This window comes from Mauremys mutica, chromosome 5 (genome assembly GCF_020497125.1).
Source record: "Mauremys mutica isolate MM-2020 ecotype Southern chromosome 5, ASM2049712v1, whole genome shotgun sequence".
Lineage (NCBI taxonomy): Eukaryota > Metazoa > Chordata > Testudines > Geoemydidae > Mauremys > Mauremys mutica.
The window spans coordinates 94,974,158-95,088,972 of record NC_059076.1 but is presented as its reverse complement, the minus strand read 5'-3'; the positions used below and the strand labels follow the sequence as shown (position 1 = coordinate 95,088,972).

Below are 114,815 nucleotides of genomic sequence, written 5' to 3'. Positions count from 1 at the left end.
TTGTTTTAATCAGTGTGAAAGCTAGATATCCCAGGAGAGCTACAGATTCCTTCTGTATGCAGCAACCTTTATATCCTTCACAATTGAGTCCTGTCTCGTCTCTTCTACAGAGGACACTACATTCTTGTCATTAGAAGATGCTCTAAAGACACATATTAGGTAGTGTCCTTCCCTTAGGACTGAGTATTTTTCCAAGTTTATCTTTCATGCATGTTCTTTTCAAAGTCACACTAATGTGTTCCGGTTTTTTATTCCCGCTTCACCATTTTTGGTTTGGTCTGGAATGATGACCCAATTTCATTTAATTTACATGTGAGGGATTTGGATGGAATATTTCAGTGTAAGTAACAAGAAAATCCATTCTCTATGTAGTCTAAGTCTACATAAGAGAGGAAGTATAGTATAATGGTTAGCATATAGGCCTCTGAGTTAGAGTTCTTGAGTGTCAGTCCTGGCTCTACCATGTTTTCACTGTGTGAGCATGAGCAAGTTATTTATAAGCTAACCTCTCTCTGCTTCATTTTATCCATCTGTAAAATGGAAATAGGACATTGTAAGAATTAAGTAATGTTTGTAAAAGAGCTTTGGCATCTTTTGCTATATAATCTCAGTGCATATCATTATTATACATCTTTCAGGTACAGAAGCCTTACAAAACAAGAGCTCAGATCTGATCTCAAGAGAGTTAGTCATGCATTCCTATTTATCTTGTATCACAGCTACTATGTTTATGCAATTCCTCATATGCTGCTTGCAAATGAACAAGTGGAGAGAAGAGATCTAAAGGGGTCAGCTACAGCAAGATAATTTGACCTTTATTCTGACCTAATTTCTGGATGGATGACACCTGGGGTGGGAGAAGGGCTTGAGCCAGGTTTCTTGGTCGGAGATTGCATGACCTTTAGGCAGCTGAAAGAGAAGGGAAAGTTAGGCAGCTGAGATATGGCTGGGTGTTCCCATAACCACTAGGTTGTGGGTGGTTTAGGCAGCTGTTTAGGAACTGGGGAGCTGCTTGAGTTGGAGTCATTTTAAAGCTGAGTATATGTTAGCATAGCACCACAATGAAGTTTACTAAGAATCTGTGTACCATAGCATTCAAAAGGTTTAAGTGGCCTTATTACACCTGGTGAATTATTTGACCAATAAAGATATAAACAGTATTTAACAAATCTCACACTATAAAAAGGGAAAGAGAATGGCAAAGTTCAGGGAGATAAGATCAAATTAGTTCTTAGTCAGAAGAGGAAGAAACCTGTGGCTTATGCTTGTTTTGCTTTGAAAAGTTACCAGTGAAGCTTGTGGGGGCAATTTGCCATAGACCATGACATCCTGTGACGAGCCTACAGTGTGGGACTTTGACAAGCCCATTTTAATCATAAGATATCATAAACCGCTTGATAGAAGTTTCCAGTGACGGCTATGGAAAATATGAGGATTGGAAATGCCCAAACCAGCTGACATGAACAATTTTTTTTAAAGAAGCCAGACTAAAAAAGCTGTGTGCACTGTGACAGGTTTGCTGCATTACTTTCAATTGTTCATGAAGCTATCACCTTGCCATTTAAAACTGTTGCTCTTTAACTTTGCCAGAACACGCTTTCTCCTACTGGTGCTTGCTGTAATTTCTAGTTTATTTACCATATTTTCCAGACAAGGAGCTATAAACAAGAAAAAAGAAAAGAGTGTTTGCAACTTTCAGTATCTTAATATCACTGGTCTATGTTTACCTGCAAAAAAGAGAAATTCAGAGGGAAAGTCTGAAATAGTATTGAATTAATTACTGGAATGGTGTTAGATGGCAGTGTGGAATTCCAGGTGCTGACTTTTGAATGAGGTGAACTGACATTTATTTGTCCATTAGAGATATCAAGGTATTTTTCATTAGACGAAGGATGTTTAAATTCCAATTCAGGTAATTACCTGCTACTTACCAAAACTACCCGAAGTGTTTCAGTTGGGGGCAGTGTTTGCCCCTGACTTAGATAGTGTATTGCCAACATGCATTGTTGAAGAGATTCTACATTCCACCATAAAGGTGTCCACATTTCAGTGATGGGTCACGTAATCCCTGTGTATCTCTTCCTTGCCTTAGTGCTGCCAGGCTCAATTAACATTGTAAAGTACTTACCAGAGATATTTAGATCAGGCTCTGTAGAACTTCAAAGTATTATCAAAACAACATTCTTAAGTACACTGAAGATCTTAGTATAACCACAAATGCAAATTAATTCAGAGTTGAGGCTGGTTTGAGTAAAGGTGGAATGTCAGCCCAGGAATTTTCTGCCTTTACTGAATTTCAAACTCTTTCTGTAAAGTATAGGGACTTTCCACACTTGAATCTACTTGGCAGGGCTGCCCAGAGTGGGGTGGGGGGCAAGTGGGGCAATTTGCCCCGGGCCCCGCAGGGGCCCCCACAAGAATATAGTATTGTATAGTATTGCAACTTTTTTTTATGGAAGGGGCCCCCAAAATTGCTTTGCCCCAGGCCCCCTGAATCCTCTGAGCAGCCCTGCTACTTTGCTAGGTTAAGAGAAACCAGCAATAAATGAAATGTCTGTAATGCATTTTACATATAGACTAATCATATATTTACCAGCTAGTCTCTTACAGTGCTTAAGGAATCATAACAAACTATGGGCTGACTCAGTAATTAGGGTGTTTCATGGTATATGCAGTGTAGGTCCCTATTCTGCACTCCTTACTTGGGCAAAACTTTCACTGAGTTCAGTGTTTTGACTGTTTGCCAGAAGCTGGGATTGGGTGACAGGCCGTAGATCACTTGATGATAACCTGTCTGCTCATTCCCTTTGGGGCACCTACCATTGGCCACAGTCAGAGGACAGGATACTGTGCTTGATGGACCTTTGGTCTAACACAGTATGATTGTTCTTATGTTCTTATGACTGAAAAAGAGTGCAGAATATGACCAATAATCCAATAACTGTGGCCTAGATTACCATCTCTTGCAGAGAAATGAGTGTGAAAGGCCCTGAGAGGTAGGGTAGTTCTGTGAGGTTTGCTGCCCTTCTTTCTTCTTCCTATCCTACCATGTCCTCCTCTAGCTCCATGGAGTTCACAGGGCATGAGGTCCTAGGGAAGGGACATCCCCAGCTTTCTAGAGGCAGATCTGTTTGCATGCAGAGTTCCTGATTTGGCCATCTCTCTCTCCCTTGCAGCACCGCTTCTGAAGGAGTTGTTTTGTCCTTGCATTGATTCCCACTCTGGCTGCTCAGTAGCAGCTGCAGAGTGACTCAATAGGAGTTAAAGTTGTGAGAGGTATTATTGAAACACCATATTTCTGGTGGAAATCTGGTTAATCAGCCGGGGACAGAGTCATGAAATAAGAAGTACTGTGAGAGTCCTTCAGCTCTTCAGAGACTTGCATGTTTTAGGATTTGATTCCATGGGGCTAGTTAAATTTGGATACTTTGATGTAAAACACTGGAATGCTATTGGGATATCCCAGGTGAAGGCCTATTCAGGTGGGCTGTAGGCCATCACATCTTGCGAAGTTACCGGTCAGCCTGCTATTTACACAATACATGTGCCACTTCTTTCTCATTCTGACCTCCTTGATTAAAGAATTTGCATTTAACAGACCACAAAAGTGACAGAATAACTCATCGTGACTCTGCAGCCCCTATCAGGAAGAGAAGATAACCCATACCTGTACATCTAAACTTTAGATTCTAAAGTACCCACCGCAAATGTCAAAGTGCTTGGCTCTCCTTGTGAATAACTCGATTAGACTTGCTCACATCAAAATCATGTACTAGCAAGACAGGAAGTTATATACACACAGAGCTGACTCCAAGTATTGTAGCAATGATTAATAAAGTGGTACAGGAAGCCTGCACTTCCTGACAGAAGCACATGCAGCTTATTGCCTCACATAGACATCTTCACACTCTTTATTACTTATTTTTTTAAATCCCTCCATTCAAAAGAGAGAAGCCAGAACTCAAAGTGCAACAGAAAGAAAATTAACTTCATTCGGATACAAAAAGCCAAATTCTGTTTTCTTTAATATACATGAGATACTTGAGAGATAAAGAAGAATTGATCACAGAACTAAAAATTTAATGGTAACTGTGATGCTCACAGACCAGGTGCCAGCCTATGCCAAGGCCTCTTGACGTGGGTGGCGGGTGAACCCCGGCTTTGGGGAGGCTAGCCTGCCAGCCACGCCCTGCCCCTTCCACCCAAGGCCCCACCCCCTCACACCAGACCCCTGAAATCCCGACTCTGAGGGGTTCCTGCAACCAGAGGAGCCCTGGCTTGCCTGCCCCAGCCACACATTGGGCCAAGCTGCTGCTGCTGGCCCCCCAGACCCACCGCCCCCCCCAAGCACCAGGCTGAGCCACTGCCCCCACCCTCTGCTGACTGCTGGCCCCAGCCCTGGGCCAAGCCACCAATCTCCCTGCGCGCCAGGCCAGCCCCAGGCAGAACTACCAGCTCCCCTGGCCCCCGAGCGCTCTGCCGAGCCAAGCTGCCATCCCACCCCGCCAGAGTCGAGCCAGGGCGAGCCACTGTCCCCCTAGTGCCAGCTCCTCCCACCCCTGAAGGCCCTGCCCCCCGTCAAGCCACCAGCCCCAGTGGAGCCTCGCCAATCTGCCGGCTGCTGGCTCTCTGCATCCCTCCTCACTCCCCTGTCCAGAGGAGGAGGAGGGACACGGCAAGCAGCAGGGGTGTGTGTGGAGTGACAGAGGAGGCAGTGGGAGTCTCGGGGAAGGGCTGGTGCCAGGTGTCCGACAGTGGGTCAGTGGCGGTGCCAGGGAACCCTTTGCCTTCCCTGGCCTAATATATCCACTGCCCATGCCTCTTGGCTTCAACTGCACACTGACAAATGCATAGCTGGAATTCGGTCTGGCTCTCATGTGTGTTAGTATTGTTAAAATAGATATTAGATTGATAAAAATGTGTTTAGAATTTATGAAATGCTTGCAGGTTGCTACATACATTAATCTCACTTATAATTAAGGCTGTGAGTCTGTCACAGAGGTTGTGGAAGTCACAGATTCCATTACTTTCTGTGACTTCCGTGACTTCTGCAGCAGCCAGTGTGGCTGACCCCAGTTCTGCCAGAGCAGCAAAGATTTAATCAGGGGTATTTATAGTAGAGTTGTCTCTGCTCAGCTGCAGAAAGGTGAAAGGTGGGGTGGGCAAATTTCAACAAAATAAAGACATCTCAAATGGATGATGAACTCCCCATGAAGGAAAGGAAAGAACTGTTTAACTCTATTGTTCTGCCAGCAATAATATACAGAGGAGAAAGCTGGTCAACAACGAAAGCAGAGAAAGAAAAATTTGCTGTCACCCAGAGAGCAATGGGAAGGCGAATGTGCAAGATACTGCTCTGTGATCACATACCGAATGAGGAGATCAGAAGGTATACAGAGGTGACCAATGTAGTGCAGGCAACGTATGACACAAAGCAAAGATGGGCAGGTCACGTAGTGTGCAGGCAAGACAATAGGTGGACAACCTGCACCAGTGATTGGATCCCCAGAGACCACAAGCAACCTCTGGGCAGACCGAAAATGCACTGGGCCAATCCCATGACAAAACTCTTTGGCCAGAAAACAAAATAGAGTGGTGTGGCATCGACCTGCGTTCGTGGAGGGACGGTCGAGGACAAGCCAGACAAAGGTGACAAAAGTGATTTATAGTAGAAGTCATGGACAGGTCAGGAGCTGTGAATTTTTGTTTATTGCCCATGACTTGTCCATGACTTTTACTAAAAATACCCATAACTAAATCATAGACTTACTTATAATATCTGTATCCCATTTTTAAGGTAATATTTAAGTGTTTGCTCTGTGACTGCAAAAGTGTTTGTTCTGAAATCACCAGTCAAGAGAGAAGCAGGTCCAAGTGTGAAATACTAGTTTGCCACAGGGAGTGTTACATCTTGCTCACTAAGAAGGCCCATTAGAACCAAATGAACCATTGTGAAGCATCAAAGAACAAAGACTTTGTTGATTGCTGTCCCCTTGCGCATACCCATGAAGAGGAAACATGCAGGTGGACTCATCTCATCAGTTTGAACACTGCGGGAAGATTGTATGTCTATGCTGCTTGTACTTGGAGAGGCCAAGATTTATAAGCATAAACAAGGGATTCCCAGTGCCTGGCCTGGGTGAATCCTAGGAGTACTTATGGAGCTTGCATATTATAGCACAGGGGTCGGCAACCTTTCAGAAGTGGTGTGCCGAGTCTTCATTTATTTACTCTGATTCAAGGTTTCGCGTGCCAGTAATACATTTTAACATTTTTAGAAGGTCTCTTTCTATAAGTCTATAATATATAACTAAACTATTGTTGTATGGAAAGTAAAATGTTTAAGAAGCTTCATTTAAAATTAAATTAAAATGCAGAGCCCCCCAGACCAGTGGCCAGGACCCGGACAGTGTGAGTGCCACTGAAAATCAGCTTGCGTGCCGCCTTCGGCACCCGTGCCATAGGTTGCCTACCCCTGTTATAGTAGCGTCTATTACCTTTTGGAACCTGAGACTGTAACTCATTTGTGTGTGTATGTTTACCTGCTTTAACCTTGTAAATAACTCTCATATTTCTTTTTCTTGGATAATAAATGATTAGTTAATTTATTATAGGATTGGCTACAAGCATTGTTTTTGGTGTAGGATCTAAAGTGCAAGTGATCTGGGGTAAGTGACTGGTCCTTTGGAACTGGGAATAACCTGAACATTGTTGTGACTTTTGATGTAAGGGACCATCTATCAGAAAGGCAAGCTTTACCTGGGTGGCAAGATAGATTGGAGCACCCAAGAGGACTGTCTGTGACACCATGTTAAGGCAGCTATAGTGCCAGGAGTTCACACTTGAAACTTGGTTGGTGAAATTTAAGTATAGAACTTACAACCATTTTGGGGTGTGTGCCCTGTTTCTCAATAGTGTGCACTGAGGTTGGTACTCACACTCCTGAGCCACTACAGACATCTTGACAGTAACTTAGGTACAGGTGATCATGACTTGATCACATTTATAATTTGCAAACAGAATCAAGTCCACACCTGTGAGATATATATATACATGGTGCTATGTAAGGGCCAGTTTTACAAGACTGAAAACAATTATGAGCCAAATCAGCTGGGAGGAAGAATTTAATCAGAAAAATATGAATGATAATTGGGAATTGTTTAGGAACATTTTCTTAGATGCCCAAAAAAACACAATCGAGGAAGAAGGCCCTATTGATTCAAAACAGACATGGTTTAGAAAGGAAGTAAAGGTAATATATTACAAATGGAAGAAAAGGAAGTTCATAGTAATGAATATAAATCAGAAGGTAAGAATTATAGAAAATTTATAAGGGAAGCAAGGGAACACAGGTAGAAATCTATGGGCAACAGAGTTAAGGATTATATGAAGGAGTTTTTTAAGTATATGTGGAACAAAAAGAATCCTAACAATGCTCTTGGTCCATTACTAGATAGATATGGTAGAATTATTAATAATAATGCAGAAAAGGTAAAGTGTTGATAAATATTTCTGTTCTGTATTTGGGGAAAAACAGATGATGTAACATCATATGATAACACTCTTTCCATTCCATTAGTATCTCAGGAGGATGTTACACAGCAGCTACTGAAGTTAGACATTTTAAAATTAGTGGGTCCAGATAACTTGTATCCAAGAGTTTTAAAAGAGCTAATGAGGAGATCACTGGCATAGTAAAGTTGATTTTCAATAAGTCTTGGAACACTGGAGAAGATCCAAAAGACTGGGAGAAAGCTAATGTTGTGCCAATATTTTAAAAGGGCAAACAGGATAACCCAGGTAATTACAGGCCTGTCCTTCTGCCATGGATCCCAGGCAAGATAATGGAGCAGCTGATACAGGACTTGATTAATAAAGAATGAAAGGAGGGTAATATAATTAATGTCAATCTCAACATAGTTTTATGGAAAATAGGTCCTGTCAAACTAACTTCATATATTTTTTGATGATATTACAAGTTTGGTTGTATAAGGTAATAGTGCGGATGTAATATACTTAGACTTGTGCAAGGCATTTGACTTGGTACCACATAACATTTTGATTAAAAAAATAGAATGAAATAAAATTAATATGGCACATATTAAATGGATTAAAAACTGGCTAATTGACAGATCTCAGAATGCAATTCTAAAGGAGGAATCATCATCAAACTGGTGTATTTCTAGTGGGGTCCTGCAGGGATCGGTTCTTGGCCCTACACTATTTAACATTTTTATCAATGATTTGGAAGAAAACAAATTCATTACTGATAAAGTTTGCATCTGACACAAAAATTGGGGGAGTGGTAAATAATGAAGAGGATTGGTCACTGATACAGAGCAATCTGGATTGCTTGGTAAACTGCACACAAACATGCATTTTAGTATGGTTAAAGGTAAATGTGTGTCTCTGGTAGCAAAGATTGTAGACCATAATTAAGGCTAAGTTTTTGACATGGACATTTTTAGTAAAAGTCATGGCCAGGTCACAGGCAATAAACAAAAATTCACGGAAGCCTGTGACCTGTCTCAAACTTCCACTAAAAATATTCCTGACAAAAGGGGTAGGTGGGTTCAGCACCCACTGCTGCAGGGGCTTCCAGGTCCCCCACTGCTACGGTGTGTGGGAGTTCCAGGGCCCCCCTACCTGTGGGGCTGGGCAGCTGCGAGGATCCATCATCTGCCTGCGGCGGCTGGGCAGCTGTGGAGTTCCCCCACCAACCCAGGGGATGGGAGATGCGGGGGCAGGGCTGGCTTGGAGCTCCAGCTCTGGGGCAGAAAAAGTCATGGAGGTCAATGGAAGTCATGGATTCCATGACCTCCATGACATAATCATAGCATTAGCCATAATTACATGATCGGGGACTCTATCCTGAGAAGCAGTGTCTCTGAAAAAGATTTGAGGTCCATGGTGGATAATCAACTAAACATTGTGGCCAAAAGGGCTAATGCAATCTTTGGATACAATCTCAGGTAGGAGTAAAGAGGTTATTTTACCTCTGTATTTGGCCGTAGTGTGACCACTGCTGGAATACTGTGTCCAGTTCTGGTGTCAACAAGTCAAGGATACTGATAAAATTGTAGTGTTCAGAGAAGACTCATAAGAATGATTAAAGGATTAGAAAACATCCCTTATCATGATAGATTGAAGGAGCTCAGTCTATTTAGCTTAACAAAGAGAAAGTTAAGTGACTTGATTACAGTCAATAAGTACCTACAGGGGGAACAAATATTTAATAATGCTCTCTTCAGTCTAGCAGAGAAAGGTATAACATGATCCAAAGGCTGGAAGTTGAAGCTAGACAAATTTGGAAATAAGGTGTACATTTTTAAGAGTAATTAAGCACTGGAACAACTTACCAAGTGTCATTGCAGATTTCTTCTCCATCAGTAACACTTTTTAAATCAGGATTGGATGTTTTTTTAAAAGAGATGCTTTAGGAATTATTTTGGGGAACTTCTATGGCCTGTGTTATACAGGAGGTCAGACTAGATGATCACAACAGTTCCTTCTGGCCTTGGAATCTATGGATCTCTGAAATTGAATTTTGCCCATTGACTCTTATAGTTTAAACATTGTTTTTCACACTTTCTCCCTGAATTCATGTTGTGCTAGGGCACGAGCCAAACCCACTGAAGTCAATGCAGAGATTCTCATTGACTTCGGTGGGCTTTGGATCAGGCCCTTAGTGGAGTAGCTTGCCCTTTGGAAAAACCCGTTGCATACACCAAAGGAGGTTGCTGAACAGTAATGAGTGATACTCACCATACACACTGCCTGCCTGCCTCCACCCTAGTTATGTGGCTCCAAGATTTCACAGTTTTTATTATTAATTGTTTCTGATTTCAGTGGGAGTTGGCCCTAAATGCATTTTCCAAAGGGAACATGTGTAGTAGCTGTTGAGGTTTGAAATAGTGTAACCCACAGACATAATGGGACAGGGCACTAGAAAGAAAATGCCCTTTACTCCTTTTGCTGTTAATACGAAGATGTATTTTGTGTGTGACTTGTTTTCAGTAAGTAGTTGTTAGGGAATATGTCTGCATAAAGCAGCTGTGGTGATAGCACACTTTTCAATCCTTACGTCTCTGAATGCTGGGCTTTCACTTAAGCTACCAAAACATAGTCAAAGATTAAAAATTTGTGCCAGCTGAGGATCCGGCCCTTTGGCTTTATAGCTTGTCATGCATTTTGTCTTTGGTGGTAATGGTAAGACTCATTTCTCCAGACATTTGGTAGTCTGAAACAAAGCTCCATGTTGCTCCCACATAAAATAATAATCTAACAATAGCAGGGAAATCACAAGGGGAAAGTCAACCAGTCTTAGGGCTTGCCCTCTCCTCCCCAAAAGTGGCTGGAAGGAAGACACCTGTCCTTAAAACAGTGACTGTTATATGTTCCGCTGACTAGCTGACAAATATAAATCAAACACCTGTGCAAAGCCTGAAAGCCATATTAACCAAAAGGTCTGTGAGGCCCAGACTTAGGATTCAGTGATTTCTGAGGCACCATTTTGAAGATACCTGCAGAGAGATAGGTGCAGGAGACATAATAATGGGAAATGGGTAACGAAGAGTACCCTGAGGCATAGTTAGTTGGCATGTTGAGCAGCTGCCATCATAGTAAACAATCTAGGAAAGGATCTGCAACTAGTTCTAGCTATGCAGAGCAGAAGAGTGGTGTGCTGAGTGCCAGGGGAAGAGAGGGGGAAGAAAAAGATCTGCCTGTGGGGAGGAGGAGAGAGGGGTTGCTTGAGGAGACGCTACAGAGACAGTTCTGTGAAACTTAAAGGTGGCATAATGAAAGTACAGGAACCCTTTGATCTTTGAGATGTTCCCATTGCTGCTAAATTCTACACTAGAACCACAAAATTAAGACAAAATTTTAGGGCCCATTGGTGCCCTTTAAATTGACATAGCTGCCCACATATGTGTCCAGTATATGCATAAGAATGTGTGCCACTTCCTTCCCATCTCCGAATATAAATTGCTGAAATTAGAGTGGAATCTGTTAGCTAGACAAAACCAACAGCCAAATTAGAAATGTGTTTTTCTTATCACTTGTCCTTTATAATCTAATACTCAGATTTTTTTATTTTGTTTTGCCATTTCTGATAGAACGATGCTAAATGTTGATAATTAGTCTGATTCTAAGCAATCATGTTCTTGTACCAAACTCCGAACAACACTTTGTTTTTCAAGCATATTGAGTTTCTTGTGTAAATTGGCACATTGAGGGGTAGTCCGCCCACCTAACCTATCTTTGCTCATCAAAAATATCTCATTTGTGACATATAGAGTGCCCGACAATTGATTAGCTATTGCTTGCCTTTCATCCAGACTGAAAAAAACTATAAAATCATGTCCTGTTGGAAATCAGCAGTGAAGTTTCTTCTAAAACTACATACTTTTTTCCAAACCAAATGCTGTTTTTCCACTAATAGAAAAATATTGAAATTCCTGACGTTTTATCACTTAGTTCTTGATTGAGCTGAACAATTCATAATCAGAAAGTTTCCCTATAATTCTGTTAAATTTCCCTGTCATGTCTATGCACGACACACTCTTAAGGACAGTCTTTTGGTTCCTGATCCTCTTGTGTTCCCCATTTGTTGAGTTCACTAGTCTGTATGTTGGTAACAACAGTAGCTTTGCTGAAGCCACCATAGCAATTTTGTGAAGTAATTTGGAAAATTAACACCAACAATTTTAATATGCATATTAATATGACAATTTCAGAGCAGGATAATTGGAAAATATGGTGATATTTATGCAGCTCCTTGCTAACTAGTGTACAAAACAGAACATAAAGCATAAAATACATGGCCCACTTTACTTACAGGTAGAAAGAATCATAGCTGATTGTCTGCTTGTATTCAAATAAAAATTCAATCCTTTCTTCTTCAGTTGTTGTGTCGGTAACAGTAAAATCTCTCTAACTGAAATCTTACCTCAGAGAAGAGGTATGGTTTAGCACAGGCAAAATTTGGCCCCACCTACTTTCCTGTTTTAAAAAAAAATCAGAGGTTTGATACTAACCTCACACCAGAAGTATTTCCACTGAAGCCTTGTTCTTGTATCACATTTTGCTTTACAGCAGAATAACTCAACTGAAATCTAGATATCTAGTCTACTTTAAAAAAAGTCTGAAACTAGAAAGAAGAGCAGACATATACCAGAGGATTTGGTGCAATTCAGGCAGATTTTCTGTGCCTATTGTTATATGAAACAAAGTTATAACAATAAAAAGAATAAGAAAGAAAGGAGTTTCTGAAGGGTGATCGAACTTGTCCAGGGAAAATTACAAAATAGCATTTACAGATTTCCCTTCAGAGTATTAAAAAGTTGAACAAAACATTGGACTATAATGACAAGCTGACCCAATCCAAAATTAATAATTTGGAGCCTAGACTATATTTAAATCAAGTGTTCTGCTGGAGGACAGCACTGGAATTTAATCTTTACTTTTTAGATAAACTTCAGTAAAAATACATATTTAAAAGTACGTTACAATAACATAACTTTGATTGCAAAGTCACAAATCAAAAGTTAGGAAATGCCAGTTTTTCAGTTTCCTATGAAACCTTAATTCTACTCCTTTGTGTCCATCCTTCGCACTGAATTTGGCAGGGATCCTGTGAGGAAAATAGTATGGGATCATGTAATTAAAGAGTATCAAAACAAAAGCTAATCAAAATACAGAATTTCTGAGTTGCAGGAAATTTCGACATTTAAAAATTTCCTGCAAAATGGAAATTCCATACAATTTTCATTTAGAAAACTGACACATGGTGTTTTTTAATTGAATCACAGAAATATAGGGCTGGAAGGGACCTCGAGAGGTCATCTAGTCCAGCCCCTTGCGATGAGGCAGGACCAAATATACATAGAGCATCCCTGGCAGGTGTTTGACCACCCTCTTCTTAAACATCCCCAAAGATAGGGATTCCACAACCTCCCTTAGTAGCTTATTCCAGTCCTTAACTATCCTTATAGTTAAAGCTTTTCCTAATAGCCAACCTAAATCTGCCTTGTTGCAAATTAAGCCAAATACTTCTTGACCTATCTTCAGTGGAAAGCAATTGATCACTGCCCCCTTAACATATTTGAAGACTGTTTTTAGGTGTCCCCCTCATCCTCCTTTTCTCAAAACTAAACATTCCCTGTTTTTGTAACCTTTTCTTCTAGGTCAGGTTTTCTGAAAATTGTTATCATTTTTGTTGCTCTCCTGTGGCCTCTTGTCAGTTTGGCCACAATTTGGCTCTCCTCTGGATTCTCTTCCATTTGTCTAATTGTTTCTTTAATAGTGGCATCCAGAACTGGACACATTACTCCAGTTGAGGCCTTACCAGTGCCAAGTAGAGCAGGACAACTACCTCTCATTTCTTACATATGACACTCCTGTTAATATACCCCAGAATGATATTATGAAATATTCTCCCAGGATCATGGCAGGTGCTAAATTAAATTGTTGTGATTCTTGTCAATTTTACAGCTGCTATTCAGTGGTGGACAGCCCAGAAACTATCAAGAGGAGTGTACATTTCAGTCAGCAGCTGCCAGAGTCTGCGACTCCATGACTGCCTAGTGCCCAGGGCAGCTGGTTCACTAGGCTGTGAGAGAGTACTGGAGTAGGCCTCTCTGCCTGGTGGGGTAGTCCTGAAGTTGCAGACCTTGGAAGTCCTGGGGGTCCCTCACCTTGAGACTGTCCATAGGGCAGGGCTACCTCAGAGCAGTGGCTCTAGAAGCCCTGTGGTTCATCGAAAGTGAATTGAATCCAATATGTTTTCACAAAACATTTCAGGTTCAACGATTTGACATTGACAAATCCCTATTTTGTTGGAAATTCCCCAACAACTCTAATTCTGCACTAACTAAAGCTAGCATTTCCCAACTTTCATATGGCTAGACTTTGCACCCAAATAACTTTCTTTTAACTTGGTATTTTGTATGTAATTTCCTGGAGGTTTTATTTTAAAAAAAAGAAAAATGGAATGTGTTACTGTAACAACTCCCCTATCATGCATCATCAGAAGGGTCTGAGCCCTGTAACAGAGTGATTTGTCTCCATGGGCTGGAGGTTTACAGGATGAGCTGCCTGAGAGGAATCAGGTGATTGCAGTTTAAAAGGAGTAGGACATTGTAGTGACGGATGCGGGGTGGGCAGTTTAGGAAGCTGTGGCAGAGTCTGAAAGCTCTCTGTGAAGGGGACGGGACTGCAAAGCTCCCTAGGCAGGGAGGCCTGGGAGAACCCCATATCAAGCAGGGGGGACTACAAAGGCCCCAGGCAGGAATGCTCAGCTTGGGAGAAGGAAGAGAAACCTTGGATTGTGTGGATTTATAAATTGATTTTGTTATGGGAGTTTTGAGTTTTATTTACAGTTTGTTTTATATTAATAAACCCAAGGAGGGCTATTTTTGACCAAGAAAAAGCTTGATTTTATTTGAACAGTCCAAGAGGGGAAACTGAGACAGGCTGCCTGTAGCATGACTGTTGACCATAAGGAAACACACGAGATACAGTTAACCCAGTTACAAGCTCCAAACCTTCAACACAGACTGCTACCACTTGACTATGTTAGCAGGTAGCACCCAACGTATGTTATCCCAGGAAGGAGAGGGCAACTGACACTATGTGCTGGATCTGGGATATTTACAAGGACCTACTGAATGCACTGTCTCTCTGTTCTGCCCTGAGAGTTGGGGGAGCTCCTGTCCCACGTGATGCCTCCATCACATGGGATGGAAGGGGGGTGGATTTGGGATGTATGAGCCATGTGCTGGGGGTGGTGGCAGGGCAGGGTAAGACCAGCTGCTACAGATGGTCTGGCAGGTTCCAGGCTTTCACAGTATAGCATGTGCTGCTGCTCCTACTTTGGTGGCTGTTTGGGGCTGGGTCTTTAGAATATTTGTGTTTGCTTATTATTTTTTCATGCAGCCATAATTTTTCTGTGCAAGAGAATCAAAGTGGTGTTTTTCAACAGTTCACAACTTAATTAAACCTGAATGAAATTTCATGGGATAAAGAAAAGCCTCCTCTCTAGTCCAAAGACTTTCTCCTTACTAAATTTAAAGGCCTGCAGCAAACAATGGAGGGGTAGAGTTTTTCCAAAAACAAAACCAAAAAACAAACAAACAAAAACCAACCCAAACAAACAAACAAACAAAAAGGTGCAAGAATCTTTTTATAAGGTATGTGTGAGGCAACCTAAATACAGGGTTCACTACCAACTTCCCTTGTAACTACTTGGTTGGAAATTTAGTTGACCATACTATTATTCTACATGGAAAACTCTCAGTGACTTCAATAGAAAAGACTGCTGCATTAGGCCCTAGTTAATAATCCCACCAATTTATCACCTTGTATGCATATTACACATAAGTTTCATACGGGGACCTCTGGTGAAGGTTAAGGGAACTCAACCCTATATAGCAACCCTCACCATTTTGCATGATCAGACCCATCATGCTTTTGTAAACCACATCCCACAAACCATATCAGCTGTACATCTGCTGTAATCCTTACTTTTATTCAATAAAATTTCTAAATATGTAATATTTCATAATGTGGCTCAGGGCTGTATGTACTATCTGTATATATCCTCTGATGCTGAATCCTGCTGTAAGTAGTTAACATACCTATCTAAAGATGTTCAGTCCTATGCATCCCTGATGTAACTCCATGGATGTCAATAGTTATACCAGCAATATGTTGGGCCAATAAATCATCATCTGTCAATAAATCAATGACAAACTGTTGTTCAAGTTTCCAAACAATTAACATTTGGTTTATTATACACATACTGTAGTATGACATTTGCTATTAAGACTATAAAGCTTATTTCACAAATTCAAAGTATGTTTTCTTTCATCCACGGATGCCATATGTCACATTGTATGTGTAACATATAATATAGAGCAACTTGTTGTTGTTTAACATTTTCAGGAACAGAACACTTACATTTCATATAAATAAATGTGTACAGTATACATTTACAGTACATATAGTATATAAATTAGTTAACTGTTAATCAAATTCAGTGTGCTATAGTCCATTGAAAATCAGCTGTCATGTATTGTGCATGCTGTTTATCCCTATGATTGGCCTCAGGACTGGCCCCAGATACTCTCTGGGTGAAAAATTCCCAAGAAACACTTCCTGGCATAAAATAAATTAGGGCTCAATCCTACTCTCTGGGTGAAAAATTCCCAAGAAACACTTCCTGGCATAAAATAAATTAGGGCTCAATCCTACAGTGAGGGCTTTGAATACTGCACTTGAGCCACTGGTCTAGGCTGACCATGGTGCTTTGTTACACACAGATGAGCGAAGTAAGCTGAGTGGAGTGGGTAAAACAGACTAATGGCATAGCAAGAATATTGGCCCCAGTATATGGCATTAAGCAGTGGTGGCAACCTGCGGCTTACGGGCCGCATGTGGTCCATCAGGATAATCCGCTGGCGGGCTGTCAGACAGTTTGTTTACATTTGCATGTCCGCCTGCAGTTCCCAGTGGTCATGGTTTGACATTCCCGGCCAATGGGCACTGTGGGAAATGGCGGCCAGTGCGGCCCGCAAGTTGCCCATCACTGGCATAAAGCATCAATCAACAGGCTGTGAGAAATAATATTTCAGGAGAACCTTTGGAAGCATTCCTATGGGAGCAGGTGGCCCTCACAAAATGACCTTGCTTTTAGTTTTTAAGCAGCTCCTACTACTGACTGGCAGCAAGAGTAAATAAAACTCATAAACATGGACACTATATATATCATTTGCATTTACTGGTTTGCACCTAAGTGTCTGTACTTTTGCCGTACCCTATAATTTGCTCCATGTATCAATACCAATTTTTCACTAACCCCATGGTAACTCTTCAGAGAGGGCACAGGCATGGGTGGTGTGTAACGGAGGCTGGGGGAAGCTAAGCTGCCCCAATCCTCTGCTAACGCTCCCTGCCGCAGCCCCAGGACTGGGCTGTGGCAAGGTTCAGAGCTCCTCTGGGAGGCCCGGGCTCAGGGCTTGGCCCCGATCGGCCAGCCAGGGTTCAGGGTTCCTCCGGGTGCCAGCAGGCCAGCCCAGGCTCGGGGCTGTTCCAGGCACCAGCCAGGATTCAGGGCTATGCCGGAAGACTGCTCAGTGAGAGCAAGGGATTGGATGAGGGCAAGGCCTCAAGCAAAAAGGGCAGGTGGCGGGGGGCTAGCCTCTCCGAATGCAGGCACGTACAGCCCATGTTGGTGAATATATTGTGCATGTTTCTTTATATTATGTGGAACTTTCTCCGCATGACTGCTGAGGAAATGCTAAGTGTTAATGCTTAGGCTCTCCACACTTCATTCAGCAACACTCAGAAGTCTGCAGGATCATGCTCTTAAAGAATAATAATGCCATGTCTCTTGAATGTTGATTCTTTGCTGTACTATAGAATTCTTGTGCCTCTGCTCCTCTTCTTCAGAAAGCATCTTCACTCTCTGCTATCTCATCAATTATACGCAGCAAATCTTCAAATGTAGGGCGTCCCTCAGGTTTCTAGGAATTAAAATGCTTTGTTGTACTGCCAGTTACTAAAGTCACATCAGAAAGATTTTATTTTGCTGAAGCAATAATGTGTACAAAATAAAATAGCAGGAAAAATGTATGCGTAAAAAGATAAAAAATGCCATTAAATTTAAGCAGATGAGAGGCAGCATAAAGAAACATGGCAGGTAAATTTCTATTAACCTAAAGTATTGCTAGGACATCTCATACCCAGTGAAGCCATAAAATGAGGTTGTATGCTATTCTATTTCTTATTAATCTAAAATTAATTTAGAACCTCACACAATGCTGAAAATGTTATACAGCATTATTTTTCTTAATAGATTTCTAGGTGGAAGAAGGTTATTGTGTTGATAAAGGAAGTGCCATACTGAATCAGACCCAAAAGCCATCTAGGCCAGTGGCCTGTATCTGACAGTGGCCAGCCCAAATGCTTCAGAGGAAGGTGCCAGAAGCCTCTCATTAGGCAGAAGTGAGAATTTGCCCCTCCTTGTAAACCCTTTCGAGATTGGCCTAAACTCTGCAGCATGAAATTTAACATCCCTTCTAAAATTTATGTTAGCCATAGCTATTGTAACTCTTGTCATCAATATAAATATGCAATCCATTTTTGAATGGATAAATTCTTGGCCTCAACAAGAATCAAGTATCAATGAGTTCCACAGTCTAATCATATATTGTGTGAAAAAGTATTTCCTTGTATCACTTTTGAATTTACCACCTTTTATTTTCATTGAGGGTCCTCTTGTACTTGTGTTATTAGACAGCAAAAACAGAAGATCTTGACCTACCTTTTTTATACCATGAATTATTTTATACCCAGCAAATCGACTGATTCTCTATCAGGCTTCCTGACTCTGATATGCTTGAAGAATATCTTGTCATTTTTTAAAATATCTTTGGCTAGTTGTTATTCAAAAGCATTTTGTTCGATGTTGCTGCCTCTAATCTCTTTCAGTGTTATGCACTCAATATCCTTTTCTTGATCTGGAGGTTGTTAGTATAGGCATACTAATATATTTATATTCTTACAGCTTGCGATTTGTATCATAGATTCAACTGCATAGTCCTCTCAATATGGAATATTTTGGATTCAGCACTACTCCCTCACTACTTCAACTTTGTCTGTCTTTCTATATAGTTTATCGCTAACGCTATGTTTTAGTCACAGGTATTTTTAGTAAAAGTCATGGACAGGTCATGGGCCATAAACAAAAATTCACGGGCCTGTGACCTGTCATGACTTTTACTAAAAATGCCCGCCCTGACTAAAACTTGGGCAGGGGGCTGCGGGTGCTCTGGCGGGGGACAGTCTGGGAGCGCTATTAGTGCTGGGAGAGGTGGCGTGGGACCCTGCTAGGACTGGGGGGGGGGCGGGCCGCAGCACGCAGCCTGGGACGCCCACTGGTACTGGGAGTGGGGGGAGCCAAGCCGTGGCATGTGGCCCAGGACCCCTACTGGTGCTGTGGAGGTTGGGGAAGCTGATAGGGGCTTCCTCCCCAGTTCCACATCCCTGCAGCTCCTAGCCAGCGGAGGCAGGGGCCAGGGCAGGGGCTCTACTGCTCCAACCACAAGCACGAGCTGCCGCAGATTCCATTGGTCGAGAACTGCAGACAGTGGGAACAGCAGGGGTGGGGCCTGTGGGCACGGGCAGCTCGCGGCGTGGAGACCCCCACCCCTCCGCCGCCTATGAGCTTCAGGGGGGCCATGCCTGTGGGAGCCAGGGAGCCTCCCACCCCAGGTAAGTGCCCCCCGTGCACTCCTCAACCACCTGCCCTAGCCCTAAGCCCCCTCCCACACTCCCAAACTGTTGCTGCTGGCACAGGAGCTTCCTGGCTTGGGCAGCCCCTGAGCCAGCACTAGCCACTGCAGAAGTCATGGAGGTCACAAAATGTCACGGAATCTGTGACATCCGTGACCACCTGGACAGACTCGCAGCCTTATTTATAGCCAGGTATTACAGTATCTCATTGATTTTTGTCATTCAACCATGTTTCTATAATGCCTGATACATCAAGGTCCTCTTTTTCTGGGAGGCATTCTAGTTCAACTATTTTTGCTTTAATGCTTTTTGCATTTGTGTATGGATTTTGTATTTTTACCAGCTGCCTGTTTTTAGTTAATCCCTGGCAATGACACTCTGCTGATTTCACAGAGGTTTCCCCTTTGGTCTTTTCCTGTCCCTGCTCTAGATAAAGCAAAAGAGATCTTTTCCCCTAAGAAATAAACATGAAAAGTTGAGTGAGACAAATGGTGTCAGAAAGTCATTGGAGTAATACTAAACATTACCAAGTCACAGGGCCCAGTCCTGCTTTCAGTGAAGTCAATGGCAAAATTCATATGGATTTCAGTGGGAGCAGGATGGGGCCCATAGTAGGTGAAAGAGGAAGTTTTCTGTTTGCATGGGTGGGGTGATTTCAGGAATGTGTCGGATCAGTTGATGCAGAAGTTCCCAACATATGGCTTTAGTGCCTTCAACCGCTCTTTGTGGAGCACCATATCTTTTGAACTACAACATTTAATTCTGCTGCTGTTTGTCATTTGTTCCTACTTTTCTCTCTCCTCATTGGTACCATTATTGACCTGTTTTCACTTTTAGTTACCCTGCTCTCTGTTAATAACTGCATGTTAAAAAGAAAAAAGTGACAAGAAAAAATTATTTCCCTACCTGTGTAACAACCTCTCAGCATCTAACCATCTTGTTTATTTCAAAGTGCTCCCATGTGGTCACTCCAATACCCCTCTCTCCATCCTCCATGTAAATCATGGCCACTAAAACCATCTTATTCTTATTTCCCATTTGATCTTTCCCTGTCACCCTGTCCCTTTGTCTTCTTCCATTGTCTCCTTCTTTGACACTCCTCAAATTTTAAGACTTACCTTCAAGAATACACCAAGTTCCAACCTGGCCTAGATTTCTGATCTCATCTCTTATTATGTTCTGCCCCTGCTGATCCATCAACAATAGCAGCTTAACTGCCTTGTTCATTTTTTCCCCCCCACACCTTTCTCCATGTTTCCTTCCATAGTGCCTGTATGCACGGAATACCCTGCCTATTCTGATTCACCAAGACACTACTCTCTCCTCTTTGAGTTCCTCTGGAGGAAGGGATACAAGGAGAGATCCTCAAGGCCACCTCATGATTGAGCAAGGTGGCTTTTGAATAAAATGCAATCAGAATTTTAGACTGATAATTAGGTGTGGTAACAAAACTCAGCTTTTGGGGGGTAAAGAAAGGACAGAAAAAGAAATGTACCTCATGCCAGCACATCACCATCACTTCATACACATTCTTGGTAGCTAATTTTGGCCGATACAGACGCTGTCCTTGGCTAACCATAGTTACCACTTCATAATTTGTGTTTTTCTCAAAGGGCATTTTACCCTCAGTAAATACTTCCCACATTAGAACACCTGGAAAATGAAAGGCATGAATAGATTGTCAAGTAAATAACAAATACTTCTTTAAAATACTTGTATGCCACTAACTATGGATTTGGTTTTTTGAATGGTAAATGTGTTCAGTAAGGGCCCTATCCTGAAAAAGCTCAGTTCCCTAACTACCCAGCAGGCCTAATTCACCTAACATCTGTGTAAATAAGAAGTAACTCCACTGACTTCAATGGAATTACATCAGTGGAAAACTGGGGCAAATGAGAGAAGGATCAGGACCAATGATTTCACTGAGCATATCCTAGGAGGTTTGGATTCTCCTTGAACAATTGGACCCTAATTGCTTATTGGTGAATTGAAAATAAATAATTTCCTTATTTAATTGCTAAAGAGTGTCTTACCAAATGACCAGACATCTGATTTGCTGCTGAATCGGCTATAATTAAAAACCTCCGGGGGACACCACTTTACAGGAAATTTAGCACCTGAAGAGCTTGTGTACTGGTCATCAAGGACATACCTAAAAAACAAAAGCATGTGATATTTCCAGTCTGATTCCCTTTCTGAAATCACCATTTACGTCATATTTGCTTATATTTTAGGAGCTCACATTGCCACCTAGTGGTTAGTGATTGTTAGTCTCACAAAGTGTATTTGAAAAAAAAAACTTCAGTAATAGTGCTAAGGTTTTATTTATGCCTCTGTTAACTTTTCTCATTGTTACACAGTCTTCCCTTGTAGTTATTAATTTCATACTGTAGGTCAGGGGTTCTCAAACTAGGGGTCAGGAACTGTCAGCCTCCACCCCAAACCACGCTTCACCTCCAGCATTTATAATAGTATTAAATATTTTTAAAGTGTTTTTAATTTATAAGGGGGGGGGGTCACACTCAGAGGCTTGCTGTGTGAAAGAGGTCACCAATACAAAAGTTTGAGAACCACTGCTGTAGGTCATGTATTAATTACATTGTTACATTGAGGAAAAGAGCTATGTGAAAAATGCCAGTTTCTTACTCCACAGAGATCTGTTGCTCATGGGACAGTTTGTGTTCAGATATCAAGTGGGTGCACAAGATGAGTAGATGGGAAGGGTGAAAGGAACCAGGCACAGTGCAGTTTGACAACAACTGGCACCCGTCAAAGTCCCTGTTCTCCGATTGCTTCCTCATAATGCCCCCACAGGGACCCGTCAGTGGAGCTGGCAAGAAGTGTAGAGAAACTCCAAGAGAAATTGTACCACCCTGTGGCACCATGCCTCCCAGTGTTTCTGCATCACCGTTTACTCAGATGACAGGCTATCTGGGGCCAGTGTGTCCTCTTTTCTTTATTTACAAAAATAATGTGTTACAACTGCTAACCCTGCAGTCTGACTACATCTACTGAAGACTAGATTCTATTATGCATCATCAACACAATTTTCAGATTCTTTTTAGAGAACCTTTTATCATAAGAAGATTGGAAAATGGGGGGAGCTGGAGATGTGAAGTTTTTCATTTTGTTCTCATGAACAAATGTTGTCCAACTTTATTCCTTGTGATAGTGCAAGAAGAGAGAGCCCATCTTGACTTTCAGATCCCAGGGTGGGTTTATAGGGTTGGCAGTAAGAAAAATCATTTTATGAGTTGCTAATTGAACACCTTTGATAAAGAATTCATTGAGGGTGACTGAATATAGAACTCACCACAACAGAATTTTGACAGAGAAAATTTGAGTGAATGTTAGGTTTTAAATGGGTGAGATTATACTAGATTATCCTAATGGGGGAAGATAAGGAGCAGGCAAGTTTCCAGATGAACAAATGTGTTGACTGGCATGAGGTAAAAAGGGACTTCTAAGGTACAGAAAGAGGAAGGGTCAAGTGGGGAAAGCTACACTGTTTCATGAACAACTGTTTTCCTTTTCTGAATACAAAGTTGGTGATGACAGTAATAAACAGGTTTTTCTTCAACATTGGACATGGATGTCTTGTGACTTTTAAAAATAATATTGTAACAATGCAAGCAAAATCCAATTGTTTAAATGTGTCAGAGTTCTCATAATAACAATACTTTAAGGATTTCAAAACACTTTACAACCAATTATGGCCCATTATACCCATCGTTAAGAGGCCCAGTCTCCATAAAGTGATGCACAGCAGAGGGTTGAGTGAGCCTAGTCTGTGTTTTCTGTTCAGAGCAGGGTGCAAGTTACAACTCCTTACTCCATCTATATGTGAGGGCTGGTCTACACTGGGGGGGGGGGTCGATCTAAGATACGTGAATAGCGTAGCTGAAGTCGAAGTACCTTAGATCGAATTACCTACCATCCTCACAGCGCGGGATCGACATCTGCGGCTCCCCATGTCAACTCCGCTACCGCTGTTCGCGTTGGTGGAGTTCCGGAGTCGACAGGAGCGAGTTCGGGGATCGATATATCGCGTCTAGATGAGACGCGATATATCGATCCCCGAGAAATCGATTGCTACCCGCCGATATGGCCGGTAGTGAAGACGTACCCTAAGATGTGCTAAAGTGCCTGTCACTATAATGCACCACAAAACAAGTTGCATCATTTTGCTTTTCCTATTTTTTAAAAAAGTAAGAAAATATCACACTGCGACCACAAAATAAGTAAGTTTGAGAGGGAGAAATTTACAAAACCACTGGAAATAAGAAAAGTTAGTTACCTGGAGAAAGAACTGTCAGTTTTGTCTGTAATTTTAAAGTGATGTAATGTCTCAAGTGCAAGAACACATGTTATGCCAAATCCATTAAAAAACCATTGCAAATAAGTATGTCAACTTGGCTATACCTTGTCATTCCAAAATCAGACACTTTCACCACTCCTGACTCATTCACTAAACAGTTTCTGGCAGCCTGCAAAGGGAATAATTATGTAATTAATTATGAGGAAAAATCAAAATAAGAACATGATTAGATGAAACTCTATTTATTGTATATTGGGATAAATTCTACAATCACTATTCAGAAAACTCATATTGAATTTGATAGGAATTCTGCATGAATAATAACTGTACAATTTGGTCTGTTGTTGTGAAGCCCAATCATAATTTATAGTGAGAGAATAAACACAATGCTTGCATTATTTGCATGTTCATTTTCTATATGTAGTGCTTGATCCTCTTTTCACTTATGCTAGCATAAATCAAAGTCAGTTGAAGACAGTGGAGTTACACCAGTATAAAATCAGATTTGGGCTCAGAAATTAGACACCTACTGGATGACATGATTTATCCGCTTATATTCTTTATTACTTATTACTTAATTTAACTAAAACTATGGGGGCTGAGTCTACTGTCCCTTACACCAGTGTAAAGCAGGAATAGTTCCTCTGAAGCAATGGAATTACATAGGTATAAACTCAGTGTGATGATCACAATCAGGCCCCCTGCTGTTTAGCATTTTGTTCATTTCTAGTGCATCAGAACCTTCTCAGGCCCTAGTCTCTTTTCCCACATGTTCTAACTCATTTCAGTGGTGTTGCACGTGATTTATGGGTATATGTGAGAAGAGAATCAGACCCTAATATCTTAATGATATAGCAAAATTCATCATTCTGAGAAACACATAATTTTGTTGCCTCCAGTGAAAATTACCATTAGTATAGCTGTCCTTCATATGCGTACAGTATACAAAAAAGGAAGATCAACTCTAATGATCTGATTCTCCCTTTTATTAAAGCAAGCAGTGTTTCAAATGAAACCGTGTTTTAGAGCAGTGGTTCTCAACCAGGGGATATGCAGAGGTGTTCCAGGGGGCACATCAACTCATCTAGATATTTGCCTAGTTTTACAACAGGTTACATAAAAAGCACTAGCAAAGTCAGTACGAACTAAAGTTTCATATGGACAACTTGTATATACAGTTCTAAATACTATGCACTGAAATGCAAGTACAGTATTTATATTCCAATTGATTTATTTTATAATGATATGGTAAAAATGAGAAAGTAAACATTTTTTCAGTAATAATGTAGTGACACTTTTGTATTTTTATGTCTGATTTTGTAAGCAAGTAGTTTTAAGTGAGGTGTAACTTGGGGGTACGCAAGACAAATCAGACTTCTGAAAGGGGAACAGTAGTCTGGAAAGGTTGAGAGCCACTGTTTTAGAGGAACAGTAGTATATTACTTATCTTAGACTCCTACATGTTATCTAAAACTATGTCATACTAGAACCACTGTGTAAGATAAAGAGCTTTCAAGACCTCATCCCACTGCTCACCAAAGTAAATATTTCATTAAGATCAGTCACTAGGTCAATGATGAAACAGACAAGATATAAATAAATTCTTTAAGTGCTTACTTACTGAAACAGAGACATATTATAAAATGAGCAGGAGAAATTACTGTATGTGGTTAGTAAGAATTCTGAATAATGAAATTAATATATTATAATTTTATAATATATTATAAGCATAATTTTCTGTGCAGAATTTACAACAATAATAATTTTATTAAAACACTTAGGAGGTTTTTAATCGACTGCTCATGCAGATTCAATCATTCCTCCTTGCCCCAGATGGGTTAATTTTGTGGATATTGCTTAATATTAACACAACCAGTTAAACAATACCATATATTTGAGAAAGTTATGAGTAACTGAAAAAGAGACATGTTTAGAATAGAAACAGTTTCTTACCCTTAACTATTAATGCATACATCAGAAATGTAGTAAAGAGGCTTATATGATATTACCAGATCTCTGTGGATAAAGCTGTTTCTCTCCAAGTACTCCATCCCTTCACATACATCCTGGCACATTGTCAGCAGGGTATCTTTATTAAAGTGTCCACGTTTTTGTCGAAGGTAATTCAGAAGGCACCCATGTTCCATGAACTCTGTCACTATGTAAATAGGCTTCTGCTGTGTACAGACCCCATAGAGCTGAACTAATTTAGGATGGGTTAGCTTCCTGAAAAGATTTAAAACATATAGTTATTGTACCTTTCATCCCTCCAAGAAGTCTCCTCACTTAATGTTGTAGTTATGTTCCTGAAAAATGCTACTTTAAGCAAAACGATGTTAAGCAAATCCAGTTTCCCCATAAGAATTAATGTAAATGGGGGGGTTAGGTTCCAGGGAATTTTTTTTTGCCAGAGAAAGAGAGAGAGACACACTCACACACACACACACACACACACACACACGCACAGAGTATAAGTTTTAAACAAACAATTTAATACTATACACAACAATGATGATTGTGAAGCTTGGTTGAGGTGGTGGAGTCAGAGGGTGGAAGAGGGTGGGATATTTCCCAGGGAATGCCTTACTGCTAAATGATGAACTAGCACTTGGTTGATCCCTCAAGGGTTAACACATTGTTGTTACTGTAGCCTCATACTCTACAAGGCAGCACAAATGGAGGGAGGGGAGACAGCATGGCAGAGAGAGACAGAGATATACAGCATGTATGTGAGTGAGAGATACGTATTGCCCCTTTAAGTACGCTGACGCCACTCTAAGTACACTGCCCTTTTAAGTAGATCAGTAAGTTGAGACAGCAGCTACTGCCAGCAAGCTCCCTCCATCCTGAGCCCTTTCGTGTGCCCCCCTGCTCTATGGAGATGGGGTAAGCAGGGGGCAGGAGCAGTGGGGAGGGGGACATCCTCACATTAGCATCCTTCTTCTCCCTTCCCCCCTCCTGCCCCGCACAGCAAGCAGGAGGCTCCCTGAAGCAGCTCCAAGGAGCAGTATATGGCAGTGGGGGGAGGGACAGCTGAACTGCCGGGCAATTGATAGTCTGCTGGGTGGCTGCCGCACAGGGAACTTAGGGGAACGGGGAGATGATAGGGGGGCTGCTGGTCCACACTGGCTCCAAGTCCCCACCAAGCACTAACGGGCTGCTCTTTCTGCAAGCAGTGGACAAAGCAGGCAGCTGCCAAAACAACATTATAATGGAGCTTTGCACAACTTTAAATGAGCATGTTTTCTAATTGATCAGCAATGTAACAATGAAACAATGTTAACCGGGATGACTTTAAGTGAGGAGTTACTGTACAAATCTCACCTGACTAGAATTTTTTATTTATAAAGAAGTGCATATGTACCAGAAACCTGGGCCCTGTGGAATAAGTGCTAAGTATTATATAGCAACTCACATCATTACTTTAGCTTCTTCTATGAAGTCCTCCTCATACATTGCACCTTCTCGGATTGCTTTGATGGCCACTTTATATTGCGCCCTCCATTTGCCAAGACGCACCACTCCAAAGAGACCACTCCCCAATTCTCTCATGAAGGTCAACTCTGATGGATTAATTTCCCATTTCTCTATAAGAAAGAAAAAACAATGACTGTTAAATTATAATAGGGAACATGTTAGATCTAAAGTGACAGAGTGTGTGAAAATACTACTAGCAAATTTGGGGATTTAGGTGTACTTTGGAACCACTTTAAAAATCTTTGTATCTCATAAATTGTGAAACAGCCACAGCCTACAACAAACTTTTAACCAAGACAGAGGTCAAATTCAGACTCCGTTTTTTAAACCATTAATTAAATACTAGTCACTGAAAGCCCATGCTCTTGAATGGGTGTCATTCATAAAGTCGTGTGCTTAAAAAAGCTGAGAACTTACAAATTGGACAGTAACAGACTGTGAATCCAAGTGATGATTAAATCTGGTCATATTCTTTCGTAGATTCATAGATTTCAAGGCCAGACGGGACCACGGTGATCATTTAGCCTGACCTCCTGTATGGCACAGGCCACAGGACATCCCAAAAATAATCCCTAGAGAGTATCTTTTAGAAAAAACATCCAATCTTGACTTTAAAATGGTCAGTGATAGAGAATCCACTCTGACCCTTGATAAAGTGTTCCAATGGTTAATTACTCTCACCATTAAAAATGTACACCTTATTTCCAGTCTCAATTTGTCTAGCTTCAACTTCCAGACATAAGATCATGTTATGTCTTTTTCTACTAGATCGAAGAGTCCATCATTAAATATTGTAGATACTTATATCTCTATATAGATACATATCCCCATGGAGATACTTATAGACTATAATCAAGTCACTCCTTAATCTTAACTTTGTAAAACTAAATAGGTTGAGCGCCTTGAGTCTGTCACTATAAGGTACATTTTCTAATCCCCTAATCATTCCTGTGGCACTTCTCTGAACCCTCTACAATTTATCAACATCCTTTTTGAATTATGGGCACCAGACCTGGACACAGTGTTCCAGCATCACTGCCAAATACAGAGGTAAAATAACCTCTCTACTCCTATTCGAGATTCCCATTTTTATACATCCCAGGATTGCATTAGCCCTTCTGGCCATAGCGTCATACTGGGAGCTTATATTCACCTGACTATCTACCACAACCCACACATTTTTTCAAAGTCGCTGCTTCCCAGGATAGAGTCCTCTATCCTGTAAGCCTGGCCTACATTCTTTGTTCCTAGAGGTATACATTTACATTTAGCCATTTTAAAATGCATATTGTTTGCTTGCATCCAGTGCACCTCAGTGTCCTTTTCATTATTTACCACTTGCTCAATTTTTGTATCATCTGCAAACTTTATCAGTGATGATTTTGTGTTTTCTTCCAGGTTATAGATAGAGATGTTAAATAGCATAGGACCAAGAACTGATCCAAGTTGGACCCCACTGGAAACCAAGCAGCTTGATGATGATTCCCTATTTAGAGTTACATTTTCAGACCTATTAGACAGTTTTTAATCTATTTAATGTGTGCCATGTTAATCATATACTGTTCTAGTTTATTAATCAAAATGTCATGTGGTACCAAGTCAAACACCTTACAGAAGTCTACGTATATTATGTCAATACTATTACCTTGTACAACCAAACTTGTAATCTCATCAAAAAAAGATATGTTAGCTTGACAGGGTTTATTTTTCATAAATCCATTCTAAACAAAAAGAGCTCTCAACCATACCTATAGCGGTTTCCATCACTTCACACTGACTCAAACAGACATTCTAGGCTTCAGAGTGATGTTTGAGGTTATTGTGTGTAATAGTTGTGTTGTGTGGATGGCTGCATTGATTTGAGTGTGGGTTGTGTTACACTGGGAGAGTTGTGTGGATTTGTGGCAGATGAGGGGTGTGTGCTGAAGAGAGGGGCTCTGTGTGTTTTGGCTTATTGTGTATGCTGGTTGTATTGTGTGGATGGTTGTTTTGATTTGTGGGGTGGTGCTAGGCAATGTGGTGATTTGTGCGGGTGGCAGTTGGGTACACAGCTGTGGCAGTTGAATCAAGTAATCCACATAGTTTAGTCTCTTGCAGGCTGTAATATCTTGTTCTAATTTCAGTTGCTGGGTTTATTGTGTGGGTGCTGGGCACTGTGGTGACCTGTCATATACAGGAGATCAGAGTAGGTGATCTGGTGGTCCCTTCTGGCCTTAAATTCTATGATCCTAATCCACCATCTGTGCAATCTCCCTATGAAACTGAGGCATGCAAATTAGTTGTAGAGTAAGGATGGTGAACTGTTGAGTTACCTCTGATATCACAATGGTCTAATATTTTTGGCATGGCATCGATGCAGAGCCGTCCCTAGCTTCCCTCAAACTCCTGCCCCTCCTCTTCCCGCACCTGCTCCACCCCTTCCCCCAAGCCCCTGTGCTGCCTCTTTCCAGCTTCCGCCTCCTCCACAAGCGACACTGGGAGTCGGTGGGGTGGAGCGGGTTGGGGCTGGTCTCTCACTGCTGCCGGCGCCAGGCCCCCCACTAACCCTCAAGGCCACCCTGGACCCCACATCCCGAAACATGGGACCCGGGCCTGTTGTTCCGGTCCCTCCTATGGACGGGATGGCTCTGCATAGATGTACTGTTTTAATTCATAAAGTCAAAGTGACTGAGAACTTAAAAATTGGATGGTAGCTGACTGCAAAATCCAGTGATGACTGAATCTGGTGGTATTCTGAACAAAAAGAACCCTCAACCATGCTTGTAGCTGCTTCCATTGTTTCAGACTGACCCTAAGACATTACAGGCTTCAGAGTGATACAGAGTGCCAATCCTGGACTGCTATTATATAGATTGACATTGTATTATCACTTGTATTAGACTTGAATCAGCAAACTGCCCTAATCTAAAATTTTGTCAATTCATCTAAGCATCATAAACTAGAGATGCACAATGTCTGATGTGCTAAGTATGAGCCAGATCATTCCATTCCATCCCATCACACTCCACAGAAAGCCAAAACAACATATGGGATGGCCAAATTTAAGTAGTAGAAAGAGCTTAAAGTCCTGTAAAGGAGGAAAGGGCAGGGCCCTCTAACTATGCAGATCACCACGCATCCATAGGGGCAATAGAGAGAGGCAATGAATTCTTGTGGAGGAACAGACCTTCCTACCACTTCCTTCAGGAGCAATGTAGTCCTTGCATTTACTGACACACCTGGATTCCAAATCTACTCTTCCTGTGAGGCTTTAAAGAATTAATCCAGACAGTCACAATATAAAATTAGAGATTTCCATCGTTTTTAGTATATATTTTGTCAATTTAGATTTACACAATTTCACTTTCTAGGAAATTACTGTATATTTATGAAGGTGTGTTATTACCATAGCTGAACCCTGCAGTAGTTGGTGCAGGCTTCTTCTTTGGAGTCACTGGGTATCGCAACCGTGTAACAAGACCTAAAATTTGGAGAAAATTTATAAATGGAACATAGTCTACCCCAAAATAGTGTTAGGCAACAAGTCACTCATATTTTTATTGTGTATTATAATACTGGATAACCATGAGAATATAGTAGTTGTAGTGATGTTGGTCCCAGGATTAGTGAGACAAGTTGGGTGAGATAGGTATCTTTTATTAAACCAACTTGTGTTGGTGAAAGAAACAAGCTTTCAAGCTTACACAGAGCTCTTCTTCAGGTCTAGGAAAGGTACTTTGTGTCACAGGAAAATGCAAGTGGGGGGGACAGAATATATAAATAAATAAAAGTGAGGATATAGTGACAGTTCTTTCTTCTAGGAAAAAAAAGAATTGAACTTATTCTTGATGTATACCATCTTTGCTTTCTCTTGATCACTTGATGATTCCCTCTGGGGCACTTGGAATTGGCCACTGTCGGAAGACGGGATACTGGGATAGATGGACCTTTGGTCTGACCAATTATGGATGTTCTTATGTTCTTTAACATTGAATCTGTCAGCATTCAGCCCCTCTGAAAATAAGAACTCTTAAATTTGGCCTACATGTTGTCTGTATTTTTTATTGCTAAAATAATGTACATTTAGCATCTAGAATAACACCACTGGCTGTTGAGGAGGGACTGCACCTACTGTAGCTCAAGTTGGAAAGATTTTCTAAAAGGTATAGTCTCATCAGTATGTTTGATGATTAGTGCATGCAGCTCCCATTTATAATAACAAGAGTCACTCACATAAAATCCCTTTTATTCAGACTCCATTTTGACTAAATATTCTCCTAACACCCGGTTAGGAAAAGATAAAAATAGTAAATGAATAAAGAATAAAATAGAGGGAACAATAACCAAGTAAATAATTTTTTAAATGAACTAAAATTATGACAATAAATAAGAATCATTGTTATGTTTTGGAGGAGAGGAATTTGCACTTATCTTGCTTCCAGATTTATTATTTTAGAATTATTTATATTCAAATAATGTAACAAAACTTCCTCAGATAATTCTCAGGGGATCCCAGGTCCCCTCAAATTTGATGTAAGCATCTTGAAAATATATCCTTTGAGATGGGATCAACCACTGTCTGGACTTGAGTGAAAATCACTGTATCGTTTTAATTTCTGTGCACTGGTCAATATCCTGGAATGTGTGCTAAATGGCCAGTGGATTTTGACTGCTAGCATAACCAGCTACAGGATCACCACAGTGCCAGCAGGATTGTCTGGTGCCATATGGCTGGTGTATAGGTTCCTAAACCATCTCTTCCTGAGTACTGGCATAGAGGATGTTGCTGGGATATGTATATACCAATTCCTAGCTGCCTATTCAGCCCCTTAAATCTGTTAGTAGCCGGTGTTGGCTAAAGCCCTTAGGTTACTCTGGGGTACTAATATTGCACAGAGCAGAATCAGGATCAGGGGAATGCAAAGGTGAGCTTTACAACACATTTGGAGCCCCTTAATTGTCTTATCTGTCTGTCCCTAAACCTTAGCCAAGGATCTAGTCCACTGTGTAGTAAGTTAATGAAAGATATTGGATGGATTCAAAATTTAATGAAAAGAGACTACAGTAAAAAGAAACTATATAGTTCTGAACACTCCCTAATTATCAGGAGTTTGTTCAATGTGTAAAATTTAGAGGTTATTCATGAACTGGAAAGAAGATTTTTTTTAAAAAAACATTTTAGAGTGATGCTATAAACAGGAAATTTTGTAAAAGGCAGTGTCCCATAGTCCCTTTAAAGGGCATTTATAGTCTGAAGAGAGACTATGTTAAGATGGCATCATCTTCCTATTCAATTTGCTTCTATTTAATTGACAGAAAAATCAGATTCATTTACCTGCTGCATTATGTTTATGATACTCAATTATCTCTGGAATGGTGTTAAAAAGATGTTTTTCTGCTAGATAGTATTGCTTTGGTGACGTCATTGTTTCTTTTATATGGTAGTGTCTTATTCCTGATGAACCTTCTCTAAAAAACAAGAATTAAAATACAATGGCATTTTTAGGAATGAATCCAGAAGAGAGGTACATGTTAAATAGGAAATTAAATCACCTATAGATATAAAACTGTATCTAGCCCTGCCAGATGGATAAGAGAGAACAAAGGGCCACCTGCTTTGTTCCCCCATACAACAGCTGGAAACAATCACTGTGGTCATGGAGCTCAAAGACTGTGTAAGGTTAGCACCCACAGTGGCAGTACTGTGTACAGAGGAGGTGATGATGAGTGGGCTCACCCCTATGTATTGTTCTGTGTCACTGGTCCCTTGGTACACTGATTAAAGCACGTGTACCCACTTCAAGGGTATCACTGGCTGTGCTCTCCCTGCCCTCCCTGAAGCTCCTGGAAGCACTGCAGTGCTTTTAAGTACAATGTGTCTCAGAGACGCTTTTGGTGCAGCAGGAATTTGCACCACTCCCAAAGTGGGCCTTTGTCTTAAAGGCATTATCAAGGCTGTAAAATTTAGGCCAAAACTTCCAAGTTGGATACCTAAAGTTAACCACTTCAGCAAATGGTCCAATTTTAAGAGGTGCTGAGCACCTTCAACTTGCACTGATCCCAGTAACAGTTGTGGGTGCTCAGCATCTCTGAAAATAAGGTTACACATTTAGATGCCTAACTGTGGATTCAGGGGGCTAATTTTAGGCATCCACTTTTTAAAATATTGGGCTTATTTCTTTGTTGAACAAATAAATCTCCTTTTTGTAACCTATGAGCTCATGTGTCTATGCAAATCAAATGTAAACAACTGAAACTGTAATTAGTGGCAACAGTAACTTACCCTCCATATTTTGTATAAAGAGATACCGTATACAGGCCCGGCTGACTAGAGTCCCTCACCACAAAACCACCTTCTTTATCCTGAAATCCAAGCACAATGACAATTTTAGACTCCAAGCAATGTTATGCTGCGTTTCTTTTTACTTGTGCTCCCTGATATTTTCATGAGTCAGAGTTAACTGATCATTTCATTTTTAATAAGAGGAGCTACCTTAAGAGAATTCCATTTGTTAACAATTTTGTGCTGGATTGATACAATAATACAAATACTTACCTCATCTCTGAGAAGTTGTTCTGCCTTACTTCTGTTCAGATTTCTGCAATACCATCTGGAAAAAAAATTCTAAACTCTTAAAGATATTAGCAATTTAAAAAAACTTAGTAACTGCATAACATTGTTTTATGTAAGACAGGAAGTCAGAGTCAACATAGTTTGCAGTACTTGAGGACAAGAACTGAATCTATTGAAATACAGTGAATTTACAAGAAGGTTCAGTCATCATTACATTGTGTAGTTTATAGACAGAACCGTTCTGAAACAAACTCAGTAGGCTCTAACAAAAGCATGGAGCCCAATAAAGTTCAGGTAATATAACTTACTCTGCAACCAGAATACCAGTCAAATATGTGTATTAACAGCTGTCATTTCAGTGAAAGACCGTAAGCAACTGAACTCTTAACTAAATCTTGAACAGGCTGTTTACACACCAATCATCTAGTTACTAATTGGGCTTATTAGTAAGGTATGAGTTTGTTAGTTAGATTTTGGAGGGTGACTGATCTATTCAGAGTGCAAGTTAGAAGTGAATCAAAGTTTACCTTTGCACATCCCTGATCTTGGTGCTAGCTCAGTGCATAGCCAATCCTGTGTGCTAGGTTAGAACAGCCAAAGGGCTGTTCAAATTTATGCCAGTTACCGATGGGCCACAGCAGTCAAAAACACAGCTGGGGATTGGCATGGTATCGTATGTCCCAGCTATGCCCTCTTTCCCCTGCTACACTGGGATTTGGGAAAAAGTAGCATACAAGTCCGGCCCCTACATCGGCTCTGCAACACTAGAAAGTAATACTACAAGGCCAAATCTCTAACAGCTCTCTCTTTTGCACCAGAGTAATTCTCCCTGAGCTGGTTAGAACCAGACTACAGCATACTGATGATGAGGTGCAAAGTGGTTGCACCAGAGAATTCAGCATGATTTCTTCGTATCTCTCCTTATTAATTTCAAAGCACAGAGCAAGGCAAGACTCTCAATAAAAGTCTCAAAGATCAGGGAGTAATGTTGGAAAAGAAGTAACATCTAGTAAAGATGAGAAAATGAATCCCTAAAGAATATCTATCTTTGGCCAAAAAATAGAAATGTGAGTCATAAATAATTTGGACCAAAGTTTTGTAATTAATAATGTGGTTTTATAGATGCTTTACATATCTTTTCTTGTAGTTTAATTTTATTTAGTATGAGTTCATATGAAACTTTAGTAAGTTTTTAATAGATCAGCACAGTAGTTTATGCCTGCTCTTGTTCATAACCTGATATTTTAAAACAAAAATTTAATTTGAAGAAACAGGATTATAGAAGAGCTTCATAACTTCCATCCTCTCAAGTCTCTCATAAGTAGTTCATAATTACCCATATTGTTAGTAAAATGCTTGTTGTATTTCCAGTTGTTTATATTTGATTAGCTGATTGAATGCACTAATGTTTAAACTGCACACGGATATCTCTTTTGTTCAAATTTGGACTTACTGGTCCAGATTCTCTGGTCATCTATAGTCTCATTGTGCTGCTTATGTTCATTGCTTGGGTGCAGTGGAGAATAAAGGACACTACTTTATTCTTTTACAGTCAGATTCCTTTCAGATGACCATGCCACTTCACATTAAAGATTCAACACAGACTTATAACAGATGAAGTTCCTTTAATGTTTCCCTTGTTCTAGCAATACTTCTTTGCTCTTGCTCAAATTTGGACTCAAAAGTACATGACTAAATCTCCTCTCATTTTCATCACTGTAAATCAAGATATTCACCAACATGAAACAGTGATAGTGAAAGAAGAATCAGAAAAAAAATGTATTTCAAATCTTTTGAAAAGTTCCACTTCTGATCTTCGTTATGTAATCTATAAATTTATACAGATTTATTTTTAAAATATATTCTTGCAATTGCTAAAGCTTAAGGTTTATTTTATCCTATTTCCCACTTTTATGCTAATATTCACTTACTCATACTGATCAAGGTTGTTGGACTTCTTTCCTGTTACATAGTTGCTTGGAATATATCCTGTGCTTCTAGAAAGAATAAGAGAAACATTGCGCCATAAACTTTAATCATGATACAATCTGGGTAAGAAGATACAGAATGCATGCTTAAAACAGTTCTTCACACTGCTAATTAGTAAAGGTCACCAGCACTCTTTTACCTTATCATTGACCAGTTCTGATTCTCATTATATAGAGGGTTGTGTTTTTTTTGTCCTGACTCATCTTCCCTGAATCTAATGAAGCTACACTGTATGCAGAAGGGTCAAAGTTAAAATACTGAGCCAATCGACTCTTCCTGTATAAAAAGCTGCAGGAGGGGACAAAATGAGAAACCCTATGCTTCCAGGCCAGCTTTGTGTTTGGTGGTCCTAACTCCATCCCTGGGGATATACTCTAACTGAGATTGTCAGGAGAACTGAGATGCCTGCTGTTCCCCAAAATATATCACCACAACAACCCTGCTGTCTTTCACTAACTCAAAATTACTTTGAACAATTTTCAATATTGAAGTGGTGAATTTTGGAGCATGAAGAGTATCATTAAGACAATGTGAGATATCTAAAACACCTTTAAAATAAATGGGAAATGGTACGGGGGTGTTTGTTTTGTTTGTTTTTCTGTAAAAATTAAAATTGAGTTCATTTTAGTTTAAAAACTCTGAAGTATCACAGGAAATTTACTCATAAAAGCCCCCAGCTCTACAAACTGGTTTGTGCAGAGCTCCGCTGGGTTTAATGGGATTCCATGTGGGCATAAAGGTCCATGAACATGGATCAGACAGTAGGATTGTGACTCAAAATCAGCTAAACACATCTAGCTTTTAGGTACATTATTCTTGTTATTTAATTGGCATAATCAATATAAATTACTGCAATAAGGGAATAGTCTTACTCAATAGTGCAGTGGGTGCATAAAGGATGGAAATGTGTCTCACCCATATTTATCTCTTGCTTTCCACCAATGAATGTCATTTTTTTCAATTATTGTATATTCTTCACCTCTCTCAAGTCTCAAATCATGAGACTCTGTGGGTTGAAAATCATACATTGCTACTACTATTTCCTCATCTTCATCTTCATCTTCCTCAGCTGGCGGAACAGGTGGTGGAGGCCTTCGCTGAAAATGAGATAAAATTACTAGTATTCCATTCAGGCAAAGCAAAACACTCATTAAGACATTGAAGACGAAGGCCGGGTTAATTCTGAACTTGTTCAATAACTAGTTAGCTGAGCTTGCAAGGTCCTGCACTCAACTTGAAGGCATTTGGGTGTAACATCATAACTTTTGAATGCCAGAGCTGATCAATTCCAAAATGTGAGGGAAATGCTGTAGGTGTCAATGAGCAGAGCCCTGCTGATTTGGGGGAAAATTGGAAGGGGGAAAATGGGAAACATAGCCCCTGCCATCTGTTCAGTACAGCCAAAGCTTCAAGCACCGCTGCAACTCTCTAGAGAGCAAAAAACTGGTTGATGTCACCCATTAAACATCTCTCAGCATAACAATACCCCATCTCAGTTCTGCTTATCCTCCCATTAGAGTTTAACCTGTTGCCACAGGTTCCCCAATGACTTATCTTCCACACAGAAAGAAGAGGAAAAAATAATGGTGGGGAAAGAAGGATTAGGGGAGATCCTGGCATTGGGTGAGGGGGAAATGGGGAGCACCCAACCGCTATCATGATGGGAATGCAGGGGCATGAGGAAAGAGGGAGCATACAGAGATCCTGGCATGAGAGGAAAGAAAGATGGGGGCAAGGGTAGAAGGGGGAAATAGGGGACCCAGGTATAAGGAGAGGGGGAATGGGGGGATACTGAGCCCTTGGCAGGGGAAGATTGAAGGACTCTGGCAGGGAGAGAAAGGGTTCTCTTTACACATATGATATTGAACAATTTACGCAAATTTGTTAAGCATTTTACATACTGGCTTATTTTTTTTTAAATCATTGATTAACTATAAAAGGGCCCAATCTTATAAACATTTATCACCAACCATAATGCCTACTATGGTGAGTACTCTAATTCAAGTCAATAGGGCTATTCAAAGTAATAATCACTATCGGCCAATCCAAATCCCACTGTAATAAATAGAAAGTCCATTAATGTCAGTTTGAGCTGGATCAGGCTCTATGCCTGGCAGTGCTTGCAAGATTGGACCCTAATCCTTTAAAGAAACATATTATAGTGAGCCTAAATACTGTATACAAAACCCTTCTCAGTCAATTGCAGTGAACTACTCAATGTTCTGAAGATTCCACCTACCTTATTTTTATCTGGTATTGGAGAAGGTGATTTCCTTATGCCTAAAAGCAATGCAGTAAAAGTAACTTTTACATTTTTAAATATACTGTACTGATAAACAATAATATAAAAGATTTTAAAATTCAGACAAGATTTTTAATATCTTAACCAGCCGTTCAATTAGTACAAACTTTTAACTCAGAGAAAACAAAAACAGCTCTGATAATAAGCTCTGTAAAGCCATACTAAGTAAGACAAAATGTACTGGTAAATTGAATTTAATGGAAAAGTGCATACGTGGCAGACCTAAAGACTGAATTCTATATCTATCCACATAACATGTAAAGTCCATCTCAGTAAAAAAATCATTAAGTTGACATTAAAATTGTGAGTATATAGCAGTAATTTGAAGATAAAAACTAAAAGGAATTTCTTTTTAAAAGCCTAAAACCCACCAAAAGGATATTCAAAATTAAATTTAAAAGAAACTTCTCAGGAGATACTCAGAGGCATGGGAAAAACTCTGTGCTTGAGCCCTTTTTTGTATATTTATGATATATAGAGAAGGCTTGAAAAGATTTGTGTCTGTTCGCTGCACCTTCACCCAAAAAGAGGCATTTTTTTCTGTTTGTTTTTTTACATTAAAAACTCAAGTCCTATTTAGCTTGGAGGACTCCACTGTACATATGTCAGGGCAGGGATTACTATCTTCCTGTCTGTATAGTGCCTAGCAGAATCAGGCTGACCATGATCCCGATTGGGGCCTTTTGGTGCGACAGTACAAATAATAAATAAAAATAATTTATGAATCAGGTCTTAAACATTTCTAAATAGGCCTCACTGTTGCCATTTAAGGCATAATAAGTCCACTGACTTCAACTGGACTTAAGCACGTGCTTAAGTGCTTTCCTTAATATGGATACTTTCCTGAATTAGGGTCTAAATTAATCCTATACATATAGATGTAGTATTTACTATAGTTAGGGCCAGTTTGCATGCCAGATTGCATCTACACTGTTGTGCATTCACAACCCATGATTTACATGTGCAAACAGCAATATGCATATGGAAATCAGAGTTCAGCTAGGCATAATTTGGGTTTGGGCACACAAAGTCTAGTGTACACATTTATGGAAATTTTGTCCTATTTCCCTACATATATTGGTCCTGATTCTCTTCTTCTATCATTTTTACACTGGTGTAATTATACTGACTCCAACTCAGTTATTCTTCATTTACACTGGTATAAAAATAAAAATAAATAAAAATATCAGGCTCATAGAATCGTAGGACTGGAAGGGACCTCAAGAAGTCATCTAGTCCAGTCCCCTGCACTCATGGCAGGATTAAGTATTATCTAGACCAACCCTGGCAGGTGTTTGTCTAACCTGCTCTTCAAAATCTGCGATGGAGATTCCAGTGCTTAACCACCCTGACAGTTAGGAAGTTTTTCTTCATGTCCAACCTAAACCCCCTTGCTGCATTTTAAGCCCATTGCTTCTTGTCATATCCTCTGAAGTTAAAAAGAACAATTTTTCTCCCTCCTCCTTGTAACAACCTTTTATGTATTTAAAAACTGGGATCACGTTTCCTTTCAGTCTTCTCTTCTCCAGACTAAACAAACCCATTTTTTTCCGTCATGGGTCACGCATCATTTTTGTTGCTCTTCTCTGGACTTTCTCCAATTAAAGTGGACTTTGTCCACATCTTTCCTGAAATGTGGCACCCAGAACTGGGCACAATACTCCAGTTGAGGCCTAATCAGCACAGAGTAGACCACAAGTCTCATGTCTTGCTTACAACACTTCTGCTAAAACATCCCAGAATGATGTTTGCTTTTTTTGCAACAATGTTACACTGTTCACTCATGATTTATTAGATTTGTTTAAGGAAGGTGCTCAGATATTATGATAATAAGGGTCATATAAGTAGATAGATAAAATCAAGCTAAAATGGTGATATAGGAGAAACATATATACTTACTGTTTTCAAAAAGATTGTATTTTTCACAGCCAGGTGCTAACTTTTCTGTTTGTCTGCAACACTGATAAATTCCTTCTGTCCAGAATTTAGGATGATACTTTACCATTATATTACTATTTTTCTTTATTTCTATAAAAAGTAAATGGTAAATAGTATGAGCTCTAATAAGAATAATTTCATATTATTAATTCATAAATACTATAACACTTAACACAAGGGCATAATCAATACTACTTCTGGTACTTATTGCAATATTGCTACTCTTGAGAGATTCGTTACAAGTTAATGTGGGTATCATACAGTCATAATGTAGGTAATAATTTCATCAAACTACAGGATGACTTCTCCACAAGAATGCTTTTGGGCACTCAGAGTATTGTTTAACAATTCACTTTAATGGAGCTAGTTGAAAGAGTCCAGCATTTTAGGGTAGCTTTATTATGAAGAGCATCAAAGTAACAGCATTGCCTATCTCAAGATTTCCTGATATGTGACACAGTGGTAATGCCATTGAGTGCATTATGTAATCAGCGAAGTATTGCTGCCTACAGTTTTTTCGAAGCTCTGAATCTGAAGGGTTCAGTTTCAGAAATGTACAGCCAGCAAACAGCCCAGAAGAAAGGCCAAACATGATGTAATGTGAGCTGCTCTCATAGGAACCTACTTTATAGACCTAAGTCTGAACATAGTTAACCTGTGCCATCAATAGCTCTGTTTACCTTTAAAAATATAGCAATACATAATATTACTAATGTAGTATTCCAACACATGTCTGCTTTGACAGGGACACAGGGCAATTGGTGCACAGCAGTGATGGCCTCTCTGAGAACATTCTGCAGAAGCTGATTTTTTCATCAGGCCTTTTACACAAACTCCTAGATAGCCATATGTTTTACTGCACCTGCAGTAATTGTGATTATAGTGCATGGAATGACATAGACCTGAAAGCACAAAAAGAGCTGAGAACCTAATTCTCTATTTTAGGTGCCTAAGACCTGGTTTTGGCACTACTGTGATGCACAAAACCACCTGCCAAACCCCTGTAGGCACCCAAACTCACTTGCTGCCTAAGTTTTTGCAGTAAAAGTTCCCTAGGCACCTATGTTTCTGCCTTTGGGCATACACACTGCTGCCTCCCACTAGGTATTCAGGCACCTTTCTCCCTGCCTGTGTCCAAGAGTGATTTACACACCAGGAGAAGATAGGCTTTTCGTTTGGCCACCCAAGTCACATATGGGGTCCAATCCAGTATATGTTTGTTTGAGAAGCCACCTGCTGGATTGGGCCCCTCAAGTGAGTTCACACAAAACAGCTGGGGGAGGGGAAGACCTCCTTCATATCTTTTAGCCCAGTGGTTAAGGTTCTCACCTGGGATATGGGAGACCCCTGGTTCAAGTCCATGCTCCACCTGAGGGGAGTGGGTGGGAAGAAAAGGATTTGCCATCTCTAAGGGGAGTGCTTTAACCATTTGGCTACAGGATATTCTGATGAGAGACTTCATTAATCTCTCCAGTTGAAGCTGTTGCGCTCTGGATAAATAATTAGAATGTCTGGAGCAGGGGGACTGGATCCTGGGTCTCACACCTGGTTGAATGCACTAACCACCAGACTGTGGAGTCATTCTCATGCTTGTGCATCCCTGTGCGCGTGGGTTTGTTTGTTTTTCCCCTCTCTCTCTTGTCATTTGGGCCAGCGAGTGAGAGAATGCACAAGCATGAGACACAGCTGGTATAGCTTAAATGCTTGGAACCTGGAGCAAAGAATCATCTTGTTTACAGCCCTCACTGTTCCTCCAACACATGCACATACTGCTGCAGTGCATAGTTTAAGGGATGAGCTACAGCTGCTAGTCCCAGCCTGGGCTGGGGAGGGATGGGAGTGGGACTACAGGGGCTGCTCCTGGAGCCAGGTCAGACCCATCTTTGGGAACCTCCCCCCTTGCAGGAAGCTCCATGGCTGCTGGATGGGAGCCCAGCTTTGAAGGCAGTGCAGAAGTGAGGGTGGTTGTCAGCCCCCGATCTGGGTGGGATGCTGTGACTCCAGCTGTCTGCCCCGATCTGGGTGGAGACGCTGCTGGGAAAACCTGGGCATATGGTAACCCATCCCCTCAGACCTGGTGAGTGACCCTCACTTTTGCACTGCTGCTGGCAGTGGCACTGACTTTAGAGCTTGGCACCCAGCTCTGATGGCAGCACCCCTGCCAGCAGCAGCACAGAAGTAAGGGTGGCAATCCCATGACCCCCCTACAATAGCTTTGCAACACACACACCCATGATCTCCTTTTGGATTGGGACCCCCCCCAGTTATAACACTGTGAAATTTCAGATGTAAACATCTGAAATCATGAAACTGATTATTTTTACAATGCTATGACCACGAAATTGACCAAAATGGACCATGAATTTGGTAAGGTCCTGCAGATAATAGACTGTAATATTACTAAGGAGGTATATTTGCAAGTCTTAGTCCAGGATTTCTCAAACGAACCAGGGTTTCTCGTGAACCAAATTTAGGTTGCCAGAATGTGTCAAAGGGTCACATGGGAACCCTGGGGTGGAGGGGGTGGAGATCCTGCCCCCGAGGATGGAAGGTCCTGGGGACATGTAGGAGAGGTGATTGAAGAACCCGCACTACACTCACCATTCAGTGGCAGTTCCTGTGAATCTGATCCCGCAAGTCTGGCTGGGTTCAGTTTCTCCTCCAGGCATTGGGACCTGGTGCACAGGGTTGCAGGTCCTCTCAGGTTTATCTTAGCTGCCCCTTGTCATGACGACGGGAGACCAGTGGGGCCAAATTTCAGTGAGTGGTGTTGGGACCCCATGTGCCAGGTTGCAGTGCCACTCACATTTGACCTGGCTGGCCCCACATTCGGGGCTGGGCCAAATCTGAGCTATGCCACAACCCTGGAGGTCACAACACCCAGAGCAGGGAGCCAAGCCCAGCCAGCCCCACAGGACATGAGTCACAGGAGCTGCCATGGTGTACTTGTTTGGTATTAAATTATGTTAATACTAGTATTATTTTAATGTGCATTGTATATTGTGGCTAAGAAATATTTAATAAATCAGATTTTTTTGCACTAAAGCCATTTACTGGGTTGTGACAGGCCATCAAGGTTTATAAATGGATCCTGAGCCCAAAAAGGTTGAGAACCACAGTTTTAGTCAGTTGACCTTAATATTATTAATAACATAAGGATAATTTAAAGAATTTTTAAAAGGCAAATGTATGAAATATTGCCATTGAGTCCAACTTTCCTGAACAGCGCAAGATTATAGCTTTCACCAAAGGCATGAAACACAAGTTTTTCCTTGAAAAATGACAATAACTGGTTACATTTGAATGTGACAGAATTTCCTATGGAAATCAGCTCTTGGAAGAAGGTTGACAAATCTGTTGAATATACAGGGCCTGATCCTTTTCTCCACACACAAGCGTAAGTTTAGTGCCCTGTTCTATTCATTCCCTCTGAAGCATCTTGCACCAGCCACTTTTGGAAGACAGGATACTGGTCCAGATGGACCACTGATCTGACCCAGTATGGCTGTGCTTATGACTCTTACTCGTGATTTACGTAACTATTAAAGTTAATGGAGTTCCACTGGTGTAAAATCAGCATAAGTGAGAGGAGAATAAGGCTCATAATATTTTATATTTATATTTTCTGTACATGATTAGTGACATTAACTACATGGATAAGATGACTTATAGCTTGTGCAACATCATAGGGTCAAATTCTGCTTTCAATTACAATGGTGCAAATCAAGAATAATTCCATTGATGTCATTGAGGTTACTTCATATTTACAGAGGCATGATTGAAGCAGAATGTTGTAGTGTATGCAGAGGTGAAAGTAAGCCAGTACACCCCGGTATGGCGTACCGGCCCAGCTTCCCCAGGCGGCAATTTAAAGGGCCTGGGCTCCCAGCAGCGACTGGAGCCCCAGGCCCTATAAATTGCCGCCAGAGCCCCTGGGTAGCAGAGGTGGACGGGACACCCAGGGCTCTGGCGGCGATTTAAAGGGCCCGGGGCCCGGTGCGGTAGTGGCAGCTGGGAGCCCCTGGCCATTAAATCACCGCTGGAGCCCCACTGACGCTACCCCAGGGCTCCGGCAGCAGGGCTCAGGTGGTGATGTAAATGGCCTGCGGCTCCGGCCACTGCTACCACCCCTTTAAATTGCTGCCAGAGCCCCGCTGCTGGAGCCAGCGGCGATTTAAAGGACCCGGGGCGGTAGTGGGGGCCAGAGCCCCAGGCCCTTTAAATTGCCACCCAAGTCCCTCTGCTGGAACCCCAGGGTAGCAGCGGCAGCCGGGACCCCCGGGGCTCCTTCAGCAATTTAAAGGGCCTGGGGCTCCACTGCGGTGGGAGCCCCTGGCCTTCTAAATCACCGCCTGAGCCCCCGGCTGCCGCTGCTACCCCAGGGCTGCAGCAGCAGGGCTCAGGCAACGATTTACATGGTTCCCAAGCCCCAGGGCTCCCAGCCACCTCTGCAGCTGGTAGCTACAGCAGTGATTTAAAGGGCCCAGGGCTCCCAGCCACCACTACCGCAGCCAGAGCCTGGGGCCCTTTAAACCTCTAAAGGCCCCCCCCACAGCTCAGGACTCTGGCGTACCGGTAAGTCCTTTAAGTTACTTTCACCCCTGAGTGTATGATATAAACAGGGCCGGCTCCAGGCACCAGCCCAGCAAGAAGCTGCTTGGGGTGGCACGTCCGGGTCTTCGGCAGCAATTCAGCGGCGGGTCCCTCAGTCCCTCTCGGAGCAAAGGACCAGCCACTGAATTGCCACCGAAGACTGAAGCGGCGGCGGTTGAGCTGCAGATCGCGACTTTTTCTTTTTTTATTTGCTGCTTGGGGTGGCAAAAACCCTGGAGCCAGCCCTGGATATAAACCAATGCAGAATCTGTCCCAATACATATATAAGCCATTAAACAAAGAGCATACAAGTTTGTGCTTCATATTTTCTAGTTCAAGCAATTGCCTTGCCTCTTAAAGGCTTCACATATTAACCTTAAGAAGTTGTCTTTACCTTCTTTAAGATTCCTCACCCACTGATCTCTGCTGTGTGCACTGGGCGCAAAAATGTAAAGTGTATTAGCATCATATACAATCTGAAAATAAATCAAATGAAATATAAATAACATTTATATGGCAATAATTTTAAACTCGATTCTTAGTAAATACCATCTAGTGTAAAACAAATATTTCTTGGCTAATAGGCTCAGCAAAACTAACAAATCTGTATTCATCATCCAAAATGAGCGAAATGCAAAAAGCATAAATGGTGAAAATTAGACTTAAAAATTCTTTCACTTTTAATAATCTAAATTGCTGTTGATAGGGCAAATAAGGAATTTAAAATTATATGTAATAGAGTGTTTCTTTAACCATTTGCTTGGCCATTTCTTTTGTTTATTCTTCACCTTGGGGTTTTCTTTAAAAAAATTAACTAGTGTCTTATTGTAATCAAATGTCCATCTGTATATGTCACTTTACAACTTCTTATGATTCCATATTGCCTTAGATAACTTCTTGCACTGTCTTCTTCATCTGCATTGACATTTTTTATCTTTCTTGTTTTCATTGGTAAAAAGTAAGCATTACTGTTAGGCAGAAGAGGCCAGATTCTCAGTTATACCAGTTAAAATCCAGAGTAATTTCACTAGGATTAAAACAACGAGGAGTCCGGTGGCACCTTAAAGACTAACAGATTTATTTGGGCATAAGCTGAAGAAGTGGGTTTTTTACATACGAAAGCTTATGCTGAAATAAATCTGTTAGTCTTTAAAGTGCCACCAGACTCCTTGTTGTTTTTGTGGATACTGACTAACATGGCTACCCCTTTGATACTTCACTAGAATTTACACTGTTGCAAATGAGAGAGAATCTGACCCAAAATAATTTGTTTAAACTTTTCCTTTTCCCTTCTGAGCCCTTTTCTTCCATTGTGAAATTAAATGAAGTAAACAAACTTTTTGAATTATTCCAAAACATATGTTGAATTTAAAAACCTAAATGGACCTGATTCTCCCATACACTAGAGTCAATTGGGTTAGTTACACTGAAATTATTTAAAACGGGTGTAAGTGAGAGAGAAATCAGGCCCAGTATCTGAAGAAACTTCATTAAAATCATCAGAAGCAAACTACAAGATAAATAAAAAATACAAAATAACTGAGCTATGTTGAAAAACAGAGTATTACATTTTAAATAAACCAAATGAACTTACCTGAAATGGATATTTATTTTGACAGGGAATAATGGCACCATCGTTCTTCACAATTTCAACACACTTGATTTTTGCAATATCAACAGATCCCTTTCTGTATTTTTTCTGTTTAAAAAAAAACAAGCAAAAATCCTATATGTGATCCATTGTGGAGCAAAAGAGAAATATGCTGTAGAGTTGCACCACCAGAGATTATGCGCCTGTTGCAGGAGTGACTGAGGTTCTGTGGCTTGTGATGCATAGAAGGTCAGACTAGATGACCATGGTGGTCCCTGGTGGCCTTAAAGTTTGAGTCTGTAATCATGTACTCTTTAGGTCACATGACTTTTTTCATAGCCAGCTGTGTTGAAGAATATTAAGGTTCTTTGCTTTAAATAATTTGATTCAAACTACTATAAAGAAAGCAAAGATGCACAGAGCAATTACAGTCCAGGTAGTGTCCATCTGAATATTTTTACAATCAGTGAACAGAACAGATGCAAAACTCTGTAGGTTAAACACCTGTAGTTTTATGATACTGTAATCTAAGGGCTTGTCTACATGAACATATCATTCACAGCAAATTGAAATGTAAATCTACCCCGCTTTGAAATGTGAATAGATTGAAGTACACTAGGGAACTTTTAGTATGTGGCAGTAGGGTTCACAGGGATACTTTGTGTGTGGTGGGCTAGTGCAGAATAGATTTACATCCCAGTTTGCAATGAACTAAGTGTTGGTGTAGACAAGCTCACAGTGAAACAAAACTTCAAAGTTTTACTTTATTCTATAGCATTCTGTAAGACATTTGTTCAATAAACTCAAAGACACTACTTTCCAAGAGTTCAACTCTCCAAAACAAGAATATATATTTATGCTTTTTTGGAAGTTGTCTCCTTACAGCAGAACTATATACCAGGAGGGTCACTCTAGAAGAAAAGAGTCTCTGGGCTTAATTCTGCTACTACAGTAAATTGTGAGTAGTTAACAGAATTACACAAGTGTAAAACTGGTGTAAAAGTAAGAGTGGCATCTAGCCTCAGTAAAAGTAGTTTAAGAAATATCTCTTATAGAGCTGAGAGTATATACATATAAACCTGCAGTATCCTCAACCCTATTATGAACTGAAGGGAAAGGATTGGCCCACATGTCATTCTGGGAGGGGCAGAGATTTAGTTCTGTGTTTAGCTCATAGAGTCCTATAGCCTATAGCAGGGGTGGGCAAACTTTTTGGCCCGAGGGCCACATCTGCGTGGGGAAATAGTGTGCAGGGCTGGGGCAGTGGCTTGGGGTGCAGGAGGGAGTGCGAGGTGTGGGAGGGGGTACAGTGTGCAGAAAGGGGCTCAGGGCAAGGGATTCGGGCAGAGGAGGAGTGTGGGATGTATGAGGAGGCTCAGGGAAGGGGGTTGGGGTGCAGGAGGGGTGTGGAATGCAGGAGGGGGCTCAGGGCAGGGGTGCAGACTGCAGGAGGGGGCTCAGGGAAGAGGGTTGGGATGCAGGAGGGGTGCGGAGTGCGGCAGGGGGCTCAGGGCAGGGGGTTGGGGTGCACAGGGGTGCGGCAGGGAACTCAGGGCAAGGGATTGGGGTACAGGAGGGGTGCATGATGTACAAGGAGGATCAGGGCAGGGAGTTGGGGTGCAGGAGGGGTGCGAGGTGCAGGCAGCGGGCTTAGGGCAGGGAGTTGGGGGGCGGGGTGCAGGAGGGGTTCGGGCTCCGGCCCGGCGCCACTTACCTAAAGTGGCTCTGGGGTGGCAGTGGCGTGCACTGGGGCCAGGACAGGCTCCCTGCATGCCTGCCCTGTCCCCGGCCCCATGCTGCTCCAGGAAGCGCTACGGCTCCTGCACTGCCCTTGCCGCGCCTCCATGTAGCTCCCCCGAAGCTCCCATTCGCTGCAGTTCCCCATTCCCAGCCAATGGGAGCTGCAGGGGATGGTGCCTGGAGGCAAGGGCAACGCACAGAGCCCTCTGCCGCCCCGCCATGGGGCCGCAGGGATGTGGTGCTGGCCGCTTCTGAGAGTGGCACGGGGCCCACAGCACCATGGGGGGCAATCCCACTGGCCGCATCCAAAGCCCTGATGGGCCGGATCCAGCCCACGGGCTGTAGTTTGCCCACCCCTGGCCTATAGGAACTAGCAGCTGAAGAGCTTTCAGCACTTCCCACTACATCTTGATGTGCGTGTGTCATTCATTGCCATGTATCTGAGCAGGCTTAGTTTATCCAGCTCACTAATTCAAATGCTTTAAACCAGGAACTATTTTAATGTGTATCTGTGCAGCACCCATCCAAGCGGCGGTACCTGATCTATTTGGAGTCTCTGGATGTTGTAGTCATCAAAATAATACATTGTTTTTGTGATGTAACTTTTTTAAAATAATTTTAAGGTTGCAAAGTGAAACATTCAAAAGTTATGAAATGCCAAACTTAAGGGTGCCTGTGCAGTCTTAATTCATCCCCTTTGTGCATATGCATTATGACAGTCTTTAATTACATATTATCACATAGGTCACATAGTATTTTCTCTACAGAACCCTTGCCTCATTCAATGAATAAGTATTATTCAAAATATTTTTATCCTCCTCATTCAGTGTGTGGCTCCAGGCATTATTTACCACACACCATTCAAACCCTGAACCAAATGGAATATTATTAATAAAAATCTGTGGAAAACTGCTTTTCCTGACTCAGAAGTCACCAGGAAATATGCCTAGGTGTGCACAAAGATGACAGCAATTATCAAAGAGATGGCAAATGACGGTGTGAACTGCCTAGCAGAAAGCATGCATCATTCCTCATTTATTCTAGCCACTGATGGCAGCAATGATGCAGGCATCAGCAAACTGCTCCCACTCATTATTCAACATTTTGATGACAGCAAAGGTAAAGTGATCACCTTGTTGCTGTACCAGTTGGGAATTAAAGCTTTTGAATTAAAATATGGAAGCCAAGAAAATCCCTTTGTTAAACAGTTTGACTTTTGGAAGTGACACTGCTTCTGTCATGATGGTCTTGCACAAGGGTATTGCAGCATTTATCTGAGAGCAACATTGTCTGTTTTTCTTGTGGGTTGCCCATGTCACCTGGTGCACATCATAGCTGAGAGAAGTGTGAAGTCCCCGCCTGCCACCACAGATGAACTGATTGATATCTACTGTTATATTGACAAGAGCACCAAGCATCACTGGGAGATCATTTTGTCAGAAGCTGTCCTATGAAGAAGTCCATAAGATATGAAGCATGGAAGCACACACTGGCTGTCACTTGGCCTTTGTCTGACTCGGCTCATCCAGCAGTAGGAACTACTGACTAGGTTCTTCTGGCTGAAGCAGCTAAGTCCAAAGGAATTCATTCATGCAGCACCAAGTGCAAATCTATGCCTGTCAATCTGCACCGTCCTCCTTTGCAGCAACATAAAACTGTCACCGGTGCCAATAAGTCATGGGCTAAGGTGACAAGCCAAGAAGACCAGACTATAAGTGACAACCTATTGAAAATTATGCAGAGCAGAGATCAGCAACATCAGCAAAAACCAGTAAGGTGTAGCCACCACTAACAGTCAGTCATCAATGTCAAAATCGTCACAACAAAACAAGGATCATCCATAAAGATCATCATGATAGCAAGCCTACTGAGAGGGTTGCTGATGCCAAACATGACAAATTAACTAAACTGACATTGGACGCCATCACTGTGCTGAAACAAAGTGCAGAACTTGGCATTTTTTTGTGATAATATAAGACACACTGATTTTTTCACAAACTTTATTGCCTATTTTTCAACTATAGGATCCTGATCTTTGACAAACTAAATACATCAAATGCAAAAAAGAGGAATCTCTAATTCAGATACCAAGACAACAGCTGTTCAGTCTTCTGAAAGAACTTCTTGACAGTTTACCAAGCCATTAGTGATTGTAGAAGCAAAGTGAAGCAGAGTACAACCTCACTTCTAATCAAGTGATTTCTAATCTAATCATGTGATTTTATCAGAGACAACTCAGACTCTCAGCAGTCATCAAGTCCTGCTTCTCCTTCAGAGAACACCGTGAGGCTGATAGAGCCTTGGAGTCATTCTTCTAGTCAGTTCATTGGTACTACTGAGAGGTGGACACATACATAGCGCAGAAACTGCCGCTGCTTGATCCTATACTACAACATGCAGAAGTAGCTAACGGTGCATTCAGGATGACGGCTACATATGATGATGCTGCACAAAGAATGCAGTAGCTTCCACCTCTGCTGAAGGACCAGTTACAGCAAGACACAAAGCAGGAGCAGTTTGCTCAGTACCAGGTTGATAACATGCCATCATCTGTTCTGATGTGCATCAGTTGTGATAAAAAGCAGCATACCATATCGCAGATAATGGACACTATGATGTTCTGGCCTGGATAATGAAATAAACCCTTCCAATACCTAACAGGAACTCTGACTCAGAAAGAGTATTTTCTCTCATGCGCAAGAAACAAACTGAGTTCAGACCAAATTTTGGTGATAAAGGTTTGGAATCACTGATGATCACCAAAGTGGACATACTCGGTCAACCCTGCCACTTGAGAAATCCAGACAAGATAATCCTGTGAAAGGCCAAGCAAGCAACCTGTATGGTGCTTGCAAAGGGGTGGCCAATACCATGGTTGGACCTGGTCATGGTTATTGATGTTACTAAGTAAAAAGTTACTTCAGCTTGTATCACTTTTGTTATTACTGCAATATGCACAGAAGTGCCTCTAAAATGCACTGCAGTCTTTCAAAGCACCTACCCCAGACTCCTATCTGTATTTGGCTTCGCACCTTTGGCACTTGCCACTGGTCCAAGAAACTTCCCTAATTTTTTTCATAAACATCCCTAAAAGTCTCAGAGCAAGGCTGGCATTTCTGGATTCTCAAGTGTCCACTAATTTTGGTTGCCCAACATGAAACAACTAGGCATTAATTTTCCATAGTGCTTAACATTTTTATAACACATATATTCAAAGGACAGTGCCTACAGACTCCAGGTGCAGTTATGAGTGCTCAGCACTTCTGCAAATCTGGCCCCAAATGTCTCACATTTGGCACCCAGAAAATGAGGAACACACAATTAGTGGCCAACTGTAAACGATCTAATTTAAGTGGCTTGTCTAGCATAGAAACTATGTGGCAGAGGCAGGGACAGAATCCAGTTCTCCAGGGTGTAATTAAATTTCCTTAACCATCAAACTATCCCTTCTCTTCCTGCTGTTCCCTGCCTCATTCACTACACACCTTCCAACTTCTACAAAAAATGATGCAGGGCTTGTACCAAGTCTCAATTGTTGTACAACCCTGATTCATTCCCAGAGTATGATGCATCCTGTGCACTGACAGACACAGGGGTCCAGTAAAAAAATATTTTATCATATAATTAAATATTATGTTATGCGTATGCTCAAGGGGACCAAATTAAGGTTGCATGGGCAACCTGAGGTATGAATTTCCCAACTTTTGTGTGGTTGACTACCAACCTTAATGTACCGGTAGTTTATTACATGTAATTTCTCAATTTAAAACAAACAAACGAAAAACTGAAATTCTGTCATATGGAACTATTTTGATCCCCCTCTTGGGTCATCAGCAGGTTTGGATCTTTGTAATTAGCATCAAAGGTTTGGATCTTTAAGTTCACTGCACAGATCTCTCTCTACCACTTGAGCTAACAAAGCAACTGGTAGTAGTGGTTTGGGGGACCACTGCTATGTGGATCAGGCAGTAATAGGGATGAGACACATACTGTTACCAGAGGGTTTCACAGCTATTTGCTAACAGTAAAGGAAGGTAGAGACTCAGGACTCCTGGGTTCAATTCCAGATTCTGGAAAGGAATGTAATCTGGTAGTTACAGACACCTCTGTCCTCCGCCCCTAATACCCCCTGATTCTTGCCCCCTTCCCTTCTGCTCCTGCCCTCTTCCCCACACTCACTATCTATATACCCCCCAGACTCCTCCCCACTCTCCCCTTTTGCTCCTGTCCAACCCCACCTGCTCCTGTCCCACACTTTCTCCTGTCTCCTACTGCTCCTCCTTGCTTACGGTTACTGCCATCCCTCCCCCTCTGCTTCTTTCCATTCTCTAACTTCTGCAAGCCCCTTTCCTCATGTCCACATCCTCCCATTCTTCACCCCTCTGCATTCTAAATCAGGTTGGTTCCTCCTCACTGCTTGGGTGACAACAAGGAGGGCACTGAAAGGACAGGAGAGACAATGTCCCTGCTCTCAGTTCTGGTGCCCAGCACCACATTGATCCAGAGTACCATTGCAGGAAAAGTCCTGCTTAGCCCCTGCAGCCTTAGGTTGACCATTGAAGCATGCTAAGTTGCTCTATGGGGATGGTTTGCACATAGGAGCTGTGAGGGGCTGAAACATGCTCAGTGGACACAGAATCTTCTCAGAATTTAGCAGCAAAACCCCAAGTCTCTATTGCATATGTGCAAACTGAATTTTTTCAGGAGTCCATATCTTGGCCAAATTTGGATGTTTTTTCTTGGGAACAGCAAAAGGCACATCCCTAGCAGAGAGTCCACACCTACAGCTAAATTTCAAGTCCCTGTTCCATAGCATGGAGGGGCTACAGCATCTAAAAAAATCATTCATTTGTTAATATGAGCAAAACAACATATTTTCCCTAATTTCATTCTCAGAAATGGCTGAAACACTTTTACTAAAACTTTCACAACAAATTCAGCCTGAGGCAGACACTTGGCATGGAAAATTTCATCCTGAATGGTTAAAGTTTGGCAAAATTATAAGCAAATGAAAACACAGTCTTTTAATGGAAAGTGTAAGGTAACCTTAACTTGAGGTGTCACTGCCTGTACCACATACAATAAATGATAACTATAACAGTTATATACTCATGGAAAACCTGAAGGTCTGAGACACTCTTGTAATACCCTGTTACTTTTAGCCTGCTAGCAGTTACAAAGAAAGCAGGCAGAGAAATTGTGTCTCAGAAGTTTATGCTTCAGTGGTCAGGCATCAGGAAGAATGACAGGATGTTTAAGTCCAGATAAATCTATAAATATTCTACAACAAAGATAAACAAGTTTTTTTCTCAACATTAAAAAAACGGAATTAAGCACATTAGTAATCTCAACTTTCAGTACAGAAAGGCAGATAGTGACACTATTACATTTTTTTACTACAAAGCTGCCAGACTACAGTGTCCTTTACAGTATACTTTAGAAATACTTTGCACTTAGCAAAACCTGGGATTTTTTTTTTTAAACCAGGAAGTTGTTTTTAACAATTCTTTATTATTTATATCAGCATCCCACCGCTAGGGGTGTTTGGGTGACCTGAGTGAGAGGCTAGAAGGATATATACTGTTTTTCTTCTCTGGCCCCATGGAAATTCCTTGAAGAAGATGATACAGCCTGGGACTGCATTATCTTTTCCAGAACTCCCTCCCTTCTGTGAATTCCTTCACACCAATCTGGCACTCAATGGATGTGCAAAAGGAGTGTAAATGATATGTCAATGCAAATGCAGCAGGATAAGTATCTAACCTCAGGGGGTAAGAGAAAACTGCCTCTGCAGATAAACACCTTACCTCACTACCTGTGCCACCTATAAAAAATGGTTGTGTTTCCTGATTCACCACCTTTTACCTTTTCAGCATCTAGGTTACTCAGTTTTCACATCCACTGTGTGCCAAACCAATCCAAGTAATTTGCACTGCTTTATCACTTGACCATTATTTAATGTTTTGGAGATGATAAAAACACTGGAAAAAATTAAATGTTGGGAATTAAATCTGAATTCCCTCCTCTCTGGCTCAAAATATTCCTTCAACAAAAAGACTTATTAATTAATGGCCACCAACTTCCAAAGTGCAAGTGTGCTACTCTATTTCACCCCAGCTTCGCAGACCACTAAACCTCTTTCTGGTGAAGTAGAAGAAAGTGACTTAAATACAAATGCAGTAATTGGCTACTACACTTTATACCCTTCCCCACTTATGAAGCTCTCCTTTATGATGCTAGACTTCAGACACAGTCTCCTTAGCTCCTAGCCATGAGAACCCACTCGTGAACATTCTTTTTCATACATGACCCTCTATTACAAAAGAAATGAAACTGTTCTTTTAGTTAGTGCAACCCTCTAATTAGAACACTATTTGAATAAAATCTCTTTAGAGATTGGCACAATTAATCCTGTGTCCATTGAACTTTAATATTAGAACATAACTTTATTTAAAAAAATTAAAGCTGCATATGGTGGTTGCTAAATGTAGAGAGTGCAATCTTTCTCCAGTTATAGCCAACGGTAAAACTCTCACTGAAGTCAGAAACAGCGTGAGCAGCCCCACAGAACAAGTCCCTTATAAATCATTGTTCATCTACATCTAAATGGGAAACTTACTCTTAAAACACTGCAGAGTTAAAGACAATATTAGTCACCTTTTCCTTCCCTCCTGATAAGATAATGGACTTTCTGAAAAAGAGACCTATTGTTCCATTAATTTTTATGCAGAAGTTCCCATTAGCTTCAGGTGAGAGTTTTGATTAAAAATTAATACCGTGATAAGGCCTCAGGACATGTTCTTATCCACTTCCTGAGACTCTCACACTATAGCCCCAAGTTATAACCATGCTGGATGAAATCTTGATCCCTCTGAAATCAATGGCTTCAATGGGGCCAGAATTTAGCTCCACTATAAGTTAAATTGGGAGCATTGCCTCATGGCACCTTTGATCTTCCATTTTCTTTTGTAGTATATTATCATGCTTCCAGCCAAAATTTTTAAATCTTGACTAAACTTTGAAAGCTTTTATGAGGCTAAAGAAACTAACTGCTTTGACCACGGCATAAAACAAGAGAACAAAAATTCTAGGTCACATTGCTAATTTTCTCTCACCACAAAACTCAGCAACCTTCACCACAAAAATATCCTCCACCAGAATTCAGTCAGACCTTCTGACCTGCTTCTCTCTAGTAGAGAGAACTCAAAGCATTCATGATTTTGTTGTTTTCCTGCTTACTTTCAATTCTTGACAAAATGATTAGTTTAATTAAAAACTTAATTTTAAGATAACCAAAAAAATCCACTTTCTAACAAAATCAGAAATTCAAAGTAATATTTATATTTTTAGATTGTCAAGTCAAATCCAGCCTATCGTGGAAGTGAGTGAAAAGTCACTGCCACCAAATGCTTGTTCATAGACCTACGTATAATGAGTTTGTTGTTCTCAGTATTGGTAACCTAATCATGGACACAAATAGGTCCAATTCATCTAGCTTTAATTCTGTCATCTTCTATACACAATTTCCACTTAATATTTTATCTGTATTGTACTGTTGGGGTGAGGGAAGTAAGAACATAAGAACGGCCGTACCGGGTCAGACCAAAGGTCCATCTAGCCCAGTATCTGTCTACCGACAGTGGCCAATGCCAGGTGCCCCAGAGGGAGTGAACCTAACAGGCAATGATCAAGTGATCTCTCTCCTGCCATCCATCTCCATCCTCTGATGAACAGAGGCTAGGGACACCATTCTTACCCATCCTGGCTAATAGCCATTTATGGACTTAACCTCCATGAATTTATCCAGTTCTCTTTTAAACACTGTTATAGTCCTAGCCTTCACAACCTCCTCAGGTAAGGAGTTCCACAAGTTGACTGTGCGCTGCATGAAGAAGAACTTCCTTTTATTTGTTTTAAACCTGCTGCCTATTAATTTCATTTGGTGACCCCTAGTTCTTGTATTATTGTATAAAGTAAGCACTGCTGGTTAATGTTAGTCTGAGGAACTCAGCTGGGACAAACCATGCAGTTAAGCTAGTCACAAAGTTTGCCTCAGAGGTATGAGAGAATCATTAGGAATATTAATTCAAGACATAAAGTGGACTCAAAGTAACTATCATTAGTGTGCTAATGGTGAACTTTGTATTTTAGAGGACCCATTTGTAAATGGATAATCACAGGGACCGCTTAATATTCATTGCAGAGCTTGGTACATGTGATGAGCTGACTGAAATTTATATTAGATTGGTAATAATTAGCAGAGCACTCAGAGGTTGGGTATGGGCACTTTTTATGGCTCTGAATAAAAAGAAAATACAAATAAATATTACTCATGCATGTTAAAAACATTGATTTTCAAAGAGTAGTTTTGAATAGCAAATGTGTTTTGTAACTTGGACTTAAAAAGTCAAACAGGCATAAGGGAGAGATACTTTCTGGGACATGTGATCAGGACACACTGAACTGATTATGTGAGAGAGGGGGCTTTTTATTGCCAGGCTTTAGGCTGGACATTATTCAAAGGTTATCTAACCAAGTTAGGTGCCAATCTAATGATGCTCTTCATGATCTAACATTTGTTCTATATCTTACATCATAATAAGACTGTTGTACTACTGTACATATACAGTATCTCTGTATATATATATATATATATGACCCTGCCGACCTGACCCCCCTTCCGTTCCTTCTTACCATCCGTGACCGTTGTTGGAACAGTGCTTAGCTTGCTCAGCAAGTGCTCCTTTAGCTTTCTTGTCAGATCTAGTTTTTGTTTAGTTTTATTAGTAATTTATTGTATATAGTTAGTTAGATAGTAGGTGGGGAATGGGGTACCTCCCCAATCCCTATCTCTTCCCTGGGCTCTGGGGCATACCACAAGCCCAAGGCTTTAAGCAATGCAGCGCTTGTAATAAGCCTATGCCCATAAGTGACCCCCACGACTCTTGCTTAAAGTGACTGGGGGAGGCGCACCAACCTGAAAGGTGCAGAATTTGTAAAACTTTTTGGCCAAGAACGAAGAAAGAGCATGACTTCCACCTGAAACAGCTTTTAATGGAGTCCACGCTTCGCCTGCAACCGGCTGCAGAGCGCCAGGATCCGGCCCCAAGCGCATCTGCATGGAGTGCTCCGGCATCTGTATGCAACATGGTGCTGAGGAAGGACTCTAGCACAAGAGACGCTCGGCACCCGTGCTCTCCGGCACCGCAACCAGGATCAACGGGCCGGCACCGCTCAACTTCCCCGGTGCCACACAAACAACACAAAAAGGCCAAAAGGGGGCACTCACCGGCCCCGAAAGCAACAGGTCAGCCAGGGGATGCACAAGAGCACCCTAGAAATGACCCAGTGCTAAGACAGTGCAAGTTAGTACCGTTGACTTCGGTGCCCCAGACAGGACCATTGAGTCTGTCACACAGCAGCTCTCTAGTGGGCCAGTGCCAGGTGGAGGTGATAGAGCCACCCTCCACCCTGGACACTTTTGAAATTGCCAGGGACTTGATAGCGATGACGGCGGCACAGCCCCCGGCTTTAAAGGACAAGCCTCCGGTGCTGATGAGACCTTTGAACCATCTAGAGCAAGGGTGGGCAAACTATGGCGTGGGGGCCTCATCCAGCCCTTCAGACATTTTAATCCCTTGAGCTCCCACCGGGGAGCAGGGTCTGGGGCTTGCCCTGCTCCGGCTCTCCAGTCAGAGAGAGGGGTCAGGGGCTGGCTCCGCGCAGCTCCTGGAAGCAGTGGCATGTCCCCACTCCAGCTCCTGCATGTAGGGGCAGCCAAGGGGCTCTGCATGTTGCCCACGCCCCAAGTGCCACCCCCACAGCTCCCATTAGCTATGAACCATGGGCAATGGGAGGTGCCTGCGGACAGGGCAACGTGCCACTGCATAGGAGCCAGAGGGGGGATGTGCCTCTGCTTCTGGGAGCTTCTTGAGGTAAACACCACCTGGAGCCTGCACCCCTGACTCCCTCCCCATACCCCAGCCCTGATTCCCCTCCTGCCCTCCGAACCCCTTGGTCCCAGTCCGGAGCACCCTCCTACACCCCAAACCCTCATCCCCAGCCAGAGACCTCACCACCACCACCCCGTACCCCAACGCCCTGCCCCAGCCCAGAGCCCCTTCCTGAACACTGAACTCCTAATTTCTGGACCCACCACAGAGCCCTCACCCCAGCTGGAGCCCTCACCCCCTCTGACACCCCAACCCCCAATTTCGTGAGCATTGATGGTCCACCATACAATTTCCATATCCACATGTGGCCCTCGGGCCAAAACGTTTGCCCACTCTAGGTCTGGAGGCAAGCCTGCTATGATGTGGTGCTCCCAGTCCCCAGCTCAGCACCATCCCCAGCACCGCTCTCGCTTGCCCTCACTGCAGCGCCACTCCCCAGCACCGAGCCCAGCAACAGACTCACCGGCACCAGTGACACAATGCCTCGTCTCTCCAGCACTGTTGGACCAGCACTGATCCCCGCACCAGCAGATGATCAGCACTGACATATGGCACCTGGCCTTCGTCCGCCAGCACCAGACACACGGTACCGGTCTCCATCATTGGATTCCAGGCACCAGTCCCCAGCCTCATCATGGCACCGAGCATCGGCACTTGGGACCTCGGCACTACTGTGGTTCTCACAATCGGGCTCAGCCTTCTCAGAGTTGGATGCCGACTCATATTATGCAAGACATAGTCGGCATAGATCCCAGAGGTGATGAAAGGAGGTGCCACCAAGCTGGCAACAGCAGTTGCAACCCCTGGCACAATGGCTCTTTTGGATGCCCTGGGCATATCATCAAGCCCAGGACACCTTGACAAGGGGATCAAGGTCTGTAGTGTCAGGATGCCATCCATATCACTCTCCTGGGGACAGACCCGCCCCTCGGGATCCAAGGCCACCATGTCCCAACCACCCCTTCAACCTCAGGTTGTGGCTGTGACATCTGTCAGAGGACCAGCCTCAGGCATTGACTCTAGTGGCCACAATGGTCTGTACTGACCAAGAGGAGGTCAGAGACTTAGAGGGACAGGAGGACCCAGTACCTACAGTAGCCACCTCGTCTTCTTCCCCAGACGAAGCTGTAGCAGGGGCATCAGCTTCAGGGTCACCTCCAATAGATCACAGGGTGCACCAAGACCTATTCAGGAGGATCGCCTGCAACATGGGGTTGCAAGCGGAGGAGGGTTGTCAAGACTGAGGACCCCATGGTGGACATTCTCGCCCCTGGAGTTCCATCCTGGGTGGCTCTGACCCAATCAAGACGGTGCAGAACAATATAAAAACTCTGTGACTGACCCCGGCCTCGATACCACCGACTGCTAGAGGCATTGAGCGTAAATACTTTGTCCCTTCCAAGGGATATGAGTATTTGTTCTCACACCCACAGCCATGCCTGCTAGTTGTGTCGGTGGTCAATGAGGAGGAGTGTCAAGGACAGCAAGGGCCAGCCCCCAAGTCCAAGGAGGCAAAAAGGATGGACCTCTTCAGCAGACAGGTCTGTGCCATGGGCAGTCTATAACTTAGGATAGTCAATCAGCATGCTATCCTCAGTAGGTACAATTCATGGACTGCCATGTTGAAGTTCAAAGACATGATCCCAGCGGACTCCAGAATGGAATTCTCCCCTATCGTCGAGGAAGGGAAGGCAGTTGCACAGACCTCTCTCCAGGTGTCCCTGGACTTGACAGATTCAGCCGCCCATACACTCTCCTCAGGAATAGCCATGCAATGAACATCATGGCTCCAGGAGTCCAGGCTACTCCCGGAAGTGCAGCAAACCCTGCAGGACCTTCCCTTCAAGGGTGCAGGGCTTTTTTCAAAGCAGACTGACTCCAAGCTGCACAGTTTGAAAGATTCCAGGGTGACCATGAAATTGTTGGGGATGCACACCCCTGCAACCCAACACAAGCACTTTAAGCCCCAACCACTGCAACAGCAACGCCCCATCCTCCTCGGCGAAGGCAGGATTTTTATAGGCGAGGGGACAGAAATCACAGGCACAAGCCTTCAAACCCACCTTCAGGGCAGGGGCAAGGCCCAACCAAGCCACTGTTGGGCTCCAAACAAGGATTTTGAAGGGACGCCTGAGGGCGGCATACCCACCAATATCCCAGATTCTTCCACATGCTTCCTGAATTGTCTGTCCCACTTCTACCATGCTTGGTTGCAAATAACATCGGACCGCTGGGTACTTCACATGGTAGAAGTGGGATATTCCCTCCAGTTCTGCTCCTCTCCTCCCTCCCACTCCCCTTCCCCGTCCTTGTTCAGGAGGTGTAATTGCTCCTTACCATAGGGGCAGTGGAGAAGGTTCCTCAGGAGTTAAGGGGCAAGGGATTCTACTCCTGATACTTCCTTATCCCGAAGGCGAAGGTAGGTCTCAGACCCATTCTAGACCTAAGAGGACTCAACCAGTTCATGGTGAAGTTGAAGTTCTGCATGGTCTCCCTAAGCACGATCATACCTTCCCTGGATCCGGGAGACTGGTACACCACCCTTGACATGAAAGATGCATACTTTCATATAGCCATTCGTCCAGCCCACAGATGTTTCCTGAGGTTTGCGGTCAACCACAAACACTACCCGTTCACAGTGCTCCCATTTGGTCTATCGACGCCCCAGCATTAGTGGTCGTGGCCTTTCTCTGAAAGAGGCAGGTACAGGTGTATCCTTACCTTGATGACTGGCTGCTGTGGGGGCGCTCCAGGGAGCGGGTGGAGTCCCAAGTCCGGCTAGTCAGAGATACCTTCAAGAGACTAGGACTCCTCTTCAATGTTAACAAGTCCATGCTTTCACTGACCCAAAGAACAGAATTCATCAGGGGCAGTGCTGGACTCGATACAGGCCAGAGCAATCCTGCTGGAGTCCAGATTTCAAGCAATGACAGATATTATCCAGACTCTCAGGTGGTACCCCACCACAACTACAAGGGGATGCCTGAGTCTCCTCAGTCACATGGTAGCTTGCACCTTTGTGGTCAGGCATGCCAGAGTGAGACTCAGGCCGCTCCAGGCATGGCTTGCCTCAACTTATTGCTCAGATCAAGACAGCTTGGACTCGGTAGTGACAGTACTGGAGCAAGTTCTAAGATCCCTTCGCTGGTGGCTAGACCCATTCAGCACCCCTTAACCCTCCATGACCCTAGTAATGGACGCATCAGCTCTGGGTTGGGAGGCCCACCTAGGAGACCTACAGACACAAGGTTAGTGGTTGCAGGCCAAGCTCTCACCCCACATCAACATCAAGGAGCTCAGAGCTGTGCGTCTAGCCTGCCAGACCTTCCAGGCCAGAATGCAGGGTCAGTGCATGGCAGTGATGACCGACAGAACCACCGCCATGTTTTACATAAACAAACAGGGTGGAGCCCACTCCTCCCCTCTCTCTCGGGAAGCTCTCCAGCTGTGGGATTTTTGTATAGCTTACTCCATTCACCTAGAGGCATCCTATCTCCCTGGAGTACGGAACGAGCTTGCAGACCACTTCAGCAGGTCATTTCACAACCATGAGTGGTCCATCCATCCGGACGTCATACATTCCGTCGTCCAAAGGTGGGGGTTTCCCCAGGTAGACCTATTTGCCACCAGGAGCAACAGGAAGTGTCCAACATTTTGCTCTTTCAAAAAACACAGTCCAGGCTCCATCTTGGACACGTTCATGCTAGCCTGAGGAGACAGTCTAATATATGCCTTCCCACCAATACCACTCGTCCACAAGGTGCTGCTCAAGATCCGCATGGACAAAGCGGAGGTAATTCTGCTGGCCCCAGCATGGCCATGCCAGCATTGGTACACTACGCTTCTGGAGCTGTCAGTGTACACCCTGATCACACTGCTGCTCTACCCTGATCTGACTACACAGAACCACGGTCACCTCCTTCATCCAGACCTCCAGTCCCTCCATCTCATGGCTTGGAAGCTTCCTGGTTAAACAGAAGGGAGCTCCAATACATAGAATCAGTGAGAAAGGTGCTGCTTGGTAGCAGGAAACATTCCACCAGGGCCACTTACCTAGCTAAGTGGAAAAGTTCTCATGCTGGTGTGAGCAGCATAGCACACCTCCACTTCAGGCATCTATACCATTCATCCTGGAGTATCTACTGCTTCTGAAGCAGCAAGGTTTGGCGGGATCATCCATCAGGGTACACTTCGTGGCCATCTCAGCGTTCCATCCGGGAGAGTTCGAGTGCTCAATATTCACCAACCCTATAGTGGGCCGTTTTCTGAAAGGCATGGAAAGGCTATATCCACAGTCCTGACTGCCAGTGCCTGCTTGGGATCTCAACCTGGTCCTCTCGAGGCTAACGGGGGCCCCATTCAAACCACTGGCTACATGCTTCCTTCTGTATCTCTCATAGAAGATGGCATTCCTGGTTGCCATCACATCAGCCAGGAGGGTGTCCAAGTTAAAAGTGCTAACCTCCAACCCCTGCTACACAGTCTTCCATAAGGGCAAAGTACAACTCAGGCCGCACCCAGGTTTCCTGCCCAAGGTGATATCCCAATTCCATATTGGCCAAGACATTTTTTTACCAGTCTTCTATCTTCTAATGCGCAGGAGCAGAGGCTTCACTCACTAGATGTGTGGAGAGCACTAGCATTCTACACTGAGTGCACAAAGCCTTTCAGGAAGTCGAATCAACTGTTTGTAGCAGTGGCAGACTGGATGAAGGGGCTTTCGGTCTCCTCACAACGCATTTCTTCCTGGATCATGGACTGCATCCATACCTGCGACGATCTCGCTAAGGTCCCAGCCCCAGCTATTATGGCCCACTCGGCACAAGCTCAAGCCTCGTCCACCACTTTCCTGGCCCAGGTGCCCACCCAGGAGATCTGCAGAGCGGCAACCTGGTCTTCGATGCACACGTTTACCACCCACTATGCCATCACCCAGCATGCTAGAGAGGACGCAGCTTTTGGCAGGGCAGTTCTCCAATCAGTGATTCCTTAACTCCAACCCCACCTCTGGGGGAGAGTTTGGGAGTCACCTGCTTGAAATGGACATCAACAAGCACTCAAAGAAAAAATGGTTAGTCACCTTCTTGTAACTGCTATTGTTCAAGATGTGTTGTTCACGTCCATTCCAATACCCACCCTCCTTCCCCTCCGTCGGAGTAGCCAGCAAGAAGGAACTGAAGGGGGTTCAGGTCAGCAGGGTCATATATTGAGTGCCATGAAGGCGTCACTCCAGGGGGCTCCCTAGCTGACCCAACATGAGCTGCTAACGGTAAAAGTTTCCAACAACTGTGCACGTGACACACACACACACCAGATTGGAATGGATGTGAACAACACATCTCGAAGAACAACAGTTACAAGAAGGTGAGTAACCATTTTTTACAATATCCCTGATGTCTTCCTCTGTCCTCTGGTGTCTGTGCCTTGTTGAGACAGCTTGCGTGCTCTAATGATCCCCAGAGTCTGTGTCGGCAGGGGCTTTCTGCTCCTGGTAGTTTTTTGGAATGTGTACAAAGCAGGGAAGCTAGCTCAGGGCACAGCAGAGATGAGACACTACAGCTTACACATCCTGGGTGTCAGCAAGAGCAGATGGACTGGAACAGAAAGATTCAGCATCAGGATAAACTTTGCTGTTTTCTGGACGGGATGATGGACAACACCATGAGGGTGTTGCTATCCTTTTGAAGAAGGGAGTGGAGCATTCCCTGCTTGAATGGAAATCCATCAGCAGCAAACTTATAAGAGCCAGACTGAAAGGGAAACATAATAATATCACCTTGATTCAGTGTTATGCTCCGACAAATGACAGTGATGAAGTAGTAAAGGACAAATTCTACCTTGCACTACAGGCAGAGTTAGAGAGAGTACCACGCCCCAACCTAACTATCATCATGGGAGACCTGAAAGCCAAGGTCAGTAAGGACAACACAAACAATGACAGAGGAATGGGAAGACCCGGGTGTGGCACTATGAATGAAAATGGAGAAAGGTTTCTTAATTTTGGTAATATGAATGACCTAGTCATCGGCGGAACCCTATTTGAACATCGTGAAATTCACAAGCTGACATGGTGTTCTCAAAATGTCAGAGATAAGAACCAGATTGACCATATCATGATCAATAGCAGATGTTAAAGTGAGAAGAGGTGCAGGTGTTGGTAGCGAAGACCACCTTGTAACAGCCTCCATCAAGCTAAAACTGAGAGGTGTGGGTCCACCGAACAAGGGACATAGACATTATGATATTGACAAGCTAAAGTCCCTTGAAATACAGAAAGCCTTCATTCTGCAGTTAAAAAACAGGTTTCAAGCACTTGCAGACCTTGATGAAGAGGAGGGGAATGCAGATGAGGAGATCAACAAGAAGTGGGACAAAGTAACAGCAATTTATAAACAGAGCAGTGAAGCCTATCTAGACTACAGGCAGAAGAGACGGAAGGAGTGGATTACACCCAGCACATGAAACACCATAGAAACCAGTCGAGCCCTGAAAAAAACTTTTAGACACAAAATCCCAGAAGCTAAAGGACGAATACCATGAGCGGTATAGCAAGGCACACCGGGAGGTCAAACGCCTTTTGAGAGCAGACAAACAGCATTATACTGATAATCTGGCAAAACAAGCAGAGGATGCAGCTGCTCGTGGTGAACAAGGAACCATCTACAAAATGATGTGGCTTATCAGTGGTAAATGGCAGACACCAACAAACACTCTCATCAGGAACAAACAAGAACACCTACTAACAACCAAAGAAGAACAAGAAATGCACTGGACAGAGCATTTCAAAGAATTGCAGAACAGGAAGCCACCTAAGGAGGAAGCAAACATCCAGAAGGCAGAAGAAGATCTTGATATCAACACAGACACCCCAGGTAAGGAAGAGATCATTCAACCAATCAAATCCTTAAAAAATCGGAACGCTCCTGGCAAGGATAACTTGAATGCAGAATTGTTCAAGATAAATCCTAAATTAGCAGCATCTATCCTGGTTCCTCTATTTATCAGTCTGGGAAAGGGAAAAAGTGCCAGATGAGTGGACCAATGGGGTTATAGTGAAGATACCAAAGAAAAGAACTCTCAGTGACTGTAATAAATGGCACAGTATCACACTTTTATCTGTGCCAAGCAAAGTATTGTGTAAGATCATAGTCCAGTTTATATCAGAGACAGTTGATAGCGTTCTCAGAAAAGAGCAAGCTGGTTTTCAGAAAGGGTGTGGAGGCACAGACCAGATCTTCACTCTACAAAACGTAATAGAACAGTGCTTAGAATTACAACGGCAACTCTACATAAATTTCATAGACTTTGAGAAGGCTTTTGACAGCATTCACGGGACCAGCCTATGATGCATTCTGCAGGCATATGGAATTCCTTTCTGTATAATCAACGTAATCAAAAGCTTCTATTTCAACTTTACATGCAGTGTTGATCACAGTGAGCTCAGTTTTGAAGTCAAAACAGGAGTACGTTGGGGTGTTTCATGTCTGCGATCCTTTTCAACATTGCCATCGATTGGGTAATGTGGTGTACAACAGAAGACATACCGAGAGGCATTAAATGGACACTCTTCTGATCCCTTGAAGACGTGGACTTTGCAGCTGATGTCACTTTCCTATCACATATCCAACACCATATGCAAAAAAAAAAAAAAACTCGATTCAGCCAGCAAATTGGACTGAAAATCAACCGCAATAAGACAGATATCATGACCTTTAATACTGCCTCACCATCACCAGTATGGATAGAGGATTATGTTCTCACCAATGCAGAAACATTCACATACTTGGGCAGCACCATCAGCCAGGACAGTGGAACAAGCCAAGACATCCGGAACAAAATCAATAAAGCCCGGAATACCTTCAGGAGCTTAAATACAGTCTGAAAATCATCAACACCAAAACCAAACAAGCTTTATCAGAGCTGCGTACTTTCAACACTATTTACTGTGCAGAATGCTGGGGAATGAGAAAGTGTGACATGTCCAAACTGTCTTCATTTCATACAACCTGCCTCAGAAAAATCCTCCGTATCTTTTGGCCCAGAACAATCTCAAACCATGATCTATTCACACAGTGCAGCCAAACAGGATCTGAGCACCATCATTGCCAGGAGGTGTTGGAGATGGATTGGTCATGTGCTTAGGATGGAAACTGATGCTATCACCAGAGTAGCAATAAGATGGACACCTGAAGGCAAGCGAAAATGAAGCTACCAGAAAACGACATGGCGAAGAGCTGTGGAAGCCGAGCTGAAAAACCTGGGACACAGCTGGGGAACCATTGAAAGACCTGCCAGAAACAGACAGGAGTGGAGGAGCTTTGTCACTGCCCTAAACACCAGAGGCGTAATAGGAACATGATGATGATGATGATGATGTCTTCCTCAAGAATGATAGAACTAAACTTTAAAAGCAGATTATGTCCAGTTTAACACAGGGGTGAACTTGCCATATAGAACTACTATAAAAGGCCCCCCAGAATGCAAAATGCAAGACATAGTTCATATTTTCCTATATATCATGTGTTTGGTTTACTGTCTTGTTCCCTGCACTGCTGGGGAACAGGAAAGATATCCAATTTAGGTGACTAATTCAATTTGCATACACTGGATGTGAGTAACATTTAGAGGCTAGAGTCAGGATTGGGGCTATACAGATTTATATAAAGACAATTCCTACCCTGGAAATCTAAGATGACAAGAAATGTACACAGGGTTGAGGAAGAGGGATACAATCAAACAAATACAGTTTTTATAAATATGAAATTGTCTCATGGGTGAATAGTAGCAGATTTGGAACTTTTCAGTTGGTCATTTCCCTGTTGGAACAGAAATTGGTGATTCAGCAAATTTTCTTGTGTTATTTATTAGCTTACAAAATGTACAAAAGTTCTGCTTATCTTCAAAAGTATCAAAAAAACTGCACATAAGCCATTCCAGTTGCAAAAACCTCAGCTAAGCCTCCATGAGTCCCTGTTGCCAGGAAGTAGCTCCATCCTCTCTCATCCTTGGTCTCTATCCCTTTGCTTTTAGTACTGTCTGTTCTCTCTTGCCTGTGCCCTTACTTTATATCTGGGAAATCTCATAGCCATGATGTCACCAGCCTGTTTTCATATGGAGCTTGTGTTCTGAAAACTAAGCATGAACCTAGATCAAACTGACCTGAACACTAACCTTCCTTTTATATAGCTGGCCTGCAACATTCAGGAACCTCAGACAAGTTTGGCTATCCCCAGTACCCCCTGGAGCCAGCTTCTCTATTAAGGTGTGATCCTAACCCATTAAAATCAGCAAGAGTCTTTTCATTGGATTTCAGACTAGGCACTGGAAAAGGCCATGAGGCCCAGATCCTCAAAGGCATTTAGGCTCCTAACTACCCATTTTAAATACCTTTGATATTTTGGTCCTAAATCCCTAATCAGATGTGTGCTTAAACCATGCAATCTCTTTAACAATCATCCTGCTGTAGCCAGCCTGCTGTGTGGCCTCATTTTCATTTCATTGCTTGTCAGTTTGTGTTAGTTATGCTGAATGTCTAGAAACCCTAAATTTTATGTATTATTATAAATAGAGCAAAGGCCAACTAATCTCAATTTTCCTCTTCAGTTTGAAATGACTGATAAAAATGAGAGTTTAAGATAAATGATGACTTACAAAAAGTGATAGGATTTGCTGGAAGAACTCTATGGGATAAACAACAAGAAAAAAATTGAGTGAAAAGAAGTGTTTAGGTTTCATCCTGTCCAACATAAAAGTGAGCATTCATTGCCACAGACAGAGAGCACAGTTGAATGAGAATGAAGGAGGCCAACTGCCAAGGTAAGAGAAAGGAAAAAAAGGAGTATCTTCAGCATACCCACCCTATTTTCTCAGCAGCAGTGCTGATGCAATTTCCTAACCATTGCTACAGCATGATATCTGTAATTTATTCTTCCTGTAACTGAGAGGTAGTCAGTCAAATGTAGACAGTCATACTCTTGCTACATTGTTGCAATCATATAAGGCGTTTAAGTAGGGCTCTCTTTATTCTGTGTCATGCATGACCTAACTTTTAGGTGCACCTTTACCTCTTGATTTCTCCAGCACATTTGTGCTAAATTCTGCAACAATTTGAAATGGATGCAGCTGCATGAAATAAACAACAAGGAAAACCCCAAGGATGTTTTAAATATATAAAATTACAATATGAATTTTTAGGAGGATTTTCATAGTTTTCTTTTTGACTCTTTTTCCAAACCATGCACAGCCAACATTGGGAGGTTTTGCTGCAGAATGTATTTTTCCACACTTAGGGTGAAACTCATTCCTGTGAAGACATGCATGTCATGGCATATGTACCACTCTATGTCCCACTTAAGCCGTTTTGAATTCTGAAGTGTTCCCTTGTGCAGGCCATTTGCACAGGGATTAAATGCATCATGCTATAAGTGCTTCTATGGCTGTCTCTGGGGCTTATTGCCTTCTTTCTCTGCTTCTGTTGTTTTTCTGCTACTTTTCTCTACATCCACACAGCTCCATCAAATAATACCCTGCCTCCTGCTTTTGCATTTAGCCCCCAGTCAAACCCTTCTGTCCACACAGCTCAGAGACCAGCCTTGGATGCAGCCTATGTTTTGGGTAGATAGCGTGACACTGGCAGACCAGATGCCAGCTGATGTCAAGGCCTCAGGCTTTACTGACCGATGCATAGCTGGAAACCAGTCTGATTTACCTGTGGGTTAATATAGTTAAAATAGAAACTAGTGTTATAAGAATTTGTTTAGACTTTATGGAAAGCTTGTAAATTGCTGCAGCAATTAATCTCACTTATAACTTCTATATCCCATGCTATAAAGTAGTGCTTAAGTGTTTGTTCTCTAACTGTAAAATGTTTGTTCTGAAACTATATAATTAATCAAATGAAAAACCCTTCACCAACTGCAAAATGCTGGATTCCTAAAGAAAGTGTTATCTCCTGCCCATCAGGCAGGACTATTGAATCCAAATGGATCATTGTGGAACGAAGGCTTTGTAGCCTTATAGCCCAGAAGAGGGTAAGTGCCCAAGCCCTTCTCCCATCGCAGCTTGAATGCTGGGGTAAGGGAATAAAAATGCCTATTAACGAGAATTTATTATTCTTTTGTTGTTTGAACTCTGAAGGACGAGGATTTCTAAGCATAAGCCAGGAGTCTCCAACTGTTTTGCCTGAGTTAGCCCCTAAAGCATATACAGACTTTGCTTACTATAGAAATTTCTATTACCTTTTGAAACCTGACTATAACTCATTTGTGCATGTTATGCTTACCTGTTTTGACCTTGTAAATAACTATATATTTTTCTTAGTTAATAAGGTCTGGTCTATATTACAGAGATAGGTTGACACAAGGCAACTTACATTAACCTAACTATGGAAGTGTCTACACTTAAAATTTCACTTCCACCGACGTAACTGCCCTGCTACGCCAACTTAATAACTCCACCTCCATGAACAGCATAGAGTCAAGGCTGATGTAGTTAGGTCAACACGGTGTCAGTGCAGACACTGCACTGCTTATGTTGACTGTTACTGGCTTTCGGGAGCCATCCCACAGTGCCCCACACTGACAGTACAATCAATACAAGCGCTCCTGATGAGGACGGGAACCGCTGACACAAGGAACAAAGTTTAGACATACAAGAGCGATGTAATTTCTGCGGCGGCTGTATGCCAACGTAATTTAGGTCAACTTAATTTTGTAGTGTAGACATGACCTAAATCCTTAGTTTGTTTATTATAGGATTGGCTACAAGTGTTATCTTTGGTGTGAGATCTACGGTGCAAGGTGACCTGGGGTAATTGACTGGTCCTTTGGAACTGTGAGTAACTTGAATATTGTGTGATCTTTGGTGTAAAATGACCATCTATCACAGAATCAAGCTTGTCTGGGTGCCAAGATAGACTGGAATGCCCCAGGAGACTGTCTGTGACTCCATGGTGAGACTGTTACAGTGTTTTAGAAGGTCACACTTCTACTCTGAAGTATAGAACACACAACTAGTTTGGGTTTTTGCCCTGCTTTTTGACAGTCTGCCCTGAGGTTGGCACTCACGGTCGGGAGCCACTCCAGACAGTCTGACTGGTGGCTTTTATTGTTTCAGCTATCTTATTCCATAAAAGAGCTTAATTGCTTCTTACATTTATCCTGAACAAAGGGCGGCTGTTACACCCACCAGCCTCCATGAGACTTTGCCCGACCCCTAGCATAATACCCATATGTCTCTCTGCTGTATTTACCTGTTGTCTTATCTTATATTTAGATTGTAAACTCTTCAGGACAGGGACTTCACAGATTACATAGCTGCTTGATCTTCTCATTGCTCACACTGAATAGGGAGCTCTCTCACTAGAGTAATACTGATCTCTCTTATATAGAGCTGTTGCTGATACAGCAAACAGTTGGTCTCAAATTGTGAGCTGAAGAACATTTGCCTGTGGTTCAGTCAGAGCTGGCTAGTCACATGCTGCTGGCTCCTGCTTGTTTCCAGCTACTAAACTGCAGTAAAAGTAAAGTAAATATTTTTCTAATATTTTTCTGTGGAAGCAATTACTGTAGTTACCACAGGGATATTACACAACTGTGGATTGGAAATGTGGATTTTCATGATAAAATCTCTAGAATTAGATGTGCTTTATAGCATGAAAAAGTTTGAGAACCCCTGATATAAAATGTTATGACTTTTGAAAGGTCAATTAACTATTTGGGAGAGGTACAACCATAATTTATTCCATAAAAACTGATTGTCCTCCTGCTGCACTGGGAAATGCAGCAACAAAAGGACAGAGTCGTTGTGTCCCTCCCCCCGCCGGGTAATGTGAGATAGGGAGGGGTTGGGGAGAGCGCGGGGCCCCCAGGCTAGTGCCAGGGAGGAGTCACGTAGAGGAGTCACGTGGAGGGGTCACATGCGCCCCCTTTAGCTGGGGCCCCCCTTTGTGTCTCTCCCATGAGTCACCCATCTTCATATTACATTTAAGCATGAGATCTTGCAGATACACTAAGGTTTCTTTATCGTTTACATGTTTGCAACGTATAGTATTCACTCAAATATAAAAAAATCTACTTTGGGTGAAATTATGCAAAAGTAATTTTGTCCAGTTGCATAAAAATGTGCTAAATAACATGGGAACCAGTCTAAGTAATACATAAAATAATAGAGTGGGATTGTGGAATAAAGCCACAGCCTTGCACTTAGGAATTTGTGGAACCATCCCAGCAGGTGCTCCAGGAAGCATTATGCCTGCTTTGGGAAACACAGTCTCTATCCATGTAGGGAGTGCAACATTCATTCCCATTTCCACCAATCTAAAAGAGCTGTACCAGCCAGTGCCATGACCTTTTACAGTCCTTGGTGGAAATTTGAGTTACAAACTTTCAAAGAGTTTCTGTTAGTTCCAGTCATTACCTAAGATTTTGAACAGAAGAAAGGGTCTACCGGTTCCTGTGACTACTGATCCTACAGAAGAAACCAAGAGTGATCAGTAGAAACCCACAGAGACTAGAAGGATTGTAATAGAATCTTCAGTGAGAGTTTTATTTATTTAGATATAGGCAAAGAATAAAAAGTTGTGTCTATAAGAACTGAGCAAATACTACCAAAGTAGTCCTAGTTAAATAAATTATTAATTATTAAAAGTAAACATCATAGAAACTAGCACTAACACAACATCCCTTTAATAGAATAAGGGTATAAATAACTAGTGCAGACATGGAAATCTGTACAATTTTCTCATGGTGCAAAGGAAGTATATTGTGATGCAACTACAATATGCTTCCACCTTGAAACTTGCATCTTTAGAAACAGATCCCAGAGTTTCAGAAGTTATTCCCCTTTCCTGAAACTAACATCTCAACATTTTCTGTCTTTTCTGTTGAAGTGATAACAGGAATTGCACAAGTTTCTTTTCAGGTGTCTATCAGAGGCTTTTCCTTTAAAGAGGGACTTTCAGAATGTGGAAATCTCAAGGATGTTTATACTAAAATTGAAAACTCTTACTCTTCACAAGTTTTTACATATAATTTCTAATCATTTTTTTGCTAGTCATAGTAGCTATTCTGTTAAACTAGGCCTGATCCTGTGAGATGCAGAGTGTGGCAGATAATGCAAACCCATGCAATATCTTTGGGAACACTATGTTAAATACATGTATGGTTTATGTATAATTGTGATCTACTCCATGGCTGAGAGTTACCATAGCTTCTCCAGGAACTAAAAACAGTATGGGGGGAGCAAGGGAAGAGACTACGGCCATGTCTACACTACCTCTTATGTCAGCAAAACTTGTCACTCAAGGGTGTGAAAAAAACATCGCCTTCAGCAACGTAAGTTTCACTGGCATAAATGGTAGCGTACATAGCGCTATATTAGTCGGAGAGCTTCTCCTGCCAACATACAGCAGCTACGTAATCAATTTTACAGTGGCACAGCTGCATTGATACAGCTGTGCTGCTGTAAGCTTGCTAGTGTAGACATGGCCTGAGACTGTAAACAACTCCAGAGAAGTACCACTCCCTCAGATGGTTTGCTTATATTGGGTCAAACCAGGGTTTTCGAGATACGAAGAGATGAAGGAAGAATTTGGGATATATAAAGGCAAAGTTTAAACTGACCCATGGTCTTTCTTTTCATTTAGCAAATGGACAGGACCATAGGTCCAATCCTTACTGAAAGTTTGGAAAGTCATTAGTGTGCCAGATGCCCCAAGTGGAAGATGGGTGATTTTAGATACATTTAGTAGGCATGTAGGACCTTTAATTATTTTTATACGTTTTCTCTGTGATGCTTTTACTGTAAGAATAAATGTAGTTGGCTTTGGAATAGCTGCTTGGGTTACTGGTAACTCACTGTCGTTGTCCTCAGAGAAAAGAAACCAACAGGAGCTGACCTTTAGGCGGACAGGCTTGCTGGGGATATTGCAGTGTGTGGCAGGGGGCTGTGCAACCTTAAAACCCCTGATCAGAAGGCAGTGGAACACAGGATTCTGACCATAGATAGGTGACAGTGAGAGGCCTGAGACCTAACTGGGCACTCCTAGAGTGGATCACAGAGGGGAAATACAGGTGAAGTTATGCTGAAACTGACACTGAATAGCCTCAAATCCCGCTGAAGTCAATGGAAGCTGAGAAAACTCAGCATCTCCAGGATCAGATTCTCAGACAAACTTCTATTTAACTCTGAAGTCAACTTAAATTTTCCAGTATTTGCCTGAATAAGGCCCATATCCTGCTGTCCTTACTCAGGCACAGCCACCTTTGATATTAATAAGAGTTGCAAGGGTGTAACAGAAGCTAGAATTTAGCTCAGAAAGACAAAACATTATCTTGAAAGCCTTGGCACTTCATAGCCTGCTTTACAACAGAAACCAGGTACCTGGACTGAGCTGTGTACAGCCAGAGGGCCTGGAAGGAAAGAATCCTGTCCACAAAGCCACAGAGCAGCAAAGCTGCCTCTGTAGCCATTACGCCAGCCTCAGGGCTAAAGTAGTTTTTCTGACACCTGTTCCCTTCCTCCACAATAGTGAATGGCTGGTGGATATGCACAGTAGCAGATGTACTGGCACTGGCTCTTCCCATAGCCATACTGTGCAGTGACATGCAGCGACCCCCCGCCCCTCCAGAGTTAGTGGGGACAAACCCTGCACAGCCTCTCCAGATTCTGCCCTCCCCATAAGTTTGTAAAGCATTTGAAAATATAAAACACTATACAAATACTAATTATATTATCATATTTTGTGAATCAGGGATCGATCATACAGGATCCCCTGTGTGAGCAGTTAACATAAACAAAAGTTAAACATAAGAACAGCCATACTGGGTCAGACCACAGGTCCATCTAGCCCAGTATCCTGTCTTCTGACAACGGCCAATGCCAGGTGCCCCAGAGGGAATGGACAGAACAGGTAATCACCAAGTGATCCATCCCCTGTCGTCCAATTCCAGTTTCTGGCAAACAGAGGCTAGGGACACCATCCCTGCCCATCCTGACTAATAGCCATTGATGGACTTATCCATGAATTTATCTAGTTCTTTTTTGAACCCTGTTATAGTCTTGGCCTTTCCACCATCTTCTGACAAGGAATTCCAAAGGTTGATTGTGCATTGTGTGAAAAAAATACTTCCTTTTGTTTGTTTTAAACCTGCTGCCTATGAATTTCATTGGGTGACCCCTAGTTCTTGTGTTATGAGAGGAGTAAATAACACTTCCTTATTTATTTTCTCCACACCAGTCATGATTTTATAGACCTCTGTCATATCCCCCCTTAGTCATCTCTTTTCCAAGCTGAAAAATGCCAGTCTTATTAATCTCTCCTCATATGACAGCCATTCCATACCCCTAATCATTTTTGTTGCCCTTTTCTGAACCTTTTCCAATTCCAATATATTGTTTTTGAGATGGGGTGACCACATCTGCACACAGTATTCAAGACGTGGGCATACCATGGATTTATATAGAGGAAATATGATATTTTCTGTCTTATTATCTATCCCTTTTTTAATGATTCCCAACATTCTGTTTGTTTGTTTTTTTACTGCTGCTGCACATTGAGAGAACTATCCTCAAGGACTCCAAGATCTCTTTCTTGAGTGGTAACAGCTAATTTAGACCCCATCATTTTATATGTATAGATGGGATTATGTTTTCCAATGTGCATTACTTTGCATTTATCAACACTGAATTTCATCTGCCATTTTGTTGCCCAGTCACCCAGTTTTGAGAGATCCTTGTGTAGCTCTTCGCAGTCTGCTTGGGACATAACTATCTTTAGCAGTTTTGTATCATCTGCAAATTTTGCCACCTCACTGTTTTCCCAGATCATTTATGAATATGTTGAATAGGACTGGGCCTAGTACAGACCTCTGGGGAACACCAGTATTTACCTCTCTCCATTCTGAAAACTGACTATTTATTTCGACCCTTTGTTTTCTGACTTTTAACCAATTACCAATCCATGAGAGGACATTCCCTCTTATCGCATGACAGCTTACTTTGCTTAAGAGCCTTTGGTGAGGGACCTTGTCAAAGGCTTTCTGAAAATCTAAATACACTATATCCACTGGATCCCCCTTGTCCACATGCTTGTTGACCCCCTCAAAGAATTCTAGTAGATGGGAAATCATGATATGCCATTTACAAAACCATGGTTGACTTTTCCCCCACAAATTATGTTCATCTATTTGTCTGACAATTTTGTTCTTTACTATAGTTTGCCTGGCACTGAAGTCAGGCTTACCAGCCTGTAATTGCCGGGGTCAACTCTGGAGCCCTTTTTAAAAATTGGCATCACATTAGCTACTAGTTAAAGCTAAAAGCATCTTTACATTCATGAACATACTCAAGAAGATCAGTCTAGGTTAGTAAGGCCTGAAAGAGTTAAAGAGGTCATCTACTAAGGAGTTTTTTGAGGGAGGACTGACTGACTGACAACAACTTGGAACACATAATACTGATAAGAAGTGTTATTGCAAAAGAAGCTGAGGTGGAGAAAAACACCACAAGGAAGAAAGAGAAAAGATACATGAGGGGCTGGTTTATAATAAGGGTAACTGCATTTGAAGACATTTTGTCAGCATATTGATTAGCAACAATATTTATCAACCTCTCTTTGGATCACAGTCAGCTTTACAGAAATGCCGTACTCCCATGAAGAACGTTATACACAGCAGCTGATATGAAATTTTCCAGACACAATTTTTTTCAAAACAGAGTCATTTCATTAGGACAGCCTGACTGCTTTTCACCTCTATGGTGATACAAAGCAGCTTGTAAACCTGGTTTAAGTATAAGCTTGCCTTCACTTTAAAGTGTGTTTTTAACTTGAGCCAGAGTTACACACTAAAGCTGGAGTGAGCATAATTTGTCAGCTGCTCACATGACCACTCTGTAGGTTGGATGCAGGCTACCTCCACTTGGATGGTGCTAGTCCTCCACTATGTTCCCACAATTCCCCCTGTGCATCTAGAAATGACAGATAAGTTCTTCCACAATTCAGTGGGAAAGAATCCATAGTGCTGCTGATCTTACTGCAGCACAAAAGAGCCATGGGATGGGCCCCTAGGAGTCAGTGTCACACATAGAGCAGTGCAGAACCAATGTGGACACAGCAACAAAGAGTCCTGTGGCACCTTAAAGACTAACAGATGTATTGGAGCATAAGCTTTCATGGGTGAATACCCACTTCGTCAGATACATGTAATGGAAAATTCCAGAGGCAGGTATAAATATGCAGGCAAGAATCAGTCTGGAGATAACGAGGTCAGTTCAGTCAGGGAGGGTGAGGCCCTCTTCTAGCAGTTGAGGTGTGAACACCAAGGGAGGAGAAACTGTGGACACAGTAGCATGAGTGTTATTCCAGTGTGGTTGCTTTAACTAGCTTGAGAGGAGTAACTCAAGTGCAGCCATATCCTACAAAGAAGGGTTCATAGCTGCTTTGCATCACCAGAGTGATGCAAAGCGGCTGCAGTGTACTGGTGAATTTGACCCTTTAAAGTAATTATTCCTCTAAAATTAAACTGTTTGACCAAAATTTTCAGAAGTGGCTTCTGAGTTGGGAACGTTTGTTTCTGGGAGTTGAACCTGAGACATCTTAGGGCCTGATTTGTAGAATTTGTTGTGTATTTGGTTGTCATGGTTTTTGGTTCCTATGGTAACTGAGTTAGATTATTAGGGGATAGCTCAGCCAGCTTCAGCCGGCTGGGTGAGTTCTCTGAATCTGTAAATAAAATGGTGGTTTTGTTAGCTGTCTGCTGTCTGGCCTCAAGTGATTTCTTCCTAAACCGGCTGCCCCCAAGGATATAACAAGTGGCGACGAGGGTGGGAGTCCGGTGCTGCTCCAGTAACAGAAGGAAATAGAAGTCAAGGTAAAGAACAAACAAACAAAAAAGCTGCTTGTTTGCACTGACTGTGAAAGTGAAACTAAAAATCATGGCTACTCTGACCAGGCCACTGGAACCTTTTGATGAGGATATAGAGCAGTGGCATGTGTATACTGAGCGTTTTGAGCTTTTTGTTATTGCAAATGACATTACAGAAGCGAAGAAGGTGCCAATATTCTTAAGTGTTGTAGGGGCTAAAACCTACTCCCTGCTACGCAGCTTACTACACCCTGTTAAGCCTGAGACTAAATCTTACAGTGACATTGTGGAAATTCTGGGGTCCCATTTCTCCCCAAAACCACTGGTAATTGCTGAAAGATATAGGTTCCACAAAAGAGACCAAAAGGAAGATGAAACAGTTGTACAATTTGTAGCCATTTTAAAAAAGCTAGCAGAACACTGTGAATTTAAAGAGATGTTAAATGATGCCCTGCGTGACAGGTTAGTGTGTGGCCTGTACAGTGAAGCTATACGGAAGCGCCTACTGACAGAGGCTCAGCTTACCTTACAGAAGGCTGTTGATATTGCTGTCTCCATGGAACTGGCTACAAGGGAAGCGCAATACATCGGTGCATCCCCTAGGGTGCAAAAAGTGTCACAAGAACCGATCCACAAAACTGTGCAGAGTCAAGAATGTTACCGCTGTGGTAAGCCGGGTCACCAGGCATCAGAATGCTGGTGTAAGGACCTGGTGTGTCGACACTGTGGCAAAAAGGGACACATTGAGAGTGCCTGTAAACAAAAGAAAAGGAGGCCTGTGGTCTGGCCGACAAAAAGAGGAACCTTGCATATCCTAGAGCAGACCCAGGATGATCAAGGTGACACCTCAGCGCAAGAGAAAGTGCCACTGCATGTTTTGTCTTTGGCAGTGGGCTCACATGAATACTGGGTAACCCCGTTATTGGATGGCAAACGTATACGCATGGAACTGGACACCGGTGCAGCTGTCTCACTGATCTCCGAGACTGTGTATAAAGAAAAGCTACAGCATCTTCCGCTTAAGGCAACAAAAACTGTTCTGAAGACAGCTTCGGGAGAAGCTGTGCCTATGCTGGGCACTATTGATGTTAAGGTGGAGCTCAATGGACAGGTGGCTAAATTGCCACTGTTTGTGGTGAGAGGTAACTACCCAGCCTTAATGGGTAGGTCTTGGCTTGGGAAGATTCAACTGAACTGGGCAGAAGTGCACCGGATGACTAAAGAAGAAACCAGTCTAACCCCTATACTAAGGAAACATTCTGCTGTTTTTGGAGATGATTTGGGAAGTATGAAGGGAATCACTGTGACATTGAACATTAAACCTGACAGTCCACCAAAATATCTGAAAGCCCGAACTGTGCCATATGCCATCAGGCCAAAAGTTGAAGCAGACCTGGAGCGCCTCGTCACCAATGGAGTCCTAATACCAGTTACCCATAGCTCATGGGCCACTCCTATCGTTCCAATAGTGAAAAAAGATGGCTCCGGATTTGCGGTGATTTTAAAGTCACTGTCAACCCAGTGTTGTGTGCAGAGCAATACCCGCTTCCCCGCATCGATGACCTCTTCGCAGGCCTGGCTGGGGGACAAAAGTTCAGTAAGATTGATCTGAGTCAAGCATATTTACAGATGCACGTCGATGAAAAGTCCCAAGAGCTGTTGACTATTGCGACTCATAAGGGGCTTTATCGATACTGCCGCCTACCCTTCGGAATAACATCTGCTCCCGCCCTGTTCCAGAGGGCTATGGACCAGATCTTGTGTGGCTTGTCAGGAGTTCAGTGCTATCTGGATGATATCCTGGTCACTGGAAGAAATGAAGAGGATCACTTAAAGAATTTAGAGGCTACCCTACAAAGACTGGAAGAGTATGGCCTACGAGTTCGCAAAGACAAGTGTGAATTCTTCAAGCCCTCTGTTGAATATTTGGGACACATCATTGATTCTGCAGGTCTTCATAAGGCCCGTGCAAAAGTTAAAGCTATTGTGGAGGCTCCCCCACCTCAAAATGTAAGCCAGCTGCGCTCGTTTCTAGGACTACTGAACTATTATGGAAAGTTCATCTCACAGTTAGCCACACTGCTAAAACCACTTCGTGAGCTCCTTGGGCAGAACAAGGCCTGGAAGTGGACTGAAGCCTGTGATGTTGCATTTAACAAAGCTAAGGATGCATTGCTAAATTCTGAAGTTCTAATGCACTTTGATCCATCCTTACCCCTACAATTGGCCTGCGATGCCTCCCCTTATGGAGTGGGAGCAGTCGTGTCACACATTATGCCCTCGGGAGAAGAGAGACCTATTGCTTTTGCTTCACGCACTCTAAGCAAAGCAGAAACTAACTACGCCCAAATCGAACGTGAGGCATTAGGAATTGTTTTTGGAATTCGGAAGTTTCATCAGTACCTGTTTGGGCGAAAGTCTACTCTTCTCACAGACCATCAACATCTGATGTCAATTTTTGGACCCTACACAGGCATTCCCCCATTAGCTGCTAGTCGTATGCAACGTTGGGCATTGTTACTTTCAGCACACACATATGAAATCAAATATCGGAAATCCACTCTGCACGGCAATGCAGATGGCCTCTCAAGGTTGCCTTTGCCGGTCAAACATCAAGATAGTGCCCAAAAGGAAATCTTCTACTTTGAACAGGTAAAGAATACACCCATCACTGCTACTCAGATAAAGAAGGCAACCCGCGTTGACCCAGTATTGTCCCAAGTTATGGACCTGGTGATGCATGGAAAATCTCGACAAACCTCTCCGGTCTCATCTGACCTTGTTCCCTACATGTCCAGAAGGACGGAGTTATCGGTCCAATCTGGTTGTTTGTTGTGGGGGAGACGTGTCATTATTCCACCACCACTGAGATCACAGCTGTTAGAACAGCTACATTCTGGTCACTATGGAATAGTGCGCATGAAGGAAATTGCACGAAGCTATTTTTGGTGGCCTGGATTGGACAGTGCTATTGAAGAGAAGGCAAAAGCTTGTATGTCATGTCAGGGTGTGAGGAATGCACCCCAGTGGGCACCCCTACACCCATGGGACTGGCCTGAAAACCCGTGGCAACGTATTCATGTTGACTTTGCTGGCCCCCTTGAAGGAAGCATGTTCTTGGTGGCAATAGATGCCCATTCTAAATGGCCAGAAGTCTCTATAATGCAGTCCACTACTGCAGAGAGTACTATCCAAAAACTACGAGGACTCTTTAGTCGTTTTGGTCTGCCAGAACAACTTGTGAGCGACAACGGACTGCAGTTTGTCTCTCAGGAGTTTCAAAATTTTATGAAAGCAAATGGGATACACCACATCACGTCAGCACCATATCATCCATCCACCAATGGATTAGCGGAAAGATTTGTGCAGACAATGAAAAACGCTTTGAAATCAGCAAGGGGACAACACTCCATTCAAAAGCGTCTGGATACCTTCTTACTTTCCTACCGAAACACACCTCATGCTACGACCCAGGCATCTCCGGCCTTTCTAATGATGGGACGACAGCTGCGCACTTGCTTTGATCTGCTGAAACCTTCTGAACCCAGACAAACTGTGCAACATCAGCAGCAATATCAAGTCATCAGATGGGCACCCAGAGCAAAAGACCGAACCTTTAGCCCAGGACAGCCAGTTTTGGCTCGGAATTATACTTCCAGAGCTAAATGGGTCCCGGCCACAGTCATCACTCAAACAGGACCTGTTTCCTACACAGTCTGGACTGCAGAGAATCTTACCTGGCGGCGACATGTAGATCAGCTGTTGCCAGGTCATGCCAGTCCTCAGGACACATCTGCAATTGAGGGGTCTGACTTCACCTCTTCTGGTGAGACACCGAATCACGAATCACCTATTCCTGACTGTCCTCCTCCATTACTGCCGGCGGCTGAGATGCCCCTTTGCCCAGCACGAGCTGATACCACCTCCTCACCCGTTCGTGCTGCGGACCCTGAGCCCATGGTACTTTCGGGTGCAACAACACCAGAAGTTCGCCGTAATCCACCTAGAGACAGAAGGCCTCCTCATCGGCTGGATCTTTAGCTAGGGCGAACCCATGGTTATGGGGCAAAATAATTCCCAGGGTTTAGCCGGGAATGGAGGCAGTCTACCCTCCTTCTCTAGTTTAGTGTGTGTTTTATTTAGGGGATGTTCTTATTAGGCGGGGAGGAATATGTTGTGTATTTGGTTGTCATGGTTTTTGGTTCCTATGGTAACTGAGTTAGATTATTAGGGGATAGCTCAGCCAGCTTCAGCCGGCTGGGTGAGTTCTCTGAGTCTGTAAATAAAATGGGAGTTTTGTTAGCTATCTGCTGTCTGGCCTCAAGTGATTTCTTCCTAAACCGGCTGCCCCCAAGGATAACACAGAATTACTGACTTCAAATGACATAGCACCTCTGAAAATCACATCCAGAAAATCTCAAGATGCATATGCAAAATTGAAGGCCCCACAATCAATGGCCACTCTTGAAAAATTCTGGGGCTACACACATGTGAAGCTTTTCCATAGCTTCGTCTTGGGACATCAACCCTCCACTCTCCTCAAAATTAACTATACTGTTTGGAAAAGGACTTATTAAAACAGCATTTACTTAAATAGCTGTCAGCAATAAAAAAACATTAGTAATGTTTGTGTTTTATTAAATATTTTAATTGTTGCCACCTTTGATTATCTGGGAGTAGCAGGACTATTTCAGAAGAGCCTAACTCAACTAATTAACTCATAATATTAATCTTTGATTAAAAAAATTGGCTTACCTTAATAAACAAGACCATGCATGAAATATTTTATTAAGTATTTTGATTTTCGGTCCTCTGTGGATTGTGAATATATATGGGAATATTTAACAATTTTCATCATAGAAGCATCTTAGTTACTCTTGTTTATTTCCTCATCAAAACACATAAGAATGGCCATACTGGATCAGACCAAAGGTCCATCTAGCCCAGTATCCTGTCTTCTGACAGTGGCCAATGCCAGACGCCCCAGAAGGAATGAACAGAATGGTAATCATCAAGAGATCCATCCCCTGTTGCTTATTCCCATCTTCTGGCAAACAGAGTCTAGGGACACCATCCTTGTCCATCCTGGTTAATAACCATTGATGGACTTATATTTCATGAACTTATCTAGTTCTTTTTTGAACCATGTTATAGTCAAACCCACTGCTATACTGTATCTTCAGGTCATCTGAAGAGGATATATACCAGTCAGTGAATCCAGCTGCAGTCTATAAAATTATCTAGGGCCTGGTCTACACTACGCGTTTAAACCGAATTTAGCAGCGTTATACCGATTTAACCCTGCACCCGTCCACACAATGAGGCCCTTTATATCGATATAAAGGGCTCTTTAAACCGGTTTCTGTACTCCTCCCTGACGAGAGGAGTAGCACTGAAGTCGGTATTGCCATGTCGGATTAGGGTTAGTGTGGCCGCAAATCGACGGTATTGGCCTCCAGGCGGTATCCCACAGTGCACCATTGTGACCGCTCTGGAAAGCCATCTGAACTCAGATGCACTGGCCAGGTAGACAGGAAAAGCCCCACTAACTTTTGAATTTCATTTCCTGTTTGCCCAGCGTGGAGCTCTGATCAGCACGGGTAGCGATGCAGTCTCAAATCCAAAAAGAGCTCCAGCATAGACCGTACGGGAGATACTGGATCTGATCGCTGTATGGGGAGACAAATCTGTTGTATCAGAGCTCCGTTACAGAAGACGAAATGACAAAGCATTTGAAAAAAATCTCCAGGCTATGATAGACAGAGACCACAGCAGGGACTCAGCACAGTGCTGCGTGAGAAGCGTAACGGAAAGCCAAAGAATCAAATGGACGCTCATGGAGGGAGGGAGGGGGGACTGAGGACTCCAGCTATCCCACAGTCCCCGCAGTCTCCAAAAAGCATTTGCATTCTTGGCTGGGCTCCAAATGCCTGAAGGGTCAAAAACATTTTCCCGGGTGTTTCAGGGTGTATGTCGTCAATTTACACCCTTCCCCCCCCGAAAGAAAAGGGAAAAAAATTGTTTCTCGCCTTTTTTCAATGTCACCCTATGTCTATTGCATGCTGCTAGTAGACGGGGTGCTGGAGCGCTAAACAGCAGCATCCTCTCCCCTCCCCTCCCTGGTGGCAGACGGTACAGTACAGAAGGACTGGTATCCATCCTCGTCATCAACCCGTGAGTGCTCCTGGCTGGCATCGGTGAGGTCGGCCGGGGGCACCTGGATAAAAATAGGAATGACTCCTAGTCATTCCCAGCAGATGGTACAGAACAGCTGGTAACCATCCTCATCATAGCATCAACCATCCTCGATCAGCTCCGCCCCCTCCCCCGTCATATCTAAAGAAAAGATTCTGTACTGCCTGGACTATCATAGCAGCTGGAGGCTTCCTCCCCCTCATTTTATCTCACTAAAAAGTCTGTGTTTCTTATTCCTGCATCCTTTATTACTTCATCACACAAATGGGGGGACACTGCCATGGTAGCCCAGGAGGGTTGGGGGAGGAGGGAAGCAACGGGTGGGGTTGTTGCAGGGGCACCCCCTAGAATGGCATGCAGCTCATCATTTCTGCGGGATCTCTGGGGCTCTGACACGGAGTGGCTGTGCTCTCTGGTTCTCTAGTACACTTGCCCCATATTCTAGGCTGGACTGACTCTATTTTTAGACAAAACATAGGAAGGGAATGACCCAGGGAGACATTCCCATTTTTGCCTATGCGCCCCCGGCCGACCTCAGTGAGGCCAGCCAGGAGCACCCATGATAGCAGCAGACGGTACAGAACGACTGATAACCATCATCTCATCGCCAATTTACAATGGCAGACGGTGCAATATGACTGGTAACCATCTCTGCTATCTTGCAAAGGCAAATGAATGCTGCTGTGTAGCAGTGCAGTACTGCGTCTGTCAGCAGCATCCAGTACACATATGGTGACAGTGACAAAAGGCAAAACGGGCTCCATGATTGCCATGCTATGGCATCTGCCAGGGCAATCCAGGGAAAAAGGGCGTGAAATGATTGTCTGCCGTTGCTTTCCCGGAGGAAGGATTGAGTGATGACATTTACTCAGAATCACCCGCGACACTGTTTTTGCATTGGGATCTCAACCCAGAATTCCAAATGGGCAGGGGAGACTGCGGGAACTATGGGATAGCTACGGGATAGCTACCCACAGTTCAATGCTCCGGAAATCTACACTAGCCTCAGTACATGGACGCACACCGCCGAATTAATGTGCTTAGTGTGGCCGCGTGCACTCGACTTTATACAATCTGTTTTACAAAACCGGTTTATGTAAAATCGGAATAATCCCGTAGTGTAGACATATCCTAGACCATTGTTTCTCAAATGCAGCCACCAGGGCCGCATGCAGCCACTAGGATCTTTTCTTGTGGCCACATCCTCCTGGGCAATGACTGGGAGGTGGGGGGGGGGCGGCAAACCAGTGGTCCTTCCCTGAGAGTGGTTGGACCCTGCCCCCCCTCTGGAGCCACAAACTCTGGAGGAGCAGACAGCCAGTGAGTTCCCCACCTTCCCAGAGGGTGGTGCGGCTCGGGCTTCAGCCCAGGGGTCACAGGCTCTGGACCCTAGCTGTGCTGCAGCAGGTGTCAGCCCTCAGCTAACCCACCCACCCCCGCCTCAGTGGCCCCCCATTGCCCCTGGCCCCCACTGTCTTCCTACCCATTTTCTCATCCAGGGCTTAGTTTATCCCCTGGCATGTGATGGTTGAGTAAGTCTGCTGTGAAAATTAATATTTGTATGTTTGTTAATAGCACTTTTCACAGCCTCCCAACTAGTTAGTAAGTCTGTTGTGAAAAGTGCTATTAACAAACATACAAATATTACTTTTTGCAGCAGCAGACTTACTAGCTAGCAAGTCTTTTTCTTAAAAAGCAAAAGAAACAAGAACAAAAAAACTCAAGAATGTGCAAAGCACCTTATTTGTGTTTCTAGCCTGTGTAGGTCCAGTAAAGAATAGACAACTGTACATTATTTTTTATTATTGAGTCTTCAAAAAAAAACTCTACATAAATAAATTACAATGATTTGGTCATGTACAGGTGCATATTTATTTGTTTTTCCTAAAGTTAATTAAGTATTTTAGGAAAAATTGTCAAAGCAGCAAGCAGCAAGAGTTGGTGGCTGCACTCTGAGGCCACTAAAAAATTTGCTTTGAGAACCCCTGACCTAGATTGAAACTTCAGCTCATGCAGAAAAGCGTACATTCTGGTGAAATGAGGTATTAAAACTGAAAAATGCTCCATTTGGCCTTGACATCAGTAAGTTCAGCTCCATTGAAGCAAAGTTCCTTCACTTATGCCAGGGCTGACTTTACCCAAAAGTATTTAATTCAATGTCAGCTGAGCCTCCACATTAATAAGATGCTCAAGAACAAGATTTGCTTTTACCCTGTTCTATTACACTCAGGAGCCCTGATTCAAAGGAAGGGCGTGTCCAGCTACCACAAGCCAAATTATTTTACACTTAAATAAAAACTGGCCTGAGAATTTCCTGATTTGCTATTACTAACATATTTAGTTATTTAAATAAAATAAAAGCAAACAGTTAAGTAGAAAGGTCCTCTCCCTACAGAAAGTTTTACTGAATTCTTCACTGTATTTTACTGTATCACAGTGATACACCTAGGAGATCTATTCCTCCTCTCTGTTATAAGTGTAGGGGGAAGGGAGTTGCTTCTGTGTATATGCGCACCAAGTACTTAAAGGCTCACCAGTGCCCACCTCCTGATCATTGTAGAAAACTGATCAGGTAGCATCACAACTCCCAAACAGTGAATGCTATTTTTATTTATATGTACATGGAAACATTTCTTTCTATTGTTCACAGGATTGCTGATTCAGTATTGACTAACTATCCTACCAGCATTTCCTTTACTGTCTGCCAAATTTATTTCAGGTTTCCACCTTTATGGTCTCCCAGCATAGTCAAACATTATGGAGTCTTCTTTAGTAGTGCCACTCTTAGGACTGATTGAGATTTTCACTTAGTGCAGAATTAAAATGCCTCTGTTTCACATCTTAAAGACTGAATTTATTGTACAAATTTAACAGAAGAACACTTTAAAGGACAATTGCATTCCCCCATGTTATTTTTTGGTAAAATAGTTACTAACTTATGAAAAGGGAACATTTTTAAATGACCTCTATTTGAAACATATTGCTTGCCTTATGTGTTTTGGCTCCATATAGCTGAAGAACCACAGTCACCACAAACACCAAGCTTCACACACACACATACTCATCGAATCTAAGACCTACGCCACTTTTCAAATGTTGCACTTAAACACATTCACCGTAACTTAATTTAACGCCACAAAGACAAGTTATGAAACCATACAGGTTGTCACAAGCTACTTCTGCTCTCCAATGCTACCTCCTTGACTCGTTAGCTCTCCTGCTCCATGTCACTTTATGGTTCTCATCTACTGCTCTTGACAACCCCACACCCTAAATTACTGTAGCCTGGTGGTTAAGATACCCACCTGGGAGGTGGGAGACCCAATGTTCAGTCTCCCTGCTCCAATGACTAATTATTTATACAGAATGGAATAGCTTCAACAGAAGAGACTGAGAGCCCCACACCAGACTATATTCCTCATAGCCCAATGGTTCAAGCACTTTTCTGTGGTAAGAGACACTTATTAATATCCTCTCTCCTCTCAGGCAGAGGTGGGAAATTGAAACTGGAAATTGAACTGGGCTAAAAAGATATAAAATAGGCAGTGCTGTCTCTGCCACCCCTACCACCTACTAGTTTTGCATGGAGAGAGGGGTGTCTCACTTATTCTCACAACAAACAACTTAGGCCCCTAAGGCACCTGACTCAGAGTGGGGAGTTGTGGATCACAAGCAGAGGTAGGCAAATCTCTGATTTCTGTAAGAGGGGCACAGTTTAGGACACACCCCTTTCCTTTCCTGTGCATCTCCCATTAGCTAGCTTTTGGCTCCCTGCCTGCATGCTAGCTTTTGTGGATTGCATTCTTATGCATCTAACTCTCCCCAGGCATTGTTCCTGTGATTTCTGAGGTGTCTGGAAGTTAAGCGGTGCAAAAGTCAGCACTGCAATGTTTAAATCCCATTGTGAATCCTGGCCAAACAGCTTTTATGCAATGCCTATGGTGGAGGCAAAGGCAGCACTTTTTCCTTCATTGTTGTATCTGCAAAGTCATGATCAGCCCTGGGTGCCAGAAGGACAGCAAAAGTGGGGTGGGGGGAGGGGCAAAGAGGAGGAAGCAACCAAAATATCTCAAAAATCTCCCCTCCACCCCCACCCCGACCTGACCTTTCCACAGCCTTCAAGGAAGCCTCCCAGCATCAGTCCAACTCCTCACAGACAGGGCCGATGCAAGGATGTTTCGCACCCTAGGCGAAACTTCCACCTTGCGCCCTCCCCCGTCCCCAAGCCCCCGCCCTGAGGAACACACAACTCCCGCGGCAGCTCCCGCCCTCCGCCCTGAGGCGCCCCCCCTGCAGCAGCTCCCCACCCACCACCCTGAGGCACCCCCCCAGCCCCAGCTCACCCCTGCTCCGCCTTCTCCCCGAGCACACCGTCGCTGCTTCGCCTCTCCCGCCTCCCAGGCTTGTGGCGCCAATCAGCTTAGGCGCCGCAAGCCTGGGAGGCGGGAGAGGCGAAGCAGCCACGGCGTGCTCGGGGAGAAGGCGCGGCAGGGGTGAGCTGGGGCGGGGAGTTCCCCTGCGTGCCGCCCCTCCCCCCCTTACTTGCTGCAGGCGGCCCTCCTCGCACTCCCCTGCCGCAGCTCCCTCTGCCTAAATGCCGACGGCGACCGGGGCGGCCGAAGATCTGGCCGCCGCAGTCGCTGCCGAAGAAAGTGCCACCCCCCAAATCCTAGCACCCTAAGCGACCGCCTAGGTTGCCTAAATGGTTGCACCAGCCCTGCTCACAGAGCCCTGGTTCCACCCCTCCCCCCATGCATACTCCTTACCTTACCTTCCCTGCTGGAGAGCCCCTCACCACTGGGTGACAGGTCTGCTTCCCAGACCAGGCTGGTCTCCAGTGCCAAGAGGAGCCACCACCATGGTTTCCTCAGCTGGCAGGTGAGGTCCCAATATGTGGCACAAACACACAATTCAGGCCCTGGCTGGCACACCGCACAATGCAGAGCAGGCTTTGGGTGCTAGCTGGGCTGTGTTGCTCTCCCTCTCAGCCACAAACAGGTCAGCCATTTCACATTTGAATAAAAGAGGGCAACTTTCAGGAGGGGCCCCTGCACGCTCTTGGATTTTTTGAAGGTTAAGATATAAAAATTTGTCTGTTTTAGGAGCATTTGTTGTGATCATTTCCTGTATCACTCAGCTGTGCCTCCCACCTCTATTCAGACTCAAATCACCTGCAAGTGCCCCCCCACCAAGCAATACCCCTGTACTCACCCCCAAGTCACCTAGCAATGCCCTTCACCGCTATACTCTACCTCAATCACCGGGCAGTGCCCCCATACATCATATGGCAGCACCCCCATTGGGTAGCTCCCTCACCTGTCAATCACACATTCACACAGACAGAGCAAGGGATGAAGGGGGGTCCTCATTCACCCCCTCTTCCAAGTGCTCCCACTCACCAACTGCAAGAGCACAGGGTTCACTGATTTACTTGTGCCTTCTCCCACCCAGAGCAGCAGTGTCTGACAGGACCATGGGTCAATCACGGCTCTTCTGTGAGAATAGGGCTCTGAAGCAACTCTGGAGTCCACTCAGAGCACCAGCAGACTGCCTGTCCTTCATGCTCAGGTGAGCCAGTAGACAGTTCATTTGCAACCCCGGGGGCTGCTCTTTGGAGGAGCAGCTGCCCACCCCCGCCTCATTACCTAACTGGTGTCCTTGGCTGTGAACATGCTCAGGTTTTTAGAAGGGGGGCAATGACTGTTTCACCACCACTACCTCCATCTCCAGTGCCTGTGTGATGAGCAGATCTGTGGAAAAAGTTTTCTATCTTTACAGATTAGATCAATCGTTTTCAGCTCTGATTGGCCACTTTTGCAATGTGAAAATTAACTGTAAGGATTCTTTCCAACATTGACACATTGTTCAACCCACAGTGAGGTTTGGGGGATTTTAATCAGTCACTGATTGCCTTGTGCCTTCTTGTTAGTACAATCCTGTAAGGCAATCATGCGATCTTTCCAACACCCACACAAGAATTTCACAGTATCTGAGCAATACAGCCAAAAATGGAAGTCATCTTTAACCATAACAGAACCTCCTTCCTGTCTAACTAGTTCTTAAATTTCTCACCACAACATATTGAGCTAAAATTTATCCTTGGTATGTATCTCCATTGTTGAGATTTGTTTGTGTCCTCCTTTTCCCTTATTATCTTTTATAAAGCGCTTTGTTCTCCTTGTTTTCTCTAAAAACAGGATACCTTGAAGAAATTAAACCTTTAAAGATCCTATCTATCTATCTGTTTACCAGAAACACTAAAATTCCCTGGGTACTATTCCTCAGTCTAGGGCTTTGCCCCAGTGTACTTGGCCCAAATTTTCCCTTCCCAAAGTTTCGTGCAGTATACGGTTTCCCTTTTTAAAAAACTGGCTGCGTAAACTAATCTGCAAAACATTCCCTTTCCTGGTGATGCAGATTTGCTTTACTGATAAAGCACTCATTATATGATTAGTGTGTGAGTTAAGTGGGGGAGGGCTCTCTGGGAGCAGGAGCAGCTTTGGTAAGACAGTGCTTCAAATATGCTCCTCAGTGACCATCTCAATATTTTATTTATGGCAGATCTGTAGACCACCACCACCCCACACACACTTTAAGCACCGCATATCATCTCTGTTTCAACAGTATTTCACAGTGCATGCTTCTTCATTACTACTTTTACATTGTTAGAGGACAGCAGAATCCAGATTCTGCCTTTTGTTGTTAAAAATATATACAATATTCCCCTCGTTACCAGACATACTCCGTATCTAATTTTGTTTCTTTACTTACAGTCATGAACCACCCACCATTTCTCTTGGGCATATTAACTAATTGAGTCCATTTTAATAGATTGGCCTAGTTATTAAACTAAGGTCAAATCCCAGGCTTCTCATTCATTTTTTACTCAGTTATTTCTCAGGCAAACAACCACTGAGTCAGGATTTCAGGCCTCAGCTTCATTGGCTACATGGGCAGTTGTGCATGTGCATCCAGCAGCAGATGATGGCCCAGAGTTCTTAAATATGTCACATTTGACGGAGACTGGTACCACTGCAACTGAGCAGATAAGGAGATATGGTATCCTCTTGATAATTTCCCAGTCTTACTCATCAACCTTAACTGTAAACATCAGCCCTAACATACAGTTTAGCTCTATGCCATATCCATATCTATCCTGTATTAACAATGCCCAAAAACTCAACCACTGCACTTCAGCCACATAACTGAGCAGAAACCCTTCAACTATTCTACTATAATACAGTAAAGATATAAGAACCAGAGGCACTGGAACTACATTAGCACTGAATCATCAGTTTTGTCTACCTGATCTAGTTCATAGATATACCATCAACTAACTTACTGCAAATAAAGATCTACAACCTCTGCCAGAAATCTAAAAAACACTCTCTTCCACTTCACTTATTCAGTGACACAAAGGACCATTAACATCAGTGTTTCAGAGAGGCCTTCATGTGTCAATCATTTTTATTTAACATACAGCAGAAATATTGTTAAAATGAAGTTACTGAAAATATGTACCCTGTCTCTCCAAACTTAGTCCCCAGAGAGAGAGAATGCAAAATTGCTTCAGATAATACACTGAGTCAAATCAATGGAAGCCTAATCATCATCCAAAAGAATTTCAGTCAAAAAAAAAAAAAAAAAAAGAGACAGATTCCTCAGGGTGGCAGTGAAAAGGTGTTTATTAATTTCACCTTTATTTTGAGTGAGAAGTTAATTGAGACAAGACATGCACAGTTAGGTAACCGTTCCAAGAAGCTTTTGAAACCAAAGCCATGTGCACAGAAAATGGAGAGATTAATCCACATCCCAAGACAAGTACACCTGTGAACTCCATAGTCAATATAGTAATACAAGTATACATCTGGGCCTTGATCCTCCACTATGTCTAAGCTCTGCTTTCTAGTGAAGAGGGGTAGCTGCAGGGATCCGCTTGCAGCTCTCTGACCTTTGGCTGCATGCCCCAGTGGAAGTTAGAGCAGCAAGGGGCCTACTCTAAATTCTGCAACTGGTGTAAATTTTGTAATACGCTATTATCCAATGGAGGATTAGGCACAGTGGCACTCTGCTCCACCACGTCCTGTTGTGCCCCTTCTTCCCCTTATACCCTGGATGGGGCCACTAACACAGGAGGCAAGACAGCCACTTCCACCAACTTTCTGCAGGTGGAAACACAGAAGGAATTCTCCACTGACCATCTCCAGGCCAGTTTCTGCTGCTTAAACTGCACAAAGTGGTCTTAGTGGAACAGAGAATCCAGCTGTTGATTTTGAGGATATTCTTGTCCATAGCCTACACCTGATGTCTCATAAAAATGATCCTAGAGCTCACTTGAGGGCCTGTCAGGAACCTAATAAAACCCCGTACTTCAGGCAGGGGTGGGGTGTTGATGAGACTTGGCAGACCAGAGACCTGGAGGAAGGGAAACCCTGCCCCAGCTGCAGGGGCGGCTCTAGGTATTTTGCCGCCCCAAGCACAGCAGGCAGGCTGCCTTCGGCGGCTTGCCTGCAGGAGGTCCCCGGTCCCACAGATTCGGCGGCATGCCTGCAGGAGGTCCGCCAAAGCCGCGGGACCAGCGGACCCTCAGCAGGCATGCCGCTGAAGGCAACCTGCCTGCCACCCTCGCGGCGACCGGCAGAGCGCCCCCCACGGCTTGCCGCCCCAGGCACACGCTTGGCGTGCTGGTGCCTGGAGCTGCCCCTGCCCAGCTGGGCAGAGAGATTCTCTTCCCCAGTGTCAAGGACTGAGGATAACTGTACCCAAGGGGCAAGAAACCTGCAGGGGTTGAGAGGTACTGTGGCTCAGAGTGAGGGGAAAACCAGACTACTTCCCTTCTCTACCATGTTCCTGGGCCCCTAACAGGGCCCTGGATGCCCCAAGAGCAGGGACAAGGGGCAGTGTCCTAGCCCCCCTACCAAGAAAAGCATAGGACCCAACATTGGCCATTTTGCCACATTCTTTACATTTACATGAGCTATATTCAAAGGGAAGTTAAGCCTGCAAATAAGGGGGAAAAAGGTCTACATGGAGTTGTACAGTAGACAAGGCCACAAGCAATTTTAATCCTGGCCTTTCTTAACTTTTGCAAAATGCTTGCTTTTGCAATCTCAATGTTCTATTAATGTAGTCTTTTGTATATATAATGCATAAAGCAAACAGTGTTGCTACTGTGATGTAGCCTGACTGTATTCTCTGTCTTAGTGTATGCAACTGGTTTTTGTCTCTTTGGGTGTCTCTTTGCTACAGAGTTAGCCTAGGTGTGAGCAGTCATGCTGCAAAGTCATACCAAGTTACTGTTTTCCTCACTAGTGCTGTGCTCAACAGTGTGTCTTTGTTGCTAAGATTCTGGGCCATAACCCATGGTTCTTTGTGCTGAACGCAAGTTCTTTCATGGTGAACTCTGAGAACCTGTCAGTCCTTCTGGGCAGAAAGTGGAAATTGTGGGAAGTACTGGAGGAATATCTACTAGCTAAATCACTCAATGGCTTACTCGGTGAAAAGTGGACAGGTTACCAGCCTGAGCAAAGGCAGAAGCCAGGCTCTAACCCTTATCCCAAGCAGTGTCCGCTAGTCCAGGCTGAAAGCACCACCTAACTCAGGTGAGAGGTTTGTGTGTGTGCATGGGGGGGAGCAGAGGTTGGGGGAGCACTTGCATAAGCGCCTATACTAACTCTGCAAGGAAGACATGTGAGAGCCTGAGACTCAACAGGGGTTGTAGCACTGCATAGTGTCCTGTAGGAAATGGGGTACCTTTAAACTTCCTGCTGTAGCTTAAGCCTTTCTAACACAGTACTCAGGAGGCTGAGATTATCATCCTAGTTTAAATACTTCTCAGAAAGTGATATTAAAATAATTTTATGGATTAGCACTTGACAGACTTGATTAGATCCTTATTTACATTTGTTTTTGAATGGAGTGATCATTTAAGTCTCCATAAATCTGTGCTATCAGTCAGGGAAGTGATCAATGATACCCATTCAGTAGCACCCACAGCCATCACACCTCCAGACCAGAAAAGTTTCAATATACTACAGGAAGAAAGCCATTAATACAAAAAAGCAAGCATTTTTCTCAAAGAACCAAGGCAATGGAATATAAAAAAACTTATCTCCTACCTCTGCTCGACCTTCATAGTATGTCAACATTGATTCCGTAAGCACGAAAAGCCTTTCTTTGTAATTTAAGGGAGAAGTCCTTTTCTTCTGTTGTGATCTTTTAATCAGAATCTCCTCTAAGATAGGGTTCACATTCATTTCGGCCACTTGATATCTAGATTTCCAGCCATTGAATATCAAATCCTGTAACGAGAGGGGGGAGGAAGAGAGTTTTACTATACTATATTAGATTTTTGGGTGAAAAACAGGCCTATAGATTAAGATAGGCTGTTTGTATTGTTTCATTGAAAAGGGATGGTGCTCTTAAGCGAAGCTACCTGAAAACTTTGGAAAATATAACTCAGATCCAACATCCTGGAAATTAACAAAAGTTAACTATTAGATAGGAACGTTCAAACACTGTTCAACTGAGGGCTACATTGGCACATTGCCAGGAGCCTGAGGGCTGTACCTGACTGATAAGAAAATTAAATTCATTGCTGCACCCCTCATCTTCTGTATGGATACTCTATTTTGATCCATGTGATATCACATGCTTAGATTTACAGTCTCCATTGGCCACAACTCTATATTCAACTGAGCATAGGCATGAGTTTTACTTGAACAGTCTCTGATGTACAGTCCAACATTTTAATCAGCCCAGGCTGGTGTAAGAGATCTTATGCACAGGATTGGTGTGTGCTAGAGGCCTTACTGATATTTGTTATCTCTAAATAACTTGCCATAAACCTTGAGAAATATTTCAGATAGTCATTTAAAACTGTTGCACAATAAGAAGTGTAAATGAATAAAAGTTCCTTCCTACTGTAAGGCTGGTCATGACCGTTTCAGCAGTTGGAAAACTTTCATGGTCATAACTTTATAACTCTCTCATGGTTCATACTACTTTTTTAACAGACGTCATGAGTTTAACAGGAAACTATTGTTCAAAGCCAAGTAAGAGGCAGGAATTCAAGATAGGGATACAAAGCAAAAGAAAAGTGGCACAATCCTTACCAATTCGTTCTGACATTTATTTTAGATACACTGGGCCACATCTTCAAAAAGGCCTCCATTTGTGCATATGTGATTTTGCATATGACTTGTATGCATAAATGGTAATATACAAAAACTGAATATGTATCAATAGAGATCATGTTTTGAAAATTCACCTCAAATTATATTGGACAAGATTTTCAGAAATGATTAGTGATTTGGGGTACTTCAATTTTTGGGTGTCCAGCCTTAAAGTGCCAAGTACCTGGTTCTCCTAATCAGACCCCTTTAAAAAATTGTCTCAAATTGGGCACCTAACAATTAAGGCACTCAGAGTTACTAGTCACCTTTGAAAATCCTGGTCAGTGAACTCACACAATCTTTATGTAGATATCAGACCTGTTTGCTAGTCTTGCCACTGTAATTGATACCAGTCAGACGGAGTTGTTAGTGTTCAATATCTCTGAAAGTTGAGGCCTCAATGTCTCAAGTTGAGCACCCCAAAGCTAAAGCACCCAATATTAGTGGACATGTTTGAAAATTTGGGCCAAAATGTCTTGTAAGACTAAGATTGAAAATGAGCTGTCACATGAGGCACTAGTGACTGGAAGTGTCAAAGTTTGGAAAAAACAAGCTCTAGGCAAATACCAAAAGTTCCCCAAATCAATAAGTGACAATTTTTCCCTTCCACCTATTGAACAGGTATCTTCAGTTTTCTAAAGGTTCTAATTTATGCTCTTATTTATCATGTGCCTGGAGGCAAAGGCCTTCCCACTAATAAGAAAGGGAGTCAGTGTCAAAGTCCATTAGCACATCATTGCACAATTGAATGTTTCAAAATTCATTCAGGAAATGTATGTTTGTCCTTATAAATTCTTGGTGGACTATACATATATAGCATGGATAAAATGACCAGTCTCTCAATACTGTGCTAAAAATATTCAAAAAGCTACAAATCCTCTCAAATATTACATTATAATGGATTTTAAATACAATTTGGGTGCTATCTATGTCACTGCCCACTCCACCTTCTCTTGCTTTAGTCTCCATCTAGACCCAAATAGTTAATACATTTTAGAAATTGTTTAAATGTTATAATTTCACCTGCTGTCACCGTAAATGTAACTGTCACCTCTGGTCCTGTCACTGAGTGCCCCTTGTTTGTGTTACCTGCTCTTACCCCCCCCCCCTCCCCATACATCTATCTGTTCACCTGCATAGAGAGAGATTCACTCACAGCAGCTATCCCATCCTCTCAAAGTACTGTCTATTTGTGCATCGACTATAAAATTAGTCCAGGGTTTACATGTAAATTTTAAACTATGAAAAAGGTTAGAAATTATCTAGAAGATAAAAGTTGAAGTGATACTTGTATATTATAAATATATAGCTGACTAAAGAGTGACAATAACTTTCTCCCTCTCTCATGCATGCACAGGCATATATACACTTCATTTTGCTGATCTTTTGATCAAACTGCTTTCCTGTGGTGATGAAAGATTGTTATAGCTAGTACTCATCTTATCTGCTCACATCACTTACTCAGGCACCAAATTTGGGGATCAGCTTGACACCTTTTTTAAAAAGAAAAGATCAGGCATAGAGTTGATAGGGGAAGCATAGGTAAGAAAATACAAATTCTTCAATGACTTTAATAAAAAAAAAAAGTCAGTGCTGACTGCAGTCCATCTTAAAATATTCCTTTCTAATTTCTTCCTCCCTTTCCCAATTTCAGTCTCTCACACCTCCATTGTGTTGTCTGTTAAACCAACTGCTGTTCCAGATGGTGGCAGGTAAAAGTGATACCAATCAATATTTGCCTCAGTTTGTAATCCCGTAATTCTAGTCTGTTTTAAATGCTTAAACTATACAGAAACATGTAAAACAAAAGCAAAATTAACTGGGATTTCAAAACTGTGATTCTAGAAAAAAATCTCATTTCATTGCTAGCCATCTCTAAATCAAGGTAGTCCTAAACCACACAAAATACTTTTGATGAAGACAAAGCATTTTCTTAAAAATCAGTCACTGTCAACACTGTGGAAACACAATACCTGGTTGTTACTGGTGGTTATTTACACAAACACTGTTAAATGCACGCCCCTATCATTAGGAACTAACTCCCCATTTCACATAATTCTAACATTACTATTTGAGGAGCTTAGCAGGATCTAGTGTAGAATGTGTAGCTGATTACATAACAATACATTTTTCAGGCAGCAAGGGCTTTTTATCCACAACTTCCACTCTTAAAAATGAGTCAACATAACTGAACCCTCACACATTGTTCTGAAACTTTCCTTTTCAGAATAGTAATAGTTCTTAGATTCCAACACAATCTAACTTACCTCTAAGGAACCAAAATATGAGGAACCAATATCTGTACAGGTTTTGATTCGTCCTTCTGCAACTTCCTCCAAGCATTCTACTACTTAATAAATCATTATTTAGAAACTGAAACCGCCCTCCATTGACACATCACTCATCTTGTTCCAGCCAGTTTTGAGTTTCAGGTTGCCACCCTTGCAGATTTTCACAATACCTGTTGTCAAGGATCTGCCCCAGTTCTTGCAGGCCTATCTCACATGGTAGCAATTATAATCCAATTTGCAGAGTGGTTGAGTACCCACAACTACCATGAAAGTCAGTAGGAGCTGCCTTGCTCAGCACCTCTGAAAAATCAAGCCATTAATACCTTCCAACTTTATTTTAGGTGTCAGAAATTTGTCAATATGCAATGAGTCAACTTTACATGAGGCAGGCATTCAAGTGTACCGGCACGACATCATAACATGCTTATTTGGTTCCTCATAACAAAATACCAATAGGTGGGAACCTTACTCCTAAATCTGTCAATATAATAGTATTTAACATGTATACAGCACTTGTCATCTGTAGAGATCAAAGTTCTTTACAAAGATGCATATCCCCATTCCCCTTTTCCAGATGGGGAAGAGACATGGAGAGGTTGAGTAATCTGACTAGTGTCATGTTATGAGTCAGAAGTAGAACTGGTCCTGGAACCCAGATCTCCTACTCCAATTCCCAATCACTGAATTGTAGTCTCTCATTGAAACAATTATTCACTGTAAGCTTTGTGATGAAACTTAAAACATTCATACCAGCTAAAGAAATGTTTTCCAGCTTTAATGTTAAGCTTGATAGGGATGAGAAACATTTCAGAGTGGCTGTTCCAATAAATAGCAAGGGGATAAGGCAGCCAAATCTAGCCTGCACCTTTTTACATCTAAATGTCCTACTGGATTTTCACTTCTTGATGAACCATACAGATGTTTGTGCAAGATGAAGTCTGACAGAATGGTTCAGAAAAACAGTGGAAATAAGCCTTTCACAAACAATCTCAAATGTTACCAGAAATGTTTGCCACAAATCTGAATGTCATTAGCCAGAATAGCAAAATAAAACCCAACTCAAAACTCTATTTTCCAAGTTTTGATTCCACCTTAGGTATGATAACATTTATCTGGTCATTCATGTTCAGTGGTGCAAAAGCATTATGATTAACTGATGGGCTCTGTAAGCTGTTGGTCGGGGCTCAACTCTCCGGCTGGCGGGAGGGGAGCCACACCGACTCGCTTCTTTGCTTCTGCTGGTCCTTTAGGAGTCACAGGGAACAACGTTAGACCGCCAGGCCCTCTGGTGCAGGGGCTGGCCAACAGCAGTTCAAATAGGCCCAGGCCCTCAGGAGCAGGGGCTGGGCAACAGTAGCACAGATAAGCCCTGGCCCCCTGGAGCAGGGCAGGGCAACAGCAGTTCGAATAAGCCCTGGCCCTCTGGAGCAGGGCAGGGCAACAGCAGTTCGAATAAGCCCTGGCCCTCTGGAGCAGGGCAGGGCAACAACAGTTCAGCTAAGCCCTGGCCCTCTGGAGCAGGGCAGGGCAACAACAGTTCAGCTAAGCCCTGGCCCTCTGGAGCAGGGCAGGGCAACAACAGTTCAGCTAAGCCCTAGCCCTCTGGGGCAGAGGCTTGGGTAACAGCAATCAGTCCTAATAAACCCAGGCCCTCTGGAACAGGGGCTTGGGTAACAGCAACCAATCTCAATAGACCCAGGCCCTCTGGAGCAGGGGCTTGGGTAACAGCAATCAGTCTCAATAGACCCAGGCCCTCTGGAGCAGGGGCTTGGGTAACAGCAATCAGTCCCAATATCTGAAGGTTCACAGGTTCAGACCCTCTGGCAGGGGCTGAACACAAGGCACCCAGTCAGTTAGTGGAAGCCCAGGCCCTCAGTCAGGGCGGGGCAACAGCAGTTCAAGTCTATGAGCCCAAGCCCTAGCTCAGGGCGGGGCAGCAACACCCAGAGGGCTCAGACCCTTAGGCAGGGCTGAGCAGTAGTTCAGTTTATAAGCCCAGGCCCTAGCTCAGGGCGGGCAACAACACACAGAGGGCTCAGTCCCTTAGGCAGGGCTGAGCAGTAGTTCAGTTAAGCCTAAGTCTGAGCGCTGGGGAGAGGGGGAGACTGCCACCCGTGAGTGGGGTGGCAGGGGGGACACAGGCCCACCCACTCCACTGTGTCCCAGCCCGGGGCCCTATTAGCGGCTAGCACGGCCGCTGGTCAGTGGGGTCCTGACCGAAACACACCGACATGGGCACCTCGGTGCCTATAGCCTGACAGGGGTCGGCTATCCCCGGGCTACAGTCCATCTCCCCCTCCGTGGGTACCTGCTCCTCGGTCGCCGGGAGATCGGGCCAGTCCATCTGCATGGGCTCCTCGGGACCAGGGCTTGGGGGCAGGTCCGGCAACTCCTGCGGGAAGTCCGGCCCGGCTGCCTCCGACGGCTCCTCTGGGTAACAGCAGGGCGGAAACGGCGGCGGCGGCTCCTCCTCGTACCGGGCGGGAGGAAGTCCTGGCGGCTGCTCCGGGTTCCAATCCCGGGGAAGTTCCGCAGGTTCCTCTTCGTACCGGGCGCGGGGCAGTGGAGGCCAGTCCGGGTCGCCGCCTCGGGTCCTGGAGGGTTCCCAGTCCGGAGCTCCCGCCGGCACGTCTGCTCGCGGCGGTGGCTGGCCCCTGACTGAGCTCTGGCGTTCTCCTTTTCTACTTCCTGTCCCGCCCCTTGACTTCCGGGGGGCGGGGACAGGAAGTGGTGGCTCAGCCCAGCTTGGCTTCTGGGAGGGAGCGCCCTCTGCTGGGCAGGAGGGGAGCCACACCGACTCGCTACACACCCCCCCCCTTAAGTCTGGCGCCCGGCGGTCGGGGCCAGGCTCTTCCATTCCCCCGATACGGGACATGAAGTCCGCGTTAGTATGGTCCTTGCCAGCTCGATGCAAGATAGTAAAAGCATACGGCTGCAGGGCCAAGTACCACCGCATGATGCGGGCATTCTTGTCCTTCATCCGCGTCAGCCAGGTGAGGGGGGCATGGTCCGTAACCAGGATGAAGGGCGCCCCCAAAAGGTAGAACCGGAGGGCTTCGCAGGCCCATTTTATGGCCAGCGCCTCCTTCTCTACCACCGCATAGTTTCTCTCACGGGGGAACAGCTTGCGGCTCAGGTACAGTACGGGGTGGTCCTGCCCATCTATTTCCTGGGACAGGACGGCCCCCAGACCTACCTCGGAGGCGTCGGTCTGCAGGATGAATCCTCTATTGAAGTCCGGGCTGTATAGTACAGGTTCTCGGCAGAGGCATCCCTGGAGGCGCCGGAAAGCTGTCTCGCACTCCTGGGTCCATCTTACCTGCCGAGGGCTGTCCTTCGTAAGTAGGCCGGTGAGGGGTGCCGCTGTGGAGGCGAACTGGGGGATAAACCTTCTGTAATATCCAACCAGGCCTAGGAACTGCCGGACATGTCGTTTGGTGGTTGGGGTCGGGCAGTCCATTAGGGCTTGGACTTTTCCCACCAGGGGTTTTACTTGCCCCCTGCCAACGGTGTAACCTAGGTAGGTAGTCTCTTGCCATGCGATTCGGCACTTCTTGGGGTTAGCCGTCAACCCTGCCTGCCTTAGGGACCTCAGGACGGCCGCGACCCGGAGCAGATGGTCTTCCCACCGACGACTATAGATGACTACGTCATCCAGGTACGCGGCAGCATAGTCGTGGTGGGTTTGGAGTAGGCGGTCCATCAGCCTCTGGAAGGTCGCGGGGGCCCCATGAAGACCGAAGGGCATCCTGGTAAACTGATACAGCCCCGTTGGGGTGGCAAAAGCGGTCTTCTCCTTCGAGGTCTCTTCCAGGGGGATCTGCCAGTACCCCTTGCTGAGGTCCAAGGTGGTGATAAACCGGGCCTCTCCCAACCGGTCCAACAGCTCGTCCACTCGGGGCATCGGGTACGCGTCAAAGCGCGAGACGGCGTTTACCCGCCGGAAATCGATGCAGAACCGACGGGTGCCGTCCGGCTTGGGCACCAGGACCACGGGGCTACGCCATTCACTTCGGGAGGGCTCGATAACGCCTAGGGCCAGCATCGCTTGTACCTCTTCTTCAACGGCCTCCCGCATTCTGTAGGGCAGCGGCCGAGTTGTTTCCCGGATCACCTTTCCGGGCTCCGTCTGAATGGAGTGGCAGACCAGTGAGGTGTACCCCGGGACGGCGGTGAAAGTCTTCCGGAAGGCCCTCAGGAGACAATTCGCTTGCTTGCGCTGGTCTTCGGAGAGCGACTCCCCAAGCATGGGGGTCGGGGGGTCCTCTGCCTGGGGTACTTGGGGACCCAGTTCCGGCTCGGGCGGGTATGGGTTGATCAGGAGGCCCTCTCGGTCCCGCCAGGGTTTTAACAGATTTACGTGGTAACGCTGCGTTTCTTTACGTCTACCAGGTTGACGCAGTTCATAGTTAACCGCTCCCACCTTTCGGACGACCTCATACGGTCCCTGCCAGCGAGCCAACAATTTGGACTCGCTGGAGGGTAAAAGGAGTAGGACCTGGTCCCCTGGCTTAAACTCCCGAACTTGGGCCCCTCGGTTATAGGTCTGTTCCTGTCGCTCCTGGGCCTTCTTCAAATTTTCCCGTGCTAGGGTCCCCGCCTGAGATAGGTACCCCTGCAGCTGTAGGACATACTCCAGGAGGCCCTGGGCTGGGGAGGCCGCCTGTTCCCAGGTCTCCCGCACGAGGTCGAGGAGCCCACGCGGCCGGCGGCCGTATAGCAGCTCGAAGGGGGAGAACCTTGTCGAGGACTGAGGGACTTCCCGGACCGCCAGCAGCAAGGCAGGTAAAAACTGGTCCCAGCGGCGGAGCTCCCCTGGTGGGAACTTCCGCATCATCCCCTTGAGGGTTCGATTAAAACGCTCCACCAGCCCGTCAGTCTGGGGATGGTACACGGAGGTGCGGAGTTGTTTTATCCCCAGAAGAGTACATACTTGTTTCAATAGCCGGGACGTAAAATTGGTTCCCTGGTCCGTTAAAATCTCCCGCGGGAGTCCGACTCTTGCGAAGATTTTTACTAGTTCTCCGGCAATCGTCCGGGCGGTCGTGCTACGTAGGGGAACGGCCTCGGAAACCGGGTGGCATAATCGACGAGGACCAGAACATACTGGAATCCCGTTGTGCTCTTCGGGAGGGGCCCCACCAGGTCCAGGGCAACCCTCTCGAAGGGTATCTCCATTAACGGCATAGGGATCAGTGGTGCTCGAGGGACCCCTGCGGGTGCGGCGAGTTGGCACGCCGGGCACGAGGCACAATACTTCTGGACGTCCTGGTGGATCCCTGGCCAGAAGAATCGTCCCAAGATCCGGGCCAGTGTCTTTTCCTGCCCCAGATGCCCGGCGGCCGGTACATCATGTGCCAACTTTAGGACGGCCCGCCTATGACACTGCGGGACTACCAGCTGGGTTTGCGGCTCGCGGGTGCGGGGATCCCGGTCGATCCGATACAGACGGTCCTGCCGTAGCTCGAAGTGCGGCCATCGGGCGGCTTGTTGGGGGTCCTGGACTACCCCATCCACCGCCGCGAGCTGCTCATAATAGCGGCCGAGCGTGGGGTCCGCTCGTTGGTCCCTGCAGAAATCGGTGTAGAGGCGGGGGTCCCGGGGGGGTTCCGAGGGCTTTTCTGTGTCGGTTGTAACTTCGGGTTCCGCCTCAGTGGCGTCCCCAGTGGGCTCGGGTAGGGGCTCCCGGGTTCCGCTTCGAGGGTCGGCGTAGCGCGTAGCACCTCTTCGAAGGCAGGCCAGTCCCGCCCCAGGACAACGGGATATGCCAAATGAGGAGCGAGGCCGACGATCAAACGCCGGGTGACCCCTGCGACCGTCAGGGAGACGCGAGCACTGGGATAAGGCCGGATATCCCCATGAATACATTGCAGGCGTATTGGCTGCAACCCGGGGTCCGGCGAGGGTCCCAAGCTCTGGCGGATTAGTGTCTGGCCACAGCCAGAGTCGATCAGGGCCTCGACCTCCTGGCCCCCGACGACGGCAGCGACAGTGAGTTTGGGACTCAGGGCGGGCCGAGCTCGGTTGTGTCCTGCCCAGACCTGCCCATAACTGCAGTCCATCTCTGGACAGTCTCTCTGGAGGTGTCCTAGCTTCCCGCAACCAAAGCAGGGGCCGAGCTCCGGCCGTTTACTTCGGGTGGCCCCTCGGGTTGGACTTCGGGGTGGACTCCGTCGGACCCCCGGGGTTCCGGGATTGGGACCGGCAGGTCCGGATCGGGTGGCGGCGTCCCGCCAACGGGCTTGAGGTTCCGGCTGGGAATTAAGTCCGCGGCCGGGATTTCGCACCGCCTTCGCGGGGCTCCCCTTTTTCTCCAGGCGAGCAGTCTCAGGCCTGGGGTTGGGTCGCGGGAGCGTCGGCCCCATCGCCGTCTCAGCGGCGAGGAAATCCTCCATGAGTGTCACGGCTGCCGCGAGCGTCACCGGTCGATGGCGGAGCACCCACGCTCGTCCGCGTGAGGGCAGGATGCTAATAAACTGCTCTAAGACGACCTGCTCTGTCACCTGCTCTGCAGTCCGGAGATCAGGGAGGAGCCAGCGTCGGCCGGCCTCCTTTAGCATCTGGGCCACCGCCCGCGGCCGGGCGCCCTGCGGGTATGTCTGGCTCCGAACTCTCTGCCTGAACGTCTCAGGGCTGACGTCCAGCGCGTCTAGTATAGCGGCTTTGACCCGGTCATAATCGCGTGCGTCCTCAGTCGCGAGGTCTCGATAAGCCGTCTGGGCCGCCCCGGTCAAGTACGGGGCTAACAGCGTAGCCCAATGTTCTCGGGCCCATCCAGCGACTAGGGCTACGCGCTCGAAAGTAACCAGGAAAGCCTCAGGGTCATCATTCGGGCCCATCTTGGTCAAGCGGAGGGGAGCCGCCATCCGGGGGGCTCCGGCCCCCTCACCCTCCGGTCCTTCTGCGGGGCGAGGGCGGGTAACCAGGAGCTGCTGAAGCTGGGTCCCCAGCTGCTGTAACAGTTGCTGCTGCTGCTCCAGCTGGGCTGCGTGTAGCTCCTGGGTGAGCCGGAGGTGGGCAGCATCCCGTTGCTGCTGCTGCTCGTGCTGAACAGCCTGCTGCTGTTGTTGCTGTTGCATTTGAGCAGCCTGCTGCCGCTCTTGGCTCTCCACGAGGCGTTGGATTAAGTGCTCCATATCCATGGTGGTCCGGGGGGGGGTAGATAAACCCCGCCCCTCTCGTTACCCTTTCTCACAGGGTAGAGGTTCGGCAGGTCCTCAGAGAAGGCACCAGTGTAAGCTGTTGGTCGGGGCTCAACTCTCCGGCTGGCGGGAGGGGAGCCACACCGACTCGCTTCTTTGCTTCTGCTGGTCCTTTAGGAGTCACAGGGAACAACGTTAGACCGCCAGGCCCTCTGGTGCAGGGGCTGGCCAACAGCAGTTCAAATAGGCCCAGGCCCTCAGGAGCAGGGGCTGGGCAACAGTAGCACAGATAAGCCCTGGCCCCCTGGAGCAGGGCAGGGCAACAGCAGTTCGAATAAGCCCTGGCCCTCTGGAGCAGGGCAGGGCAACAGCAGTTCGAATAAGCCCTGGCCCTCTGGAGCAGGGCAGGGCAACAACAGTTCAGCTAAGCCCTGGCCCTCTGGAGCAGGGCAGGGCAACAACAGTTCAGCTAAGCCCTGGCCCTCTGGAGCAGGGCAGGGCAACAACAGTTCAGCTAAGCCCTAGCCCTCTGGGGCAGAGGCTTGGGTAACAGCAATCAGTCCTAATAAACCCAGGCCCTCTGGAACAGGGGCTTGGGTAACAGCAACCAATCTCAATAGACCCAGGCCCTCTGGAGCAGGGGCTTGGGTAACAGCAATCAGTCTCAATAGACCCAGGCCCTCTGGAGCAGGGGCTTGGGTAACAGCAATCAGTCCCAATATCTGAAGGTTCACAGGTTCAGACCCTCTGGCAGGGCTGAACACAAGGCACCCAGTCAGTTAGTGGAAGCCCAGGCCCTCAGTCAGGGCGGGGCAACAGCAGTTCAAGTCTATGAGCCCAAGCCCTAGCTCAGGGCGGGGCAGCAACACCCAGAGGGCTCAGACCCTTAGGCAGGGCTGAGCAGTAGTTCAGTTTATAAGCCCAGGCCCTAGCTCAGGGCGGGCAACAACACACAGAGGGCTCAGTCCCTTAGGCAGGGCTGAGCAGTAGTTCAGTTAAGCCTAAGTCTGAGCGCTGGGGAGAGGGGGAGACTGCCACCCGTGAGTGGGGTGGCAGGGGGGACACAGGCCCACCCACTCCACTGTGTCCCAGCCCGGGGCCCTATTAGCGGCTAGCACGGCCGCTGGTCAGTGGGGTCCTGACCGAAACACACCGACATGGGCACCTCGGTGCCTATAGCCTGACAGGGGTCGGCTATCCCCGGGCTACAGTCCATCTCCCCCTCCGTGGGTACCTGCTCCTCGGTCGCCGGGAGATCGGGCCAGTCCATCTGCATGGGCTCCTCGGGACCAGGGCTTGGGGGCAGGTCCGGCAACTCCTGCGGGAAGTCCGGCCCGGCTGCCTCCGACGGCTCCTCTGGGTAACAGCAGGGCGGAAACGGCGGCGGCGGCTCCTCCTCGTACCGGGCGGGAGGAAGTCCTGGCGGCTGCTCCGGGTTCCAATCCCGGGGAAGTTCCGCAGGTTCCTCTTCGTACCGGGCGCGGGGCAGTGGAGGCCAGTCCGGGTCGCCGCCTCGGGTCCTGGAGGGTTCCCAGTCCGGAGCTCCCGCCGGCACGTCTGCTCGCGGCGGTGGCTGGCCCCTGACTGAGCTCTGGCGTTCTCCTTTTCTACTTCCTGTCCCGCCCCTTGACTTCCGGGGGGCGGGGACAGGAAGTGGTGGCTCAGCCCAGCTTGGCTTCTGGGAGGGAGCGCCCTCTGCTGGGCAGGAGGGGAGCCACACCGACTCGCTACAGGCTCCCATACAGAATTTTTTTTTTTAATATATCCTCCTTCCATCCTGCACAACTGCTCTTCTCCAACCTTTGCTTTACCAGAGTCAGACAAATGAATTGCTTGAAAGTCCCATCAGTCTGGGATTGCTACTGGTTCAGTGCCGTTAATAGGCTAAATATTAGATTTATAATATGTAATTTATGTAAACTTCCCTGCTTCAATTTAGAGAATTGATTTTTGTAGAGCATTTGGCTGGGTACAGTTTCATAACATGTACATGCTATCACAATTCTGATCCCAAATCTGCAACCCTTATTCACACTGAGTAGTAGTTACTCATATGAGTAGCCACTGTGGGATTAGTCCTCTGAGTAACTACCACTCATGAGCAAGGACTGCAGAACTGGGCCTTATGTTAGTTAAGAGATGAAAAGCAATAAGCCTTCTACCTCTGTGCTCACTTTGTGCTAGTATATTGGATGAAACCTTTAAACAAAGAATATAAATATAGCAAACTGGCTGTTACGGAAGTCTGTCATATGATTTCAAAAGTGGAAACAGGGGAAAAATGCATAAAAGGGAGATTTTAAGTGTATTAATGCTACCAGAAAGGAGAAGTCAAAACACATTGGTTTGCTTTTGATGAAAGCAGAGACTCTCAAACTCCCACTCCTCTCTGGCACGTGCTAGTTTTATTTTAAACAGCAAAAATGTGACTCAGTCAAATTTTAAGACAAACTTCAAAACTGTACCAAAAGATGTGCAAAACCTCAATCTGTGAAAATGAGCCTGTGTAAAAATTGGATAACTAGATATAATTGCCCACAGTACACATGAAATGCATTATTTGCAAGAGTAAATAATTGCACAAGCAAAATTTAAAGCTAGGAGATTAAATAGTAGCATAGAGGCAAAGGGGCATCTGAGTGAAAACTTTGCCTCTAGCAGATTCTCTCAGATGAGCGGGATTTCAGGGTGAAAGCCCCACTCTGTTCTTTGTGAGGGCAAAACACGAACTAAGTTTGTGAAGGCACTAAGTTTTTCACAGCTACATGTTTGTTTTTAAGCTTGTGGTAAACTATATACAGACTTGAGGAGACAAAGACATGCCTTTGAACTCCATTTAAGTACACTGAACACAGCAGGCCTGGTTCTGTTCTCATTTAATTCAGTGTAAATCAGGAGTAACTCCATTCAAGAAGCAGCACGGGCGAGGGATGTGCTGGCCGCGGATTCCCGCCACCCCCATTGGCCTGGGATGGCAAACCGCGGCCAGTGGGAGCTGCAATCGGCCAAACCTGCCGATGCGGCAGGTAAACAAACTGGCCCGGCCCGCCAGGGTGCTTACCTGTTATAGACTAACAGAAGTATTGGAGCATAAGCTTTTGTGGGTGAATCTGAACTTTGCAGCTTAGACCTACTTCTAATTAATACAAAGTATAGTACAAACTCAAAACTCAACACCCTTTTATTTGTCTATTAAGAACGTTCACACACAAAAGTTATGGGAAAATCACTCATCTGGGACCCAGAAAACCCTGGACAGTTGGGCAGAGACTACCCAAGTAGAACCAAGACCAAAAACAGGTTTTCCATTTCAGGCCTGCAACCTTAAGGAATTGGGACAGGAAGAGTTAAATTGCTGTGAGAATAGATGGGGCTGAGGCTCATTCACTTATTGGGCCCCGCTGACAGATATAAAAGGAAAGACATACATTTGAACTAGTAAGATTTTGTTGCATTTGTGGGTAAATTTTATTTGTTCATTCACAATCGGGGGAGACTCTATTGATTTTGTTCTAGGAGCTGTTTTCATTGGCAAAAGAGGAGAGAGAGTGCTAGCACTAGCGTGCACGTGTATGTGCAGGAGCTCTCCCTGTAATGGCATGTTTCTCTAGGTCAATAAAGTAAGATTATAGGGAGCAGAGTCCATTAATTCTACTGAGGGTACAGCAACCAGAATTGATCAGCTCTGCAGTTCTGACCATACAGTTTAATCAAAGACAGAATTGCTACCTCAGGGTTTCTTCAAGTTTCTCTTGATCAGGAGAGCAGCACCACACAGGCTTAAAGTAGGTAACACTGAAATTTCGGAGGAGAACCTAGTGATCTTTGTAGCAAGTTCCTTTTTCTTGTATGCTGCTCTGGTGATCAAGAGCTAGAAAAGTGTCTATACTGAAAAACTAGAGTCTACAGCTTTGTTGCTTTTGGGAATTCTAAAGCCTGTTTGCACAGTAGCAATTGGCCTACTGTTCAGTATTAATTCTTGTTACACTCTTGTGAGGTAGGTAAGTTATTTCCTATAACCTCTCCACAGCTGGCTTTTTCACTAATTTTATATTGACAAAGAACATAAAGGGACAATTTAAATCTTTCTGATTTGTTTGTTCTTCAGAGTAATACCAAAAGCAACACTAGGGGCAAGATGTACATCTTCAGAAAAAACACTATCTCAAATTGATATGGGGATGGAACTCTCTGTAACACTTTTTAAAAATTCTTTCTACCAAAGAGAGACTGTTTGAATCATCTGTTTATTCAAGCCTGGTGTAACTTTAGCCCCTGATCTTAAGCCCTACTTCCTCCTCTTCATTAAACTATTTCTGTAGGCCAGCATTTAAATAGCATAATCACTATCTTTCTACTCTTATACAGAAATTGGACCACATCCCAAAATATTAAAAAAGTAAATTCATACCACATGCAATATCAAACTAGGAAAAGAATGCCATTGATACACTGATAAAATGTGTCTTTTCTGCATGACAGGCTTTCTCTTCTGTATCATCTGTTCACCCTTCTAAATTGTTCACCTAGTTTGAGAGCCAAATTTTGTGTCTATAACAGCAGCTACCTGGATACAGTCCTGTTTTCCCAGTGCAAAGCTGTGACTAAAAGGGCTAATGAAATACTTGGATATATAAACAAGGGAATCTCAAGTAGGAATCAAGAGGTTCTTTTACCTCTTTATTTGGCACTGGTGTAAAACCAGTTCTGCTGTCAACAATCCAAGAAGGATGTTGATAAATTGGAGCAGTTCAGAGAAGAGCCACAAGAATGATTAAAGGATTGGAAAATATACCTGATAATGACAGACTCCAGGGTCCAGATCCACAAAAGGCCTTAAGCTGAGCATTGCACTGTCTGACTTGAAGGTGCCCAGAAAATTACTGAAATAATGGGATCCACAAAGCCTGAGTTGGGCACCTAGGCTCCCTACACAATGAAGAGGACAGGAGAAATAGGTGCCTGAGAAGGCAATCTGCCTAAGGTGGCAATCTGCCCGGGGAGAGATCTTATAAGAGGGGTGTGTCCAAAACCATACCTGTCTCTCAAAGATGGTCAGGGCTGCGGGGAGGTGCCCATCTCTGCTAGTGATCCAAAACCAGAAACACTTCTCAGAGTCAGACAGGTGCCTAAGCTGTTTCTAGTGAGAATGAGTTAGGTACTGACCTCATTCTACACCAAAGGCCAGAGGAGGAGTAGGTTGTGGTGCCTACTTTATAACATTTAACCCAGTGGTTAGAGCACTCAATATGAGATTAGGCCAGAGAGTGATTCTACAGCCTGGTGGCTAGGGGACCCACCTAGTAGGTGGGAGGCCAGGGTCCAAACCCCCTTCCCTAATTATCACTTAATTATTTATCCAAAGTGGAACAGCTTCAACAGGAGAGAGACCCACATGAAAATATCCCATAGTTCAGTAGCTAGAGCATTCTTCTGGAAGTGGGAGATCCCTGTTAAAATCCATCAGACACAGGACTGTTTTGAACCTGAGTCTCTCACATCCCAGGTGAGTGTGCTAAACCATGGGCTAAAAGTAATAAGGTGGGTGGTGCTGTGTTGCCTCCTCCAGACAGATTTTAAATGGGGACCCAATGTGGTAGGCATACTCAGAGGCTACTTACCAGATCAAGCTCTATGGGTCAGATAGATGTTCCTCTGCTTATCTAGTTTGAGGATCACATGGGGCCTTAGATGGGAGGTAGGCATCTGGATGCCTGGGGTGAGGCAGTAGTGCACATGTCCAGAGGCAGAAACTTAGGTGCCTAGGGAACGTTCACAGCAAAAACTCAGGCAGCAAATAAATTTTAGGTGCCTACAGAGGTAGGCACTAGCCAAGAGTTTTGTGGATTGCACAATGGTGCTTAAAACTGGGACTTAGGCACCTAAGTACCTTTGTGGATCTAGGCCTAGGAGTTCAATCTAATTAACCTAATAAAGAGAATATTATGGGGTAACTTGGTCATAGTTTATAAGTACCTGCATGGGGGGACAAAAATTCTGTAATAAAGTGTTCCTCAGTCTAGCAGACAAAGGACTGATTAGATCCAACAGCTGGAAGTTGAAACTAAATTAATTCAGACAAAATAAGGTGCACATTTTTAATGAGGATAGTTAATAATTGGAATAAATTACCAAAGGGTTGTGGTCGATTTTTCCATCACTGGGGATTTTTTTTAATCTAGATTGGATTTTTTTCCAGAAGATAATAATCTAGTTCAAAAGGAATTAATTCAAGACAGTCCTATTGCCCGTGATTATGTAGGAAGTCAGGTCAGATCACAATGGCTTCTAGCCTTATAATCAATAACTTCTTTGAAATAGCTGGATCGCCCATGCAGAATTATAATCTACAGTTATTCAGAGTCTAAACAATCTATCCAATTTTTAGTTGTTTCAACCATTTACTAATGAAATATCATCCAGATGCATGGCTGAAAAACAAGATAATGCCAGGAACTTCCTCTTCACACACAACTTACACATTTATACTAAGAAGCAAGAAATGCAAAAGGGCTTTAAAAATGACATTGAGAGAAATTTAAGGATTAATTCAGATGAAGATAAATATCTCTCCCCCTTAACCAGAAATTTTTATTAGATAAAACTGATATTGCCTCAATTGAGTGTTCAAGAGCTAGATAGTTTATTGACCTTGGCCCTAAAAGGATACCTGATGGGGTCATCTATGCCAACCAGAGTGCCCTTCCCCCCCACTCCCCAAGATTCATCTTTTCTCTCCCAGTACCTAGATTGTTGGGTGTTACAATATGATTAGCATGGCAACCTCAGTAGAATGTAGACAGGGTCTACATCCTAAGAATTCCTCTCTAGGCCTCATTTCAATAGACCTCTCACTTTTTAGGCATTCTGCCATCATGCTTTAGCAGGCTCTTCACTGTATTGGCTTCTACAGCGAGGAACTAATCTTCCTTGGTACCCATCTCAGTCCATCCCACCCTACTTTCAAGAAACCCCCGAAATTGCTTTTCTTTTCCAAATGCATGTTTTATTCTGACTGTCAGCCCTTGTGTGTAGAACCTCCTCTTTTCCTCTACTCCCCTCCTCTACCAACCCTTATTGTTTTTCATTGTTTTGTTTTGGGTAAAGTTTTATATGGCATGGTATTTTTTCTGCTTTTATTATCCTTACTGTAAATTGTCTGAAAGGCTTAGCCTAAGGCAGAGAGTGACTTACCAGCATGAAAGGGCAATAATCAAATACCAATCACCACTATTTGGTTCCTGATTTATCAAAAAAGAAAAATGACATACACATTCCAGCTGACTCAGCTTTCCCACTCTACCAAATATAATTTTTCACTTTTCTATTTTTCTAAAATGTGCATAAAAACTGATGGGGGGGGGGGAAGAGGCTATGAGAATGATGCCCTGAGGTGGAAAAGTGTTATGATTTATTGAACAATAGGTTTTATAAAGTTTTGAGGCCAAATTCAGCATTGGTAAAGCAGGTACAATACTATTGACTTCCAGAGGGTTGTCCAATTACACAACCAATGAATTTGGCCTCAATGTATACAGGGCCCATTGGTATGAAGAGAATAGGGGCCAAATTTTGGTCCCTTTGTTGTCAGTGGCAGCTCTGTCAATTACTTCAGTGGGATAAGGATCTGGTCTCTTGCATTCATGAAATACTACATGTAGCAGCATGCCATGGTTGTTGACAGCTTATACAATGTGAATCTATTGGACCACTTTGTCCATAGGTTTTAAGAGTTAAGTATATCCTGGGTTTCAGTTCTAGTATATAAACACCCCATGTTTTGGGAATACTTGGATCTACAGTTATTGCTTGTGCCCTTCTACATAGTAATGAAAATATTTATGCCACAGATGCAAACCATCCAGCAGCTCTTAGTAAAGGCATGTGCATTCCTCAAAACATACAGACAGGAAAATCGAGCCTTTTTCATCACAACAGCATTAACATGCCATGTCAGAATATTGTGTTGACCATTTCAATATTTCTTCCATGTTATCTCATTCCTGCAGCAAAGCTAATTTTTGTTTTGCATGCTAATGTTGAAACCTTTATACAAATGCATGCTGTAGCATTTTTAAACTAGGCTTAAATTTCAGCAGTGAGAAAAGGGGGACCAGAAAAAATAAAGGCAAATGAAAACAGCAAAACAAGTAAGACCTCACTAGCTAATAGAGGTTAGACAGTATGAAATACTGTTGCATTGTCTTCTAAAGTTGCATTGTCTTCTAAAAAGAAAATGTCTTATGTATTTGAGATAAACACCTGTATAAAAATAAAGCATTTTACAGCTTATTGTGTTTACATGGTTTCATTTTATAAACAATGTACACTGACCAATCTTAAAACAGAATAAAACTACACACTTTAGTAATTTTTAATCACTTTTACTATAGATTTCAAAAAATAGGAAAAAATTCATGTTTTCAAAAGATTCTACAGAGATAACGTTGGTTATTTCTTAGTTACTTGATAATAAAATCACAAGATAAAATATCATATCTCATCCCCTGAATACAATGTTGTAGAGCAAGACTGTTCATCAGTTCTATCTTATTTCATTTTTTAGTCATTGTAAGCAACCATCTGCTTTCTTAAATTAAATTCACAATATCCAAAATACACCCAACAAATACAATGCAATATAACACAATACATACGTCTAGTGATGGCTGAGGATGTTGTAGTCAGACATTTAAAATTGCATAAATAAAACCTTTCTTCTATGCTATCTCAATTTGTGAAACTAGTGTTACCCTTATCAGAAACAGAAAACTCTCTTGATATTGCTTGCTTATGAAATGATCATGAAAGTCTATCAGCCAGGCAGATAATTTACCTGTCTGCCCTTTTTCCACTGACTGGTGATATATATAACTTATTTATTTTACTCCCTTGTCCTCCCCCCCCCCCCGCTCCATATTGTGGAGGGCGGGGAGGACGGGGACGAAGCACACTAGCAGCTAAAATGAACTATTTCCGATGAATCTATCATTTCAGTATCTAGATGCATATTACATGGTATGAATTAGGACCAGTTACCCCTTCCTTAGCCCTCCTGGGTATGGCTCAGCCATCAATCAGCCTTGGTATCACAGGTGCCCCAGGCCGGAAAGAGAGAAACCTCTAGGTAAGAAAAGCACAGGCTGGGAGTTGCCTCGGCTTAATTATTTCTTCCTTGTTAGAGCAACTCCCCCACGCCAGCCAGGGGATGCAAACTGTCCTCTTCCCCCCGCCCAAGCCCCTCACCTCGCTGCTACCCTCCTGTATCAGCAGGTGGGAAAGGAGGAGCCGCCCACCCCAGCAGCGCTGCCCTTACCTGCGGTCGCGGCTTAAGGCGAGTGGTGTTGCTGCTGAAAGAAGCTGAGCCCTGGAACTGCCGTTGCGGAGCGAGATTGCATTGAAGCCGAAGCCGAAGCCTAACCCTCCCGGGGGAAGGTCACTAATGAGACAGCCGCCCCTTTCTCTTCCTCCTCCCACTGCCCCGCCGGAGAGCAGAACCCAGGCGCCTGGTGGGGCTTATGTACTTTCATTTTACAAGGCGGCTACGCTGAGAAAAAGGAAGCTGCAAGTTTTTCTATATCCTGCTCTGCCCTTTGGATTTAGGGCACACGAAACACCCGCTTCTTGAGGTTTGTGCAGAGAAATCTTACTGCACAGTGACAGGAGGGATAACAGGGTTTAATGATTCGGGAGGCGCCTAGTGTCCCTGCATCTTCCCAAATCATTTATCATTTCCCTCCTCTCTCGCAATCTGTCCCCTATAAAACCAGTCCCCCCAATTACCGTGGAGTTTAGACGTGTTCTTGCTTATAGATCTCCAGTGCTGGCACGTGGAGGATGTCAAAACTGAGTTTGAAATGACACATTGGCCCAAATCAGGAAGTTTGGAAATAGATGCAAACCCAGATCTGAACTTCCCCAACTTCTGAGGGTGTTGGAGTTCGGTTTTGGGTTTCAAGCCATTATAAACGGGGTAAGTCACAAAATTCAGAGCTGGATCCATACTCTCCCCCAAAGTGACTGATTTTTGGATCTGGTTGACAATTTGGGATCACCTCTGTTTAAAATGTGAGCTGTTTTACCCTGTGAGGGGGCACACCCTTACTCTACTAGGGAGAAGGCTAACAAGTTCCTCAGAACAGACAGCACTAACCAGACACGTGTAGGCTTGTGCTGCCTGGAGGGGGAAGCTTAAAGGGGAAAAAACCCTCCCCTAGGAAGGTGTGGTGACTACTAGTGAGAAGATAGCTGATTACAAGGATTGAGCAGTAAGGAGAGTCTCTCACTTTACATAAGATCAGCCATACTGGGTTGGACAAAAAGTCAGTTTAGCCCAGTATCCTGTCTTCTGATGGTGGCCAATGCCAGGTACCTCAGAGGGAATGAACAGAACAGGTGATCACCAAGTGATCCATCCCCTGTTGCCCATTCCCAGCTTCTGGCAAACAGGCTAGGGGCATCTTGCTGTCCCTGAGACTGCATGGATCAGGTACAAAGTTAGGGTAAATAAAAGGAGAGGCAGACTTTAGCCTTGATTTAAACCTAGTGATAAGTCAAACTCCAAAGGGGTGATGAAAAGACTGGCCACTTTTGTCTTTTTCTTTTATTCTGATTCCCTCTCTAGGGAAGGAGTGGGGAAAGGACCTTTTCATTTTTATTTTGTTTGGAGAATCCCTTGTATGCCACAAGTAAGGACTATGTAAGTAGCTCAGATTGTGGTCTCTTAGGGACTCGGAGCCACTCATCATATGCCTCCAATTGTGTGTTTTCAGGATCATGTTATAGATTTGGGTGGCAGGCAAGGGAAGGAGAAGTGGGATGTTGTACCAGACAGGACCTGTATGCAAGTGATAAGTCTGTCATTGGTCTGCTCTAAAAGTCTATTTATACACTCTAAAGCCACTTCTGCAGCTGCTGTTGAATTTCACCTCCTCAGTTACTGCTTGTAAATGATGTTTCCATGGTGACTCACCACTCCCAGGTCACTCAGACCAACCACAGGAAGAAGGAGCACCTAAAAGCCTGTTCAAGGAAAAAGTACTTTTTTTTTTAGATCAGAGGTGGGCAAACTGCAGCCTGCGGCCCATCCTTCCTTAAGGGGGAGGGATAGCTCAGTGGTTTGAGCATTGGCCTGCTTAAACCCAGGGTTGTGAGTTCAATCCTTGAGGAGGCCACTTAAGGATCTGGGGCAAAAATTGGTCCTGCTAGTGAAGGCAGGGGGCTGGACTCGATGACCTTTTGAGGTCCCTTCCAGTTCTAGGAGATTGGTATATCTCCAATTATTACCCATTACCTATTACCTTCCTGGCCCTTGAGCTCCTGGCTGGAGAGGCTAGCCCCCGGTCCCTCCCCCGCAGCCTCAGCTCACTATGCCACCTGACGGGCAGCACAGCTGGAAGA

The 114,815-nt window shown here is 44.1% G+C and overlaps 1 protein-coding gene across 2 annotated transcripts; it reads right to left on the bottom strand.

Moving 5' to 3' along the window:
* Positions 1-17,058: 17,058 nt before the first annotated feature.
* TEC (tec protein tyrosine kinase) lies at positions 17,059-112,884 on the bottom strand. 2 transcript variants are annotated; one of them, XM_045019878.1, is made up of 18 exons: positions 112,732-112,884; positions 92,927-93,109; positions 46,061-46,165; positions 44,861-44,942; positions 39,835-39,963; positions 37,873-37,913; positions 36,549-36,730; positions 35,576-35,641; positions 33,627-33,681; positions 33,354-33,433; positions 32,406-32,539; positions 30,477-30,551; positions 27,030-27,201; positions 25,624-25,840; positions 23,719-23,783; positions 21,330-21,448; positions 20,792-20,949; positions 17,059-17,525 (listed from the first exon to the last, which is right to left on the bottom strand). In XM_045019878.1, exons 2-18 carry the CDS (start codon positions 93,062-93,064, stop codon positions 17,448-17,450), a joined length of 1,896 nt encoding a protein of 631 aa, XP_044875813.1. In that variant the 5' UTR covers positions 93,065-93,109; positions 112,732-112,884; the 3' UTR covers positions 17,059-17,447. The 2 variants fall into 2 exon arrangements, with proteins under 2 accessions (XP_044875813.1, XP_044875814.1); XM_045019879.1 differs by lacking the exon at positions 112,732-112,884 and adding an exon at positions 112,455-112,498.
* Between the last annotated feature and the right edge of the window lie 1,931 nt (positions 112,885-114,815).

Excerpts from the sequence above, each read along its gene's own strand:
- TEC (XM_045019878.1), bottom strand. The coding sequence starts at position 93,064 with ATGAATGTGAACCCTATCTTAGAGGAGATTCTGATTAAAAGATCACAA. Across the intron at positions 39,964-44,860 it reads GGTGAGGAATCTTAAAGAAG|AAATAAAGAAAAATAGTAAT; the intron begins GTAAAGACAACT and ends TACTTTTTATAG. Across the intron at positions 36,731-37,872 it reads CAATACCAGATAAAAATAAG|CGAAGGCCTCCACCACCTGT; the intron begins GTAGGTGGAATC and ends TCTCATTTTCAG.